This window comes from Vidua macroura, chromosome 2, assembly GCF_024509145.1.
Source record: "Vidua macroura isolate BioBank_ID:100142 chromosome 2, ASM2450914v1, whole genome shotgun sequence".
Classification (NCBI taxonomy): domain Eukaryota; kingdom Metazoa; phylum Chordata; class Aves; order Passeriformes; family Viduidae; genus Vidua; species Vidua macroura.
The window spans coordinates 27875705-28019883 of record NC_071572.1 but is presented as its reverse complement, the minus strand read 5'-3'; the positions used below and the strand labels follow the sequence as shown (position 1 = coordinate 28019883).

The 144179-nt window shown below is 38.5% G+C and overlaps 2 protein-coding genes across 2 annotated transcripts; one reads left to right on the top strand and one right to left on the bottom strand.

Moving 5' to 3' along the window:
• Positions 1–49923: 49923 nt before the first annotated feature.
• LOC128804257 (pinopsin-like) lies at positions 49924–125051 on the top strand. Its single transcript, XM_053971879.1, has 4 exons — positions 49924–50260; positions 76440–76765; positions 101895–102128; positions 124836–125051. The coding sequence occupies exons 1-4, from the start codon at positions 49924–49926 to the stop codon at positions 125049–125051; spliced, it is 1113 nt and encodes a 370-aa protein (XP_053827854.1).
• ST6GAL2 (ST6 beta-galactoside alpha-2,6-sialyltransferase 2) lies at positions 122905–143839 on the bottom strand. The gene is made up of 5 exons (XM_053971877.1): positions 142879–143839; positions 138888–138985; positions 135691–135792; positions 134423–134597; positions 122905–123173 (listed from the first exon to the last, which is right to left on the bottom strand). The coding sequence occupies exons 1-5, from the start codon at positions 143822–143824 to the stop codon at positions 122905–122907; spliced, it is 1590 nt and encodes a 529-aa protein (XP_053827852.1). The 5' UTR covers positions 143825–143839.
• Between the last annotated feature and the right edge of the window lie 340 nt (positions 143840–144179).

The following is a 144179-nucleotide window of genomic DNA, read 5'->3' as shown; positions in this document are numbered from 1 at the left end:
AACACCCCATGTGTAGTACCTCAGAATGAAATAAGAAGAAGAGATGCAAGGGATGCAAAGGATGATGAGTGACAAGGTGTGCCTTTACTCAGATTCAGATGGAGATAAAACTGTCCCTGTTGCAGAAGTGTTCCACGTGGCAACACCTCAGAGATGCTGAGCAACGCAAAGAGAAAAAGGACAAATTATGTTGAAATAGAGATTTTTGGAGTTCACTTGAGTTAACAAAATGAATTAAGCATTTAAATTTTAGCTTGTAAAATTATGTGTTGAATTTTAACCTTTTAGTTAAGAAACCTCTGCCATGGTACAAAGGGCATAGGAAAATGCAAATTTCTGAAGCTTCTTGCATAAAGAACAATACCGGAGGGAACCGAGGATGTAAAGAACCCAGATAAAGAGGCTCCTCTGTCTCCAAGCCCATCGAGACTGACAGATGTACTCAGAGAAGCACGAAAAGACCAAAAAGCGCAGGCGGAAAGGAGAAAAGTTCAAAAGTTCAGTCATGAGGAAGACCGCAATCTTCAGCCTCAAGAGACCACCAGAGACCCCCGCAGGACCACCACAGCAAACCACATATGCCTAGAAGGGCATGGACCTATTTAGCATGAGAGGCGAGGACAGGCAGGGACAGGGGTTGAATATGCATGGGAAAGTTGTGTAATGTATTGCATATGGAACACCTTTGGGAATAAAGGTGTGGGTCAGACTGAGGCTCAGGGCACAAGTTTTGGAGAGCTATCTCACTTGTGTCGGGTGCTGACATACATACCCACTTCATAACTACCCCAGGTTGTGGAGTCTATTTATTTATTCCGCGTATCGCTTCAATGTCATCTCTTCACCTCTGCTCATAAGGCAGGACCCTTAAAAGGACTTTTGCAAAAAGAGTAAATTGGAATTAGAGTAGCTGGGTTCTTTAAGTACTCTGAAAGAAGTTGTGTCACTGCTTCTGGAGGTGAGCTCAAAGTGGTAATGTGGTCCTGTTCATCACTGTGCAGCACCATGAGTTTATAGTCTTACACCAGCTAGTACCACACCTTAGTTCATAAACAAGGTCTTCAGAATCTGGTTCTTAAGCTGCCTCTTGAGCCCCCTGCATCTACTGAATTACACAAGAAAGATCTGCCCCCACTCCTCTGCACCCTTTCCACTTTCCAATAAGGCCTCTAGAGAAGCTGATATGAAGTTAGGTATGGACAGACATCCTCAGGTAGCTGGTGTCCCTGTGTCTCTGAGACCCAGGATTTCTGAGACCACACAGCCCCCCGGAAGGTTTTTGGGGCTTTGTTCCTATGAACCAAATTCTCACTGAAGATCTGTGAGAGAAGAAGCTAAAAAACCTCTATGCCCTGGTAATTTTGAGTGAGTTTTCCTGTTTTCTTCCTTTGTAATATTTCCTTTGGAGATGGTGAACTGTGAGTACGACTCAAAGGTCTTTTAGAGGCTAAGCGGGTGATGGTAATGATCTGTAAAGGTTTTGTCAGTGCATGTTCTTAACGGATTGTTAGTGTTTAACAACCACTTGAGGGAATGCTTTATGTGTCTGTAAACATCACTGTCCCAAAGACGCTGAGAAGATACTGCTTCTAGGCAAATTCTTTTTAAAAGTGGATAAAGTTGCCTGGGGAAATGTATTTTGGCACAATGATGTTAATCCTACTAGGCACAGTACTGTCTTTGTTGCTCATGTCACATTTTGCAGTTTGCTCGTCAAACCTCTGTTTTTTTTTTTTTTTGTTTTGTTTTGTTTTTTCTTCTCTTTGCCCTTTCCTTTTCCTATTCAGAGAAGAATAATCATCTCAACACCTCGGTTGAACAGAGCTTCTCAGCTGTCAAAAATACTGACCCAGACTGACAGTGCTTATTACAAAGTTCAAAAATTGATTATTTTTTTCTCTGGCTGTGGTAAAAATAGTCAGATATATAATCCAGCCTTCTAAACATCTGGCAGACAAACACTCTGCAAGCCTTCCACAATAACAGCATCTCTTGGGAAGATTTATTGGCTGCCAATGGGAAAAGAATTGAGCCTGTATTGCCTACTGAAAGTAATGTGCATGTCCAAGGTTATAGCCTAAAGAATATAATGGAAATATATACTAATCAGCTCTTCATAATGTAGGGCCACAATCAAGCATCTTGACTAATTTTACAGTATACAGCAGAGTAGAATTATTTTTATGTCACCATGACAGAAATTCGGTGAAACACAAGGCATTTTTTTGCATACCAATACACATTTTTATAATTATTTTAATTTTGTTCAGAAAAATAGGATTATGAAAACATGGCAGAGATATTCAATTTCAGAATACAAAGTACACCTTCTAGTGTAGTCCATATTTTACAAGCCACCAGGAAAAATCAGGATGTTACAGTGACTACAGCATGAAGTTTTGTGCTTGTTTATAGGTATTAACAGCATGTTTTAAAGAAAGCTAATAGTATCAGTTATCATTGTCCTGAGAGAAATGAACAATTGATAATTACCAAGAAAGATCTCTCTTAATTTTGAAAAGGTTTGTTATGTTCCAGGAGAAAAGCAAAGAAATGAAAATTAAATCACCCTTCCACTCAGGTCTGAATTATGAGCTTTTACTGATATACACACTCTGCCAGAAAGGAAACATTAAGTGCATCTGATGAAGAAAAAAACAGCAGGTAGGAACATGTTATATGTCACTACTCATAAATTAGTTGAATGATAAATCACAGACTAGCAGCAGAGAAATAAAACACCCTAAAGCTGAAAAATCTTTGTGAGTATCAAAAATGGTATCACTACAGAGTTTTATCTGCATAAACAAAATTAACACCAGTGTTTTAGGACAGTGAATATATTTATATATTCTTAACATACATCTGACACTACTGGCACCATACTCAATTTATGGAAATATTTAAGACACTTGACATTTTGCTGCAGAGCATAAAATCATACACAAGCAGTGTCCAGCCCTGCAGCTTGTAGTGTCATGAAGTCTCTTGTACTGAGAATTAAAAGGCTTAATTGGGTTAGTCAACTTAATTAAGCTTCTGCTTCCCAGTTTTGAGTCTAGTGTTAGATTTTATCTCACAGTTTATCAAACACCAGGCAGTGCAACTCTAAGGAAGATTTCAGGTCATGGTTTAATTGTGTGGTGGCTTTGTCATGAGTGCCACCATCTTGATTCCTACTCCTTCTGCCCACCCATGGGCAGCTTTTTCTCTGCACAGAGACTGAGGGGGTGGTTTCTTACAGTAGGAGTAAACAGCAATGGTAGGTTGGTGGGGATCTTTATTCACCCTGGTTAATTCAATAATGGAAAACAATTTCGCAATTTTTCCACTTGGTAGTGACATAAAATAAATGTGGTTTCCTGGGAACAATATTTTCCATTTCCAAGTGAGTCCATTACTTGTATAAATCTTTTATAAATCAGAATAAAGCCATTCCTTAATGTTTTGTGTGAGACAAAACTTCTTTATTAGTCATTTTAGCATATCATATTGTTTCAACTCTTTGAACCTTTTAGGGTTTCATGCAGTGTTGACAGAATATCAAGAGGGTGACTGAACCTTTACAGTTCAGACACCTAAATGTGAGATGACCAGTCCTCAGAAGTAGTTATCTGTTCCTAGTGAGTCTAGGAAGGTAGCTCAGTTCACATGTGTAATTTTAAAGTGGTTAAAATCATCAGTAAGGAAACTCAGTCCTTGGTATAATTTGGTGAAAATTATGTGATGTCATAAACTCAGACACTTGGAAGTCTTTTGAAAACAGCGTCCATGTGTAGTTGTCTCATGGCCTGGAATACAAATGATTCTGAAGAAGTTTTCTTTTTTCCATTTTGTTTTCTTTTTTCCTTTGTTTCCATTTTTTCAATCTGATTTTCTGTTGAAAAACATCTGTTTATCACTCATAAATTCAGATTTTCCAATTGCAAATATGTAAAAAGCAAAACACAATTATTTTGCTAAGTTTAGTATGGCTTAATGGTGTATAAAGAGGAGAAAATACATTAGACTAAGTAGCTGGAGAGAAAACCAAGAGTTCATTATTTCACTGTTTGTGGTGGAACCCAAAGCAAAGAAAACTGCTTATCAAAGCACTTTTCAAATAAAACAAAGCATAATCTTTGAGTCTGCAGCTCACAGTAAACTATTTATATATAGTTTTATATATGTAATATATCTGTGATATGGTGTGTATAATGGTATGCTAACTACAGATAACCATAAAGCCCATTGTCTAGTGACATTTAGATCAGAAACACAGAAGTTAAAAAGCCATATTCAAATATTCTAAATAACTGTATCTAATTAAAGTGAAGCAACGATTGTTCAGGTGAATAAGAACATGTAAGATACAAAAATCTGAAAAAAGAAGTGTGTTTATACCTTTTTCATCCATCACCACAGCCATAAGGCTTTCCTTTCTTCTCAGTGTATTATGAATTTTAAAAAGGAAGACATAATAAATAGTCTCCAAAAAGTAGAGACACCAAGAGGGTGCCAAAGGGAAATCAGATGTGTGACATTGAAACTATACTGAGAGAAGACCACTGACTTAATGAGAATTCTGTTAGTAAAATAATACACGTGTGGAAGAAGCCAAGGGAAAAAACCCAAACAATAACAAACAAACCAAACAAACATATAAAACCAAACATACACACACACACATAAAGGAGAGAGAAAGAGTTATGTTAGAAATACAGAATTATCTGGAAGATGTTTGCTCAACTAAGTTAAAAAGAGAGAAGAAAGAGGGGCTCTGAGGAGGCTTTCCACAGCTGTTGGTCAGCCAGACCTGTTTTCAGTGACAGGAAAAAAAATTAAGTGATAAATTCGTCAGGGTAAATCCATCTAAAAAGTCCCTGCTCCAGCTTCTCTATGAATCAGGGATTATTTTTCACTCTAAAAATCAGACACTTCAGATGAGAGAGCCAGGGGAACAGAGAGGTAGGAGTGCAAAACTTACAGTTCAGCAGTAGCAAAGCATTGAAAGCACATTTTGTATGAGGGTAGACTATAGATAGGGCAGGAATGTGAATGCCTCTCACTCCTCTGTTCCCAAAACCGTTTTGTGCAAGCAAAGGAATGATGGTTACAGTGACTCACATTTGTGTGATCCATTGAATATTTGGGTACATAAGAGCCCCATGTCCTTATTTCAGGCTGTTCACAGCTTGGTGGCAGAAGCAGACAGGCAGGAGACAAATGTTTTTCTATTCCCCAATTTCTGGCCAGCTCTCAGTTCACCTGTGGCCTAGAAATTTCCTTTGTATCCTACATTGCTACATTATTGTCTTAAATATATTTAAAGAGTGAGTCTCTTGGTGGTCACGTTCTTCTGGGGTTTAGTCCCTCCAGCCTTGTTTTTTTGTTGACATTTTAAGCAGAAAACTGAATTTGTTCTTAATGAATAATACACTACACAGACAGTTTTCTGAATGTAAAAACAGCAAAATCTTTAAAATGTCTATCTTTAAAAGTGCCATAGAAATATGCTACAGCATTTCTATGTTTTTCTGGGTTATTAGCATATGTTCTGACTTATTAACAGGTTTTCACTGTTTAGAGTGTCAGAAAGTTTTCTGTACCCACCAAGCTCAAATTGCAAAAAAACCCTATATTATCATATCTGTGTGAGCAATGTCATGTCTGACTCTCTTTCCCTTCCCCCTCTTCTTCTGTCCTCCATTATAAACTTATAATTTCTAATGCTTTCATAAATTAGGCCTCTAGTCTTATGCACTGGTAATCTCTTAATTAGTCTTTAGAGAGGAGAAATAGCTAGCAAACATATTCAGCCATTATGTTGAGCATGATATAGTATTGGTAAACAATATGGTCAAGAATCAGACAACTGTGTGGCACACATGCAACCTTCATGCTACTGAGTGTAATTCATTGTTATTACACTTTTCTGATAGGAAAAAAAAAAAGAAAATCAAGAAACCTGCAGCTTTCTCGGTATCTCTCAGATCACAATTGTAAATGTGGATGCAAAATCCATTTACAAATGTATATTGATAGATGAAGTGTTATTTAGGAATGCATTTATCTTCATGTTTTTGTTTCTGTGTGCGTGAATTGCAGTACTATAACGAAATCACTGCAAAAGGGTATGTAGTTCTAATTATAAATAATATAGCAGCATCTGGGAAGCTTGGGTAGGTGCCAACATAAAAGCCTACGTAATTTTGGTTTAAGGGATGGAAAAGGGGTTTCTGAGTACAGGATATCTTTCTTGCATATTTTATACCCCTGGGAACTAGTTCTGTCAAACCCATTCAAAGTTTATGACTTGCATAAATGTTCAAGGCATGAATTGGAAGGTAAGATTTTTAAAGACATGTTTAAAGTTAATTGCTTTAGGTTAAATATCTCAGTACAGGACATTCAGCAATAAAAGAGCAGAGGTGGTTCGGTGACAGAAGGAGCATAATCACAAAAGACAGACTGTAGTCACGGTGGTGGTTCAGTGGTGTAAAGTGATTCTAAACAATCATATCAACTAGCTTGGTTTTTGCCAGGCAAAAATTCAGTTTTGATCATAGCTAAAACAACAGTAATCTAACCCTATTCTAATTGTACAAAAGGCTACATGTACAGGTGAAAGATTTTTGGATGTCCTTTTTTGCAGCTTCTGAGAGAAATAATAAAAATTAAGAATTTTCAATGAAGTGGGTACAGTTTTACACTGTTTTTATTGAAACAACTGCCCATTATCCTCCTCATATATTATGCATTTCATAAAAGTTAGTTTTCTTAGTCATATGAATTTCCAGGCACATACACAGATATTGTAACCCTTTAATAGTTAAAGCAAGTGCCCGGACATAGAGATTAGAAGTCCCAACAATCTGTACATTTCTGCAATTTTGAAATAGTAAGAGAGAGCAAAACATAGTACAGAATATATAAATATATTTGTCTCTACCTCCACAGGGTTTACTGTTTTCACTACAGTGGAGTTTTGTTTATATCAATGATGATAGATGGTATAATGTACCTGTTAATGACAAAAATAGTTTTTAAAAATTGCATGAGAAAGGGTAAGTAGAAATCCTGAATGCTTTGCAGGGAGCTTAAAATGCAGCATCAATAATAGTATTTCATTCCTTTCATTATTACCAAGTTAGTGCCATCACACAGTAAAAAATCATATTGGAAATTTAGAGATGCTGATCTGTGCAAGAATGCAAAATATACATTTTTTAAAAATAATTTTATTCCTGACAGTATAAAGCTAATAAATACCACAACTTGACTTTCTAATCCTGTCCTGAGTTTGCAGGGCTGGTATTTGGAAAGCAGATTTGGACTTGTATACTGTGCAGAGCTAGTAAAAAGTCATTGAAAATATTCAAAAAAGAAAAGGAACATTTTAGCTTGCCCTTTTTTGGCTATAATATTATTTTTATCCAATGTTTCTTATTATGATCTTTCCATAAAACTAAGGCAACTCCTCTCTATGTCTCTAATCCAGTAGACATATTTTTTGGATCTACCCAAGTTATTTTGTCATATTTCATCTTCACACAGAGTAAATGCAATAGTTTATAAACTTAAACAGTGATCTTTTTATTAGCCAAGATAAATGGGAAATACTGTTAAAAAAAAAAAAAAGAAAAACATAACTGGAAGATAAATATAAAAATAAATCAAGTCCATGAACACTTAGCTTTGACTTTTGCTGGAATACATCTCAGGCTAAAACACATTCCTCTGGAGAAACTCATTGTAATAAAATCAGATCCAGGTTATTTTCCTTCTAACTCAGTTATAGAGAGTCCTTCTGAATTCTGGTCATATTGTTCCTGAAGAGGAGTACAGGACTTCTGCTCACAGTAAAAGGGATTTCAGAGACACAGCTCAGAAAAATCTAGTTTTCCAAAAATTTGAAAATTATATATTGTCAGTTGAAAATGTTCTCTGTTTGTATCTACTGTACACAGTGCAAAGAGTCACAATGCTATGAATAAATTTATTTGGCTAGATACAGTACAGATAAAGCATATAATACAACTGACCCAGCTGATAGGTAATGATTATTTTTTAATATTAATGAAAATATGAATTTGACTCTACCCCCTCACCATGTTCCTTTTTCCTTTTTCTACTGCCAGAAGCTATTAAATAAAAATGTTAGTAGAACTACACACTTTATTATAAGATAAATTTATATATAGGATTGCATGTCATAGAGAAGTGTGCACAGAAGAGAGGATAAAGAATATTACTGAAGAGAGTTAATAAGATTCCTAAATATGTTGATTCTGTATCTGAAACCAAAATAATCCCCCAAACAATTTTTACTTAATAAAAGAATGGCCAAATACTTGGGATGACTTTTAGATACTCTATTGCACAATTCAGCATAAGATGCAGCTCATTCAAAAGAAAGCTTCACTCTTCATTTCTTGATCATCAGACATCTACTATATATTTCATTATGGAACACCAAAAATGCAGTCATTCTTGAAAAAATATGTACTTTTGTCATGATTTTCTGAAGTTGGCAGAGGAATTTTCCCCTTCTCTTCTATAATTCTGTATTTGTATTACTTTTAATGTGTTTGTGTATGTCTGTGTGTAACGGCAATATTATTCTCACTTCTTGCTTAGAATTTCCTCCTTACTTCAGGAACAGCTGCTGAATTACCATTGTTCTTACTGTGTTTATGTCCAAGACATTAAAAGTCTTTATATTATCAGGGATAATATAGAGCTGAAGGCAAGCATGAGAACAGAAATCAGTGTGCAGACTGAAGTTATTTTAGTTCCTAGAATCTTCAAATGTCTTTTCCAATATAAAATAATTTCTGTGTAGAAGCATGACAGTTCATGACTAATTAAAATGCATCCTGCAGGCCCCTAGAGTGTTTATCTGTCAGCTTACTTACCTACCCTCAAATTAAGAGCCATAAAAGATATGACCTTCAAATGGATTTTAAAAGCCAAGGATATTCAAGATTTATATTTTTCAAGTGTGTATATCTGATCAGTTTGAAAAGCTCATGATATCTCTTATAAAACTGGGGACTGAAAATTTTCCAGTCAGGGATATCTTATAACATCCTTGTAGCTTAGGTAAAGCACAAGGATGTGCTTTGTATCATGAAAAGAAAATTGAAGACCTATTTATTTGTGTTTGTACTTGCAAGCGAAAAAACCAAGTCACATTATGCCTTGTAAAATAATGTGTACATAAATAATTCAAGCAGTAGTTTTAAATGGTACACATATTATAAATGTATTTTTGGAACTTAAAAGCATAGTTGGATAAATTAAAATCATAGTCAAATTAAGGAGAGATAGAAAAGATGAGAAGGAGACAGAAATACAAGAAAGCAGAGGGAAAAACCACTCAGTTTAATTTTGTAAGAAACTATTCTACTCTGAGAGCATCAGTTCATCTGGGAAGTCCTTCTACTTTCCTATTGCCAGCCAGGGCAGAGAATCTGCCCTGTGCACTTGTCCTGGTTCAGGTTCAAGCTCAGATGTGGGATAATGCACAGGCTACAGGCAGCAGAGTTGTTCCTGCATGACCTCTACCAGGTTTTCAGGCTGGAAAGCCAGTCCTGAAGCCAAGAAGAGGTTTACTCCAGGTGTGAACATTGCTCATGGAAGGAGGCTGAGGCATGTGAAAGAGGGAGAATGCAGGAATGGGAGCTGCTTGCTGAAGGGCAGCTTACACATCCCTCCTGGCCCTGGCATGTGTCACAGCTGCTGTGTTCTCCTGCATCCTTAGACAACTGGTGCCCTGCAAGACCTCAGAAGGTGGGATGAAGATGTGCTGGGAGAGGTGAATGCAGCCCCCAGCTGAGCTGACCAAGCGCAATTTTGTTTCTTTGTGGTCAGAGGAAAGAAAAAATACATGCAATCTGTAAGGCTGTCTCTTTATGTTGCTTGTCTCTTTCCTTCTTCTCAGAGACATCTCAGTGCTGTACTTGCAGAGAGCAGAGCTGCCTTCTCTGGGTGTTGAAATGATTTATGGGAATGCCACCACTCACCCCAAGGACTGCAGAGGATGCCCGCAGTGGGGATAGAACTCCAAGGATTTTTAGTGAAGGAAAAAACAGACTCAATGGAGATTTTATCTTCTTCAGTGAGTAAATAGCCCTTTCAGGAGCAAAATTTTACCACTTCCAGAAGCAGGCGTTCATTTTAGCACAAGACACAGTCTTGAACCTAAAGAAGGATATTTTCACTTCATATCTCATTCATCTTGTTTCCAGTTCTTCTGCTTGCCATTAGAGACATTTCCTCCCAAGTGGTGGCTTTAGTATCAACTTTTAAATTAGTATCAACTTTTAATACTGCATCAGTATTTTTAAGCCAGATACAGAGAGAAGTCTTTCAGATATTTGAATAGTGGAGCAGTGCTCACTGGCATCCACAGAAGATTTCTTGCTGGCTACAACTGACTTAGATGTTGACATTCTAAGTGGGATTCATGCCACTCACTTGAAAAACAGGCTGCTCTTATAAGATAGTCATCCAGAATGAGGTTATTTTGTAGAGTAATTCATCCCATCCTAAGACAAGTAGCTGAACCTGGAAATGTCTTTCCAAATACTATGAGGGTAGCTGGATTACTGAATGGAGCTGAGCAAATAAGTCAGATGGTTAAAGACAACTGTGACAAAAGCCTTCCCTTAACTGTAAAACTGTCCAGATACAGAAGTGTTGGCAGGATATTGAAACTCAGCCTCCTTCTGAATCCATTCTTTCATGCTCTGTGGTTTTATGTCTTTTCCTGTAACCACAAACCCCACCCAACCTCAATGTGTCAAAGTATCAGATCAAAAGACATCCAACTCTCTAATGCATTAGGATGAAGAGGGCAATGTCTGGCATATCTGCTGATGTTCATAGGCCTTGTTTTAGAGCTGCACTAGTTTCCACTTATAGTTTAGTAGTGCAAGCTGCACAAGATGAAGTTGTTTAATTTTCCATCTGCAGTAGAGAGGCTACACCTCTCTTTTATGTTCCCTGGGATAAAAGCCATCCTCCTGCTTCCTCTGAAAATCATTAGTATAGTTCTTGTAACAATGTCAATGTGAACAATAGCTAATGGATTCAGCAATTCCCCCTTTCTAACCATCACTTTGTGCCATCAGTCTCTGAGACTGTGTGCATGGAGACTGGAAGAATGCTACTTGAAAAAAGAAAACCCAGCAGCTTCCCCAGACTTTGTCAAGTGAAGTTTGCTCAGTGGAAGAAAGTAAACACAAAATGCTAAATTCTTCTGGAAAAGAATCTTTTTTGAAAGGAAATTTCAGATATTACATGCCCCTGCCCTCCACAACATTATTAGCTCTGGGACAGTGCAATGGGTACCTCTTACACTGTTGTGTACCTCATTAAAAGAGATATTATACCTCAGGTAATGATAATAGCTTGAACAAAATAACATGGTTTCTGTTGGACTGTGTTACTATTGTTCATATTTTCTCTTTGATACGTAAAGAATAGCTTATTTATATTGAAATGGTTATTGTGTTCTCTTATTAAATGTATAATCATGTTTATTTTCCATTTTTTTTTTTCACATACAGAAAATATTTCTAAGAATTCGTCTACCAACAAACTACAATAAACTATCACTGTATACTTGAATCAAGAAGAAACAAAACCCAAACTGAGTTCTTTGACATGAATTTCATGGCAGAGACTATATTTCAACTAGTTAAGACTGGCAATGTCTTGGACAAGTACATTAACCTGGAAGAGCACCAAGGAGGTTTGGTTTTGCTTTTGGAAGATGGCTCTTTACTTCAGAGCAAATGAAAGAATCAAAGCAATTGAGTAGGGACTGTATAAGAGTTGCTATTCCTACAGCAAAGTCTGAAGGTTCACTGAGCTAGAGGATTCTGTGGTTAGACAAGATAATCTTTTCTCAGTAAGATAATATGTTTTGTACCGTTTGAATACTATTACAAATGAGGACCACAGCTCTTCTGTCAATAGCTAGAAATTTGCAGATTTTTGAGTTTAGACTGAGCTGTGTTTCCACACCACTCAGGTACTCCAGTGAAGAAGAACACATCATTGTTTGGAGCTATATACACACAGACCAAGAATCAGAATGAAAATCAATGGGTAATCAGGCACCCAGAGAAAACAGCATGTCAGCACAAGGGAATGCTCCCACCAAATTCTGTATTTTGGACTGCTGTCTCATGCATCCTTGCTTCTTGCATGGAACACTATACTTGTTATTGATCTTAACTGATCTCTGCTGTCCCATTGTGTCCAGCTCACTCATCTCACTGCTGCAGAGCTTTGCCTTAACATACTGATATTGATATTCCCCTTGAAAACCAAGTCTAAAGGGTTTGATAATTTTATGAAAAGTGAAATACAATAATATTGCATTTGGATACTAAGGTCAAAATTCTTTTCTTATGGAGACACCAGTGCTTTCCTAGTCTAACATGAGAAGTCAGAAATAGAAAGCATTCTCCTAAGGTCAGCAGTCCTAAACTCAACATACTTCTAGCATGACTGAAATGTATTTTATATATACATATATTTATCCATAATATTTTGGTTCACACATTTGCATAGGATCTGGATAAAAAAGTCTTACATAAATTGAGCCTTAGAGTATTGACATCACATGGCTGGTCAAATGCATTATGGGATTATCCCACCAAATGTAGGTCCCCAAAGCAGGAGGATTATAGATAATGTTTTTTGGAGTGCTCTTATAGAGGAAATAAATCCTTTGGCTGTTAAAGTGTACAACACTGTTCTGTTGTCACATGTAATAGATTTTTTCTTTACTTTACAGACATGTGATTTGCAATTGAAATATGCATGACAGCACTTGTACTGATAGGTCAAAGGAAACTATCACCAAGTTGTTCATGTTCTCATTTGTTTTGAGGAGGACCTTTGTGGTACTGATTGTATGGAAATACTGTGTAGAATAGGAAACTCTATGTCACTCTGGCTTTCTAATAATTTAATTAATTTTTCACCATTTATAAAAATTGTTTTTCAATATTTTTATAAAATGCTATAATGCTAGGTGTTGATGCTGGCAACTTGTCATCCTGAAGCACTTGAAAGCTAATCTACAATTTAATGCTTATTTTCACTAAATGCCATTATGATTATATTTAAAATCATCCTGTTTCTCTCTATTGTATAGAATGGCATTCATGTTCCACTTCTGAACCATTATGTGTTACGTCATTTCCTGGTTAACACTTGAGTCACATACAGCAGATGAAATGAAAAGTTCTACAAGAATGGATGTGCTAAAAATTTACTTCCAGAGCCTAGAAATTCACATCTCATCCTGATCCCAGCTGTTTGCAGAGCTGATTGTGTTTCTATTATCAGCAGAACTAGCAAAGTCAAGTGAATTACCTTGTGCCTCACAACTGCATAGTTTCAAATGTAAGAAGCTTAAAGCTATGATAAAAGTTGAAAATAGCTAAATGACATAACTTCTGTACTAGCTTCACTTCCAAAGGACTGCATCACATCTCTGCCTAGTGCCACTGCTGGAACAGCCAGGGGAGCACAGCACTCCACAGGATGCATGTGACTTCTTCAGCTATGGGACTGTGATGCCCCAGCTCAAAGCATAACTGCAGGTAGCACAAATTTGCAGAGATCCCTTTGGTGGGATTGGTTTGAGATTAACACATTTTTCTGTAACAACCTCTGTGCAGGGCAGCTGCAAGCTCATTGGTTTGGCTCTCTCCTTATGGAGAGATCTGGCCAATCCAGTCAGTGTAGCCCAGAGCACAACTCAATTCATTCTGAAGGAGGCACCTCATGTTTACTCATCTGATGTCTTCTTCATTGACTCTCTGTGTTAGGGTCTTAGTTGGCCATGTGTAGGAACCTGGAGTAATCTCAGATGATTTAGGACTTGACATGGGACATACAAGAAACCAGTGCTCTTTTAGGTTGGCAGCTGTGGCACGTAACAACCATAGAACCTATCAAAACCAACCAAAACAATCCCCTTGTGTGCCACAGGCATCACTTGTATAGCCCTGGGTTAGGTTTAAACCTTGATTTATTCTTACCCTTCCATCAATACCTGTATTGAAGTGATGTATGTGTTATGGGTTTGTGGGCATCTGCATATCCAGGACTGGACTTTCTCTCAGGAGCCCCAGCTTCCCACCTGTTTCCATAAACACAAGTGGTAGGTTACAATCTGGGGGCACAAGCAGCACAAGCCAAAGGTTGCAGGACAAGCTGGTGGAGAACCAGACTGGGAAGGACAACTGGTCACACACCTGACAGCAGGAGTGGCTGAAAAAATGTGCAAATAAGGTGAAGCAGATTTCAGGGATGGCAGGATCTGAGTTACAGAAGGTCACTGTTCCCAGCCATGGATAAGAAACTGCTGCACTGTGGTAGCTACTCCACCTTCCATCACAGGGAGACACAAGCTGTATGCTGCAGATTTTGCCTTCTTCACATTCATAGGCTGTCTTGTACTTGTGCTTTCTTTTTGCTTCTTCTGCTCCTTTTATGTGAGCCCAAATGTTGACTTCCACAGCACAGCCACCACCATGAGAGTTTTTTCCTAGGCTTCATGGGAGATGGAGGGAAAGACTAGATGGGGAGGCTAGGCAGTACTCAAGCTGCTCTGCCCAAGTGTTTTAATTCATCTAAAGAGAATTCTTCCATGATGTTCTTCCAGGAACATCATGCATAAAACCTCTGAACACTTAAACTGCATGCACTAAAAAAATCAAAGCCTTATTGTGTGGAGGACAATGACAATTTGCTGACAAATGCTTGTTATCTATTGTTAATCCTCCACAAGGCAGGACATTTCCATGTAAAAATATTAAATGATACTTTAAACATTTAATTTTTTTTAGTTCATGAGTTCTCCTAGGCTTATGATGTAGACTCAAGAATTAAAAAACAGTATACCCCTGACTGTCAATGGCATAGGGTCATTACAATGTATTTTGCTTCATTTGGAGGCTATAATTAAACCATCTAAGTTCTCTGCCATGCTGTTCTTTATATCTTTATCTACTTGATACCAGTTGTAAAATTGTGGTCTCATTGAATGCCACTGCAAAATTCTCATTTTGTTACAAGGAAAAGCACAGGACTTCCCACAAGAACTTAATACATATCATGTCAATAAATACATTCATTTGAGAAAGTTAATTTCTAAATGAAATTAAATTACATTTCAGTTTAAAACAGGTCAATCTTCATGGAATTCAAAAGGGCTCTTCTCACACTCTGCTAATAATTCAAAACAAGTGTTCTCATGCTTGGGTAGTGGAAGTTGATATGAATAGTTTAGATAAAAACTAAGAATTAGAGAACATTTTGCGAATGAAAATACTGCTAGAGATTTCTAAGCCTCTTTTCTGTCAGGAAAAATTGCATGTCAAGAGTTGATGGCCCTGCACTGCTTCTGTTTTTCCCCACTTGATAACTGGAGCAATGCAGTAGAATCTTTAAAGAAAATAGGAATTCTTTGCTGAGACTGCTTCTGGTCCCTACAAATACCTACAGTAGAGGAGCCTGAGAGGGTCAGAGAGATGGAGTTGATCATTCAGGGCAGCATACAGGCTCGACGAACAGCATGGAAGACACTTTGTGTGAATTCAGAGGGTGAGCTGGGGTTGGCATGAGCCTTGGATGTCAGTACCTGAGGGGACAGAAGCTCTCCCTCAGCTGGTGGCAGTGGATATTCAGTCTAGGAACCCATGTGCTCAGTTTTAGTCATTGTGCTCAACTTGACTGCTTTTTCTTTGGCCTGAAAAACTACCAGTGCTCTGGAAAGCTTAAAAAATAAGGAGAGGCAATAAAATCTTGAAATATTGCTTGTTGAGTCTGAGTACCCAATTAAAGCACACAATTAGTTTAAAGACTGAAAACCAGGCAGCTGGAATATATGCATTTGAAGATGTATGGCTGATGAATGACCTCTGAAATAAATGAAGCAGAAGATAATGCCATGCTGTTGGTCTGCTACTGATATTTGCATCAAAACAATTAGTACTTATGTAAATAAATTTCTTTTCTATACAGAAATCCTCTACCTGATAGACTTTCAAATGTAGAAAATGAGACTAACCATTGATTATAAACTTGGGAATCATAACAATAATATCTGCAATGTTTTTTGCAATTGCAGTCATTGCAGATGACAGATGTGTTACAGCAGTGCTGTTCTGAGGGAGTAACACATTACCCATTTACAGCTGTGCAGGAAATGGCTCAGGTAATTAGTGTCTAGCTAATTAATCCAGGCTCTGGGAAAAGGGAAAAAAACCCAATCTAAAACTAAAGGGCAAAATATGGTACTGTTGTGATAGGGAAAACTCTATTATATTCTTAGATATTGAGTTTTCCTCCAGCACTCCCTAGTGGCTCATTATAATGTATCCATGCTTTCAGTGTTGCATACTGATGAAATAAGCATTTATGATCTCTGAGTAGATTTCTGATACAACTGTATATCATTAGGAAGCCTGGGATGATGCATAACCACAGCACATCTGTTTTCTCTTCATTGCAGTCCCCATCCCTGACAAGATCCTCCTGGATACGCTTTTAGCTTTAATTCCATTCAAAGGGTCTGAGAATTGAAATTAGAAGGCATAAACTTTTCTTTTTCTAATTCCATTACATTATAAGAAATGTCATAAGTAACCAAGCATGGGCAATAAAAAGTGTAGCCTTATTTTGAAAGTGTTAAAGAGGATTTTTCCCCTGTAATATCCATCAAATGCATCTGGCTTTATCTAAGCAGTTTTAAGCAGAATTGCCTCCAAATGTGCCATAAGAGCACATGAGCAGTAACAACAGATTAAATTTTCTACACCTCAGAGAATTGTGTGCATATAGCTAAACTCATACACGCAGGCAGCTATCACAGCAGGGGAGTGGGCAACAAAACAACCATTCTGCCCCCAGATATTGCTGCTAACTCTGCTGAGCAGGTACCTTTTTTCCCACCTCCTGTAAACCCAACTTTTACAAGACCTGCCTCTGGGCTGTGCTCTGCTCCTGTGAGCCAAACCATATTTGAACAACTCAGTACAAGGGAAGAGGGAAAATCTATCTTTGGAGGAAAGGAATCTCGGTTCCTTTAGAAAATATGTAAGGCTGCATTGTGTTATTTTAATTGTGATGATTGTTAAGGGAAGAGTGGGTGTGTGTAACCAGGAGCACAGTGGAGATGGGTGCTCTAAGGAGCCCAGAGCCAGCAGATTCATTATATTGTGCACCCCTCTGAGAATCAGCTTTCTATTGCAGTTTATCCATGGTCAAATCTATTTCCCGGTGTCACAGCAGAGTCATGGCTCTGGGACATACTCACCTCTGTGCACAGCTAGAGAATACTTCTTATCTTCTTAGGAGCTCTGCAACTCCAGGATTAGTATTTTGGGGTGAGCATTATGAGATTTGGCAATGAGAGTATGCCAGAAAGTGTTTTTTTTTTTTTTTTTTTTTGTTTGTTTGGTTTTTTGTTTGTTTTTTTTTTTGTTTTGTTTGTTTGTTTGTTTTTTTTTTGTTTGTTTGTTTTTTTGGGTTTTTTTTTTGCAAATGTCAGCTCATATTCTGCTACTTAGACCTAATCAAGCTTTTTCTGTGACTACAGCACCAAAATGCCTGGTTTCCAACAGGACTTTGGAGGCTCAGTTAGTGCCTTGATTTCCAGTACTACTGTGCTTTACACAGTTTGCTTCTGGTTGCTGCATTTTCTATCTGAGAAAATCAGTGCATTTTTAAGAATGATTTGTCATTCTGCTGTGTTGATGTTCTACCAAGAGCTGACCCAAGAAAAAACAGGCTTTCAAGAATGGAAACTGTTCATCCAATGACATTTCAGGCAGCCCACAGAAGCACTAAACACTGTAGAATTTGGCAGTGCAAAGGTGGCCAAAGTGGCAGCTTTGGTTTCCAGTTGTGCATTTCTCCCATAATCATCCCATCTGTAGTTCATGCTGTTTGACAACATTTTAGGGACAGGCCTCGCCATACCATCTCTAGGTATTAAAAGTCTTCAACCTCTCCTGTTTCTCCAATTAATTCTACATCTTTTATGGCAGAACTATAATGAGTATATCCCTTGCAGCACATTACTAAAAGGAGCAAGCACTGTCACACAAACAACCCCTTGCAGATGTTTGTCTCTAGTCTTTGATGGGATGCCTTGCCATTGACATGCTGTGTTTTATCAGGCATTGTGCACATTGTCAGGTTGCATCACACTGTGTCTGCCCATCACAAAGTAAAGCCTGGACAGTGTGTGACAGGGGATGAAAATATATTAATATTGGCTCTGTTTTTTAAAGGAAAATGCATTCTGTTTTTCATAATTTTCTTCAACTGCTAGCCAGGTTACATCTGTGACGGACAATTCTCTATCCTGTCTGTTAGTCCTTTTTGTCTGTGGTTTGTGCTGCATGTCACATTAATTCTCCTGTAATAATGACATTACTTTGGTTCAAGTCCTCTCATGAACTTTGCTTTATTTTTCTAGCAGAGAAAAAACCTGTCTTGTCTGCATCATTTCCTGTATATTTAAAATGAATTAATGTTCTGACACCAAATAGCTCTTAAAGAGAAGTCTGATGTAATCCACATCGTGCTATTAATTCAGTAGAAATTAAATGCACAGCCTATGTCTTGTCTAACAGTGGGAAAAGATATTGAAAAAGGAGCTCAGCTTCTGCCTTAAGAATCTGTTGCATACATATAAAGAATCTTTCTGTCTTCTAGCTAGAGTCGATCATAAATCATCTAGCAGAACAACCAGAGTCACCAGTCTCTTTTATAGGATAAAAATGAGGTTATTTATAACTTTTCTGGAGCATTTTGGTCTCAGAGTGATGATTTTCACCTGCCTGGTGGCAGGATCCAAGGTGTTCTCTCTGGGGATGCCAACCCCATATTACACCACTGATCTGCATCTATGCTTGACAGTGCTTAAAAAGTTAATAAATGCAATGGCAGTCTTTTCCATTTTACATATGTGACTTGATATTTTGTGTCCCCAGAGTCTGTTCTCAAATAGTAACTGCTAATTCTCCCTCTTGGGTATAATCCTTAGACTCCACAGAAACGGGTAAATATCTTCAGATGTCTGAAGTTGTCCTCCTAGGGAACAAAATTCACTTTTTTTTTTTTTTTGACATCCCATGACTTTACTGCTGCCTCCTGACATAGTGATTAGTAAGGACTTGAAAGAACTTCAATTTCTAACCTATAGGCCTTGTATTTGGGGTGTATCTGCATAGAGGATAGTTTAATAGCCTGTTACTCTCTACTGCATATTTTAATTCATATCTGTTCCTCCTTCTGCCTGGAAGTAATCTTTCCCCCGCTTCTCTCACAAAAAGCTGTATTGCTGATATTATTCTGAATTTAAATACTTTCCAATTGTCACACAAAGCATGATGATATTTGATGTGTGTATTTTAACAAGATTCTTTGTTTCCATGAGAAAGCTCACAATGCACTTGTTTTAAATAATATTTTTTTCAGAACAACTTTATACTCATTTCTATACAGCTGCCTATCCCTGTAAGAAAGCATAATCTTTACTGAGAATTCTTACAATGTATGAAACCAGTGGAACAAGTAAAAGTATGTCAAGAACAGAAATGAGTTCATGCAAGTATCTGACAGATAAACAAGTTTATACTTGGTAACCACTGCACACTTCTGGTTAATCAGTGAATAAATTATTCTTCTCTTACATACAAGGCCCATTCTAAGGCCCCTTACTACTATTTAACATGTTCTGGGTCTTTCCTTTTTTTCTACATGACTACTGGAAAAGAATCAGATCAGGCAGAAATCCAGCTCTGACTTTTACTAGTAGGTTTGTATGTTGGCTCATTAAGAGGGAACTCTGATCTAGATTAAAATTGCTATTGATGCCTTCTTTCGCCCAGAAGGTTTTACAAAACAAAGATAACAGACATTTTGGTGAAAAAACTCCCCACTTTTAAGAGCACATTTTGAATAGTCAATTCAAATTATCTTACAATTATTCTTAATAGTCTCAGTACAAGGGAACAGGAAAATAATGATGGCTAAATTTGAAGAGATAATACAGGAATGTACAGAAGTATGTTTAAAGAACTTTATTTCTATTTTCATTTCCAGAGGAGCACAAGGCATGGAGGAATGTGTTCGTCCCTCAGATTATTTATACTAGCAGAGGTAAGATTTTCTTCCATAAGTCTTGAAAAACATGTTCTACTAAAAGGAAGAAGTCTTGGGTTGGAGTCCCTGTGGCAGCCAGACTTCAGAAGAAACATGTGGAAGGTTATGGGCACATTTGTGTGCAATGATTGTGTCACCCTGGTCTGCAAAGCAGCGTATGATTTTTCTGTATTAGCACAGGAACTGTCTCTGCTTACTTTTGCAACTAAATTCACTCTCAGCAAGAGGTTGCAGAGCCTGTCCAGTTGGAGTCTGTTAAAAATAATAATTTATGCCCATATGTTAAAAATAATAATTTCAGTTAGCCTAGGCTGATTGATCTGCTGCTGAGAAAAGGCTGGGCAGAAAAAGGGAACAGTGGCTGCTTATGAGCTGGTGCTTCAGGTTATCCACTGAATTCAAAGTTTTTAACCAAGTGATGAGTCTATTTCTGAAAAGTGATTCAGGCTCAGTTTTTACCTTTTCTTGGGGAACCACTGTGCCAGAGTTCAAACCTGGCATTTGCTTGCAGGTATTGCTGTTGCTGAGCTCATTTCTTGTCTTGTGTGCCTTTATCACTCTGGGATGCACTTTAGATACTGACAGGAGCTGTGGCTGTAGCCTGCTTATGCCTCATTCAGCACCTAAGTTACCACTTAATGTCTAAATTGAGACAATAGGCACTGACCTCTTGTCTCAATCAAAATCTTTCAATTGTTAAAAATTGCCCTCCTAAGAAGCCAGGAGGTAACTAAAATAGGTGCACCTGAGTGGTTTTGTGTGCTCTGAGGAGCACTCAAGAGTGTTGCCAACTCTGATCCAAGTAGCTGGAATAATGGGTTCCTTTTAGAGCTTCTTATCACACTGAGTTTCAATTTATTCACTGAACCTACTGATCCTTTAAAATCATGTTCCACTTTCAGTTTTAAAAAAGGTAGCTAGACAGCAGAGACCCATGGTGTAACAATACAGTTTGGGTGCTGTGAACTCATGCCTGTTGCACTACAACACGAAATAACTCACATTTATGCTAGATGCAAAAGAGGGAAAAGAGAGGAAGTTTATTTCTGACCTCGTAATGTATAGAATTCTAAAAGTGACAATGGATTGGAGGATGAAATTGATACTTCTCTAACCACACTGGTCAAACTAACAGTCTATTGATTCTCTCCTCCCACAAAGAATGCAAAACAATTATTATTTACATGACAGTGTGTGAGAAACTCCAGTAGAAATATGTAAACATCAGAAGGTATAGAAAACTTTTAGAAGAACTTTAAAACTTTCAAAAGAACAGGGCGACACATGCCTTTGTTCTTCCAAGCTGATGTACTGAGTTGTAACTGAATTCTGTGTTTAAAAGCAAACTAAATGAAAATTGCATTCAAAAATGTCAGCCCTATAGATCAGGCTGAACTGAGCACTGTAACACCTCATTGCCATGAATGCACTAAACACTTTCCATAATTATGATATGGACATTTACCATTATAATTTTTTAAGATTTTCTTCACAATACAAGGAACTCAAAATGAGTTTACATGAGAGACATTCATTTTGTCATAAGGTTGCATGAAGATATTTGACTGCCATAACAATCATGTTCTCAGAAAACAATCCATATATTTTACCTCTTTCTACTGAGTTTTTCTCCTCACCTGTGGCAGCAGCCCAGTTTTGAGCCTTCAGATTGACAACAGGGACTTTGGCCATTTGAACATAGAGAGGCTGCATTTCAATTGTGGATGTTGGAATGCTTCCAATTGCCTGGATCCAGGAGTACACCCAGCTAAGATGTAGCCTCCTGTTGGATGTGTCTTTGCCCTTGATTTGTCTATCACATCTTGGCTTTCATTGAAGGCAATCCACATGCACTCACCAGACAGGAGACAGGACATGCTCTAGTCACAGCCCAGCTCTAGATTTTACCTGATGGTACACTGTTATCCAGGTATTCCTCTGTTCATTCCTTTCCACCATGCCCTTCTCTTATCCATCCAGCTCTAGTCTTACTTCCTCTAGCTCCTCTCCTCTCCTCCTCCTGGCTCTTGTGTCCTCTTGTAGCCAGTTCTTTTTCAGGTGCCCTATCACTTCTCAGGCCCTTTCTGCCTGCCCCCTCTATCTCACATACACATTTTCTTATTTTATTCTTTCTTCCTTTCACCAACACTTTCAGAAGGTATCTCAGCTTCTTTTGTTTCCTTGTCTACACTGTCGTCTCAGTCAGTCCCAGTTCTTCCTGATGTCTTCTCTTCAGCCCCTCTCCACCATTGTTCCTCACATCTTCTCCCTCTTTTGCAGTCCCAGCTTTTCCTGCTCTCCATTTAACCTCTGTAGATGCCCAGTTCTCTCACTGGGACTGGTATGATAGCCCGATTATTACCTTCTTGTCAGCTTGTCAATATCCCTTTTGCACCTCCATTCCATTACTCCATGATATGCCTTCTGCCTTCATGGACAGTGATCCTGACAAGTCATACTGAGGCTTTATTTCCGTAGCAAATGGATAGATAATTATTTTCTTTCTGATATTGAAGATTCTTGGTAATGTTTTTGCCTTTTCCCTTTATGTTTACTGGCATAATTTGAAAAAGTTTTCCCCCCAATCAATACTACACAATGAAAAATAAAATGGCCACTTTCTAGCTGTTTCTTGACTTTTCTTCTAGCACTCTAGGTTGAAGCCATGCCCTGCAGACTCTAGTAATTCATCTAAATCTCTTGTTTTCACTCAACGGAGAAAAAAAAAAAAAAAAAGGAGCAGAACTGCTAATACTGTTCCATGATGCTGAGACAGTAAAGAAGAAAATAAAGTGATCATTGTTCACATGGTAAGAAGTCCCATTTTGTGAATACAGTCAGGGCAAAATGGACACTCTTATGCCACTGACCATCCCAGGGTCCTTAAGCTTTTTAAATATTGAAGCCATCCTCAACTTAGTTAATTTAAGCGTAGTGCGTTCTAAGCTGTGGTTTTAGGGAATGCTCCTATGTGGTTGTCTCCATGCAGTCCTTTGTTAGAAGTTGTAAAAATACCTGCAAAGACAGCTCCAGAGTGCTGCCTTCTGGACAGGAAAAGGTAGGGGTTTTGACAATTATTTATGAAAGTTAGGGCTTTCTCTTTTAAGAGCAGTAAATCTCCAAGCACATGCCAGATTAAATACTGTGAAAATCTCTCTGAATGAGACACTGAAGTGTGGAGTATGAATTTAATAGCTCAAACCAGGATGCTAATTCGATAAAAACCGCAGCAAGATTCCCAGTTTGCAGCACTTTGCAAACCAAGGTCTGAAATTTGTGCCAATCACAGAGGATGAAGGAGAAATATGAATTAAAGATTGTACCAGTGTTTTGCAAGTACATGGGAATGAATTTAAGATGAGCTCAGCACCATTATTAACTCTCATACTCTACAACTCCAAAGAAGTTTTAAGGACTGAAAGGTCAACATTGCTTTAAAACCTGCAGAAAACCCTATGGATCTCTCAGCCACTCCACATAAGACTTGTGCTCCAGACTCTTCACCAGCTCCACTGGCCTTCTCTGAACACACTCCAGCACCTCAGTGTCTTTCTTGTCATGAGGGATCCAGAACTGAGCACAGGATTTGAGGTGAGGTCTCACCAATGCCGAGTACAGAGGCATCAGTGCCCCTGCCCTGCTCCTGCTGGCCACACTATTGCTGGTACAGGCCAGGTTGCCATTGGACTTTGTGACCACCTGGGCACACAGTGGCTCATGTTCAACCACTGTCAGACATTACCAAGTTGCCCCTGATTTCTTGTCTGACTTTCCTCCTCAAGCAGCAGCTGAGAACTCAAAAAAACACCTGGAAACAAAGAGTATGAGTTCTTTTAAATGAAGGTATACAGTACTCTTTATACCAGAAACCACAAGGGGAGAGCAAAACCTTCACATATTTCATTTAACTCATTCAAAATCTCACAGGCTTTAGCAGGCAAAAACAGGGAAGGAAAGGAATGGGAAAAACAGGTGTTCTCAGAAGGTACTGGAGTTTCTTGGGGAATTGAGAAAGGATACCATATTAGGTTTCCTTACAAGAAAAAAACATCAGAGAAATAAGCAAGTGAAAGATAATAAATATTAATAATGGGAGAGTAATTTCCTTTGAAATGAATTGGTAGAAAATACTGAGTTGAAAAGATTATAGTAGGGCTAAAGTTTCTTTGTGGAATGCTTCAAGCTTCAAGCTTCTAGCAGGAAAGTTGAAATATAATACTATGTTTGAATAAGTGAACTCCACCTCCAGGTGTTTGAGTAAAACAGAAACCATAGATCCTTTGAGAAGCTGTGCTCAGAAGGCTGGCTTCTGGGCAGGCCCAGTTCTGGACTTCATGTTGTGCTCTCTCCTCTCTGATGGTACAGCACAGAAAGCGTTGGTAGCTCAGGCAGCATGCTCTGTAGGAATGCAAAATGAAGAATTCCATCTTCAGAAGAAGCTGTGCTTCACAATGCTCACTATGTTTTCTTTCATGAAAGTGTCCTGTGGGTAAGAGAAAAATTGTAGCCATTTAAGTTTAAAATGTTGGTTAACTTTCAGATTATATTTAATTTTCATTGTGAGAATTTCCAAAACAGAAATTCTAAATTTCCATTAAGACTAATTGTGAGCATGTGGCAAAGCACCCTTTGAAAACATTTTGTACTGTCAAAACAAGACTCTGACATTGTGGGGTTACACATGCCTGTAGCAGATCTAGCACAGGCAGTGGCAATGTAGCATTATACCATGTTAGCTTTTCCTTGCTGTCATTCTGGAGGGTGACAGCCATGAAAAGTCAGTCCACATTTATTTCTTAGCCCTTCATAGAAGATTCCATTAAGACATTAGCTTCTGAGGAGGAAGGTGATGCAGTACGAAGCACTTGTACATTTCCTAGCAGTGCTTGTACAAAGCACTGCTAGGAAGACTCTTAAATGAATTACAGAAATGGCAACCTCAGCTGCTATTGACAAGCTATTGACATTAATTGGTACAAGATAATACATTAAGCCAGTCCCACAAAACAGAATTGAAGTGTCTGGGAAACACAGCACAGGAGATAGGACACATTAACTGTACCAGCAATACCTTTAACCAGCAAGGGGTGAAAGGGTGGATTATGCTTGATAATAAAATTTTATAAGAAAAGTTCAGTCTCAAGTTGGACTCTTGCAGTTGGATGGACACTTGGCAACTTTGACCACTCTCTGCCTGTAGCTCATTTCCCCCACTTTAAATAAGGAATATTTAAATAAGGAAAAGGATCATTGAAACAAGGTTAAGACTTATGTCATTCTCTGTCACTTTCAGTGACAATGGTGGAAACATCACAGGTTCATCAAGTACAATTTTCTGTGTTCAGTTTGGGTGAAACGTGTTTAACTAGGTCCCTCTGAATGACAGAAAGAGAAACACTGAATATCCAACTACTGCCCAACACAAGGTTCAGTGCAAAACTGTGTGTGAGCATGTAATTAAAGATTTATAGTGGTTCATATGTGGAAGGGGCCATAAGGACACTTTCGAAACTTCTGAAGTGTTCAGATTTGCAACTTGCACATTTTTAATAAAGCTATTTTTTCAAGTTATCTTGAATTTCAGCACAGTAGCACAGAAAGCAAATGAGCAAATGCTGCTCCTGACAAGATTGTCCATCTGTCATGGTTTCTCCATGTAATAGTGTTAGGAAATGTCAGCTGCCATTTGCAAGTGAATGTGTGCAGGCTCAGCTGCCTGAATTTATCACAGTGGGTGACAGACCTAAAGAAATTCATCCCAGGCTTTGTTTCTAGCAGCTGCCACAGCTTTGGATGCAGCATCTATCCTCTGTGTGTCTGACTCACAACTGACTCACAGTCTGTGTGTCTGACTACACATTACAAAGCATAATTGGGCAGCAACTAAACTTCAGCCAGCTCCACTGCCATGATGCAGCTCTCCTCAGCCAGCTGGGCACATGCAGTTGGGCCAGCTTTGCACCAACCAGTTTCTCAGGATATTTTGCTGATCTTGGCAGAATTACCTGTAAGACATTTTCTTAGACTTCCCCATAGAAGTTTTCCTCAGATGAGGTGTGTCACCTCATCTGGGTGCTCTCATGTAGATTATCAAGCTAACCCTAAAGTTCCAAGTCAAAGGGATAGTTTTTAAGTGCTGCAAGCAATGTAGCCAGAGAAGGGGACACCACAGGACAAGCTGAGCATAAATAGCCAATATACTTATGTTCAATCTGAGCCCCTGTGGTGTTGTCCCAGCTACACTACCCAAAGGAGAAGCAAAGAATAAAATAAGGTTTTAGAACATGAGCTCTTCATGCCAGTGTTTATATTTGAGTTAGCATCTGTTTTTCTTTATTTCAGATGAACATAGATCCCTTAGGGCATAAGCATCCAGATGAATTACAAAATATGACATTTTGATGCTTATCAAAGAGTGTCCTGTGAATTTAAGAATGTTTGATAAGCTTTTACCTTCTGTTTTATATTTCTGGAATTGTCTCTGTATTTTTTGACTTGCACCCTTTCTTCTATGCACTCCTCTAAATTTAGAAAGGAAAACATTGCAGGAAGTTCTTTGTAACTGGTGACAGCAATGGCTGATTTTATAAGAATCTTCATAAGATTTCATATACTGACTTTGCTCTGACAGATGAAAAGATACAAGTATCCACTAGCTTTTACTGCCTTAATGAACCTTCCAACAAGCCCATTCTGTGAACTGGAGAGAAAACAAGAGCAAAATGAAAAAAATTAGTGAAAAGGAAAAAAGAGAAGAAATTATTAAAATGGGTATAGTATTTTAAAATTATTCCTGATCTTGTTATGAATTATTATTTCATGAAAGTGTCTGTTTTCTCTTTTTTGCCACTTCACATTTTGTCACTTCCTGCATGTTTGTACAAGGTTCTGCAAAGGTAATCTCAAGAGACAGAGCTCCAAGTGGCTTCCTGAATTTATTTCTATAATAAAGCTACCCAAAGCTCCAGCCTCACACAGCTCTCTCTGAACTGGGGTTGTGTCCTTAATGCAAGATCCTGAATAATGACTGATGCATATTTGTGTTAGACTCTGCAAACTTTCTCAACTGAGGTCCTGGCTTCGTTTTTCAAAGCCAGATCAATATGCAGATATTGTTAGATAACCAGAGATGGACTACCACCTCCTCTCTCTTTGCTGGCTCCAGGCTCTCATAATTCTCTTAAATTAATTTCAAGCAATCTCTTCTCCAGTCACCATTTCCTATATGTTCAAGTGTATTTGGTCCCATCAGAGCCCATAAGCTGCAGTTTTTTGCATCCTTTATGCCTTCTTACCAAGGAAACACAGATGTTTCTCTGTTCCTTTCCCTCGTTTCCCAAGGAAACAAAAGCCTGAACATTTCAGTTTCTCACTTCACATAAGGTGATACCTACAGACTCTCTTCTGCAATGCTTACTGTTGGGAAAAATACAAAATCTGAAAACTCTGACCACAAATGGTACAAGTACAAGGAAGTCATGACAGTTTTTCCATATTTATTGCTTTTTGTCACTTTTCTACACTGTTCTCACATTGTTGATATGACTGTTTGATACTGCTGGCATGTTTATTGCAGTTGAATCTTTTGGTATTGCATTTGCAACACTTTTTTGCATGAATTGTCTTGAAGAAATCTACCTAATACTCTAAACAGATACAGCTAACTGAAAAAAATACACTCAATTTCATGTGTATATATTCATCTGAGAGAATTCACCATCATTCAAGACATGGTACAGAAAACTGGGTTTTTTGGTGAAAACATCTGACAATCAGAATGGGATTTGCTGTGAATTTCAGCCATCAAACCCCTTCTGTTGGTCTGTGTATGGATGGACTCTGACTTCAAGAGCCACCACACACCTCAGTGCAAAGCCAGAAACTTTGTAACAGTGCTCAGAGCCCAAGCCTGCTCTCTGAGATGGCAGTTTTCCAACTTACATCAGTAACAAGGCAATTAGGAACCAGACAAATTTATTTATATGGGTTAGTAAAGACTTGTTATGTGTGGTAACTTTCCCAAAGGAACAGCTTTTGAGATAGCTGCCAAATGAAAATTGAATGCCATGATATCGTGTTTGTTTATGCATCTGTTATCACTGATCTTATTTACATGATCCTGGTAAATTTTTCTGTTTTGCAGTGCAGACACATTTCTATTGCACGTTTGAAGAATTAAGTTCATATTGACGGAGATAAATGGTTAAAAAGCCATCTGTTCAGCCCTTTTGAACAGAATATGTGTTCACACCTTTCTCACAGGAGATGAGAGTTCACAGAACTTCAGAAGCTCTGCGTGCTCCTCTGGTCTCATTTCAGATACCAGTTTCATGTCATTCCATTTTAATTTCCATCCATGTCTGCATCCATATTCCACCTGCAGGTGGTGCCAGGAAGGTGAAGGAAGTGAGATATCAAAGCTATGGTGTTGATACTGCAAGTTGCTGATGATGAAAACTTCAAAACTCTTGGGAAGGTGTTATGTCAAAAGAGCACAGCAGAAATTAATCTAAGAAGGGTGATAGTGCCAGCTGAGAGACATATTAGGTCAGGCACAGCAACCCATGAATGTATCCATACTGTTCTTAGGTTCCACAGTTCAGAATAAACTCCACTGAAGGGATAGATATCCATAGTTTACATAGTCTAGTAAGAAAAGGTTGAGGAAGGATACAATTCCTCTGTTAAACTGCTTCTGTGGGTAGATATTATGGGAAGATGAAACATTTATGCAAAAGAGGAAAGCTGGCATAAGACCAAATGCACAGATGCCTAAAGTCCTAAAGTTCTAAAGTCTATTCAGCCTTTTGAAAGGGTCAAAGCAAACAATTTGAAGATTGAGTTATACCACATTATGAGAGAAGCTGAAATAATAGGTTTTCTAAGGAAAGCAGAAATGGAACCTATTAGATTGTTGAGTCATTCCAGAACGATATTTTCAGATGGTTCTGGCACTGGTAATTGATTTTCTTTGTCTCTACAGCATTATTTATATTCTTATGTTCTAAATGGTTTCCCACAGTTTAGTGGGAAAATTTTATGACTCAGTTAAGGGTGGCTTGTTTTAGACAGAAGAAATTAACAATAGTATTGTATTGTACTGGCTAAAAAACCCTGAAACAACACATTCTTTTGGCTCCAACAAAGAAGAGAAAAAAATGCCTACAGTCTATCAGATTTTCAAATATGCATTTTTTTACTAGTTTTCAGGAAAAATATAATTTTAGCATATATTATTTCAACAAGTAGCTATGAGATTTGCAGTTTAGATTAAGATAAACTGGACCAAACAGGGTTCCCAAAGTTTGCTTTCTCTGTTTCATCATAAAAAATTCCCAAACTTAGTTTATGGGCAAAACTTTGTCTGCTAAAGTGCAGTGTTCATCAGACGACCGGTTCCTACAAAGATTTTTTTTCCATACAGAGCATCTTCTTGATTTAAGAATTTTCCAATTTTTCAGCATGAAGACATTTGTGACGTTTATTTTAATTTTATTTTTTAAAGGCTATAAATGCTCCTTATGCAGGGTTAGCTCCAGCAGAATCCAGGCGTGAAGTTTTTCACCCACAGGAAGGGACAGAGCTGCATGGTGGGAAAGGTTGAGCTCTGGTGTGGCTGAAGATACTTGAGCTGGGAGCAGTCAGCTTTGGCTTTGTGTTAGTGAGGGCAATGAAAATTCCTGTAGAAAGTAACAGCTGGATCTGAGTATCTCATTCACACACCATTTGCATTTTATGGGGCTGTTGATGACTAGGCATGCTAGATATGCTCTGGCTATGTGTCTTTTGGTTTCCTGTCATCTGCAAGAACGATTCCCTCTAAAATGAAGCACAGATAAGTCGTGAAAATTGGAATAATTCCTCCAAAAGCACACCCCTGACGTGAAATGGAACACAAACGCAGACCTTCTGCATGTATTGCTGTCATTTGTAGGAACTGAGGAATGTCTAAAGTTTTCTTGTCAAATTCAGAAAAGAGAAAGTGTTGGTATTCCTTTTCTCTTTGTCCCATATTCCATGAGTTATCCATATTCTGAATGCCCACGTGATGCCACAGGTGTGGAGGTTTGTGAGCAGCAGCACAGGTTTCTGTGCTGTGCCTTGGAGTGAGCACCAAGGCTACAGGAGAGCACCTGGCATGACCTGCTTTTTCACGGTGGCAGGATGCTGCCAAATAGGTGACATTGCCAGCAGGGCATGAAATGACATGAAAGCAGGCCAGTGTGTGCCTCTGGCAGACTCAGCAGCTACAGCTCATGCAAGAAAAAAAGGAAATACAGATCTAGGAACATTTTTCACCTTCTTCTGGCATGACCTTATTTGATGGTATTTATTTATTAAAAAAAGAATCATAGGGAAGTTGTGAAAAGCTCCCGTTTAGCACTGAAGTTGAGCCCTCTACTGCCAAGGAAAGTGGCAACAACTGCCACACCATGCACCTCCACTTTCCCACTGGAACTCTGCCTTGGAACAGAGGGAATACAAGGAGCATGACATGTGAAGAGAAAGTGCTTGAAGAGTGCACATTTCATGGAGGAGTGGTTTGAGATTCTGCTTTTGCTTTAAACAGCGCTCCCTTCAATATAAATGGAAAAGAAGGCCTCAAGGACCAATCCAGGAATCCAAGGACAGCTTCAGCTTGGATGAAGGCTCCTCCTGCTGAATTTGTTCAGGTGAGAACACTAACTTATACTGAGGCAAAAGGGACTTCCATGTGAACATCTCCATTGCAGGGAGGAGTGATGAGGGCTGACTGGCTCAGTGATGCTAACCAGGCTGTGATAGTGCAGCTCGTTCCATAAGCAGCTCAGTATCTCTGCACTCTGTGCAGGGACAGCAAACTTCTGAGACACTGGCCAGTGTGAGCCACCCACTGCTTGACAAGCACTGCTCTGGATACATGCAGAAACAGAGCCAGAGAGGCTTGAGAAATTTCCCATCAAACAAAAGTTTGGAAGCCTTCTGGTTTCAGTGGGTGTGGAGTGAAGGTCTCAGATTCATGCATTTGGCTGTTGCAGCCTAAGTCCTGCCAAGCTTTTCTTTAGATGTAAACTTTGTTTACTTAAAGCATACTCGATTGGCCCTATCCAGTTCAATGGAAGTGGTAACAATGACTTCAGCACAGGCTTGGAGGGACAAAGTGCTTCTGGAGGAGAATATCGATCGCTACAGGAGACGTGATTTCACCCTGCTCTGCTGGCCACCACCACTTTTAATTAGCAGCTGGAGTCACACAAAATCATCAAGAGTACATCTGACTAATTTATAGAAAGTTCATCTTAATAGAAATCTATGACTGAAACCATGTAATTTGGTTAAGTGCCTATTTTAGCTGTACTGCTAATGCAGATCCTGTGAGGAAAGCTAAATGCTGAGAGACAGCAAAAGAAAATGTAATCTCTTGCTAATCAGATGGAATTTAGCAATCTATAGTAGGTTTTTACTAGCTTTTATTTCTCAGCTTAACTGGAGCAGTACTCTTTCACTTTTTATTAGAAACTGCAGACGTTCTTCTGACAGTCCTCTTGAGAAGACCAAGAGAAAGCAGCTATTATTCTTCATGATAAATGGAAATCTTGGAAATCTTGTCCTTGATGGATATTCAGGTTACGAATGAAGTCAGTAGAACTTTGAGGTGGAATTGTAACACCTCTTTCTTTAGTAGTCTAATATAATATGGGGTGAAGTAATGGAGAAACAAGAACCAACAGTGAAATTTTGTAATGCCTATGGCACGCTGTACTCAGATTTTACACAAATAAAAGGTGGTTTGGTTTCTGTTCCAGTGGGGAAAACACTCTAGGTGCAATAGGCTGCAAATGAGGAACAGACTATGTAAGCATTGAAAATCTTGGATTAAATCTAGAGTTTCATGAATGTTCAGAGCTGTCTGTCAGTTTTCTCCAGTAGTTATTTCTAAAAAAATAATTTCTAAAATTAAAGTGCTTGTCACAAAATAACCCATTATAAACCCATATAAAACTTTGGGAATGAAAAAAAGTGCATCAACCTAGTTTATTTTTCCAGATGGAAGAAAATCAGGTTCTTAAATCAACACCCGAGTGACATGAAAACTTGGAAAGAAGAAGTTAGTTCCTTCATTTTTCTGTCCAGTTGCTTTGGTGTCAGGCATGAAATTGCAACTAAACATGCCAAGGATTTTTTCATAAGTGGCATTTTTTAGGACTTTTTGTCCAAATCAAAATGCTACAACTCAGTAGATATATATACACACTTAGGACCACAAGCCTGTGACATAGAAAAATGTTTCAGAGTAATTTTATTTTCTGTTTTTTACCTTCTCAGGTTGCTGTCATGCCAGTGGATCCTAGGGGAAGACTCCCAATAATTATGTGTGTAGAAACCTTGGGTCAAATTGCATTAAGTGTCTATGTGTTCTCCGTCAACTCTGGTGTGATTCATATTCAGGAAAGGGTGGAATTAGGTTACAAATAGAAGAAAAACTGCACTGAAGAAGAACAGTTCTCCAGTCTGCAAAAATAATAATGTGTTTCTTTCACTTTGCAGAAAGAGGGAGGTCCAGAGGTTTGCTTTCTTTCTGGAAAGAAAGACTTTGTTTGTGGCTGGAGATCTGATGACCCTAATATTCAGCTTCACTTGCATTCCCACTGGAAGCTCTGGCTGGCCAAATGGACAGACTCTTTATGCTCACTGCCCATAAATAAACCTCTAGACAATATTTTCTGTGTTGAGAATTATGTTCAAGTGCATTAACTCATTCCATGTGCCAAGGCTTTATTTCCACTGAGACTGTTATTTCAGTGTCACTAACAGTCACAGCTACTCTCAGATTTACTTTGACGGTTAAAAATAACCAAATTAAAAGAAACTGATGGTGTAGAAAACTTTCTAACATCTCTTGGCTTGAGTTTGATTTATTAACCCTTTTGGAACTCATAACCTTGCCTGTTTTCCCTGGCATCTCCTCAGCAGCCCAGAGTTTGACTGCTTAACCTCACAGGGCCAAAGCTCTGTGCATGAGTGATATTATTCTCCTTTGTCTCAAAGAAAAATGGGGCTGCAGTCAGACCCCTCAAAGAGTAAAAAGCAGATGATTGTGTCATCTTGGTTAGGTCACAGGTAAGGGATGAGGACTTACAGGACCCCTTAATTTCTTCTGCTCCTCAGGACAATGATTGTTCACACCATTGGTTCCTCTGCCTTGATTATTTTCAGTTTCTCTATAGCCAAGATGTAATGATCAACTTGAACAAGTTTTACAGATAATAGGGGTTGAGTAGCCTCTTACACACAGTGATCATATTTAACAAAGTTCTGCCATCAATAAAGTATGAAGAACCTTTTCGGTAGAGTGACCTAATTTTGTAGCATCTTATAAAATGATTTCCTGAAAAGCTTGAAACTCATTGCTTGTTAGTACAAGCAACTTTGGCTGGTCTCTCACACCCTGTCTGGATCAGCTGAAGATCTTTACATTCCCATGCAATAATTTTTTTCTCCAGTGCAAAACAGCCTGCCATTTGTTTTAAGCTGAAAGCATTTCTCCCTAGTGTTAAAAGATTATGAAAACCAGTAAACAAAAAGATTTACTGAATGGTGCTGGTGAGAACCTGTTGCCCACAGTCCCTATGGGGACTCTGTAGTGATGGTAATGGATAATCTATGAGTTCCAGGCTGCTTGAACAGTTTTCATCTGAGTGCCATTGATGCAAGTGGCATCAGTGGCATCACAGGCATGTGCTCACACAGGCTGAGAGCTGGGACTGGTGCATTGATCCAAAATCAACAAGTGCAGACATCTACCAGCATCACAGATGAAGTATTCAGCGCACAACACCAGGGCTGCATTTACAAATTGAAAATAAGCCCTCTTAATTACTCTGATAGGCCTCAAAACGTCAATCAGTATCTAGGAGGCTTTTTGAGCCTCAAGGCAAACAGACAGCCGACCTGAGAAGAATGTTTTCTTCATCTGAATTAGCCAAGTGACTCTGAAAAGCTTTAAGACAAAGCTAGACAAGCTATTGCACACTAATACCCTTAAATCTAAGTACACTTAAATCTAAGTATTATTGCAGTCATTGATTAGCTGGTTTACCTACAGAGGTTGCAAGATGTCACCTGGAAAGTAACTGCAAAGACTTTAGCAAAACCATTAGTGTTGATAAACTTGGGGAAAAAAAAAAACCCGGAGGGAAAAGAAAATACTTCATTTTTTTTTTTACTAATTAAGATATAAACAACTTGATGTGTTTCATAGTGTCAGCTAAGCTACCTGTTTTGTAAAGCTAGTTGCAAGGGTTTGAGATCCCTTTATAATGTGGTCCAGAATCAAAGGCAATTATGTACAGAAAGTTCTAGTACATCATGAGTCAACTCAGGCTGAGGTTTCAAATGTGTTTCACACCTGCAGGAGTGCTTTGTGGCATTTGGAAAAATTTATGCAGATATCCAAGTAAAGGATGCCAAGAAGGCACCAGTTAAGAAGCTGGATAACTCTATTGGCCTCACTTTCTACATTTCTGTGATTGAAATAATGCTGATCTGCATCTCATGGGAATGGAAAGTTTGCTGCAAGTGATTATTAAACAAACAAACAAAAAAATCTATATAGGTTTCACTGCAGAGAAAACTCCTGTGGAGTTATCAAAATTTTCCACATCTCTCCTTTCACATGTCCAAAATTATCAGATTGAATTTCAGGACTGACTACAGCTGTGAGTTGATGGGAAACACAAAAGCATGTGGACAAAATCTGATTCTAATCTCTCCAAATTATAGTTCAACAGTTTTAAATTAAACTACTGAAAAAATACAATAGCAATTATTCTTACTTACAGTATAAGCACATTTTGGTATGGTTAATATTCAGCAAGGATTAAAATGAAATTCTATCTACTCCATTAGAGGTTGCACTTTTTTTGCTTCCTCTCAGAAAGGGTGTTGAGTTGCAGCCTGTGATTAATCCCAAGGCTACACCTCGATGCTGAATAAAATGCTGCCATCTTTTGGCTGCACTCAACAGGAACAGGTAGAAAAATTGCTACAAGATTTTACCTTCAGAAAGAGAAGAAATCATTGCTACTTCTGCAAGGGTATTGTTATTGGCCATACCCCATTATCTTTGTCATCTGTCATGGTCTGTAATTCCATAGGTGCTTAACAAAAAGTGTCCCTTTTTCCAGATAATGAAAAAAAACCCAAAGAAACAACCCAAAAGAAAACCCCCATCAACAAAACCAAATAATGAGGGCAGGGGGGATGGATTCATGAAAGAATTCATCTAAAGGCAGAAAACCTTAGGATATAAGGAAAAATGCAAGGCTGTATTTCCTCTCCTTACATTCTGGAATCCAGCATTTATTTCTTTTATGTTAAATAAGGTTTTTCTACTGCACACTATGTCACTTCTCTCTCTCAGAGATCTGCAGCATGCTACAGCAAAAATATGTTTTCAGAGCACAATAATCCATAAATCCAGGGGATATTTAAGCACTACCATTCAAATATTTGTTATCCTTTTGCAAAGGAGTGGATAGAAAAAAAATCAAATTTTGTTAAAATCCACATTTTGTTAAAATGTAATTGTCAGTTGTAAACTCATCAGCACTTAACACCTGCCCAGCATATAAATATTTCTCAACCCTCCTTTTACATTCTAATACTGTCAAAGGACTCACTCTGTCAGAAAAACTAAAGCCTGTGCTTTGCAAGGATCATGGTTAATTAGGTTAAGGATTATTCCACATGCATATACCTGTATTTGAGGGTTTTGTAGAATTTAGTTTGCTAGTGGTTGGGTTGAATGCATCAGGGTTTGGCAAATTATCACTGATGTGCCTCCTGCAAGCATTTAGGGATCCTGTAAGGTAAGCTGATATATTTTGAGACAGACTCAGAATAACACTCATCTAGAAAAATATATTCATTTAAAATATACATAGCTCAGATTTATACATGTATTATTCCATAGGTATATATTGGCCTTTTTCCTATTTTTACTAAACATAGCCTAATCTTGGTCATAAAGGCTAAAGTCTCGAATCTATAAGTCAGCAAGAGATGTTCCCTCTCAACCCGTATGTGTATCTATATCCAGGGAACACTGTGTTCCAGGAGGAAATAGATACTGTGTTGTGCTTCCATATTCCTGGCAGAAATCTGGCTGAGAGAAGATGTTCTTCCTTCAAGCCCTAGAGCCCAATCTCACTTCTTCTCCTAGCACAGCTCAGTTTCTAGGATAACCACAAAGAGGACATAAACTCAGTTCTGGGAGAATGAATCTAAATCAAACCCCAAAGAAATCCATTCTTTTTGATGCTCCAAGTCCAAAGACACCAACATTTTAGTGCTCTGCTGCACTCAGGTCATGGAATTGAAATGAATGGCAGAAGCTGTGGTGGTTGGCACAGTAGTAATACCTGCCTCTGGCACAGTCCTGTTCTCGCAACAGCTCATCAGGTGACAGGAGTTGAGTTTCATCACTGGTGTAAATCAAGAAAGCGATATAAACAGAGCTGAGTTTCAGAAACCTCAGAGTCCCAGTCCAGGTGCTTGAGTACCCATTAATATTTGCAGTCTGGGTCATTACTCTGGATTAAGAGAGGAATTTTTGTCTGATGACACATCCTGAGACATCAGAGCAAACCTGCCATCACACCTTGTAGCAGATCCCAGTGCAAGGGATGTGGGTCCTGGCCTTCCACTGGGTCACTGAGGAGACAAGGAGGGAAACATTGGGCATTTCACGTGGTGTTTGCCACACAGGTGATCACATGGCTGGTTTCCTCAACCAGCCATTTCTACTGTGGATTTGCTGGTTATTGTTAAAGTTATGACAGGCTTGGCAGACATTTGACAGAGATGTCTGTTCCCATTTTCAGAAAGCGGCAATGCTAACTATGGAACATGACAAGTATTCAGCAAATTGGTTTTTGCAGAATGTGAATGGCGATCTCATTCAATTATGTTTTTGGCCAGGATTGTCATAAAGCCTCCAAAGTATTCTCTTAGGGATTTGTAATCACTAATGCCAAGGAAAAACAGCTGTCATCTTGCTAAAAAATCTACTGATTTCGTAAGAAACCTTGGTCTTATGGAACATGGCTGCTCCTGTTGGCAGCGTGTATTACATCTGCTGCAAAACCTTGTTCTACAGCTAGATCTAAAGGTAAATAGAAAGCAAATAAATATTTTACAAATTATGTCTGCTTAAAACATGCTTCTGAATGTGTAACACTCTGAAATACCTGTAATATGGTGTTTGTTTTTTTTTTTTTTTTCTGTAAATTAAGCACAAATTATTCCTTGGCTACATCTGAGAGACAGATGTGACCTGTGTGGGCAAATGCTGACAGACAACTTCTGTCAAAAGATGAACTTGATGCATAGATATATTTTTCATGAAGAATGAAAACTAGTGTTAGTTTTATAGGTATTTAATGAAATTGTGGGAGATTGTAGATTTCTAATTTTGGAATCAAAGAAATAGCAGCTCTCTCATTTTCTCATAGAACAAAATGCATGCTTAGCATTGACCAATTAACACTGACTTTTAATTTAATAAAAATTAAGAGACTGTTAGTTTCAGTGTTCATCATGTCTTCACAGACCAGCTACAGAGTTATCACCTACTACAGCTTCACAAAAAAGTGATTCAGAAATATGGCAAACATTACTTTTCCTGAGTGAGAGAAAATTCATACTTTTGTAGGACATAATCTGATACATTTGTTCTGAGAGAAACATTCTGAGAATGAAACCATCTTTGTCCTCTATTTGCACCAGCTTTATATTTTTACCATTAAACTTTCAGAGAAAAAAAAAATCATTTTATTAAGCTAAACTGAAATTTCATCCTGAATATTGAAAGTCAAGATTTAGTCTCAATTCATGACAACAAGCTTATAAGATTTGAGGTTTTACCTGAAGAAGGATAACACAGGAAGAGTAAGGAAAAGAAAGTTTGGCAGAGACCATAGGGGAAAAAAAAGGCAGCAGTAAAGCAACCAAAAGACATATGAGAGATGTATTTTCAAATTCTACTTATAATTTTGACAAGAATGAAATCATTGGAAGTGATCAGAATAATGACAATTGTGGAGCTGAAAATATTATTTTTAAATTCTCTGATATACAAGTTTGTAAGAAGTTCAGTTTGTGTTGCACTGGAAATCTTGTCACTATGCTTTGACAGACTGTGCTTTGCTTTAAAGTGGATGGAAATAATTTTCATCCTCCAGAAAGAAGAATGTGTTGATGGAAAAACCCCTTCAGGACCAATTGCTACGAAAGACAAGAATAGGACAGCACTTTAGAAAAATTGATTCTGCTCCTGACTTATATAGGAAAATTTACTAGCTGGTAATTTTGAGTCCTCAGCCAGATTTTAAAATATTAATGAAATTCTCAGAATGTCACAAAATGTGTCTTTTTACGTGTGTATAAATCAAATGAGTATATCCTCTGCTGGACTTGTTGCACATTGTTCCATTTTAAAACCTATAGTTACTTCAAATTCATTTAATTTCTGAGGCTTCCAGATTTACATAATTTGACTTTTCCTTTATTTACCTTAAAAAAAAAAGTAAAGCATAATATACACAACTAGTAATTTTGAAGCTCTTTTTCTGAAATTTTCATGTCAATTTAACTGGTGTCACGCTTGAAGCATCTTTAAATAAGTAAAAGCTATTTTAAATGAGATTTTTGATTGTCACGGGACCAAATTAAGCTGGACACTAGAGATTTAGGTAATAAAATAAGAAAAGAAGAAAGAAGCCCAATGATAAGTATCTCCTCTTACTAAGGAAATAATGATAAAAAACTACAGTACTCATCAGCAAGAACACAAGGAACAAAAGGGCAAAAGTTATACCTCTACAGCAGTTTAAATCCTGAACATGGACATGACCCTTTACATCACCCAGAGCATAAGCAATAACAGCTGCTGAAAAATTCTAAGGGGCAGATCCCAAAACGTTTGTGCCCTTTATCCCACTAGCTCTATTACTACTCAGTCATGGCATTGACATGCCTGAGTCCATATCTCAGCCAATCACTGCTTGCCTTGTGCCTTCTGGACATCCAGCCCAGGGATATGGACAGGGTAAATCAGGACAAGCAGCTGATTTTTATGCTTAGTTCTCCTTCCAAACCAGGATATAGGAGAAGGCAGTGATCGTGAGCTGAGATCTTGTGTGGATATTAAGCAAGGTTTATAGTCTTGGACCTGAGAGCATGGAAGGTGCCTGTGGGTCTGTAGCTTAGACAAAGCCAGAGTGTCCTATACATGCAAGAAAACCTATTGAAATTGAACAGGGCAGCTGCCTGCTCTAAAATGTACCTTATCAGTGATGAGAAATAACAGAACTGGCTTTAAGTGCATGGCACAGGTTCCTTCAGCAGTGAAAACATGGCATCATATATTTCAGGGTTTTATAGAACTTGCATGGCCCAGATGGTTGGTGCCTAAATCAGTATCTCACAAAAAGCTGCTACCAAGAATTCCCAGGAATAAGAGGAAGTATCCACAGGGTACAACTGAGTTCCCCACTCTAATAAAAACAATACTTTCCAGCTACCAGATAACCTCCATACTGTGAAACAAACTGAAGATTCTTGCCAATCTTTCAATACATATAATTTCATCCTCCTCTGTGATGACCTCCTTTCCTGCACCCTAGTCTATTCTTCAGTACATCTGATCTTGGTGGGCTCTACACCTGCTTCCTTCCTTTTGCTGGAAACAGTCTGCCAGCAGAAGGAAACAAGTCTCACATCCAGTATGAAATGTATCTACTGTAAAAAAAAATCACCTTTGATTCAAAGGAACAGCAAACCAGTTGCTAAGAAAACTAAGATGTAGCACTGTGGCAAGTGCATGTTCAGAAACACAAAACAGCTCAGAGCCCTACCTTCTCCCTGTGGCAGATCTGACATTTGTATGCATTGCTAGCTTGAACTGACAAATTGCTCAGTATTTTCCATTAACATTCCTGCTGGCTTGTGTTATAAGTAGGGAGATAACAGATTTCAGCTGAGCTGGAGATAATGCTAGAAAGCAAACTGCCTCAGCTGCATACCAAATTACTGACAAGCTCTGACTGGTACCCAGTTGCCTCAACCACTGATGGAGGGTGAGATGGCCAGACAGAACAAAGCTAGAGAAAAGTAGTGCTTTGGTTCTTCATCTCAAGCAGTGCTTTCTGAATAAGAATTAGGAAACTCACAAGTTTTGTTCCCTTTCTATTGCCCAGGAGAAAACTTTTCCTCAAGGAAAAATCAGGTCAGAAAATGGTTCAGGGGTGAAGAGATCTGGATTGGTGTATTAGGCTTCTGTAGTCCCTTGGGCTTTGATGAGATGGATGCAAAATTCCTCAAGGTGCGAGAGGGACTGACACAAGAATTTGGGAAGTAGACATGATTGATGAAAATAACTGTTGGGTTATGGTATGACTGTAAAGAAACAGACATAGTAGAGGCTGTTAAGGCAAAGTTTCTAGACAGAATTTCTAGCATCTTTTATTAGGCCAGATAATATACTTGGAAAAAATAGATAAACCTCATGCATACAGCTTCTAGCCTCTATTACAAACAATATATTCTATTAGACTGCTTTTTGGAGACCCACACTTCTCTGGCTTATCTCCTCTTAGAAAAGAGTTGGATGGGATTTTCAAGGATGTCTCAAACACATTAGATACCTCTGTGTGGGTAACTGAACTTAAAATTGTTTTTAGGTGAAGATACTTGGCTTTGACTCACAAATTCTCCCTTAGTTTATATGAAATTAAAATTATCTTCTTCCACTTTGAAATGCCTGTTCTGAAGGCATTTCAAAATCTTTTAATAGTGGTTTTAATATGATGTAACATGTTCTTATCTTAATTCCAAAACAGGAATGATTGTATTTTTAATATATAATCCTAAATTTTAGTAGCTGCTTTCAGTCTTGCCTTCATATGATTTCTGCAGAATAAGGAGATTATGAGCAATTTCAATCTTGGACTCACATCTAGTGTTCTCTCTCCAAATTCACAAACTGTGGAATCTGTGCCATCCAAAACATCTAAATATGTAATCCAGGCCAATGCATTTGTCATCTACTGTGATTCTTTACAAGCAATCAATGAGTTGATTTCCTAAGCATAGGTTGTGATAAATCTGAGGATACTTTGGTTTTGCTTCATTGTTAAATTCCATCACAGTAAGGATTTTAAGAATTATTAGTGCTTACAGCTGTGGACAAGCAGAAAAGGAGAGTTTCCTTCCCTTTCCCTATATTTTCACCTTATTTTGTTACTGTCATGCAAAACAAAATTATTCCAATGTTATCACAGTAGCTTCTTGGCAAAACCATTGAATGCACCCCCACTCTTTAGTGTCTTGGGTATGCACAGCATGTCACTGAGCCCAGAACTGCCCTACATCATATATTGAGCCAATGAAACCATAATGGCTGATTTTTTTTTTTTTTTTTAAAGTAAGAAAAGAGTCAGGAAACTTTTTTTTTCTTTTTAGAACAGCATAACAGAGGTTACCCCTAGTGCTAACTGGGGTTAACCAGTTAGCCCCTAGAACTAACTGGGTCTTTCTCCACAAGCGAAGTTGGAGAGATTATAAATGAGAATACTAAAAGCAGTTCCCATAGGAACATAAGAAAGTAACTTAACTCTTACATGCTTTCAAATAACTGGACACAATCTCAACTTCCCACATGCTGTACAGATGTAAGTGAATGCAACAGCAGGTGCTCTCAGTACTGCTCCCCACTTGATTAATTTGCTGTCCCTTCTTCTGTATGATATTTGAGACTTCACTAAAACTCACAAGATTTGTTTGAAAGCAAGAGGTAAACAAGAAATTCATGGGACATGCTAGAATTAGCTATTTTTTTTTTCAATTAGACCAAACCAGGAATTAAAATCAAATGCTCATGTCTAATTTCTGAAGCACCACCAGAATATCAGAATTACAACCCAAATGGACACCATCCAGAGCATGGCAACTTTTCAGTGACACACCCTGGTGATTAGTAATGCTGCCAAACTGCTCTGAATCTCTGACACAAAAAGAGATTCAATGAATGTAAACTGCCTGACAATGTTTTAGTATTGACAAGGGTTGTTTTTTTTTTTTGCTACTACAATCCACTTTTTGAACTCTTCCAAGTTCATAGCAGGTAAGTTAATTTCAAATTACTTTTTTTTTTGTATTTTTAGTAAGTAGTTTTGTCTGACTTTGCACCAAGTAATGAAGTTCAATTTAACACCACATATTTTCACGCAGTTGAAAAATTATTGTAAATATGTGCAACTAGTGACTGTGGTTGTTTTTGTAACTAGATGCCATAATGAAGAATTTCAGAGGTAGGCATTTTACAAGTGACATTTTAAAAAATGAACACTCTTAATTTTAATTTTAGTTAGGCATCTCTAAAAGAGGTACACTCCTGCTCTCTCTCTGAATGTGACATCTACACAATATTTTGGGCTTGCTTTTTTTTTTTTTTTTCTGGGAGAAGCAGTTCTTAGTTTACAGTAGAATTCTAATCAGCAAAATTGTGATACAGTGTATTGTCTGAAAATGATGGTATTAAGTATTTTCCTGATTTATTTCTTCAGAAAATTCTTATTTTATTTAATGAAATAGTTTTACTTAAGCTGAATTGTAGAACAAAATATTGCTATTAATACAACTGATGAGGTCTGCTTAGGCTTCCACTGGGAAAAAATTTTATGAGTAAACTTCACACCACCTTTTTTTTTTGATGGACTGTTTTTCTATAACAATAGGTACATTGGCAGATCTGTCTTGAAGCCAGAGATGGTGAAAAAACTGCAAGTGTGATCAGATAAGAGGTTAAATTCAGATAGATTTAACCTCTTATAATATGACTATGATGATTACTTTACAGGCTTTAACTGTAATCTACAAATTTAAAAGACTCATTAGAAAATCAGCAAGAACCAGAGCTAAGAGATGTTCAACAAAGCAAAGTGTACTCTAGTTTTTCTCTCAGTGGTTTTATCTAGCAATTCGTTCCCCATGGGCACTTTTTTTCCTCTGGAGGAAGATCAGAGCAGTATGTCTCAAAGAGCAGTATAGTAGTATGTCGGATTCACCCCCAGATTGGGGTGACCCCGGGTGGTGGTAAAGTCTCTCCTCCAACCCGTGCCTTCAAAGAAAGACTCAGTAGTCTTCAGTCGTCTGGTCTCAAGGCAGTTTATTGCATGTTATCTCAAGGCACACACACTCCCTGGCATTCTCTCTGACTCCTTCTCCCTCTGCATCTCTCTCCGTCTCTCTTGCCCAAGGGGCTGGTGCCATCTTTTATATCACACATTACGTATTAAATGTTTATAGTTTTTCCCCAATGCCTATCACCTATATTGAACAGTGACTTTCTACTCTAAACCAATCTGTGAGTGCCAACATCACCAAGAAGATGAAGGATAGGAAGGAGAAAGAAGGAGGACAGGGCATGCCCAAATCTCTCCATCTTAGAACTTCTGACCCCCATGTACAAAACTCAGACCCCTCTGTACAAGGCCTAAACCCCCCTGTACAGCACTCAAAAATCCTTCCTTTGACTTTGTGACTACTTCTATTATAATATCTAAACTTTTGTGATTTCTTGTTCTTCCTGCAAAGTTGGTAAATTGTTCCATGGGTCAAATTCAAAACCACAGGGGTTTCCAGCTGCCTACCAGGGTCTCAGAGGCTTCTGACCTAGACCCGGAACATCCAAGAGTGTCTGAGGGACACCTTGGGTTCTGATAGTAGTAGGCAGTAGTAGTGACAGTACACAGAGCTTTTCAAGCCACATGTTGTTTCTGAGATACACAGACATATTTCTGAAAACATTGGTTTCAGCACACAGCAATCACAGTGCTTGTTCAGTCTGTAAATGCTTAAAATGTAAAGATTTCTGGAAAACACAGACAAAGCAGATGACTGATAAATTACACACAAGATGTTTTGGTTTTGTCAAGTCAAAATCGCCAGATTTTGACACGTATTTAAACTGCGTTCCTGATCGCTGCCGAGCAGGTATTTATACCTGCTTGCTTAACAAAACCAGAAAAAGTGCTTCCCAGCAGTAAGCGTGAAAAGAGCGCCCAGCCCAAGCTCTCTGTGCAGCCGTGCTGGCACCACTTGCGCTGGGGGAGCACCCCCGGCGTAGGAGGGGCGGCCGGGCTGGGTGCGGATCATGGGACGGTGGGTGCGGATCTGGGGGCTCTGGGTGCCCGCCGTACCGGGCGCCCCGGCTGCGGCACCGCCCCGGCGCGGGTGGAGCTTGCTGGGGCTGCGCCGGGAGCCGCGGGCGGGAGCGGGACGAGATGCGCCTCGCTCGTATTCTTTAACTTAGCAAAACCATCCGTTCACTCTCCCCCGCCCTCTCGAAGCTGGATGTCCTCGCAGCCCACCGGGGAGGGGAGAAGGAGAAGGATGTGAGCGAGCAGGGCGAGCCCGCCGCCTCCATCCCGCGCAGCGTGACCGCTCCCGGCAGCCGGCGACCACCGCCCGGGAGGGCAACCCGGGTACCGGGGCTCCTGGTGCCGCCGCTCGGGACGTGTTTGCCGCAGACTTGGGTGGCTGTTTTCCCTTTGGATTGCTGTGGATGAAAGATACAGGTGAGTTTTTCTTCCACCCTTCCCTCCCCTCCCAAAGAAATGTAAAAAAGTTGAAGAATCCTAAGCGGAGGTTGGCTGGAGAGGCTTTTGCCTGGTGCAGTATTTAGAAGCCTGGGGTAAGCCCGGGCATTCAGGAGGTGCTTTCAGTCCCCGCTGCTGCCGCCGTCCCGGCTCGGGCTCTGGGACGCTTCTGATGGCTTCAGCCCAGCTCAGGAGTGGATGTGTCTCATCTACTCACAGCATAGACATTTCTGTGCATAAACTTCCTCTTTGTACGTAAGAGGGGTTGCCTTAACTTTCAATATACTAAATTAAAGTAGCTTCTTTTTCAAAAGCTTGGGTTTGCCACACTTATATTTCCCCTTGAGTAAATAGTACGCCATTCAAACGTGTGAACTTCATCACACGTGTTTTGTACTTACGTTGTTCTCATTTCTATGTCTGTGTCATGAACGTGAACTGCTGAAAGTAAATCTGCTGATCTGCATACAAGAGATTCTTCCACAGATGGGAGGTTTTGGGAGCTGGGAGATACCCAAACTTCTGAACCATAAAACCTCCTCTCAGTCTTCTAGCTTAGTTCTAAAGACCTCTCTCGATCTCTTGAAATCTTGCAGTGTGTCTTGGAGCATGGAAAAATAGTCCAGAACAGATGGGAATTCTGACTTCAAGTGTTGTGAAGTCCCATGAAGACCCCCATCTTTCAGCTGTGTTTTAAAAGAATTGTTTTAGATGATACCTCTGGTTTTGGATGTTTTCTGTTAAAAACAATTCCTTTTCTCATCTGAAAGATGAGGTTAAATATATGTCAACTTAAAAATACACTATTGCTGTCATAATTCTGTTAGCAGGTCAAAAAAGTGATTCTTCCTTCATAAAATTTCATCTGGGATTTTCTTTGAAATGTTATGTAAGGGGGTTGGTTTGGATGTTTTTGGTTTGTTTGTTTCTTAATTTAACTTTTCACTAGAAATATAAGTTGTTAAGTGAAGGAAAAGAACTATGTTAAAATTGATTTTTATATGAAGTAAACAATGAGTTGATTTAGATTGTGTGGATATGTAAATGTAAAAGGGTTTTTTTTATAGCTCCTTTATATCCCAATAGAACAATGTAGATATGGTGGAAAAGGATAAGGGTTTTTTTAGTAATATGAAGTTTGATTTTATTCATTTTATGCATTTTCTTCAGATTTTAAATATTTAAAGTGAATTAAGCATCAGCTTTGGAATGTTGCACAATGTTGCATGAGAAGATGGTAAAGAATCCCCCAGCTGGAAACCCATGAAGTTAATGTGTTCAATAAGTTATTTGGTAGCAAAATGAGGAAGGAAACAATCCAACTTCACTGCTCAAACTAATGTGTGGTGTCAAGTGCGAAAAGAAGCCTCTCACTCTCAGTATTAAAGCCTGTTCTCCCAGAAGCTGATCTAACATCTTCTGAAACCTTATTTTTTTCCAACTGACTACTTCAGAGAAAATACAAGCAGTGATGGGTGTCTGTGTTGCTGTATCTTTAGACTTTTACTGTCAGAACCAGTTAACAGATGCAGCATTTCATAGCTGGTGACGTTAAACAAACTTTTGTCCCGTTTCACATGGCCATATGTTTTGTATCACTTTGGGTATGTTTTCCATTCCCTGTCAACTCTGACAAATTCAAGGGGACAAACTGGATGCTTATTTATTTGCATTGGGTGGAATAGCAGGTTGTATTGTTTTGGGATTTTTAAACATTTTTTTGAGAAGCAGAATTGGCAATCCTTTAAGCTCCTGAGTTTGCTAATAATTGGGAGGGTTCAGACTGTCCTTCCTTCTAGGTCATGGAGCCCTGGGGAGTGCAAAGTAAGACAGGGTTTATAGAGTTCCAGAGTAACCTCTATTAAACCAAGCTATCTTTCTGGAGGAAAAAAAAAAAAAAAAAAAGGAAAATCAAGTGAAACTTTGAGCACAAAAGCTCATCTACAAATGTTTTTCAACAATAATGTGTATTATTTAGTTAGATGCTAACATTAGGTAAACTTGGACCCATTCTTCAAGGGATTAGTATGGGATTTTAGAAGCTTTTTTGAAATCTGAATGTAGTTTCTACCTAATCCACAACTGTAAAAACTTAGAACTTAGCTCATCTACAAATGTTTTTCAACAATAATGTGTATTATTTAGTTAGATGTTAACATTAGGTAAACTTGGACACATTCTTCAAGGGATTAGTATGGGATTTTAGAAGCTTTTTTGAAATCTGAATGTAGTTTCTACCTAATCCACAACTGTAAAAACTTAGAACTTTATACATGAGCTTCTAAAAAACACTTACTCCCACATAGCCGAGATCTTCAGATGTCTTCCTCTGCAGACCTATGTCTCTTAAATTCACCCAAAACTTTTTGAAGCTCATTTTTGTGCATCATGTTTGTTATCTTTTGATATCGAGTAATATAATTTTAAAATGTGTCTTACACTGAACTTTCAGGACCTGCATGTCTTCCTGTGCATTAAGGTATCATTTCCCAACACACCAGGGCAGAACTTGCCCAGATAAAGCTGTGTAGTAGTGAGAGTGTAAAGTGCGAGTAGAGTTCAGTGGAGAAATGATCTGGACACTGGGCTGGGCCTGCACACTTGGTGTCACACTGCTAAATTTTAGTCAGCTGAGTCCCATCCAGGGCATAAATGTCCTTATATAAGCACTATAAATATGAACTCTTGATATGTTTTTAAGAATGCAGGATGACTGTATAATAGACCTACAGTTTATTATTTATGTTTTGGACTAAATTTTTAATCATGGGATAATTTGTGTTGGAACAGACATTTAAAGGTCATCTAGTCCAACCCCCTGCAATAGGCAAGGACATCTTCAGCTCAATCACAGTTGAAGACTCTGTTCAGAGCCCTGTCCAATCTCACCTTGAACACTACCACGGATGGGCATCTAGCACCTCTCTGGCCAACCTGTTCCAGTGTTTCACCCCACCTTGTTGTAAAAAATGTCTTCATTTTTGACCCTAAATTGACCATCCTTTAGTTTTAAACCCTTACCCCTTTGCTGCAGGCTCTGCTAAGAAGTTTCTCCCCATTTTTCTAAAGTCCCCTTTAAGTACTGAAAGGCTGCAACAAGGTCTCTCCAGAGCTTTCTCTTCTCCAGGCTAAGCAACCCCAACTCTCTCAGCCTGTTCACATAGGAGAAATGCTCAGAAGAGTATTTTTAAGATTTGGGTTTTGTTCCACTAAATTTTTACTCTGTTCTTTTAAACACTATATACAATTTAGAGTATATTGATGGTGAGACCCAGTTAGTTTCCTTCTACAACCTGTAAACAGAATTGGGTAAGAGATTTTTTTTTTTCCAAAATTGTAGGAAGAGGACTTAAAAAGTTCTTTCTCTTATATATGCTACATGGGAGCCTTTCCAACATAAATTACCATGTACCTCGTAAAGGGGGAGGAAAAAATCATAAAGCATCAGTGTTTCAGATTCTCAGTGACTAAACAGTAGAAGGTCTGTGATGTGTACATAATTTACTCACCAGAAAAAAGCCTTAAGACAGTCTGTATATGTTAAACTTTAAAATCTCTGCAACATTTAGCACAGTGAGTTTGTGAAAGTAAAGAAATAGAAAGACAAAATACTTATTCTAAATTCTTACCATGACACAAAGATATAAAAGAAAAAAGCAAGCAACCCCTGAATCTTCAGTAAACTGAACTCTCAATTTTCCAATTGCTAAATACATATTTTTCTACAAGACAATTTCCAGAAAACAACAGTTAGGAGTAATATAGGAGATGCTCCATTTTAATGTGTGTGCAATCATTCTAGGAGTACGTGACACGTGACAGAGAATCTTTCAAATTTTTTTAGTCCAGCAAGCTAAGGGTAATCATGCATTTCTCACTGAGGAGTGGAAATTCATATATATATATAGATATATATATACACGCACACATATAGACACATCTCCATTTTTATGGAAAATTCTGTGCAGAATTTGCCTGCAAGCACAGAGAAGGTAGGCTACGTAGTTATGGGTCCACATTAAACACTATTGTTTCACAAAACACACAAGCAATGTATTCACTGCATGTGGATAAAATTTACACCTGTGATATGAGAGATGTGAGGCTTTGGGTGTCTGGCTGCTTTGTAAATAATAAAGGAAGACATCTGTCCACTGGTAAACATGGGAGGAGAGAGATTGTTATCACAGATCTGCAAACCTTTGTGTGCACATGAGAGCTTGAGGGACTGCATTTGATATTTTTCTTTCTGGGTAAAGAAATACCTTCTCCTCCTAAATTTATCATCATTTTAATTAAGGTCAAGCCAAGAATGAAACTTCACTTGGGGTAGATTGACTTAATGTGGAGGAAGACAGAGTTCTTCCTCTGGGAAGCTGATGCAAAAGATATGTTTTGCCGTGCATTTTCTCATGTGAGGAACTTTATTAGGAAGGTGCAAACAACCTTCTCCATGCTAAACTGTGAGCTAGGGAAAAATTGCTTAAAACATCAAAGGAAATGTAAACAAACAGATGTTTTGGTTAAAAATCAGAGTAAAAACTGAAAATAATTAGAGATATTTGTTACAGTTTAAAATAGGAGGAACTGTTAGTAAATTATGTACCTATTTTTTGGTTTTTTTGTGTGGAAAGAACTGTAACAAATGGTTTTAACCATTTGTTTTTTCTGTATTTTCAGAACGACACCAATTGTCAGAGGAAAGGTGGGTAGCTGCCATTGATAGGGCTGTCCATCTGCTCTGAAGGAGGAGATCATGCTGAAGCATCTTTTTAAGATACCTTCCATTCTGAACATCAAAAAAGATCATCTAATATTATCCTAGGTTTAAACAAGAAAGATGAATTTGAAGTGATTGTTCACTTGGTTCTGTTGCCCTGGAGTTACTGCAGAGCATGCCCCTGGAAAGACACAGTGAAGGGAAATAGTTCTGTTCTGCAATACAGTGTTTCACACCTGCATAACCATCTAAGAGATATCTCATCTGAGCAAAGATCACAAGGCTCCTGAGAGGATTTAATCTGTGATGGAATGATTTCTGGGAAACTGCCCTTTTGCAAAGGGCACCCTGCTTTTCTGCCCTCACTGATCCAAAATGAACCACACTTGGATGTATAACCTGAGCTTTGGTGCACCTGCACATCCTGTTGAGCCAAGGGCTGGACTCTCACGAAGTGGGCACACAGTAGTGGCTGTTTTTCTCGGATTAATCTTGTTTTTTGGTTTCTTGAATAACTTGATTGTCCTCATCCTCTTCTGCAAGTTTAAAACCCTGCGTAACCCAGTCAACATGCTTCTCCTGAACATCAGTGTCAGTGACATGTTAGTGTGCATCTCAGGCACTACCCTCAGTTTTGCGTCCAACATCCGTGGCAAATGGATCGGAGGGGACCATGCTTGTAGGTGGTATGGCTTTGTCAATTCCTGCTTTGGTAAGAGTTCAATGATGATTCTTTACTATTCTTCTTTTTAACACTGGTGCATTAAGCAACATTATTAGGGAGCTAAATGCTCTTCTGTGGTGAACAGAAGGATACTTTTATTACCTTGTTATGGTCAAGCACAAGTGACTTGTATCATTTAAAGCATTTAAAAAAAAAGACTTTATGAAAGGGTAGCATAGATCTAATAAATAATTCTGAACATATCTCATTCTTCAAAATTACTTATTTCTTAAGAGCTAAAAATGGAATCTAATAAAAGGCAAGGCACTGGAGAGAGTTTGATTAAGTGTATGAACATATATAATAATTCCCTCTTTTTCAGGAAAATCTGTGCCATTGCTGAACTGCAGGTCCCTCAGTGTGCTTTCTGTCATGAACAAAGCCTCCTGAAACTACTATATTTACAATTTTTAATTATCTCTCAATCTATAATATGAATTCCTCATGTCTCAGATAGCGAGTTCTCATCATTAGATGATTTCTGTTCTGCAAAGCAAAATATTCATTTTAGACTTGCAGGCTTGCAGCTTCAGTAGAAAATTAAGTTGCGGGAATAGATTTGTCAGAAGTGATGGAAAAAGTATTCAGTGTTGTTCTCGTGTCCAGACAAATTTTTTTTTGCAACCATCCTTTGCACTGCTAGATGTAAGTGTTGTAAATGGATTTTTTTAATTATTAAAAGAAGATAAAGGACTGTGAACAGTCAGAGGGCAGTCTTCATCCCTCCAAAGATGAGACCTGTTGCTTGAAGATGCCTGTTGCATCACCAAGCAGTGACCCTTTCTTTGTTTATTCCTACATTCATAAAAAGATCCACTGAAGAATGAACTGGCCTGTGGTGCATGTCTAGATGTGACCCTTATCTAACCCAGACCAGGGGATTTGACACAGCTCCCTCTTACTTTAAATGCTTGCTTTGGTGCCTCCAGGCCAAGAGGACAGGACAAATGCATTCCTGGCTCTTCTTCAGCCCTGGATTGCAGCACATCTTGTGTAGGCCCTTTGACCCAAGAAGTGCTCCCACAGCTCTTGATATAAAATCAGGTGGTGAATTCAAAAACATGTTCTCTACCTGAATCATAAACTCTCTGCTACTTCCTGTGGTGTGGTCTCTAGTAGCTGTCCCTTGCTCAAATGTGTGCTCCACTCATGACCATTAACTCATCCTGGCAGCTTCCCCTGGGAAACTGCTGCTTTGCCCAAAGTGAAGTCTCAGGAGTTAGTATTGCTGTGTAACATAAGAACACTTACTTTGGCCATCCAAAAATAGACGTTATGGTCAACAGTACCTTGGCTTGTTTTGGTAGGTTGTTTTCAGTTTGGTCTGTGCTGAGCAGAATGACATGTCTTCCAGGTTTCGTTTCCATTTTTGTGTGTTTTATATATTCCAATATTTCTGTAAGTGGTTTTCTCAGGCAGAAAGATGTCAGGACTGTTTTTTTTCTCCATACTTTGAGCTTTCTTTTTATTATTTACTAGTGGGAGGGGGGAATAACATTTGAAGACAGGAGGGAAAAGAGGCAAATGTTCAAGGGCTTAGAAAAAAAGGTGTGTTAAAGGTGCCCTTTTGAGCCTGCTGGCTTCTGTCTGAATGTGGGTTACCATCCTACTGACTGTGGAATAATAAACCTGCAAATGCATAAGTTTCTCCCAGAGTGTTCTGTTTGTGGAATAATTCTTCAAAGTCAGATCTATATGAATTGGATGCATGGCAGGAGTGCAGATTTCTGTGCTATTGTGATACCTGTTTTCATGTGATAGTTTCTGCTATAGTTCTTAAAATTGATTAGATCATCAAGGAACACACAAGCAAACAAAACAGCAACACCCGGAATGCCAAAGGTGTCCTCAGCTCCTCTGAGGGATGTTGATGCTGTCAGTGGGGTATCCTGGGAAGCTGAGGCAGCCTAAATGCAGGTAGTTATTAAACTGTGCATAGTTCGTGCGAAAGTCTTGCAGCACTGACATGTGTTCTTTCATTAGTGTGTATAAAAGGCATAATGAAGAAGTTTGCTTGCAGAGTTATAATTAAAAAATGTTGATTAGGATATAGCATGGGTAAAAGCAAATAACAATAGGAGGTTGCCTAATATTTATGTGTTTTTAAAAACAAATTTTATCTGCTGATAAATATCATTATTCATTCTTTAGCTATTCCTAAAAAATTCTCATACATTTATTAGCTTTCCCTCCTTGGTTCTTCGTGTCTGATTTTGGCCCATCAAAGATAAGAGAAAGGGCCCTAATGCTCAAGATCCAGAATAGAGGTGTGTAATAGGAAAGGTAATTAAGATGAGCTGAAGTTCAACATCAGGGTTGGTAAGAATAAATGCTTCAATATTCTTATCTGTTTGGGGTTATTTTTGTCATGGGGTAGATGATCCTATTAGGATAAACAACAGTATAGGAACATACAGTTAATGATGTAAAGTGTTAATGATGTTAAGTGTTAATGATGTTAAGTGTTTAAGGATATAGTTTTGGGGCAATTACAGTGGTGCTGGGTTGCTGGCTAGACTAGATAATCTTGATTATCTAGACTCTTCCAATCTTGATGATTCTGTGATGCTCTAAGTTCACTGGCCCCGCTAGAATTGCACTTTTTTGTACTAAATGAAGGTATGTGCCTTTTTTTTTTTCTAACTGCAGTATTTTTCTAAATCATGAAGAAACTTTAAGTGGGCAACTAATCTTCATGACTTGGTGATTATTTCATGATGTGTAAGACACACCTAAGCCATATTCAAACTGTTAAAATATTTATAAATGCAGTTCATTCTTGCAAATCTTCTGAAAGGACTGTATTTTAAAGGTCATTTCCCCTTCTCCGACTTGTTTTATGATACAGTGAAAGCCTCCTTTGTGTTTTAAACCAAATGGAGAGTGAAGGTGTTATCCTTCAGGTCTGTGGCTTGGATGAAACCTGAGGGAATGAAAGTAAGAAGCTGAGATTTGTTTTAAATGTGAGCACAAGGTGAGAGATCACTTTTTTTCCCCTCTTAACTGTCTTACCTTTTTTAAAAATCACATGCCTGGGAGGTGAAAGCAGATTTGATGCCCCTCCCAGCAGTATTGACAGTGTGATGTACGTTGGTGTCACTTGGTAGGAAATCGAGTAAGCTGTTTACCAGGCAATCCATTGCCTACCCCAGGCACTGAAAGACCCTACAAGAATGAGCACCAGGGGGTTGCCATGGGCACAGTGGACAAAAATGATGGACAAAGAGTAGTTTTTCGGTTTAATTATTCGCTGCTGTCCCTATATCTGCTTTGTGATTTCAAATCAATCATGTGGAAAGCATAAGGTTTGGAAGCTAATGGAAGTGCAGATGCTGATCAATAAGCATGTAATGGGGATTTTAAGGAGAAAATTAAGTACTTTGAGATCTGCTATGGAAGTATGAGCTGTTGGGTCTTGATTTAAGAAAGCACCAGGAATGGAGCTAGAGGAGAAATGTCATGGTCTGTTCCCAGAGTAAATGATTTTACCCTGGTGCTCATCCTTGGTTGCAGCTCTGTTAAGTAGGTCACTGCAGTGGAAATTGCACATCACTGAGCTGGGATGGATTTTTAAAATTTGCTGCCATTACACACCACTTCATTGCAGTTCAACTGGCTCATGGTTATACATTTAAGCAAACATGAAAAGTGACACAGGGACAAGATCTATTTTCACAGCTGAACTCTCAGTAAACTTTGCAGGCAAGGTGAAAAAAAGGATGCTTAAATATATAATGAAATGTCTAAGCATTAGATTTTAATTTAGGAAAAATGTATTATTTTTAAGGCACTCCCATAGAGACCACATACACAGGAAGTGATACGCCATCCTAAAATTAGGATTGTCTTGCAGTTTTGACGATCTCACATGTAATCTCTGCACAGTGCCTTATCAAACATTTCAAACCTCTGGACAGATGCAAACTTTCAGAAAAAAAATTGTCTTTTCTCAAGATACTTGCACTAATGTAAACTTCCCAAACATGTAGGACAGGCAGAATTTGAGCTCAGAAGACTTCTGGAGTTCAATCTTAGAATCACTACTCTATGCCATGTCATATCAGGATTAAGTATTAAATAGATTGATACATATGAGACAAAGCTGTCTCTGGCTGCAGAAATCCAGCATTAGATTCTAATGCTGGAAAAGTTCCAAGGCACATTACTAGCAGGGAAATTTTTTGTGCCTATTGAACTCTTAGCTCTTGTTTTCAGCTGATTGTTTTTCTCCTTCTTAACCTTCATGGTGGTTAAAATATCTGGCAGCTTGCCTGAGAAATTGTTTCCAATATTTCATTGTAAAAAATGAATTCTGATTAGTGTTGTGTAAAAGGACATCGCTGTTCTAGAGGAGCCAGAGATGCCTATGTCATGCAAAAGCTGTGTGACTTGATGTCTGTGTCTTCCCACACAGCATCCTGTCAGTCCTGGGTGCAGCAGAGGGCTACAGTCCTGTTTGAACCGAAGTAAAGCATGCAGATGTGTCCTAATGTCCATTGATAACTCAAGGCCATACCTAAATGAGGACTTAATCTTTTTAGAAACCCTGTACTCAACTCGGTGGGTAGATAATCTTTTCAGTCATATGAAAGCAGTTATCGATTTATTCCCTTGTAAACTGCCAGAGAACACAATGAATGAGAAATGGAGCTGCTCATGATTTTGCTTTAAAGTTCAGCTGTCTCGTGACCTTAAACAAATAATTTTCTTCTTAGTATTTTACCTTGATTTTATATGCTGTGTCTTAGACTTGCTGCATTAAATTAAGGTACCTACATTTAGAGTATAAACTTCCAGCATACTGGAAACTCTCTGTTTATGGGATGCAGTTGAGATCTCAGATGTAATAAACGATCCTTCCGTGAAAAGATACAGGTTTTTCCACAAAAAGACATCATCTCAATTGGCTTGATCCTGCAAGAGCTCATCTGATGTTTTCTGAGCTTTGATGCAGCAAGTACTCTTCTCCCAGTGCAAAACCACTATTAGCAGCTCCTTACCTGCCCACTTATTGATTGCTCCTTTTCCAGTGGGTTTGGGATGGCATTAAAGGTGATACTTCTATAAATAAAGCTGGTAGTAAACACAACTAATCAGTATTGCTTAGGAAAACATAGATCTGCAACAGACCCTGAAAACATTCTCTGTTTGAAGTACATAGACTCTGTTATGCCTGCAGTCACTGTGACCCATGCAAGCTTTCCTCAGCAGTTGGTCAGCATCAGAAATAATCTGCTGGTTCAAACAGAGAGGGGGAAAACCAGTGCCTAACTCATGGGCATAAGTCAAAAGTGTTTACAGTCCCTTTATCTAAAAAAAAAAAAAAAAAAAGGAGAAATGCTGTCATGACCTAGAGGGATTTAATTATTTTAATACAGTGTAACAATTGACAGTTATCCTGAATTTTTCTATGTAATCTCCGGCATCTGATATGTATTAGATTTTATAGTAAACAAAAATATAAAAGTAGTTATTAAGAAGGTATGTTATCCGAATTCCTCTTTTGTCATCTCCTCTTTAGAAAAACGGAAGTTAGGCTGCTATACTTTTTATTTAAATAACTAATCAATGAGGTAGTTGTATATTATTAAATACGCTTCTCAGGGCCATACTTACATGAAAAAAATGAAAGTCTCAACCCCTTAGAGACAGATGGGAATCTTCTGACTAAAAACAGACATTTTCCAATCCCCAAGGCTCTTCTATAATCAGTAGAAAACCAAATCTGTACTGCAGCATGCAAACTGTTCAACACGTCTGAGACGTTCTCTTCAGGGTGATATGAGATGTGTCCTCCATGTGTCCACCCCTTTATCTCCATGGACTATGAAAGGAGCCCAAGCTCAGGGGTAGATACCTGCTCTGTGCCTCTCTGAAGTCATGAGATGACTCTCACAAATGGGGTGTTTATTACTTCTTTTTTCTTTCTCTAATTTTCTTACTTTTGCTAATAGTTCCCTCCCCACTTCAGTATCCTCTTCCAGGATGTTTCCAGGAATTTCTATTTCCTATAGGCATTAAACACTGTACAAAGTTGAAATCACCTAGAATAGTTGTTCAAGAGTGAGCATTTTTAAGATGTCTGTTGTGTTTTCGTGAAGAGGTGTCCTAGTCCTCTTACCAATTTTACAATCCCAAATTCGTCATGTAGGGAAAATGCTGTTAGCTCTTTCTACAGGTAATGTGTAGAGCATGAGTACTGGACTTCTGCATTCAATTTACATGCTTAAAGCAGGGAGACAACTTGGGCAAAAATTTTGGAAAACATGGTAAAGAAGGAATCATGCCTTGAAAAAGAAGGTGAAAATGGAAGACCTAATGTCCTGCTTTGAATGTTATTCCTGAAATCAGAGACTTCACTCTGGTAGGCACTTTAACACCTTCTTGAGATAAGAGAAAGTTTTGCCTTGGTTACAGCAGAGTATCACCCACGATGTGTGCTGGGCTGGAGATGAAGCACTGTGCAGCCCCTTGCTCAAGGCCTCCTCTCTTCTCCCTGTGGAATGAGGAGGAGAATCAAAGTAAAATATTTTGTTGAGATAAGAACAGTTTAATAACTGAAGATAAAGTAAAATTCAATAATAATAGTAAACAATAACAATGATGACAATATAAGAGGGGAAAAATTGGTGCATAATGTGGTTTCTCACCTCCTGCTGATCAATGTCAGACCCTTACCAGCTGCCTTTCTGGGTAATTCCTTTCAACTTCTATATTGGGCATGTCGTTCTATGGTCTGGAATATCCCTTTGGTTAGGTGACCTGTTCCAGCTCCCTCACAGTTTCATTTGTGTACCTCCTCAGTGGCAGACCACGAGAAAAGGAAAAAAAGAAATCTTTGACCTAGGATAAATATGATTTAGCAAAAATCCCCAAATTATCAGTGTTATGAACACTATTCTCATTCTGAATAGAAAACAGTATTATGAGAGCTACTGAGAAGAAATTAACTCTACCCTAGCTGAAAAGCAGGACAGTGTCATTCAATTTACCCATTTACAAGGTGTTATGGACTATAGCTGTTGATGCTAACAGTGTTAAGATCCTGTGGTATGCAGTAGGTGTCTGTATTAGCAGCCATGGTTGCTTCTCCTTTCCCTGGTCTGGGTAGCTCCAGCTGGATCCCATCTCCACTCCAGAGTGCAGTAAGACTGTGAAGTGTACCAGAACCCCCACACTTCCCTCCTCCTCCTCCCTCCTCTCATCTTTCATCACTGCAGAAATTCAAGCAATGGCTCAAACAGGAGCTGGAGAGTGCTCTCCAAACATCCTCAGGTGCCCTCAGTTTGTACCAATAGCCACAGTAGATGGAAACATTGTTTCCCTTAGCTGCCATCCTTAATGTTTTCTGATATGTTCTGTTGTATGATCAAGAATCTAGAGTCCATTTTCCTAATGCCTGTACAAAAGAAAACAGCAAAAACATGCAGAAATAATAACAGTGAAGGATGGACAACAATTTGTGTGCGTGTGTGTGTCCCTGAAAAGAGAGACAGAAGAACAAAAGAATTCTGTAAGAAAATCGATCACCCCTTTGGCATTTTTTGTGTACAGATGTCAGCTGTCAATGCAAAAAAGTGTTCTGCTTGGGCCCAAGGTCTGTTTCTGTGTATGTGCAAGCGACTATAGATTTCTGCCAATGTTTGATCCTTTCCAATTGGGCAGCGATGCCTGCAGCACAGTCACATACTTTTGGTTCTGTGTTATAGCCACACATTGCAGAATGCTGGAGACTTTATGCAAAGAAATACGCAAACAACATCAGTTCACATGGACACCTCAAACAGGACTTTAAAGGCAAAGACCATGTTGGATTTCTTGCAGAATTATCCTGATGATGAATTTAGCCTAAAAGGTCATGGCTCTAAGCCTTGATGCAGACGATGAAACAGCATTTCTGTCAGGGTTCAAGTTTAATCGTTGATATTTCCAGGCCCTTTTCCCTAATCCTGGGTCATGACAGTAACCCAGACAAGGCTATGCCTGATGCTCGCTTTCTTTTAATTTCAGAAAAGGCAGAAACCAGCTCTTTTGGTAGTCAGGTCACATACATGTGAAAAAATATGTCATTAAAATGTAGCTGGCTTTTTGGCCCCTCAGTGGGTATAACAAAATTAAATAGAGGCCAGTAAAGAAGCAATAGTCAATCAAAACCCCCCACATTTGAGAGCAATGGACTTTGCTTGTGAAGGGCTATTAAATCCTATTTTTTTAACTATGTGTTTAATAATCTTGAGGAACTGTTAAGACCATCCACATTCTGACAGATCCGAACAGAATTCAGTATATTTTGGAAAACTTTTAAGCTTTCTTTGTAGCCCCTGAAGTATGCCAGAGAGAAAGTATTATCTTTGGCTGTTCATATTCAAGTTATATATCTAATGACCGTTTCTTAACATTAATTTTCTGTATCTTTTTCTTTTTAGGAAGCATTTAAGTGGAGTCTTCCAGTCCAGTAAGCACATCAAACTTACAGTCTTTTCAGTGATAAGAAGGCTACAGAGCCATTGGCATAGTTCCAAATAACAACACAATCATAGGTGATAACTATAAAGTTCTTGTTTTCCCCTCATCTGTGGCAATTTCTTCATACTTAGAAGTAATTATTAGGGTTTGTATTCTTTTTCCTTTTCCTTGTGGCTTTTTTATGTTAGTGTTTCTGCTATGTTTCTAATGTTAAAAGTGTATTAAGTGAGAAAATAATTTTGTTAGTGTGCTGACACTAAAAAAGAAAAATAAGTATATTTGAAAGCTGAAGCTATTCTGTTTACATTTGTGATTTTCTACATATCAATACTAGCTGAGAAACTGCTTCTGAAACTGAAAATTCAGTAATATCAATAAACTACAGCCTCTACTGAATTGCAGACCACTTAATTGCTTCTGTGGTTTTCTCAGCTAACATGATTCACTTCTTAAATAATCCAAATGCCTCCCAATACTGGGAGATTTGTGGATTTGGTTTTGTTATGGGTTGTTTGGGTTTTTTTAAAACTAACTCAAAATTACCTCTGTCTGCTATAGACTTTCCCATAATTGATGCAGGCAGGAGGAACATTTGGAATCTGCAGACAGCAAACGCAAGGAGTACCACTCTGAGTAGGCATTTCACCCCCATGACATGCCCCCATCCCATTTCTGTGAGATTTTCCTTCTGTGCTTTCCCTCCTGAGCAGCGTGGGACCTGCTTCCCCTCTCTCTCCTCCATGCTATGCTGGCTCAGTGAGGATCAGGGGATGCAGTCAGAGGATCACCCATGCAAGGGTGAAACCTCGGGTTCCTGGGGCTGCTTGACTCCCCCAGCATCTCTCTGTGATCTGGATGGTAATGACTCTAATCAAGGTCACCTAGGTACCATCTTTTCTACCATTGTGCCAGACTTCACCTGCTTCAGCTGAGTGCTTCTCATGTCAGCTATCAGCATCAGGCTCAATTGCTCTGGGTTATTTCACCCAACAAGCCTTCCCAGCATGTTAGTAAATTATGTTACTTATCCTATTTGTGGTTTCTTAAGTTTATTTCACAGAAGATTCCAATATGATGGAAGTACAGTCTCATCCTGTGGCCAGATACAAACTTGTGCTGTTCCTTAAGAAAGTATAGCAGCCACAAAGCAGAAAGCTAGGGACTCACTGGGCTAAACTGGAAATCTTTACATCTATTTCACATATTTTATGTATTTTATTAGAGGCAGACATTTACTACCTGCTAATTTTTTAGTGTTGTTTTTCTTCTATTATATCTTCTATTGTTTCTGTCCCTCGCTCCAATTTTTTATTGTTTCTATTGGTTTCACTAATGCAATTAAGGGCAGAAATAGTAGATAACTATGGCAAGAAGGAATCAGAATCAACAGGCTTCAGATGAATCAAAAGAAGAAAACTTCTTTATGTTGAATTATTTTTATAGAGATTTATAACAGTAGAAACTTGTTCAGGACCAAGTGACTATCAGAAAACAAGGTATCAAAAAGAAGACTTGATTGTAAAAAAAAAAATTATAAGGAATAGATCACCTTTACAAATCAACAGCTATGTAAAACTTCGCTTAGATTAGGACTTTGGTAATTTCTAAAATTCAAAACCATTAGTTAATTCACGTATATGGCATTTTATTGCTTAATATCTAAGGGTTGTCTGAGTCTAGTACAGACCTCTGAGTACTGGAATAGCACATTAACATCTGGCAAGATTTGCTTTCAGCTAAGAAATGGTATGAATTTTACAAAACCATAGATAATCCCATTTAACTTGACCTTATAAGAATTTTAGGACACATAATGGTTAGACTTAATCCTTCTGTGCATGTGCATACTGAAGCATTCTTGTTTTTCAGATTTACAGTTTGGGGGTTGTGTTTTGCATTCAGGCTGTTTGTGGATTTACCAGGGGACCTCTTTAGACTGACTGTTTAATCACCCTAATGAAATTAGGCAAGCTGTTTGGGCACTGGCAGCAGGCAGCCCAAGGCAGGGGAGGCAGGCACTGCTCTCCCCTCACTGCTGGCAGCAGAGCAAGCACTGCATGGGAGGCTGATGGCCATCCCTGTCTGCCTCAGTGTGAGTTCAGCAGGAGTTAACTAGAAACAGTTCTGGGGTAGGAGTTAATATGGTAGCGATGACAAGTTACAAATTCTGCCTCTCAGTGAAAGAGTGGAGTATGTACATGGCATTTGCGCGTATATTTTCAATATGTTCTGTACACTGACTATGGTGCACCAAGTAACTCTTCTCCATGCAATTCTTTGTAACAAATCACAGCAGTTTAAAAATGCGGGTGTTGGGGGATGTTACAGCAGTTTTAATTTATCCAAACTTTTAAATTTTGCACTGTTTTTAAACTGCTCAATTTTCAGAGAAAAAAATGTGTGGCAGTGCAAGAGGGCCCAGGTCCAGCAGTGGCTACATGATTTTGCTGAGGATTGCTTTACTGTGTATACTTCTCAAAACTGAAAATGTATTTCTGTTTAATATCCTTGTGAGGTAAAGACCACATCACAGGAGTAGAATGAAAGGCTGCCAGATAAATATGCCAGTCAGAATTTAAATAGACTTTTTCTAATGGGTAGAAAGCAGGTTATGAGGCAAGATAAAGCCTTAGCTTAATATACATTGAGATAAGAGCAGTAGATAGTAGCATATCACCATCTGGTTTGCTTCATGGAACAGTTTTTCTCTATAGGTCAGTGCACCAAATGGTGTTTAACAAGGAATTTGAGAATGAGTAAGAGTTTTACAAGTTAATATCTTTTCTAGAGTTGTGGGCACTCAGACCTTTGGAAAAGAAATACTGATATCAGATACAAGCAAGTATTAGCCTCTTACTGTACTGTAATTGTTTTTTCTTATCATTTTAATAACTAAGTTATGCCTTGCAAAATGTTTTTTGTATAGATATCAAGATTATGCCATTCACAGTATTTTGCCTAGCTATTCTTCTAGAATACTAAACTTAAAACTGAGATAATTTTCAGCATCCAGTGATATTTTTTTCAATACATAGTACCACAACCTGTGATTTGTGGTGTAGGGGCACCTATCTTCCCTGAAGCAGTACTTTTGAATCAAATAGGTTTTCCTGTGTTTATCTTCCATTCCACTTGCTCTCAGGAAACCTGCAAAATTTTTGTATGCACAATATAATAGATAAAGGAATTCCACTATGTACTATGCAAAGAGAAGTACCTTCTCCAGTTTGTTTATTCTGAGTCTGCAAACCTAATTTGAAAACCTACTTATTGTAGGAAACAATAAACAGTCTTTCCTTGTTCACCTTTTCTCTTTCTTTTCTCTAGTTTCCTTTTCTAAGTTCTGATGTTTGTTTTTCTAAATGCTGCTGAGCATTGCTGCTTAGTGGAAGTGGTTTGTGTAAAGTCCTCTATCATAATTCTCTTTACAGAGAAGTAAGTCAGAAACAATTGCTGTGTATTCGAAGCCAGGTCTATTTTCTTCCACATATGGTAGTTTACATCAGTATTGCATCTCATCTGCTTGATGGCTGCGTTTCATGTGGTTGTGCTGCAGTACTTCACAGTCAGTTTTTGTTGATTTTGGGTTATTCTGTGTAGTATGATCTGAAAACTTGTCACTTTTTCCCATCATTTCCAGATCATTTATTAATGTGATGAATAGCCCAGGGCCTAGGACAAATACATGGAGAACTTTGCTGTCCACAGTTTCCACTAAAAAAACTAATTTTTTTCTCCTGTTTTTTATTTCCTACCTCTATTTAATTATTTATTCACATGAAGATTTCTGTTATTGCATGGCAGCTTACTATCCTTAAAAGCCTTTGGGCTAGTCAAAGTTGTTTGAAAATCCAAGTAGGTTTTATCCAAGTAGGGATCAGCCCTGTCTGCATGGCGCTGTCAAGGACCTGTGATTAATTAAATAAGGTATGGTTCCCTCCATGATAGCCACGCTCGCCCCAATATGTCACTCCTCCACTACTACACTTTCTAGGGCAATTTCCACTGATCTATCCAGTGTTCAAGATTAGACTTATTGGTTGGGTGAAAATGTACCGCAAAGGATTTCTGTCTGCATTGCTTATATTTAGTTTTTTAATGGATGCAGCAAAAGATCTTTCTCTTTGAGTTCCTTTGGCAGGGTTAAGGAATGGGTTAAGGAAAGGGGAATACTGCTTTTCCTGTTTGCACATCCTTCAGCCATCACAGTGATCTTGGATAGAGACAGGAGCAGCCTTCTCTGATGTTTCAGCTCACTTCCCACACCATGGGAGATTGTGGGGTTGTAAAACTGCACAAGAGCCAGGCTTTACACTGCCTGGTTCAGAGGCATTTTTTCAGAGGCATATTTTGAGACTGCATTCATAGTATCAGATATGACTATTTATTAACCAGTTAATATCTAATTAGAATAAAACCAGTTTGACCACTAGACAGTATGAAAAACTTGACTCAGAAGACTTAGTTATTTGTATTGTGTTCCATCCCTAAGAATGGTAACTGCCAAATAAACTCCCCAAATTATAGAAAATCCTCAGAAATATACTCTTATTATTAAAAATAAGCAGTTGGGTTCAGTGAAAAAGGAGGAGTTCATTGGAAGGCCTTTGGCTGTGTGCTGTGGTGGATGCTTGGCTCACTGGCTAGCAGATGCTAACACTGTCATTTCACCTCTTAGCTGATTTGATGCTATGTCCCACATACAGAAACCCCCGAGACTGAATGTTATGTATTACAGCTGTGCACATCCTCACCATGAAGGAGGGTCCTGGGGATGCCCCCACATTTCAAAAGGAGCAATCCTGGCAGGAGATGGGGGCCCTGCAGGATGGCATGGGCATGGGGATGCAGCAGTGAACCTGACTGCCCTGAGAACGTCCTCCTGCTACACCAGGGCTGCACATCCATCCCTGCTTTTCTCATGAGCATGAGCCCCAAAGATTTTTCCCGAGATGTTGCTGTATAGGAGCTCCATCTAGTGCTGACATTTCTTATTCCGATTCACTAAGGCAGCAGAATAAATATACTGATAAGGAGGCAGCCAAGTTAGGAAGCTGAATTTGGCATGGCCAGCCTGCTTTCTAGAATGCAAAGGGTCCTGCAAAACATATGGAAGTGAGACAGAAGTGAATGTTCAGGAATGTTTTTGTATCATTGAGATGCAAAAGGGAATTCTTTGCACTGTTTATGCCACTGGGAGCTTGTTGTTTGGATGGATAGGCATATTAATAACATTGCAGAAAAATATAGTAGTACTCAGTGATGCACATTAAGTCACCAGATACAGCTAGGAATTAAGACCACTTTTAAAGCACAAAATAAAAACCTTTAAAAATTCAGCAAAGGAGGGGGAAAGAAAGTGGAAAAACCTGAGATATTGTGTTCCTGTTAAAAGTAATACATGCTGTCTGTACTGAAGATACCACCAAACTCAAAGGAAAGGGTATGTTGTACAAAGGATGAAACACAGAAATGACCACTGAGAAAAAAGCAAGAAAGATTTATTGAACAGGATCAGTAATGATCATTTTCATATTTATCCCAGCAGCATTGGATCCAACAGAGATTTCTCAGTGCAATGTTAAACTGTGACTCCCATTAGAGTTAAACAGGAAGATAATTCTTTGGAGAAGGGAATGATTGCCTGTTCTAATGGACTCATGATTCCAAGTCATCTTAGCAAAAGAGAACAGATAATTTCAGGCATTAGATAAATGGCAATTGGTGGATTTATTTCTATTCAAAGTGAATGGTTGATATCTGAGGTAGCTTGTATTTGGAAAATGGTTGTAACTGCTAACGTTCAACAAATGATTGTGGGAAATATTTTCTCGATTTCAAATAAGTAGAAATGCTTTTAATGCATTAAAAATCAAAAGAAAATTGTGCTCTGGTCACTAATATGTGACAGCAACTAGAATAAGAGTCACTAAATTAAAGAATATTTGATTTTTTTACCATTTAGTCTACGTTTCTCATATAAATATTTAATAGGCATATCCAAATAAAGCAAATAGTATTTTGGAAGCACACCCCATTCTCAGCTGCTTCTGTCAGTTTTTGAGGTATCCATCCACTCCTCTGCAGTTCATATCCTTTATATTAGCCCTGAACTTATCAGTTATTATATTCACATTGTGGGTTTGCTACATCATGAAAAGTTCTGCTGTGATTTCTTTATTCACTGAACTTCAGGCAAGTCAGGCTACTACTGGCTGGTTGTCCACCAAGACCAGACCTCACTTGAGTCCATTCATCTTAACTGTGAAATGTCTTCTAGGTTCAGTGGGCTTTCTTTTTAGCTTTGGAAAGGTTTGGGGTCTTCTGCCAAAATCAGTTGGATGCAGGCTCATTAAATATGTATCTCTTTTTTTTTTTTGGTTTTGTTTTGTTTTGTTTTGTTTTGTTTTGGACAGAAAAGGAAAAAGTGAAAAAATAGTGAAAATTCTGGAGGTTTAGTGAAGGAGCAGTAGCCATATATGTCTGCCACTCTCCAAACCTGTTTGAACCCTTTCTGAATATTAATTTCTATTTCTTATCTCAAAAAAATGGAAAAAAAGCCCCTAACACCAACCCCCCCAACAAAAACTAAAACCTTTGATAATAATAATTAGTGAAATCCCATATTCACAATCTCTCATGTCTGTCTCTCAAATTTGCTCATTTTATGGTACCTTCCCATTAGCCCTATTGGTAACGAAAGTTGCTGTCCAACTTAACTATGTTCTATCAATTTAACTGAATTTGTTTCATTCCAGGCTGCCTACCCCAAATTTTGCAGACCAATTAACATTTTCGCTGCCACTTTTTGGCAATTCCAGTATAATGGAAAAAGAAATGTAACCTGCAGAACCTCACTGGAGACCACATATGACATAGATTTTTCCTGAGCCATGAAATGAGACTCAGAGCTAGAAGGCAAAATGGAATTTTATTTTTTATTTAAACAATTAAAAAGTTTTGTTCTTTTTTCCTCTGTGGTGCTGTGACTTAGGAGTTTTTCATATTTCACTAAAGTGCATATGTGTCTTGGTTTAGGGCAAATTTGGAAGGAAACCTCCCAAGAGGTCCCTCTAGCAAGCAAATTCAAGCAGCCCCTCCCCACACTGGTTCTGGAGACATAAATCTCCTTCAAGAAAAGTGGGAAAAACTGTTGATTTAACAAGCAAAGTATTCACAAACATGAGAAAATGAGTAATATTAAATAATGGAACCTCTCGTTGTTCTGAAGAGATGGCAAATTCAAAGAGAGTACTTTTGTAGTTCAGAGTCTTTGTTGTGGGTGTGTCCTCGGCTTTCTCAGTCTCTCTGGGGCTCGGGTCCAGTGTCCTGGCCGCAGTGCAGCTTGGGGGGCCCCTGGACGATAGTCCTGGTGTTCCTGGGATGAACAATGGCTGAACAGTTCCAATAAAACCTTCTGGCCTCAGCTAACGAGAGAAAAAACAGTGAAAACAGCAAAGGAAAACTCCCCATCTGTATGCAGAGCAGAGAACTCCGGGAGCACTGCTTATCTCTATGTTTTGAATACAGCCCCCCAAAAAATTCCACCGCTTTTCCTTCTCCCTGCCTTCACTCTCAGATCTAGTTTTAAAGGTGCAGAATTTATTAGTGGTCTAAACAGACATTATAATATTCTTACCTCCTCACTTGCAAAGAAATCTCTGATAGCAGCAGCTACTGGAGTGAGTACCACTGTATTTTTGTGGAAGAAATGTATTGATTTTAATGGACGCAGAGCCCGATAGTTTTACTTATCAGTATTAACATTAATTGGTATAAAAAAATGGAAACAAAGGTGATGATAGAATGGATTACTCTTACAAAGTCTCTGATGCTGTGGCAGTTGTTAGGTAAGATACTTCCCCCCAGAGCAACAAAATTGCTCCTGAAGAATAAGCAACCATTAGAAAAAGACTCTTTTTTTTTACTTCTTGCTACTTCTAAACCTCTCTTGTGAATACTAGACCTGCAAATCGTATTTCATGTGTCGTCCCTGGCAGATGATACTAAGATATGTTTTCAGAAAGACTTCTAAGGAGATACAGAAGTACAAATATGTTGTACAAATATGCCATGACTTTTAAGTTGCTTAATTTTTTAATGTTTTATTTTCATGTGTGGAGTGTTTTATTTCTGTAAAGAACTATCAGAAATGCTTTCATTTATATTCAGGAAGGTTATTTCCCTTGAAAACAGTACTGAGTCACTGATCAAATTAGTTTTGTATAACTCAGTAACATATTTATGTAATACCATTCAGTAGCACAACTTGTAATTAAGTTCAAAACTTGAGGTATTAAGAGGCTTCATTTGAAGAGAGCTGTTTTTTACTGCTTTTCTTTTGTGTTTAAGTCCTTGGGCAAGCACAATGAAAGATGTCATCCAGAAGAAACAGCAGAAGAATACCTCAGCACAGGATTCCCCAATATTCCCAACTTGGGGTGTATCTCCATCTTACCTCCTCCATCTTATTGTGCCACAGAGCTTTTTAGCATATTCTCCAGCTAATGGAACAGAAGATTTAGCAGCTGAAAAATGAGGGACTAGAAAGAAGGGAACATAGCTATGTTAGGATGCATAACATTTCTGAGAGACCTACCTGTTGCTCCTGTTAGGTATTTATCAGCACAGCATTTGTAAGTGGAGACCAGAGCATGCCTCTTCCACGTCTACCAATGTCCTTCTGGCACAGTGCTCTTCCTTGCTTGCTGCCTCTCCAAGCTCACTGTTCACCACTGCACAGTGGCCTGACTTCAAAAGGAAAGGTGCAACTTTTGGTGGGTCCCAGCCTGCCAGCTGCTGGTTCACTCTCCTCTTGCACTTCCAGCTGCGTGATGTCCTTCCCAGGTGTCCTAGCTGTGGAGAGGGGACACAGCTCAGCGCTGTTTGGATGTGGCCAGGTTGCTATTCCATAACATACACATCATCACTGCAGGCATGGTTTTGGGGGGAAGAAAAGGTGAGTGAGAAAAATGAAAAAGAAAGAGAAAAATGACACCCCGGAAGTGTGTTATTTTGTCTCACTTTTCACTGAGGGGATTGCTGGGATCAGCTGTGTGGACCCTGTCCTCTGTCACCACTGCCTGTCTCCTTCCCAGTTTCTCCAAGACATGGCTTGGAGACATGGTTCTGAAAAAGGGGCAGCCTTGGCTCTAAGACATTGGGCTGAAAAGCAGCACTGGTGCAGGAAGCATCTGTGGGAAACAGAGGGGTGGAGGGGAGCCTGGTCCCAGCCAAGCTGAGCCAAAAGGAGCAGAGCGAACAACTCCTTGTGTGCAAAGCACCTTCTCTTTTTGTTTACCTATGTTATTAACATTGCTGCTATTACTGTGCTTTTCTTATTCCATTGCTACTTGCTTTCAATAAATTATCTCAGCCTATAGTCCCTGTCTTTGTCCTCTCTTGCCAGAACGGCAGGGGGAAGAGGAGTGGCTTATTTCGAGATTCATTTCTGGCTGGTGTTAAATCACCACACCAGGATATTAGGTGAAAGCTGCCCCCTAGGAGTGGGTATTACATGCACACATATATATAAATGGAGTCTTGTGAATGCATGAAGCATCATTGTTTTCTCTTCATTCAGCAACACATTTAAGCAGCAATGGTAGGAGTTGCTGTTGGTTAACCTCTGCCACTGGCAGGCCCCTCTGGAGTAATTAGAGGATCATGTAGATGCCATGTGGGAACTTAGTATCACTTACTATCCCCTTGATTCCCCCTCTGCATTTTCTGGGGTCAGATACACCCCAGGGGTGCTCAGCTTGCGCCACCCTGCAATGGGGCTGAGCAGCCGAACAGCCAGGTACACCCTGATTCCATGCCTTGTACCAGGCTCTCAGCTGCATTTTGCCCTGTCTCTGTCTCAGGAGCTAAGTTTGGGCTGAATGTGGGCTGCAGTGGTACTGGGGCATGTATGGACTTGCTGTGGGGTTACTGTAGTGGTTTTTGGTTCACCAATCTGAGTTTTCCAGACAATGCACCAATTAGTGTAGTGGGTTTAGTGCTGGCCAAATGCCAGCGGACCCACTAAGACCCACTAGAATTATTTACTCATTTCCTGCTGTGAGATATGGGTTAGGAGGAGGGCAAAACAAGTTCAAAATTTTAAATGGTGTAAAGAAAACTTTATTAACAGAACTAAAAAAAAAAAAAGAAATCAGAATAAACCTTCAGAACTCCTCTACTCCCCCACACACCCTCTTTTCTTTCTCATTGACAACATAAATAGACAGAACCTAGAACTTTCAGTCAGTTTACCACCTCTAGGATAGTTTTTCTTCAGTTTACTTGGGGAGGGGAGTCTCTCTTGCCATGCCACAGAGCCTTCGCCACAAGAAACAGTTCTCTCATGGCTTCAATGTCACAGAAAATCAGCCGCCCAGGAAAGGAAAAAATCTGTTCGTAGTGTTAAAGCCCCTCCCATGCCTTGCAGCTTTCCCACAGCTGCTTTCATGGGCCATGTCAAGTTATTGGGGTGCTATTTTAAGGATAAGCTGTTCTAGCATAAAAACAAAAGTTCTCTTCTTTTATCTCTAGGAACACAGGATTTCTTCTTGTGTCCCTGGGGCACTGTTTCTCATCTGTCTCATCTCTCTCTGTTCAACTTCTCATTGAAATCACAACTACTGCAACATCTATTTATTTCAAGACTGGTTCTTCTGCTCACAGCTGTAGTTAGAACACTACATCCCCTCAATGCATTCCATGAATTACTGGGAAAAACAAAGTCTGATATACCAAATATATCTTCACCATAGCCTTACAAAAGAATTTCAGCCCAAGACTAAGGCATCTCCTGAATCCCATCTAGCATTTCACTCCTTCTTCACTGACCTCAGTGTCCCATGTTATTTCCTCTACATGTCTTCACCCTTTCCTTTTCCTGATTCGGGCGGGAATTGGTGTTCATAAGTTTGTTTGTTCTCAAGCTTTATCAGTTGAAACAGTTCTTACAGAGTTCTGCAGCGCTGAAAGGTTGATCTCATCCAGGCCCTGCAATAAAGGAATCGCTGTGTCTTTTGCTGCCAATCCTGTGGTCCCTGCTGGCACCGTGCAAGCCACGCTGGCTGCTGGTGCCACCCCACACTTTTCTTTCATGTGGGGCGCTGGAAAAAAAGAAAAAAAACCTGCTGCCACTGTTTTTGTCCTTCTGTCAGCAGCATAGCTGGCTAAAAGCAGCTAAGCAAACAAAGTCTATTGCGAGTCATGCCGAGATAGCCACAGCTGCACAGTGCTGCTGCACTTGTGGCGATTTTGGCCACGCAATCCCGGCAGCGTGGCCACTGATGGACCAGGCCGGTGGTGGCCACTCCTGACCCTGGCTGCTCCTGGCCTTGGGGCTGCCTGCAGTGCTGGCCGCAGGGCCTCTCCCGGCGCTGGTACCGGAATAATCAAAGTGCACTTGCGAACCATGCTGAGATAGCTGCGGCCGCGCGCCGCTGCCCCAGCCATGCGATTTCAGCTGAGCAACCCCAGCCGCGTGGCTGCTCCCAGTCTCGGGGCCACCCTCAGCACCGGCCGTGCGGCCACTCCCTGTGCTGCTCCTGGCTGCATGGCTGCTCACAGCATTGGCATAGTCCCAGCGGCATGGCCTGGCATGGCGGCAGCAGAAATCTCAGCTGAGCCATGCACTGACCTGGCCATGCAGGGCCGGCCTGGCCAGCGCCACAGCAGAGCCCAGGCAGGCCCTGCCAGGCCAGTGCCCAGTTACCTGTTCAAAGGCTGGAAGCCAGAGAGCTTTTGCCCAGGCTTTGTTCACTTTTAAATGTGCTTTTCCACAGAGGCATGTTCAACTCTTTTAAGTGATTTAACCAGGTGTCAATCTTCAAAACTAGCCAGGTGATCGGCTCTGCCAGGTCCCCACAGGGAACCATCCCCACAACCTGTGGACTTTGTCCCCCATCTGAGAGCCAGACTTCATTAAACCACAGCAGTTACTGAGATCGGTACAGAGGATGCAGGGAGGGAAAGGTGCTGCAAAGGCCTGAAGACAGCACAGCAGAAGAGTGAAAAGAGCTTGTGCAGGTAACAGAGAATTCTGTTTCCAGCAGTAAAAGGTATTGACTCAGCCAAGCCTGAAGGATTGTGTGCTGCTAATAACAGAGTATTATTACTTGTGGGTGGAGGATCCTGCACCCACCGAGAGGAGCATGACCTCAAGGAAATGCCAACAGGGAGCAGCAGCCCTGCCTCAGACATACAAGATTTGTACGGTCAGGATTTATAAGCAATGATGGGTTTCATGACAGTGGACTCCTGAAGTGCATAAAAGCTCTTTCCAAAACTCAATTTGTTGCCAGGGAGGTACATATAAGCAAGGGGTTTTATGAACTGATAGCTGGAGTCTCTTGTTCTCTCTGTTGCACAAAAGAAATTCTAGAGAAGACCTCTTAAGCACAGACCCTGTGGGTGTGAGGTTGTGAGTGAATGAAAACTATAAGACAATGCCTGTGAGTGGGTAAAATCAACCTTCATGGGGGTTGGGTGTGGGAAATCTATCGTGGATTTTTGCAAGCCCTTGGATTTAGTCTTTTCTCCATTAATTTCTTGTTGAAGAAGGTGCTATTGTATCGCTTCATTCTCAGTCTGCCTAAGGTTACCCATGTTTTCTTTTCATTGCCCCTGATCCTTGATAACTGGAACATAGTGCAGGATATCCCTTTCAACATACAATCAGGACTGCTCCAGGAAGCCCCAGGACTCTAACCATGATATAGTCTAATGACCTGCAGGCTATTTAAGAGGGCAAATATATCTAAGTTAGTAGTCAAAATGTTGATCCAGTGTAGGCTGAATTCCTGGGATTCTCAGCTTTTCATAGCCTCCAGACCATGGATGAGCTGCATCCCCTTTCCAATTACTACATCACTGAGCAGCATAAACCATCAAAAATGAATAAGAAAATGTAACGCTTTTAGCTAGAACCCATGGGAACAAAGTGTAATGATTTGCTGTGCCTTTCACAGAATACTCTCTGCTATGCTGCCAGGGAGAAATGTACAGATCCTTAAATAAAAGTAAATAATAGATAATGTCTCAGATGATAGCCCTATAAATAGATGTCTGTCCTGGTTTATGACTTGAAATTTAATTTCTTGTACTCTACTCACTGCACCTAATTGCTGTGTAGCAAGTTTATGCTCCACACCCAGCTACTCTCAAAGTCACTTATTTCCATGGTTAACTTTTGAATAATTATCTATTCCTGTAATGCAATCTGCATACAGGAATTTATGACATTTTTCAGTACTGTTCAGTGAGAATCTCATTTTTGTTCCTATATATGCATGAAATTTTGGGGGAGCAAATTACATTTCTCACTGTGATTGAGTCCTGTGGAGTTATTTGTCTAGGTACCAGCTTGAGGCTCTAAATATTTGTTGGAAGCAAATTCCATTTAGATTTGCAATTTGTGAACCTAATTTTGTTGCAGTTGTAGAAAAAAATTACTCATTTGAAATTAATATACACAGTCTACACAGTCATAAATGTTACTACTCAATAAGAATGAAATATTGGCATAAAGAATTATAATTATTTTCTTCCTTTTATAACTTGCATTAATTTTTTTAATTTGTTTTTTTGGTTATTAAGGCTGTGGAGATTGTACTCAAGTCTTTTCTTCAGAGATAATTCTAAAGTATTTAATTGCTTTTTGTTTTTAAGCTGAGATTCTCACTAGTTCCTCCTACTGCAACAGATAATGCATGAAATAGAATACCAGATAACTGCAGGATTTCTAACAAAGGTCACAACAGTTAAATGCACCAGGCATTAAGAAAACTCTGTATGCAAAGCTAGGAGGCATAATGAAAACTGGGAGGCTTTATTCCACTTTAGCCAAAAGAGATTACAAGAAGGACATGAGGAAAGGCTGTGGAAACTACAAGCCGGTTAGTCTAAAATCAGTACCTGGAAAAATTATGGAAAGGATGACACTGGGTGCTAAAGAAGAGCATGTAAAGGACAAGGCAATCAGCAGTTTTTTGCAGCTCATTCACTGCAAGCTGACAGGTCATGTACACCTGATCTTCATATTTTATTTCCAACTATTGTTAAATTAAGTACTGAACAAAAAACCTGCTTTTGCCTTTTTTATGAAATAATGTTTTTTCAGTCCAACACATGAGTATCTATTATAATTGATGAAAGGATAGTGGTGTATTTCTAGAATTCAGTTATTGAACTAATAAAAGAGTGAGATTAAAAAACCTGTTTGGTTGGGGTTTTTTGTTAATTAAAATGCTGAAGATATTCGTAGCAACCAGGGACGCTGGAGCTGCTCTGTCCCAACATTGCAACAAGGTTACTCTTGATGTGGTTTGGTTTTGATCAGTCTTGGCTTCTGTGTTAAGGTGAAATGCCCTCCATCAGCAAGGTTAGATGGAGATGTAGTGTTGGGGCACATCTTGTGACTTTGTGTTCACCGCCCAATGTCACACAAAGTAAACAGAAAGGGTTACAGTGGCCTCTGTTGTTCCTGCTTCTTCCTCACCTGGGTAATAGGTGTTTTAATTACTCGCAGCCAATGCAACCAAATGTATCTCACTGTTGAAAAAAGCTACTTGCACTTGTTCATTTTTTATTTGATTTTGGATTTGAATTTATATTTTTATCTTTCAAAGCACTAGTTCTTTCAAAGTAATTCTAATTTTTCTGAAAAGTTAGCTGGATTTACTAAGTTTGAACCATATAAAGAATGTTGAATTCTTTTATCCCTTATGAACTGCCTCTTCAGTGTACTCATTTTCCCTTGTCTTGAAAGTAATAGAATTCATTGTGTAGTGGTATTAAAAAGTTCAAACCTTGAAGTCTTACTGTACCAAACTCAAAAATAATGGAATTTTTTTCCTGAAATGTTGTGGTCTGGGATTCCATAAATTACAATTTTTGTCCTACAGAGAAAAGTGTAGTTTGTGTCATGTCAATGGGACTCACGGTGAGCGAAGATGAATTGGCTCCTGCCAAGATGTGCAATTAAATGTCATGAATTTTCTTCTGTATAGAGAAGAAAATTATTTTCTACAATTTAAGGCAACTTTTTGTCTGATTGCTAATATTTGATTTATTCTTGACTGAGATCACCATGATCTTAATTTAATATCTGAACATTAATTCTGTGCCGGTGTAAGACAGAACTTTTCTGCATCTGAAAACAAGTAATCCTGCATTCATGGTCAGTTGTCTTCAGAGCCGCACTATAGAGCCATCCATCGTAAATACCAGTGTGAGAAAAGCTAGGCATCTGCCTTTGGCAAGAGGTGAAGATAAGAGGAAGTGTAAATGATGCCATAAATCATGACAATACACACCAGTAGAAGCTGCTGGGCAGTAGCACAGCCACGGGGATGATCGGGCAGAGCTGGCAGCCAGGCTAGACCTGAGAGCCCAACGGTGAAAGCAGAAATCCAGGAAGAAGGGCCCTGAGCTAGGGAAATCTGAACATCCTGTCTGGGTTTTCTAGGCAGCCCCACACTTGCAGGAATGTAGGATATGCTCAACAAAAGTACAGCTTACTTGCTATATCATCAAAGTAGGGAAAATGCAGTTTCAATTGCCATGAGAGGTACAGCAAGAACAATAGATCCTTGCTGTAGAGCACTCAGCTCTAGGGAAGGGAGAGATTTCTTGTTCCTGAGACAGTTTTCTAATAGTCCATGATTTTCTAATCTAAAGTACAGAAATAGATCTGTAACACCTGACAGAGGCCTAAGTTTCAAATATAAAATCTGGATTTTTGCTTTAGGTGCCTACATGAGCTAAATGTTTTTGATAGAGAGGAGCTCTTTAGTCAAGCAGATAAAAACATGGAAAGTGGCAAGACTAAGAAAGTGAAGATAATTAAGTGGGCTGGGAGCATGAAGAGAGTAGTAGATTCTTTGCTTTCAAGTCCAAGGGCTTTCAAGAGCAGTGTTATGTAGGAAATTAGATTAGGTGAGGGATGATGAGAAATTCTCCCCTGTCTCTAAAGTAGCCTAGCCTTAAAGCAAGTTTATAAGTCAGCTGAATTTAGTGGAGCTGTTACAGCTATAAATGTATCTCCTCTTTAGGACTGACTTCCCAGTAATGTACGGAAAATAATTTAGTAGACTCTTGTAAAAAGAAAGACATTTTCTTCTTCAAAAGTTGCCTTTTCCTCACACCCTTTTGCTTTCTTTCCCCCTGAGAAATAAGGCAACCTATTTCAGTAAGCAGTGCTTGCATTTCCCATGGGTCCTTTGCCTACCCAGCTCTGCGCTAAGTAATTGCAAATTGTCAGGATGACAGAAATAGCTGTGCCTGCATCCAGTTAACTCTGAAATGAGTCACTGAATTGTAAGGAAAAGTGGAGCAAAATTCTGTGCCTGGGGAGAATATCCCACTGTGCCCTGTGTGGGTCTGTGTGTGGGTTTTTTTCCCAGGTAAAGGATAGAGTAGTGCTATTCCCAAGGGAAGTCTCTGACTCACCTCTATTCCATGCCTGGGAAGGAGCTATAGGAGAAGCTGACAGTTAAATGTAGAAAATGGATTACAGCTATGGATTCCCCTGAAGAACACCTTTTCTTTTAACCCATTTGCTGGGAGTAGGTACCACTCAAAAGCAGAGAATTTTAGCAGGCTATGTATCTCAGTGCTACTGTGTAGTTGGCTGTTGCTAATAGCAAAGATTAAGAAAAAACTCATGGAAAGAACTGGACTGACATTGATCTATTCAGGTTTTTCTTACAGGACCAAAAGGAAGGGGACTGGAAAGCATTGGAAAATATGGTTTTAAAGCTCTTCAAACAAGTTCCTTCTGTCATAAATCCTGGAAGTTGTATCCAGTGTTGTGTCACCAAGAATTTCAAGGAAGCTGCAAGGAGAACAAAGCCATAGGAAATAACAAAACCCTCTCCATTGAGTTGTGACTAACAACATACCATGGAAAACTATACAGTTTTGAAGAGGGGGTTGGGTCCCAAACCTTGAAAAAGGGAATGGAAATATCCTACGACCCAAATTTTAAAGCCTACCTCTGCAAGATGTAATGGGTTTATGACCCATAGGTATATGACCTAGGGCTTAATATGAACCAAAATCACATTTAAACCTGATTGTGTAATATACATTAAAATAAAGTTGTAATTTACCATATCCCAGTCATGATGTGATTGTATGTTTTTTCTATATATGAGTGGTCAGAACTGAAGGTTCATCTAACTGATGGGGAGAGCAAAAGAAGCAAAAGCTTCTTTCACTTTGGGGTTCCCTGTCTTGAATATATGGTGCCTTTTTTTTCTTTTTTTTTTTTTTTTTCTTTTTTTTTTTTTCTTTTTTTTTTTTTTTTTTTTTTTGCCTGTAAAAGTCAATACACTATTTGAAAATGCTCATGGATTTTAAAAATTGAGTAGTTCTTATCAAGGGAATCTTTCACCATTTTATTAGCTCATATAGAAAATGGATTTCCCCTGAGTAATACTAAAACAGATAAAGCTGAAAACCTGACTAGAAGATGAATATCTGTCAAGTATAAGAATCTTCCAATGTAAGAGAAATCTGAGTTAAACAAAATTTGACAAGATGGACAGAACAACCAGGAGCAGTGACGATTAATGCTTAGAGAATAATGGAAATAGTTTTCACTGTTGCTTCAAATGATAACCAAAAATCATCTGCCTACTTGGGATTTGGAATACATGCAAAATAATGGAAGTAAGCATTTTTATTGCTTGGTTTATTGCAGGCGTTGTGTCCCTGATCTCCCTGGCTGTGCTGTCCTACGAGCGCTACAGCACTCTCACCCTGTGCCACAAGCGCAGCGATGATTTCCGCAAGGCTCTGCTGGCAGTTGGTGGTTCTTGGATTTATTCCTTGGTCTGGACCGTGCCACCTCTGCTTGGTTGGAGCAGTTATGCGGTAGAAGGCGCAGGCACAAGCTGTTCAGTACGCTGGTCCTCAGAGTCAGCTGAGTCCACGTCCTACATCGTCTGTCTCTTCATCTTCTGCTTGGTTGTCCCCGTGATGGTCATGATGTACTGCTACGGGCGCCTCCTGTACGCTGTCAAACAGGTAAGCAGCTGCCTGCTCTCATAGTGCAGACTGCTCTCAGGCATGTTCTGCATTTCTATTTCATCAAATTTGGAAGTTTTGATGGTAGAGAGAAAATCAGCAAGCCAAAATGAAATTGGAAAGACTGCAGAAATCCTCAAGGAAGGAGCATGAGGTTTTCAACAATCTTAATTCTCCTGAAGCTCCCAGTCAAAACAAAGAGATAACATCATACAGATATGGATTTTGTGGTTGGTAATACTGTGGAAAACAGTATATGGGAAAACCAGCATATCAGAGTGAAGTTTGCATTTGTGATGAAGTAAAAATACATGTTTACCTGTTTATGAATTAGACATCCATGCAAATACTTCTTCCTGGTTTTGGAGAATAACATTTAATAATTTCTGCTCCTTAATCTCTGGAATCTTAACTCTATAGTAATGTAATTCAACTGTGAATTTTTTGAGTTATCCCAAGGATCAGCTTCTCCTTGTAATTCTAGGCCGCATTTAAATTTTCCTTCTAACTACAACCACCATTACCACTACTACTATTACTACTGCTCCTCCTACTACAATGATACTTCTCTCAGTGGTTTAAGGTGCATTGCAGATATTCCAAAATGAAACAAGAGACCCTGAAAAGGGTGTGGTACTGTGAAGTTTGAATACTCCTGGGACAGTAATGAAATGGTTTAATGATGAATGATGAGAGAGGAATTAATGTATAGGTGTTCTCTATAAAGCAATTCTCTAAAATGTTCAGATGAATTAACTAAGGGTGTTAAAAGGAAAAAAAGCAGTAAATCCCTGAAATGAGGCTCTCCTACAGAATTAAAGTGAATGTAGTTTGCTTTGATTAGTCATAAGGAATTAAGTTTGATTGTTTTACACAATTTGTCAAAACTTTGAGAAGAGTTAAAGCCCAAATGGGAAATCTTTCGCTCTTTGAGTACTGAGTGGGCCAGTAAAATCCCTTTTATGAATCACACATTAGTATTCTTATTAAAAGTTGTGTAATATTAATATGGAAAAAAATTCCTGTGATTGTGAACCATTCAAGTGAAGTATCAGTCCATATCTGACCTCTGGACAACAGTTTCTTTTCCCATCACCTCAAAGTAAGAAGCAGGATCTTGGAATATGTGGTACTAAAAACATGCAGAAGATACATGTTTCTTAAAATTTTGGCTTCTCTTTCCTTCAGCCCTCACTGCCCTTGCTGACAACAGTCTTCATCCACAATATACAGTTACTTGTATGGATGAAGCTTCTGTAGCACATACTTTAGCCTCATGCTAAATGTAGACTTGTGTTTTTCTCTTCACTTTTTTTTTTAATATAAATTCAGTTATATCAAAGGCATTCATAATCTCACTGATCTGCCTAATTGGTCTCAACAAATTGTGACAAACATTCTGAGGGAACAAAGTATTATAGAAATTATATGTGTGCTCTATAGCCATTTTGTATTTGGTCATGAAGACTGGGTATACTGGGTGGAAGATTAGGTTGATTGATGAATCAACTGTCCAGAGGGAAAAAAAAAAAAAAAAGAGGGAAGGAAGAGCATTTTCCACAATTCTCTCTCCACCATTCTTCTCATGCCTTCCAGAGTGATCTGCAAGCCTGTGGGGTGCTGAGGTAAGACAATTCTGAGAAATTTTGTAAATGGAGGAAGTGAAAGAAAATTGAACCTGATCTGCATAACCTGTTGGAGGGCCAGGCCTTAGGGAACTAATACTTGTTAAATGTAAAGGCACTTCAGTGAGGATTAGACCATATCTTTAAAGTTGTTATGACTAGGGCTCCTAAGAGCTGCCTGAGTATTTGTGAAGTCTTGAATAGCTAAACCCTAAACTTTTACACAAAATGTCTAATGTTTTCTTAGTGCTTATAAAAGATTTTCTTGATAAGTTATATTCACCAAAGAAAATCTAAATCAAAAAACTTACCAGTCCTTAGCTTTCTGTGATGTACCAGGAGCTATTTTCACCACCATAATCCTAAAACCTTGCATTTCATATTTTTTTTGTGACATATATAAAAATTCTAATGAACATACTATGACACAGTCACTGAAGTACAGGCTTCTTTCCTTTTGGTCTGAGGTCCTTTAACTGTTCTGTAATAAATGGGATAGTTCATGAAATGTCTAGTATGTCATGTTTCAAACTAGAGGAAGAGATGAGCAATATGCAAATGAACATATAGTAGTCCTTATATAAAAGTACAAAGAGTAGGTAGGATAATTTTAAAAAGGTTGAGAAAGTTACAGTCATTGTAATTCTATAACTTTCTGGTGCGGACAAAAAAAAATTAATTATCTTGCCATTTTCTGGCCTTGTACATTAAAGTCCTTCTGTTAATACCACAAGGACTGTGGTATGTATTTGAAGAAATATGGGAGCATGACATTGTAAGTGCGTTATCCCAAATTCAGCTCCTTGCTACGTTTTTGACTGCATTTCATAATTTTGCCACCTCTATAGACATTTTCTATGTTAGAGCATTGAAGCAATAATGGTATTACACCCAGAAATCAGGAGTTATGTCATTATAAATAGTACAGTGTAAATTTATTGAGGTGGAAGAAATATCTTAAGATATGTGGGATAGCTAATGCAAGAATTGGCATGGTGCCTTCATTTTTTCTTTGTGTGGACAATGATTATAGGTCTGCCTTTCTCTTTTTCTTCCTAAATTTAGTCAGATGCTGCAGCATATTGTCACTTGAAGCATTAATAGATCCCATGAAGTCAGATGCAACCTGTGTAATTGTATAAAGGATTTCATTAATACAGGTTTTATGAAAGATCATCTTTTCAAGGAATTAGAAGTCAATAACATCCTTGTATAAATGGTGTTAATAACAAATGCCATTAAACAGCATTAAAACACACTCCACCACTATCTCAGAGCTCTTGCCATTTATCACGCTTGAAGATCCTTAGGTATTACATTTTTCTTTAAAGTTATGGGGTTTTTTTTCCAGACTGGCTTTATCTGGATGGTTGAATCTGATCAAAGGGGCAAAGTTTTCTCCCTCACAAAATTTATTCACATGTGATTTATTCATGCACATTCTACAGCACAAGAGAAGGAAATTAAAGATGGTTTATTTTTCCTTACACAATCATGGGAATTTTTTTTTTTGAGTTTTTGGCTTATGATGCATCTCTGTGACTCTACTCTTTCATTCCCTCTGGAAAAATGTTCTTTCTGAAGTCAGTGTCAGTTGTTTACATTTTGAAAAGTGGGCTCCCAAATGTGGAATTACAGAGATTAGCATTGTGATCACTGTAGCACAAAAGACACAATGTGATTAAAATCCTCCACTGAGGGGCCCAGAGAACTCATGTGAACCAGCCTAATGAAAATTAGGAAAACTTTTAAAAAGAGATCTTTTCAGCCCACATTATCTCCTACTTACATGCAAAAATCCTGCCCAAGGACAAGAAGAGTCCCAGAAGGATGTTTCAAGAAAAGATTTCAGTTTGGTTTTATAAAAGACTCTCATTTCATTGTCAATTTTCTTCCATTGAAAGTCGTGCCTGAACAAAGCTTAGCAACTTTTCGTGAAAAGTAGCTAGGACATAGAAAACAATAAAAAGGACTGTAAGCAGAGCACAAAGACTTAAACATGCAATTCTTACTCTGCAAGAGACTGTGTGTTGAAGTGGGCAAAGGGCCAATGTTTTATGGGGTTCTGGAGTAGATGGACTTACAACGTGACCTGATAGTCCAATAGTGTAAAGGTTTTTGTTTTGTTTATTTTTCCTGTCATTATTCCAGTTCTACTTCGAGTTTGTCTTTGAAAAACAAGAGAAAGAAAACAGAAAAAATATTTAGGGAAAATTTAAAGACTATATGAGGCAGAAGTTGGCCTTATCAGTATGTCTGGTCCTCTATCCTGTGATGCACCTGTTCTTGCTTAATTCCTCAAAAAATTCTATTTTTAACTAGTGACCACAATGTGAGTCCAGGTAGTGGAATTACCCAACTATTTCCCTTTACAGCACTTTTTTTTGTTTCTTTTGAAAAGTGCCACATGATTTCTGACTTCCAGATATCATAGGAGACCCAGATAACCTTTTATTGTCCATCTCCTGACATTTATGAGTCTTGTCATCTTACTGGGGAGCTGGGAAAGTCACAGTTACACAGTAGAGAGCTGTCTATTCCTCTTTTTTACTCCTCTTCCAGATTTCAAAGTACCAAATTTAGTGGATAAAAAGTGCTTCCATTTCTTATGTAAGAAGTAATGCCCTAGAGTGAAATTATCACTTGGTTATATACCCAAGGAAACTAATTTTTGAATCTGTATGGTGAGATTTTTGACTCCAGATTATTTTTTAAAGTTTTGGGTATACACAACAGTGGTGGTTTTGAAATCTCCTGTGCTAACACAGGAAGTCTAAGAGAAAAAGGGATGAAGAGAGATAATTTTTTATCATTTCTGATTCCTTAATCTTGTTTTATATCTGTACTATTTGGAACAGTTGAACAATATCTGTAAAAGCATTTATTGTGTCATTATTCATGAAAGTGGTCAGGAAAGGACAAAAAAGTGGAAGGACCATGCCTGTGAACATTTCCAGTTTTCCATCTCTTTTGGAAGAAGAGAGCACATTGGGGAATAATGCTTAGTGATTTAACCTGAAAAAATTTTCATATAATACAAAGAATAGGATGGGAACATAATTATTGTTCCATCATTCCTTCATGTGCTTCATATGCCTATTTTTAGAGAAACTTGATTTTCCGAGGGTTCATTATTTGATGGCACTGAAGTTATGTTTATGTTGAGAAAACTGATAAAGCAATTAGGCACATTTAAATCTTAACATCTTTGAACCCTAAATAAAACCAGGTTTGTAGCCATAGAAGTAAAATTCAAGTTTTTTCTAGTTGTTTAATTAAAAAAAAAAAGTCCTAAGAAAAGTAGTTCAGGTGAAGATGATGTAGACCTGGTTGTATGGTTCCTGTAGATGGTCCCTTTCAAATGTGATTAAGTACATTCAGGATTTTGCTTAATTTCAAGTATGTTTGACCCTTCCTGCATCTAAGCCTAAACACACATCTAAACTCATTAGACAGCCATATCTTGTTATTTTTTACCATATATTCATAAATTTTATTTCTTTCCTTTAGATCTTCATGTACCCTTTCCCTCCTAGCTTCTGGGGGCATAGAAGAAAAAAGGATAAATAGTTTTGCCTTTCATTTTTAAACCTTGCCATAAATATAATTACATCTCATTCAAATCAAAAAGAGATTTAGCTTGCAAATGAATTAATTTATGTTTTCTCTCACATCATCATGAAGAAAAGGGAACTTATTAAAATAGAAGTCTCAGTTTGTGAGAATTTTAATAAACTTACAAAATGTAATAGAAGGCATTGGCTGGACTATCAACTGCTGTAATATAGTCTATAATAAAAAAATAATAAAAATAAATACTTCCAAATTTCTGTACAGCATTCATCAAGCACCTAACAGTAAATTTTCAACGTCTGCTTACGAGGCAGTTGTTTGACCTTTGCCAAATGTGCCAGCCACTTTACAGCCAGAATGCAAAGCTGGCAACAGACCATTTTTTGGATTCTGTGATAACAGGAATATTTTGTGATAACAGACACTGTTTTTTTATTGTTTGATTCTATGGTATTTGCCATAAGAATGGGCTTTAAGAGAGCAATTTACATTCCTGTGTAACACTGTATTGTTTTCAGAATGTCTAGATCATATCTCCAGTAGAAAAGCTGACTGCTTTTTGTTGTTTCAAAGTAGAGGAGCACTGAAAAACATTAGACTGCATATAGTATATATCTGTGATCAGTGATCAGTTCTTTGAAGTTCTGATTATTTTCAAGACTTCTTGGCTTCTAAACATGATAAAAATTATTAGAATTCTGTAGGTGAGCTGATATCTGGAATAAAAAAGTCATGGAATACTTGGGAAAAAAAAGCTGTGTCTCACGGTTTCTTAGTAAGTTATTAAATTCTGTTGAATATATAATTTATTTAGACTGAGATTGCAATCTGTATTACATACATAAGAAATCCTTGCATATAAACTCTTTCTGTTTAAAATTTTTTCATAATTTCTGTAAGCACTCTCATCTTCACTACTCATGAGTCCCATTGCTTCTTTTATCCTTTACCCTCACACCATTCTTTACACAGAATGATCTCCTCCTTCTTTCCTTCCTTCCATTAGAATTTCCATACATTTTTTCCTTTGATGGTTTGAAGATGCTATGAATATACACTGATTTTCCAAGGCATTGCAAAGCTGATACTACTATTCCTATTGTGCTGAGAAGAAATTTTGAGAAATTACCTGTGAGAATTCAAGGCATTTTAAGATTCTATATAGCCTATTTTTTTACTCTGTGTTCTTTCTGTACTCAGTAGAGAAAGAAAATCATGTCAAGGAGATTATTCTCAAAACCAGCAACTCTTTTTCAGCTGCTGGTACATAAGATGAGTAGCATTAAAAGAAGCAAATTATAACAAAACAAGGAAATAGTTTGACCTTAAAAAGAAGATATGGTGTATCAATAATTATTATTTTTTTATGGTACCTGTTTTCAATTATTAAAAAAAAAGGCTGTAATAGTTAAATTATTATGCCATTATGTCATTGTTATTTAATGCCAGGTCACAACATAAAGTACAAACATAGCATAACTTTTCAAGTAAAATCTGTAGCATTCTTATACTAACTTCTGACATTCATACTTTTATAAACAGCAATTTTCAGATGTCAGTATTTCATGTTTCAGACAGTAATGTCCTTACATTTTTGTTTAAGAATATTTCAGTGAAGCAAGTGCTGATTATTCCTGTTAGCTGATTTTTTTTTTCATTTCATTTTAACAGAAAACCTGTTTGAATAAAATGTTAATTTCATTAGCTAGGAAGCAGATTTACTAGCATGCTTAATTTGTAAAGCGGTTACTTAGTCTTATACTCTTTCATAACTATCAGGGTTTTCCCAGGAGTTGAAGTGAATATTAGGTAGCTATCATGAAAACACTGTAAATATATTAAGTTTTGGGGTTTTCTGCTTTCAACCGTAAAAAATATTTCAGTTTTGTGCACTATATTTATACCAGTTTTTATTAAAGGATTCTGTCTCAAGGAAATAAAGTTCAGTGTTTTCTGTAAGAGTGGAGAAAAATGTCAAATCTTGAAAAATAAAGGAGAAAGCTCACATTTTATTTTCTTCACGTATAGCTGCAAGACTTATAAGTCCACCATCTCAGTTTTTAGGAGAGTTAAGATACAGTGAATCAATCCTACATAAAATACCTTTCAAAGTCTTTAAGGACATCAACAGCTGTGCTTGCACAGACACCTCTAGCTCACAAGTGACATGTATATTCACTCAGGGTTGTTCTCAGTATTTCTGATTAAAAAGTGTTGACCGAATGTTATAACATGTCATCAGATTCGTCTTTGAGGTCTGATCATGCTGGAAGGGAAACAGATATGAGAAAAGATGATTATCTTCTTTCCCCTGTCCTTGCAGAAGTATAAATTCTTAGTTAATTGTCTGTGTTTTGCAGAGAAGCAGTGATAAAACTTTAGTGTAAATCAGGCACTGTATAAATTCATTGTAAATCAAATTAATGGCTGGTCAGAAAATAGGAATTCATTATGTTTGCCACTTTTCATACTTTAGATAAACCAGGGAGAAAATAAGTCTGTCATAATCTTTAATAACAAGCTAATAGAAATTTAAGACCTGATCCATTAATCTCCGGATGCATCATGTCCACAGAAAATAGCCTGTGGTTTCATGAGTCTTTCAGTTTACAGTAAATGATGTATATCAATACCAAGCACTCATAACAACTCAGTTCAACAGTTCAGGGTATGATATAGTAAAGCTTTTTCCTGATAAGAAAAAGCATGAGCTTTTTTTGTTGTTGTTGTTTGTTTGGTGGGGTTTTTTTGGTTGTTTTTTTTCTGTTTTGCTCACCACTTATAAAACTAGAAAGGTTAAATGTACAGAAGGGTGTTTTGCACTGTAAAACGTGCAGAGTTTTGTACTCACATTTCAGCATGCAAGAACTTAGTTACACTTACTAATTCTTCTGTAGTTTAGGTCCACTTCAGAGACTAACTTGTGACCTCAGACAAACTCCCTGACTGAAGACTTGGAGGAAAATTAATTGTCCAACATGTAGCAGCAATGTGGCATTGTCCCCCAGAGAAACACTTCTGAAGGTGTGTCTGCAGACCAAGGCCACTGCCTTGGCCACAGCAGAGAATTGGTGCAGTTTGTGGGGGCCAGGTGGCTGCTCCTGGGCAGATGCTTTCCTGATGGGAGAGCAGCTTCCAGCAGAGTGAAACCCACCCTTGTGAACTATGTAGAGTAGAGGCTTCTGAGGCTTTTAAAAATTAAATACTAACATATAGCTTTCCAAAACTTCTGCTCCTGCTGGAAGAAAAGAGGTACAGTTCAGGCACTTTCCCGTTTGCCCCTGATACTTGCTTTATGGGGATTTTCTTTTACTGAAGGAGCGTTTGTCCAAACCTGCCCAGGAGAAATGATACCCATCTATAACATCATGCAGACAGTTTTATATTTCTACTTATTAGGTAGATGTTTCATTTGAATTTTACTTTATTGGTAATGCAGTTGTTAGATGAACTCTTCAGCTGCTTAATTATAAAGATCTTCATATTAAAAAGCTCAGGAATCCTTATGCAGTAAATCAATATCCCTGTGCACAGGTAAAGGATAGGAAAGAAAAAGATAAGGTCTTAATTAGCCAATGTTTCCTTCAGAGAAATATGCATAAGGTGTTTTACTCTACTTCTCAAGTTATTTTTGATCTCTTGGCTCTCCAACTTTTCTATTTCATACAGTTTTCATTGTAAGTTAACCACTGTCCCCTTTGTGCTCTTTATTCATTCTTCCCTTGTTATTTCAAGGTATAAAACTAAGGAGAGTGAACATTCACTCTTAATTTTTAATGTTTAGGGTCCTGAGACTTCACTTCCCTGTTAACTAAGCATCCTTTTTTTCCATGGTTCTTCTTTTGAAATGTCTACACCACATGCATCTTAAAACAACAAATAATGGTCTCTGGTTTGAGGTGGAGTCACCTGGGTTTACAATGAATGGGTGATTATTTGACTTTTAGTAGTACAGCTGACATCTGCTAAGCACCTAAATTAATCACAGATGAGTAGGTGCTACAGTTGCCTTAGGGTATATTCCAGACCTTCTCCTGTACTTGGGAGTGGTAACCTGAATTTAAATGGGAGACCTGTCAACTAAAAAGCTTCCAAGGTAACAAAATGCATGTAAGGTATTTTCTAAGGGGAATCTCAGTAATATTTGTTTAGTTTCTGGTCACTTACATGGCAGAAGAAGCACAACATTGCAGTTTCAGAAGGCTGTAATATTAATTTTTTCTGGTAATATAACACTTCACTTGAAATTGCCTCAAACATGGCAAGGTAGATTTCCATTTACCTGAAATTTTGCTACTTATATCTGTCCTATTAAAGATTAAATATAAACTAAGTTTGAATAAAACTGACCTGCACAGAAATTAAAAAGGAGGAAATTAATAAATATTCTGAGACTAAATTAAAAATAACCAGACAAACAAAAATCGAGCAAACACTCCCATACAGAATGGAAATTTCTGTACCTGGAGCACACTGAAGTATACACATTTTTTTATTCCCATTAAACATACTCAAAAATTTGGTTATATGTCTGTAAAATACTGCGTACAAGCTATTGCCTTGCACAGAAAATAGAATTAATATTGCCACTAGTTCCTGGTTGCATCTATCCCTGGTTAAATATCAGTAGTACTCTGCTCTCCTCTGATGCCCTCAACATGGAGCTGGGCATTTAAAAACACCTATCTCTGGGAAAGTTCATTTAACAAATACACCTTGAATATTTTTTTCTACTTTCTCTATTGTTATGGCGTGCAAGAGCTCAATAAAAGTCCTTGAAGGCCTTACCTTTGCTTTTCTTTCTCACTTCCTGAGCAACTTCAGGATATTAGTTCAGTTAAAATGTCAAGTTGAAACAATTTACTTTCACATTGCTGCAACCTGGCCTTTCTGCATCAATCTTTAATCTTTCTGAAGAAAATTTGTAACTGTGGTTGGTAGTCTGGTTTTGGCCTTTTCTTAATTGCATGCTACTGCTGGGAGAATTTTCTTTTTGTATGTTTTCTTTCCCTATTCAGCAGTGTAAATGCTCTTCTGCCCTGCTTATGCTTCTGTGCTCCAGGATGGTCAAGGGTCAGTAGGTGCTTAGTCATATCAGCCTGAAACATTTTGGATTTTCTCAATATATAATTAAATGGATTTGCTTTGGTCTCCATTTCTTGCCGAGTAAGTTCAGGATGTTAATTCAGTCTAAATGTCAAGTTAAAAGTAATACAATTCCAGCCTGCTGAATCATCTTGTTAACTCATTCTTCCTTTTACTTTGACCTTTCCTTAGGTAGGTACAGGTATTGCTCGATTAGTTTCAGCCTTTCCAGAAGAGTGGTGGAATTTTATATGACTACACGATCTCTGAGGTCATTAAATTCACACCGGACAGGTTTTATACTGGCTCTAACTATATCTATCCCTACTTACTCATTGCACCGCGAAGAATTCTTCAGTCCCAAAACTCAGAAATGAAAGTGCTGCTCACAAGTGAGCTGAATTTGCAATATCTTTATTTAATAGATACTGACTTGAGAAGAACCATTGCTAGAATAGTATGGGCGCTAATTGTCCCAGATGCATTGACCCTATTGAAATTAGAATTAGAAGGAATCTTAGAGAATTATTAAAAATATCTGTGTAGATTTTTCCTGGCTGTAAAAAAAAAAAAAAAAAAAAAAGCATTAAAGCATTAAAAAATTGTTCTAGTGCCAATCTCTTCCTTGCAAAATGAAGGATATATTATAGAATTGGAAGTAGAATTAACTTGCAGATTGAGAAAGTGAAACACAGATCTGACTGCTTGCCATGTACAGAATGTCCATCCTTAGTGTGTGACATCCTCAGTAGTTACTGAGCAGACTTTAGTTACTTTAGCAGAATTACAGTAAATACCCATGGAGGTCATCAACTGGGAAGTGAGTGAAATTGATTAGGAAAGCAAGGCACAATGGCCAACAACAATTGCCTGAAGTAGGAAAGCTGAGAACAAAGCATGTGAGTAGCTTTGTCAGCAATGTCACAGATCAAGGGTGAGGTGGGCAATACCAGGTGATAACAGCACCTGAGGTACAGTTATTTCTGCAAAGTAACTCTATCATACATCATATATATACATACAGATATGACAAAAGGCTCTTGGTTACCACCCTTCAAAGACACGGCAGAGTTCCTCTATTCAGGAGAATCAAAATAAATAAGATGTTAGAAATTGCTAGGAAAAGGATTGAAAGAAACATCCCCAATGTTTTTATACCATTTGTATAAACTTGAATATTGCAAGGAGTATGGGTCATTAATTTGAAAAGAATATAGGAAAAACAGAAAAGGTACAAACAAGTGCAATCAGAGCAACAGAAGTAGTGTTCAAGGAGAGATTAAAAATGAGAGAAGTCTCTTCAGAAACCAACATTCAAATATTACCATCTTTCAAGTATGGTACTACATTTCAGACACTCAAGGTGAAATCCCAGATTCCAAGATTAATATAATATGATTAATATAATATGATCCAAGCTGGAAAGCATTCTGGCCCATAGAGAGTACCACTGAGAAAACTGTGTATATAGGTAGTGTTTCAGAAGCAGAACATGAGCTCTGAATTTCCAAATACAACTCTGTAAGTGAGCAGGAGTTGACAGTATCACACCAATTCCTTCCTTCCCCTTCCCTTACCATTTTCCTTTCCTTTGCTCCTCCTTTCCCTCTCCCCTCCACCATTTTTCCCTCCTCTTCCATCCTCTCCTGTCCTTTTTTCTCCTTCTCATTCCTGTTAGTCTCAGGAAGAAGCTTGCTGATAACAATTGTTTTCCTCCAAATTAAAGCACACATTTAGGTATAGCTACCTGATCATGTTTGCTGACTGAACCATTCTAATGGAACCCCTATATTAGATTACTCTTAGATTGCACCTGAAAAAAACCTGCAGCTGTATGAACTGATGCCTTCTTGGACACAGTCAGTGGTCTCACTGGCAGAAGACCAGTTTGCCATTTGCTCAACTGCCACTTTACTCTTTCAGGATTCTAATCACTACCAAAAATAAAATCAAAACATGCTAAAGAATAGCCACCATAATTCATAACATTCTTCTACTGCACCTTTGTCTGTCCCCTTGGAATATGTGACAATACATGGCAAGTAGCTCAAATGAACCATTACAGAGTTACAGTGATTATTCTACTTCAATACAAAATTTGGAATCAATTTGGTATTGATTGTTTTCAGTTGTCATCAGTACTGTGTTATTCATCGTGTTCCCCTATAACCCAGAAATCTGCGCTACCTGAAGAAATAATGTATAAAAATGCTACCTTTTGTACAGCAGCAGAGTAACAACAATATAGTTGTGTTTGCTATACTGCTCCCCTTCAACAAATGAGGAACAAATTTCAGGGAAAAACAATATTATTTAGAAGTAAAGTTCCAAACCCAATGTATCTTGTGTTCCAGTCATCTTCTAAGAGGTTATTTTGGTTTTTTTCGTACTGAAATAATTTCTTTGCTAGAATAATACTCTTTTACAGGCTCAGACCTGTCAGGATTTAAAAGAATTTGTAGTATCAAAGCCAATATAACCTGATAGGCTACTGGTGTTTTTCACTGTTTTCTTCCAAAGTAAGTATGCCTATCAGGAAGACGTGTTTTACTTTATACATGGTTACAGTTCACATATAAAAATGAAATGGAGCTTGCCAACTAACCAAGTTTTGCAAAGTTGCACATTTTATTTTTAATATGTAATCTATTTCTCTTCCCTATTAACAATACAATTCAGCATCAGTATACTTTACAATTTTGTGTCAGCACTATCTGTATTGTGCTCTTTCTGCAGAGAAATGACAGGGATTTGTCTAAGTCTGGTGAAGTTAACACAGCTCATCACTTTTACAAATGCCTGGTTTTCTCCTAGAAATGCCAGTAGGATGCCAGCTGGGCTATTAGTGCTATAAAACTGCCACTTATTGCCTAAGTGATGATGGTGACTATACAAATGACTGACCTGCCTTTAAGCAAGCTTGGTGAACTTCATTTCAGTGAAGACCATTGATAGCCTGTTGCAAAGTCCGCAGGAAATACTCAGTAGATCCCCACTTCTCAGATGAATGCTCTGTGCTATGGCAATTTTAACACTTACTCAGAATTAACAGGCTTAGTAGTGGCCTACTAATCCTTAGTAGGATTCATAAGAGAAAAACTTGATTTTCTCTCCATCAGTCTGGCCATTTACTGCAGAAATATCAGCCAAGGAGTTTTGTTTCTCAATGATCCACTACCTGGACATTTCCAATTACCTCCTTTCTATGGACACCCCATTAAGTCATAGTTTGGCAACACCAAAAAGGAGGCAGAATGTGTTTTTTAAAGTTTTTTCTTCGTCTCACTACTCTAAAATAGGTTTGAAGTCTTTGTAGTTGAATATTCTGAATCAGAACTGCCAACATGAGTTGCTCAAAACTTGGCCAGAATCAACTGTACTCACATTTTGACAGGTAGAGGGTAAAAGGGAAACTAGCTGTGATGTAATTCAAGTGCTTTGTACATGACATGCCCTTAGCAACTAGGTAAATACTGTCCTAGAGGACTCCCTTTAAGGTGCCCATTTTGTAGAGATCTGTCAAGTGCTTTCAGCACGTTCATTAATGATATTGGCCTATAATTAAAATTCAGTCAATGCAAGTGCAGGGTTTTGCACAACAAGAAATCATGCAAGATGAAGAAACACAAGCTGGGAATCAGTACAGTCTCAAGGATCTAATTTGAATAGTGAGTCCCACACAATGTGTGGGTTTGGGAACACTATACCTTTGCAAATAGAATAGATCTTATTGTAGGACAGGTGAGCAGAGGTGTGGAACACCTGACCCTGGTTGTGCTCTGTTCTGTCTGCTTGGTTTTGTTAAACCAAGATATGCACATTTTGAGAATAGATATGTGAATAGTTTTCAAATGTAAAAACACTGCTACTAAAGAGAAGCAGTTGTGACTCGTGGTTGTGTACCATTACACTAATAGAAAGACACAAGGAAACGCTTTCTAGAAATTAAGGTCTAGATCAGATGTTACTCAAAGGTTTGTAAGGATATAAATGCTGAAATCATGGAGAAAGTTGTTCAGGGATATGAAATATCTTTCTCTTAGACAATAAATCTCAGGCTGATTGAGGAGTATTTGTCTTGCATTTAGTGCATATGGGGGAAGGGGGAATGATGGACAACACCAAATCTCTTGAGAATCCTTCCAGCCCTCAGGCTGTAAGATTTTAAATGCATTAAAATTCATGGAATTCCTAATATTTATTTGCAAAGATAGTAAAACCACTTCATCACGGTAACAGGAAATGTACGGCACTGGAGTAGTTTATGACAACATGAAAATGAGACAGTAGGAAAGCAGAGAAATTCAGTCCTATGTCTCCTCCAGCTGCTATTTATTTTAAGGTGCATCTGACAAAGTAATATAAACTTTCAGAGTGCCAGATTTGTGAATATGTAACAACAGCTATAGCTCAAAACTTCGCTGACTGTCACACTTGGCATTTGTTTTCACTTAGAGAATATTTTATGGCATGTTTGTGATACTTTGGGATGCCCCATACATATATCTGGTTTTTTATACTCCTTTGCTCTATTTTCCAATGATGATGCTGACTCTGCAGGGAAGACAAGGATGGCTCCACTTTAGGCCATAATTTGGTGTAAAGACGAAATAAAGAAAAAAAATGGCATATATATCCCTCCCTCAGCCATATGTATCTAGAACTTATAAGTTTTCAAGCATCATTGCTTCCACAGATCCACAGTCTTCCATTAAAAAGGATACTGGGGCTAGAAATTGGAAGTCTCTCAGCAAGCTAATCCATTTGAGCATCTGTAAGTATTTGGAAAATTAGAATGTTTTGAGCTATAGAAGAAAGCATCTTATTTTTGTTAGTTTTGTTCAAAATTCTAACAAGGAATAGTATCTATCTGCCCATCTTTTCTGTATTATGTTGGAGTCACAGTGTGTTTTTACACGTCATGCTGCATATCACAAAGCTGTGCTCAGAACATATAAATGCTGGATCTTGCATGTCTCAGAGTACTGGGCATGGATAAACTCTGGTCAATTCTTTTAGACTGGGAACTATGAGACTTTTTTCTCTAGTCCATTTCTTTTCATGTCATATTGCTGCCTACCAACCAGCTGCCTTATGCTATATCTGACACCTTCCAAGTCTTTCCCATCATTTACATTGGGTTTTTTATCTGTCACTTTTGTGTATGGCATGTCTTAAATTCCTTTAAAAGGTTCCTAAAAATGGAGTTTATGGATCTCTGCAAATAGATCCATATCACATTTCTGAAGGCATGATGATTCTGAATGCTGCAGGCTTGGAGGAGTCGCTCCCACGCAGTTTCCTACATCTTGCTTCCAGTGAAGCAATGTCTGGCTGCCCACAGTGAACATAATACTCTCCTCTTTAAAGAACATTTCTGACAGGGTATGTTCATTCCCATCGAAAGGTTGAAAAAATGCTGCTTTGAAGTGATCCTCAAGGTAGTCAGAGGGGTACACAGAGTAGATGTTCCCAGACTGAAGTATGAGGGTTCTCCCAGAAGGCTGCAAAGTGCCAGTGGGAAAGGCAGCATCACAAAAGGCAAAGCCTGTAGCACCAGACTAGAAAAACCTTTGTGGACAAATCACTAGAAAAGGCCACATATTTGCTAGAGAAAGGATGTTACTTATTCCGTGTCTTATTATTTGTTCTTTCCTTACCTATTTCCTGATCTTTTTCTTAGACTCTTCTATGCTGTCTTCACCTTGTAATGTCAAATTTTGGTCTAATGCTATGAATATCCCAACTCCAATAGAACTTTTTTTAAAATCTGTTTTGTGGGGGCAGGAATGAAACTTTTAACAAGAAAAAGGAATTTTGTTGTTAGGTAGTTTTTGGTTTGGTTTTTATTAACTGAACTTATTCTAGGGGGATGTAAAAATCAGCCAAAGTACTTCATGCCCTGGTTATTTCCAGTAGCCACTGATTTTACATAATTTATAAAGGACTGTCTGTAATCCACAAGCGACAGAAAAGGAATTTATCTTCCTTGTCTTCCTTTTCTGTGTGTGAAGATAAATAAATGGTTATGAACACCAGTCTCGGTGCAACTCACTAAGCCTTGCTTACCCTCTCACCTATCAGAGTGAGGACTAGAGACACTTAACTTCTTCAGGTGCAACACAGTCCTGAGTACACCTCTCCCAAGGGAAAAAAGTATGTATACCTGAGCTTCAGTCTTACTGATTAAATTTAATTTGTCTAACTTAGCTGTTTACATTAATTTCTATGTCCAGTTTATCATTCTGTGTTGAAAAAAAGATGTTATGTTGTAGACTGGGATTTAAAATCAGGATGGTATCAAGGGTCCTGGTGAGAGAAGAAGAATTGAAGACTTACAGACTTTTCAGGTCAGGTTAGTTTTGTTTTGTTTTTTTTATGAATACACCTGTGCCATGGCAAATGCATAAGAATTTGAGGGAAAGTATCTGGAGGAGAACATTTTCAGGGTATTTTGGCATGATTCCTGTATTTTTAAAGATGCCAATTAGATGAGAGCTTTGAAAACACTTTGTATTTATATTCTTTGTAGAGTCTATAGGATTTGACAAGCAGATCAAAGCACATCTATTAGGCTTATTTAAATATAAATAGCTACATGTCAAAAGCATACCCATGTGTCCTTAATAATTCCTTGCTTTATGTCAGCAAAAATTTTCAGGAAAGTGGAAGGGGATCCCTCAGTAAAGTCCACCCTCTTCCCAGGAGAAAGGGTAATTGTGGTTAGGTACTGAAAGACTGATGATGCCTAAGAGATTTTATCATCTTATTTCACTGTAAGGAGTGCAGCTACCAATCCAAAGGAAAGCAAAGCTCAAGTTCTCACCCACATATGCTAGCCTGGTGAAAAGTAGCATTAAATGTGAGTGGGAGTTTACATACCCACAAAAATGGACCTGGGGGAATAGCCAAGCTCCATTTTCAGGGAAAACATTACCCTGACACGTTTTTTTTTAAATTTACACCCCAGATTCAAAGAAAGTATTGATATTTAGAGTAGAAAAGGTTGTGGTTAATTTAATTAATGAGGTAAAGAGGGTAGTGAGTAATACTTGCATCACAGCTTGCTTTTTCCTAACTTTCTTCTCCAAACTTGGATGATTCTGGTGTAAAAAAATTCACATAATTATGGAAATATGTATGTGGGTGTGTGTGTGTATAATCTGTATATATATATTTGTAAGATATATAGTGTGTGGTGTGTATATGTTTTTTGCACAAATACAAATACACGTATATACATATTTCAAAATGTTATTTTTCATCATTGATTGAAAAAAAATTTTCCTTTAGGTGCAGGAAAGTGTGCAGTCCATTTTCTATGGTAGATGGTAGGATATTATTTTTTAGCATAAAGTAGCCTAGAAAGAAACCTGGAAAAAAATTTACACCTGTCAGTTGATCTGCTGTTGAAGAGTTCAACTTTATTAGTGATGTTGCATATATACATACTACATTTTGCTGTCTCTGGAAAAAAGAACACAGAAACCAAGAAGGAATTAAGGTCTGACATTTTCCCTTCCTGCTTCAGAAATTCTTCAATGCAAAATACATCAAAGTCAGCTTTAATTTTCTTTTCATTTTTCCCTTCCTTTATTGTCAGGTGGGCTGTTCAGTCAGTCAAAGCCACCACAAATGTTTTTAAAACAACAATAACAAAAACCCTAACTCAAACCAGAAGATGGTTATTAAATTATTGGTTAAAAATATAATTTGTTGGCAAGCTTTTCAAGAAGAGGAATGTTAAACTAAATTACTACCTTGATTTTCTGAAAGCAATCTCAGCACCTTCCACCTTCATAATAGCAAGTTGTATTGCAGAGCAGCAACACATGTAGGAATGTTATAATACAGGTTCACATCTTCCTTGTTTTAGGGACTCCAGGACTGGATGCAGCACTCCAGGTGGGCTCTCATGAGGACAGAGTAGAGGAGGAAAGTCACCTCCCCCAGCCTGCTGTCCAGTCCTCTTTTGATGCAGCCCAGGATGTATTTGGGCCTTCTGCGCTGAGAATGCACATTGCCAGCTTACCTCCAGATTTTGATCCATTAGAATCCTGAATTCCTTTTCTACAGGAATGGTCTCAAGGACTTTTCCCAGTCTGTAGTAATTTTTGGAATTTCCCCAATCCATGTGTAGCACCTGGCGCTTGGACTTGTTGAATTTCCAAAACTTTGTTTGGACAAATCTGTCAGTCATATGGTGCGATTATTGGAGCTGCCCTGTGCAAGGGCAGGAGTTGGACTTTGATGATCCTTGTAAGAGTATCTAATGGATTTCTCTTTCTAAACCAAACTGTTAATGCAACCCAAATGATATTGAGCATATACACCGTTAATCTTCTCATGCACACTAATGCTAGAAAATACACAATGAATAAAGAAGGTCAGGATAAAACATGAATTATCAATGATGAGAGTGACACCATGAGCTTCTTGTTTAATATATGGGAATGTGTTCACTGTGTTAGTCAAATTGCTGCTAAAAGCCCTTTAGCAGTAGAAAAAAAAATCCTGCATCTAAGAGGATTATAGTGTTCCTTAAGTCCACAATAGAACTTGGCTGATTTTAGCATCAATAGCAGTTATGTTTTAAGGGCAATGTACAAAGCCATGAATTTTGTATTTAAAGTATCACTTCACCTTGAGGTATTGAGGCAGCTAATTCCCATTTCAATAACAAGAATTTACAATAAAACCAGTCTTCAGCTGATAAAATATCCTTCCTGTGGACTTAAATTCCTACACTTAACAGTGACATAAAGTAATTAGCTATATGGCCCCTTGTGTGGTTTTATGGCTTCTGCCTTCTGTATTTGCTGCTATTACGTCATTATGTGGCTCCAGCTGAGCAAAATGTTCATGTGCATGTTTAAATCTCAGTTTTCTCACTGAATATATAAGTGTAAATGCTTTGCAGAGTCAAGGCCCATTGAATTCTAAGATGACCCAAAACAGATGTTTCTGTTCACTCTCCATTTCCACAGGACAATACATCTCTTCAGTGTTCACTCATTTTGAACTGAGCCACCTAACTACTAACAAAGGAAGCATTTACTTTTTAAGCCAGTGAACCCTCTTTTTCCAGGACTGCCTATTTTAAACAACAAAGTATTTAATCCCTCTTGTTATTAATCTGTACAGTACTGGATCTGGGGTACCTCACACTAAGAAATAAATTACTTGTAGATAGATGTTTCCTACAGCTATTTGGAGCTTTACATGCTTTGGAGGTGTGGTTGGTTTTTTCCTCCTTTTTTCCTTGTTTTGACCAAGGACAGAATCCACAGAGATGGGAGAGGAGAAAGCTCATCACAACTGACATTTCAGTCACTGCTTAGTTTGACTACAAGGTTTAGTAGAGGTTTATTCATACCAATAAATGGAGGCCATATCTGTTTTTATTTTTCTTTTTGTAGTCTTACTTGACTGGCTCATGGTGGAAGAAGAATGATCTTTTGCCAGCTTTTTCCTGTACTGCAGCTTTTGCATAAAAAGTCTAGATGCCTTCTGTTCATTTCAAGAACCCATAGCAGACTAAATGTTCAAAGATTGGCAGACTTCCCTCAGATGGTTATGAATATTTTACTTATGTCTGGTTTTGGTAGTACTGTCAAATACTTGATCATGTCAAAACAAGTACTTATAGCTGATACTGAAAGATGCTAGTGGCAACAAACACTGCTGCTCATAAATAGCCTTTTCTTCACTGTGCAGTTCTGAAGTAAACATGGTTATATGAGTGTAAGATGCACAAATACAGATCCAAGAATAATGTATCAGCCGTGATGAAAAAAGCCCTTTATGCTCCGTTTCCATATTGCTTGTTTAGAATGAGCTACATAAAGGATGTTTACAACATCCACTATTTAGGTACACAGAGTATAGTAACTGATACTATTTTCTGTCTTAATAAATAGCTGGAGAAAGTGACTTGAAGGACAAAACATACAAACAGGATCTCTGATTTCTAAGATGTTATGATGTACATGTGCCCTACTTGAAGTGGCTCTGGATGGTGCATATTCTATCCATCTAGTGGTTAGATGGATGGGGTGCCATATATTCTTCATAATCTTTCAAGATGTTCACAGATGAAAATGGGTGCAGTTAAAATATGAAGGAAATGCTTAATGAGAAAAAGCACATAGCTGCATTATGTAAGGAGGAGAGACTAGGGTAAATGTGAAAAAGAAAACACAGGGGAATTCAAAACAGTCAGGTTAGATCTTCATCATTGAAGCTTCCCTTTCTTAACAGCTCAGTTTGGCCCAACTCCCTTGCCTTACATATAGAAAAAAACCCAGCTTGCCCATGGGTAATGGGAATTTGATGGACTGACTGGATATGTGCCTCTGGCACTGTGGGCCTTGCAGTTGCCTCACAATCTCAATGCACAGCCATTCAGATCTTTCCTGGCACCTGTGCCTTCTTCTGAGTGGAGGAAGTGCTACCACTATTCCCATAAGTCATACACAGATAAATCCAGAGAGAGCTGAGCAAGGGGTTGCAGTAGGTGAAACTTTTGGCTCTGGAGCACAGGAAAGGCAGGCTGTCCCCTTGGGTAAGGCACTGCTCATGGCTCTTCTCCATATGAAGCTGTTTGATGCCTAAAAACATATATTTAAAGCAGTAAATCCCTGCCCAGAGGCAGGTAGCTGCTGTCTTTTGTCTGGACTGGAAAGCTCCAGTGTTTGGCCTGACAAAAGCCCATGGACTCAGCTGTGGTTGCCAAATGGCTGCTGCCTCCAGGAACAGGCTGACTGAACCCATTGACTTGGACACTGACAAGGTCTAGACTGACAGCCACAATGTCTAAATTGGGTAACCAGAACCTGTTACCTTAAAATAATTTCCTATGACCTACAGTCCTTTTATTATCTCCCATACAATGTACAACTGTACAACAGTGTTTATGTATTTGGAAGGTTTACTTATTTTCTGCAAAGACAGACTCATCCTCTTTTCTCTTGAAGGAAAAGACAGACTTATTCTCCTTAGAGAAAGTCAAGCCTTCCTCTAGGTCATACATTTTCTGTGGGTCCTTGTTGTGACAGGCCCATACATTTCCTTGCATCCAGTTTAAAGGCTTTTCTCTCTCCTTGCAGAGTACCTGTCACAACAGATATTTTGAATTCTTTTCTTTCATCTCCAGCCTAACAATCTCCAGAGTTACAGCAAAAGCTCGTTGCATCTCTTTTTACTAACCCCCTCCATATCCACATTGTAAGGTCCCCTTGTCTTTGGTTTATGACCTCTCCAGATTTTCACCAGGGCTGTTGAAATTTTCTATGCTCTTTTGCAAAACATGGAATAGTAATGCAGCCCATCACTTGGCGAGTAATGTATCTGCTACATCTTGTCAGCTGTGGATGTAGCTTTTGAGGTCAACCAATCAATGTGTCACTTGGCCTCCTTCTGAGGACACTTCTACCATGCCAGCCTCCTCACTGAAGGCCATCCTGGCTTCCCCCATACTCTGTGGCCTGTCACATCTAATGTATGTGCTCAGCATGCTGCCCTGGTGAGCTACGTGGTGGTATTTTTTGTGTCAGATTGACTCAAAAAAATTGTTGGGCATATGTGAGATGTAGCATGGCTGCAGGGCAAATCCAGACCAGAGCTAATTGTGCCACTGTTACACTCAGTGCCTGAGATTAGACAAGCTTGCCTGTCGCTGCCTCCAGCTGAGTTCTGAAAAACCAAAACATTTCTGCTACTTCCCAGGATGAAAGTAGGGGATGAACACAATTTCCTCATTAAAAACCCCTCAACAGCCAATCCCTCAATCTTCTTTTCATTAAATATAGTGGAATATATATTAAATATAGGTTGGGAAACAACCTTTATATTGCTAAATTTGGCAGGAGATGATCTTTGTCCCAGAGAAAACAGCTGAATTTACAGGAAATCCTACATAAGTAAAATCTGATCCCAATGGGCCAGTATTTCTTGTGCCACTTTAAAATGTGGTTTAGATCTTCTAAGTATTTTAAATTCATATTATATATACCCTGTATGTTCACATTTAGAGAGAGATTTACAAGCTCAGCTATTCTAGAATATTATTTGAATCTATTTTTTGTCATCACTATCTGATACTCTTCTACCAGCAGGATATCCAGGGAGGCATTTCCATTTGACTACTGAAAATACAATGTAGCAATTGTGTTAAATCATCCAGTAGTTTTAAAATAACAAATAGAATTATTTTAACATTAAAATTTCTGCTGCTATTTCACCTGCAGAAGTGTAATCTTTCTGTAGGTTACCTGAACCCGAGTTATATTTTGCTGGATGCCTTCCAGTACCTATAAACTGACAAATTTTTAAGGTAACACCTTCTAAAGGTAGGCTGCAAAACTACAAAGACAATGAAACCAAGAGTGTGAGGACAAACATGGTACATGATTTCACAACTTCCCTTCCTATGGAAATGACCTAAAGATGTGAAAGTGGAAGGATACATGCCAAAATCACATCCATAGCCACTCTACTTTTAGGCATCTTTCCTTCCTTCATTTATGGTCTCTATTTTGTCTGTGCAGATGGTAAATTATTGAAAACTCTTCTAGACACGTATTTAAACTCAGAGGAAAAATGTGTTGCCTGATCCTTCTGTGTTTATTGAAGATCTTCAGCTGTGGATGCCATGGCTAACTGGGGATTTGCATTCCTTGGTTAATATTTAATTTGTAGCACAGCTGCAGCTTACATGAGATCCTGGATTCATCACTCAGAGAAATTTCCCATTAGTCATGAAAAATTTAGTTCAAATAAACAATACAGGATTGGATCATTCTCTATTATTAGTCATTTTTTCAAGCTAAAGTAATTATAAGAAAAACAGGTTGCAGTCTTATAAAAAAAGTAGTCCCAAGTCTTCTCAGAAAGGATAGACTTTATTTTGTTATTGTCTTTTTGTGGAAAATCATTAAAAAACAGTCAGGAAAAATACTTAGTAGTTTTGGGCAGGCAAAGTTAGTGTGTGCTTTATTTACAGGAATATTTCCACTGAAACTCCACATAGAACCAAGCACTCTAGAAACCTAGAGTCATAATGAACTAAAAAGAAACTGTAACCAGATTACTTTGCCTTATAGAGTCACTATATATGTGTTTAACTCACAATCTGATACATAAACACATACTTTATGCAAAGAGACCCACTCTACAAAGAGGTAGAAAAAGCTCTATTTCCTCGGCATGCACAAAGTATGTGTCAGGTAACAGCAAATGACATCAGACTGGGATGGTTGGTGGCTTCCACCTTAAACTGTGCTCTGTTCATTTACCTGTATCAGTTTAAACCTATTGATTTAAAACTTTTTTATTATTATTTGATTAAGTAAAGTTTGGATGTGTTCCATTACACAAAGCAGCTTTTTTGCTTATTTGCGTTTATAGTTTTACATGGGCTTAATTCCCCTGGGTGCAATTTACTCTCAAGTGCTGAATTCAAGAGGCAGAAAGACCTTAAAGTGGACATAAATTAGATTTGGCTGAATACAAGGCTCAATCAATATAGTTTAAACATTTGAATAGTCCCTGAAGTCCTGCTGGCACATCTGGGTTTGATAAACACATGCTGGGGTAAAGCTGAGGAATCAACTATAACCTCAGGAGACCAATGAGCTGAGTTTCCATCCAGAGTCAGTGGAGAGGGAGTCTCCAAAATTAACCTCCTTGCAGAGTTTGCTTTTGATTTTTAGGGAATGAGCATTCCTCACTCTTGCCACCAATGCACTCAGCTGCCCAAACACTGAGTTGGTTGCAACAAGAGCAGTGTTGTCTACAGAAAAATGTATTCACACTAAGGCTTAAAAATAAAAGTTGGCTATTATTTTAATGTTAAAACTTTATCTTAGAGCTCTAGACACCCAGAGGGCGTGATGCTTCAATCCAGAACAGGTTAAAGGAGAATAAATTTTGAAGTACAGATTATAAATACTTCCACAGCAGATTTGCCTACACGCTGTAACTACTAGCAAATTCATAGTTACAAAATAGACTCTTGTACCATCATTTTGAAACTGCTCATTTACATCTGCTTTTCCTGTTTAGCCAATTCTACTCTATTTCCCTGAAAAAAACAATGAACAACAATGAATCAGCATTCAACACATTTTTTTTAAAAAGCACAAAAACCTATTTCTGATCCTTATGAGGAGTGAAGCTCTTTTACCAAAATGGTTAAGTACCTGGACAAAATAGTCTAGAAGGAATGAATCCTACCACTTAAAACTTCATCAAGTGATTCAGGAAGGCTTCTCTGGTCTCTCACTCCAAGTATGACCATGACTAACACTATGCCAGGCCAGCTGAGGCTTTATCTGGTGTTGAAAAGATCCAAGGACAGAGATACTAAGCACAGTCCCAATGTTGCTCTGCTATTTCCACACCCTTAACAGAAAATACTCCTGGTGGTTCAGATGTGCTATGTAAAGCTTCTTCATCTCAAGCAAGTTCTGTGTACTGGCATAATTTGAATGAAAACATGGTACATTTACACAAAATTCCATACCTTAAAAGCAACTGCAGATGACTTAACATCTGTTAAGGGCTAGATGGTTTGACACATTTCTACATTTGCTCCAACCTTCACTGGGACTCTGGTTTATGCTGGCATGCAGTGTGATCTCTGCAAAGCTTCCCCTAGTGCCTGATGGAGATGATGCAAGCCTTTTCACTGCATTCAATCACTTTTGGGTTTGTGTTAGTTTTGCTTCTGGAACTACAGTGTTGATTGTTATTGCTGATCCAAGACCAATAGTCCCAGGTTGCTCAGGCAGTCAATCCAACAGCTCCGCTTGTTAAATTTTATCTCTTTTTAAACCTTTCTCTAGGTTGGAAAAATCCACAAGAATGCTGCCCGCAAAAGGGAATACCACGTCCTGTTCATGGTGATCACTACAGTTATCTGTTATCTGGTGTGCTGGATTCCATATGGGGTTATAGCATTACTTGCAACATTTGGCAAACCAGGTGCTGTGACTCCAGTTACAAGCATCATACCTTCCATCCTAGCAAAAAGCAGCACTGTTTGCAATCCCATTATCTACATACTTATGAATAAGCAGGTAAGACATGCATTATTTTTAACTTGTATTTTCTTCAGGGTCTATCAGACATTCTTGACCGTTGTGACTACCAGTCTTATAGCTGTATCTTTAAGGACATTGAAAGCTTGTCCAAACAATACTACTGGAGTCTTGGGGTGGAAGTGTTTGCAAACAACAGCATATTGCTAGATAGGAAGAAAAGAAAAATGATGAAATGTTTGCTTACTGAAATTGCTTGTATTCTTCTGAGGGCACGCTGGGTATTAATTTGTATCCTTCAGAGTTAGTTGCCAAAAGTATTTACAAGAAGAATACTCAAACATTTGGTGAGGTTGAGGAGTGTGGGGGGGAAATGGACAAGGAGACAAAGGGATTTAATGACCTAGAAAACAAAATAAAGGGGACCATTTGTAAATACCATTATCATGATAGATCCCCTTGAAACCAAATATAATTGCAGTTACTGTTTTTGTGGACATCTACATCCTTACTGTTAAATTCACAGTTCAGCAACATGCCAAAATACATAATGAATTTTGTCTCATGAGCACCAAGGCATATTCTACATCCAGTTCAGGTCCCTTATTCCTGTAAATGCCATTGTCAGTACTCCAAAGTGAGCCTCCTAATGTTTCTGTGTTGACAATTCTGACTCTAAGGTTTGATAATGGCAGATCTGGAAGTTTTGAAAGTATTTGCAGTAGGAAATCTGCAAAAAATATGCATAGTTTATGAACACTTTTTTATTAGATTACGTTAGAGGTTGTTCTCAGTTTTCTTTCTTAATTATGTCCATTATATTATTACAAAGCAAAGAAACACCCTTAATCTTTTCTTGCTCAGTGTATGCTGGAGCCCACCTTTAGTATTTATCAACAGCAGCAATATATTATTATGGAACTGAGACAAGGGAAGAGTTAAATTAAAGTTTAAAAAAAGTTAAAGTAACAGCCAAATATATTAAAGTTTTGCTACAGCCTGAGATCATACCTGGCCTGCTTCATCTAACCTAAATTTCTTAAACAACAAAAGAATCTACTCTTGGAACTTGAGGGCAAAATCTCAAGCAAGCTGTGAAACCTCCTTGAAATCAGAAGCAGAAAGTTCTATTGCCTTCCCCAAGACCAGGGCTTCATTTCCAAAGTCTAGTTTGAGCTGACACTGAAGCAAATAGAACATTCAATTTGAAAAGTGTTAATGCTGAAGAAAACCAGTAACTGTTCCCCCTTACCTTTTATGATTCTTATGAAAACTTCTCAACAGCAGCATGTGTCTTGCTTCTTTATTCTCTGAACACTTTGTCTGAGGTCCTTGACTGAGAGATAATCTGATTGTGCTGTGATCACTGGAGCAGGTTATATAATATTGATAGCAGATACATTTTTGCATTGTCATGAAGATGTGATGAGCAACCCTGAAGGGGAGGCAGTTGGTCAGTTTTGGGATAGATACTTTTTACTAATCAAACCAAAATGATAGCTAATGTACAGCATTAACCTGCAGCTCTCCTCTGATATGCCACTGTGTATTAGCAGTGAAAATAATTGGTTTTAACTCACACTGAGAAATGTGCTTCACTCAAGAAGGTGAAACCCATCCCTTTTGTCTGTTCCTCCTCCTTTCACAACGGGAACAATAGTAACATCCCCATACAATGCGTCATGGGTGTTCTTGGCACCTCTGTAGTTCTCACACTTTCTTGTAAATTTAACACCTCAGGAAAAGAATCTTCCTGGTTAATCTTCCTGGCACTCAGCTTTCCTCTCTTCATGCTTAGCTGAGAATTGTCACGGAAGGCTGGTGCCTCCCAACACAGAAATTATCTGGCCTGCATTTTTCACAGTTCCCTGTTTGCAGATGTGAGATACCACAGTAGGGTATTTTCTCCTGCACCTTAAAAATAAACAGAACATACGGCATAATTTTTAGCTCTCTATGTATTAGTCTTTTTGCTCTGGGAAATGCCCCAAAGATTGGAAAATGATGTTGGTTGACTGCAGTTGTGGTTTTAGCTTCCAGCTGTCATATATCTGTGCAGAGTATTGTGAACCATCAGCCTCTGAGTCAGCTTTAAAACTCATCCTACAGAGCGCATCTTTAAATTAACTCTCAAGCAGTCCCTGAGTCACTTTCATGGTCCTGGAAATCTAGAGAAAGAATTTTGTCTTTGGCATTGCCTACTGCACTGTCCTGAGGTGGTAAATCACTGAGGAAAATAGTGATTTTTTCCAGCTGCAGGAATTCCCTCAGATGGGATGGCATGAGGTGTGCTGCTGTCCTCCTTCCTGTGCTGTCCTCCAGGAGAGAGATGCACTGTTTAAGCTGGAGTGTTACTGGGCTCATAACATGCCAGGCAGACATCAAGATTCAGGGACAAAATTAAAGCACTAAACTGTCTGAGACCAAATGATGCTGGGGTGAAGCTGGAGGAGATGGTAGAGGAGATCCCATTTTCCCTGTTGTCTCTTTATGGAAGGCTCTTTTGGCTCTTGGCAATATGACTGTTTGTGCCTGGGGCAGCTTCCCCAAGGGTCAGGTCCCAAAAAGGCTGCACACAGCCAAGTAGCTGGGCAAGGTCAGTGTGCTTACACTTTCAGTGCATCAGTCCTTTATAATTATTAGTTAATGTAGTTGTGCAGATTTTGTTTCATCTTCTCCTACCTCTCTCAGTGTCTTTTATTCCCATCTCACATCTCTGTCAAGTTCCCATTGTTCAAACTTCCACCCATGCAACCACCCCAAACAGATTCTTAATGACACCTCTGACTACCTTCCTTTCACCATGGTGGTGCTGACAGAAACCTACTCTTTCACATGTTACATGCAAGTATTAAGCATTCACTCAGGAGATAGGGAGTTTCTCTGTAGCCATGAGTTTGCTGCTGAGGAGGTGATCACTGGGAGAATCCTGCTGTTGCGTGTTCCACAGAACAGCACGGGAACCTCAACATGGCTGGTATAACTGTGCATGAGGACATACTGCACTAACAGGTATTATTAGCTGGCTAGCCTAATGGTGTGGCAGCTTCAGAGGTCACGATCCGCTCATGTGGGGTTGTCAGGGTGTCGTGATGGTTCGTTAACCGATCCCAAAAGTGCAAAAAGGCAAACAGCAGGGGACCATCAGTTTAATCAATGCAAATGCACCTTTATTTAGGTACCAACAGCAAATGAAATAGAGGGGACAGAAAAGGGAAATAAAGAATAGAGAGAAAAGAGGGGAAGGGGAATATAGATACCACTGTCAAGAGGAGATCCTCAATGGTCCAGCCACATAGATTCACTGTCATTCATGGGGGTGCACCAAAGTCTTCCCAAAAAGTTACAGTTTATATAGTCTAGCCAAAGCGAGTGGCATCTGGCCAGAAGGTGGGGAAGATTGATGGGCCATTGTGAAGAGCCCGTTGGTCTGTGAAGCAGGTGCTGGCACGCAGGGACAAGCCACCGCTTGTCACAACCTGTTGGAATGCAGCGTTCTGTAGAAGCACAGCGAGTGCACCTGCTAACAGTCACTTGGCAAGTGTCCGTGTCCAGCTCGGCCAGGCCAGAACTCCTGTCAGGGGTCTTCAAGGTCCTTGCGACGGTCATGAGGCAAATGAAGGAAACTTCGGACCATCTCTCACAAGAGGTTAACCTTGTTTTAAATACCAGAAATTAATTTTTTACTGATACAGAAGTCAAGGTACTAATAATGAGTGTTCAAGAAGGTGTGGTTATGGATGAGATCACAGTGCGATTGAGTGAATCTCCACTTATTTCACAAAATTTGAAGATGACACTCAGAGAAAATAGAAATTTGCTGCATTGCTACTGACAGCCAAATTTAAGTCAAGTTTAAACCTGTGTCACTTATAGATCTTGGGAACCAATTGTTTGAAAACTACAGATGAGATTACATGTCAGAATCTTTGCTGAAGCAAAATAGCCTTGCTCCCCTGCAGCTCATGAGCTTTACACTAATTTCTTTCACATTTTTTGTTGCTCAGCTAGTGTACCTCAATCTCCCTGGACTACTGAAACTCAGGTTAGCACATCACTCTATTGCATATTACAATTGGATAAAAGGTCCACTCACACCATGTGATCAGTAATGTGCTATTTTTGGTGTCAGAAAGTGCCTCTGAGCAAAATAAGGAGGGAGAGTGTGACTAAAAGGGATGAATTAAATGTAAATATAAGTCCCTGATTAGTGATTTGATTTCTAGTGTCTGTTTTCTTGTATTAAAATCATTGCACTTTTAAAAAATAGGTGACCCTGTCATTTTCCCCAAGGATCTTGAGAAGTGATGCTCAAAAGAATATACACATTTACTTGAAAGTCATTACTACTGTGACCTTTCCAAATTTTTCATGTAATGGAGTATGATGGGTAAGGGAGAAATTAAGGAGAAAGAATGATAAAACTAAGACTTTTTTTTTTTTTTTTCCCTGAAGAGATTTGAATAATAATGATAATGATGTACTTAGGCAATCTTCCTCAATGGGACCTGAGCCCAACATCACACATCAGACACCTCCCAGGTGCCTCTGCTGTGGCTCTGACAGCTCCCAGGAAGCTATGTCACCTTCTCTTACCTAATGAGTAGCTTGTTGCTCAGGCCAGCCCCCTCTTCCAGGGCCTTCGTGGAACTTCCCAGCTGCCAGATGAATAACAAAGAGTTTTTCTGTCCATAATAATAATCTATTTTTCTCTGTATATGCAGTTTTCTAGCACCCCTTTTCAGACTTTCTTGATCTTACCTTTTGCACTGAACAGGGAGAAATGCACATGAGCTTTGGGAAAGGGAGATGCATCCTCCACTGGCTGTTATAACAGCTATATTTTCAGTCATTTTTCATGGGGTATTTTGCAGTTTTCAGTATTTCCAACAAAAAGTAATGGCTAATTTTTAAAGCTGGAGGAATATGTGTGCAAGTTAACAGTGTATTTTATAAGTTGCTCATTTTCACGTTTGGAAAGATAAGATATTTTAGCTGTGTGAGAACACAGAACTACAGATCCAGAAAGACAGTGTGCAATTCAGGGACAATTGTGCCAGATCTCATTTTATACATAAATTGGGACTCTTCTATTAAGTCCTGAAAGGAGTCTTTGTTTGCTTAGTTCAAACCTTTGAGAGGTTTGTGGAGTTACCATAGAATTTATTATCTTGTTATAATTTTCATTAAAATTCACATAGATTTCAATACTCATGATCTGTTTTTTTTCCCCTCTTTACTGGTAGCTAAGCTTTCTTAGAGTAATTAGTATTCCAAATAGAATGGCACACCTGAGCTCTTGAGTTGAAAATAGGTCAAGTCAAAATGATCTCTTACTGCAGAATATTCTACTATAGTACAGCTCAGAAATGTTTTGACTTTATTTCTCTGTCAACATATAGTGTTATGGCTTTTTAAATCAGAGGGGCAAAGAGAAGAAAGGTCTTAAGGGCACCTTTGCTGCTGTCATAAGGTATAATTGCATTTCACACAGTAAGTTTTAAATTACTTTATGAATTTCTCTTGCAGCTCATGACAAAAAGATCAGTTCAGGTAAATAACTTGGGCATTTAACTAGGGCTCCAAGCAACCCCAGCCAGACTTCATGCTGCCTCAGGCTATATCCTTTGATACATGTTGACATGTTCTGCCTGTCCTGGACTGGCTTCAATATTACAGAAGAGTTTAGAACTTTCTTCCTTTAGACCCAGGGCAAAACTAGGGAGCAGGAAGCCAGACCACCTCTTATGCGAGTAAAATACTGAATAAAGTTGAAAACTAATGCAGATGAATTATGAAGAGAAATACAAAGAGGATAAGCACATGTTTTAAACTATATAATGATTTTCAATTTGTGGCTAGGGAATGCAATAATGGAAATGAAATCCAGTTAAAAGATCCTTCTTCTGGAAGACACAGAAAGTGAAGGGCAGCAATATCTCTTTAAATCTTATTTTAAACAGGATCTAATATGTAAATGTCTCTTCCTGTGTTGCTCCTTTCATAACAGCAGAGAAACATGAGGCTTCACAGAAGTGGGAAGAGACCTCCACATTAGACAAGGGAAATAAATGGGTCAGAGATCAAGGGGGAAATGCAGTGAGCAGGGTTTGTAGCAAAGACGATGGGATCCTTTTGTAGTCCATATCCATCCTGCAAAAGGCATTTCTGAAAGGAGAAGAGAGGAGACTCCAAAGAGGGTGAAGCTGAGGTGTTGAATTTGAAGTGACTATAAGGCAGACAGATGGAGACTTTTCATCTGGGTCTGTAGTGACAGAAAAAGGGGTAATGCTTTTAAACTGAAAGAAGGTAGATTTATACTGGATATAATTTTGTTTTTTCTTTTTTTTTTTTTTTACAATGAGGATGATAAGAGAGGTTGTCCAGATAAGTGTGGATACCCTGAATTGTTCAAGGCCAGGCTGGACAAGGCTTTGAGAAACACAATCCTGTGAAAGATGTCCCTGCCCATGGCAGGGTGGTTGGAACTAGATCATCTTTAAAGGTCCCTTCCAACCCAACCCATGATAACATTCTATGATACAAGAAGTAATCTTTTCATATAAGGTATGTAATAGGTCTTTTCTTGTCTCTTCCACTTAGTCTTTAAACCTGGATGGACTAACCTATTGCTCCAAAGGTTTAAGTGGTCAGTGTAATTTAGATTAAGCCCCCTAGGCATGACGCAGGTAATCATTTTGTTATATTTGGACCAGGCAAATTTCAAAACAAAAGTATAGCTGTTTCTCTGTTTAAAGGTTGTGTCCACTCTAGTGGATGTTGATTGTGACTAGCTTAGAGAAGAGGGAACATTGCCTCAACTGCTTCCTGACAACCTGGTAGGCCATGCTAGTCAATAGAAGGGGTCACAGTCACACTAACCCTAGCGGATACAGGGAAATAAATCAGCATAAACTGCAATGATTGAATGACAGGAGATTTACATTGCTGCCTGTTTGAGGACTAGCAAGGAAATAGGTGTAGGCAAAGACTTGACCTCTAGAATCATTGTCACTACTCAAAAGGCAATAAAACAACAAACTGTTTAACCATTCAGATAAATTTTAGGGTTACACATCTTAAATTTTCTCCAGTACAGGGAAAACAGCTTCAGTCAAATAGTTTGCCCTTGCCTATCATGATCAGCCTACAGCTGTGCTGGCAGTTTGAGAACTACATTTACAATCAGCTGTTTTTCATGCTCTTCCACCTATAACATTAAACCTGCAGGATAGATTGATAGATAAAAGGAAATTTCCAGTATTCAGAGCTTACTGTAGAGCAAGAAATGTGGCATGTTCACAGCTAAAAAAAAAAGGTGTTAGGATTTTTGTAAACAAGGTCCCTTGGTAGCCTCATTGCCCTTGCAATAAGACTTCATAGGAAGCTCAGCCAAAGTGGTGTTTCTTTGCTGGCTTCACAGGTACATCTGTCCTCAAGGGAGAGTCTGGATGGTCAAGAGCTCAGCCAGTCCTGAGAGAAATACAGAGGGGAAAAGGATGAAATAATAGCCATTGTGCTTCACACTTTCCATTACTTCAGTGTGATCTAGAAGTTGCGTGAAAGCATTTGGCAGTTAAGTTTTTCATTCTGAACTGATTTCCAAGTTTGGTGTGGACAGTTAAAGTCCTACAAAGGCATATGTGATCCACAGGTAGTCTAAACTTGAGCTACTTTTCAAAATGCCATTGCCAAGCCACACTGAATGGATGTCACAGGTTTTTCTCTTGCAGTGGTCTAAACTGCAATGGCAGGTCAGGGATCAGACTCAGTTTTAGCCCACAGCTTGCTTTGATTAAGGTCAAGCATTTATGTAGCCTCAGAGTTCCCCATTTCAATTCTAATATCCCTGTTTTTCTATAATATGTCCAATGTTATGTTTTATAAGTAGGACTCCAGTTAAGCATTTGGTACTACTTACCATTTCAAAGCTGAATATAAGCACAGGTCAGGCGAAGAAAACAGAAAGCAACATTCTGTAATGCAGTGCAATACAGCATATTAGATAAACAAAGAATTTAGTTGCTTTATGAGGACAATCAAATTCAACAGATGAAAAAGTATTGAAAAAGTGTAACCCTGGCAGTGACAGAGCCACTAATTTACCTCTCCTGTTCAATAACAGAGTAATCTGTTGTCATATGGTAGTGGCACAATACTAAAACTGCAGCACATTTTTTCTCCATATTGTGCCAGTTGGGATTACGTCTCAGAGTTTTACTGTGTGTACCAGGCATATCTTTACAGTCATGTATCTTACTACAAATTCAAGCAACAATTGTTTCAGATTAGATGGATGGAAAAAAACCAAAATTAGTTTTCCTAGACAGAGAATATTTTTCAGCATTTATGTAACCTTCACTAAATAAATATTTTTACTTGAGTTAATCCTTGGTATCCTTGTGAAGCATATGGTTATCATCATCCTTGTCTTACAGCATGAAAAATTTGAGGATTAAAGGTTAGATCAGTGCTCAGACCCTCATGAACTTGCTTGACAATTCTAATTCAAATCTGTAGAACTTTATTTTATGATTTTATCCTAATATCCTTCTTCCTCCAGGGCAAAAAATCTGCTGTAGTCAAAGAAATAATCATTGACACAGTGTGGAAATTACAAATATACAAATATAAATACAAATATACAACTGTACTGGGCCTGTAATTCATTAAAATAACCCCCTTTTCATTATAAACTGCATCTTTTAATGCAATTCAGAAATCTGACTGTGTCCAAAGGAAAATAAATTTGAGGTTCATTGTCTTTTAAAGTAGAAGCTATTACAGAGTTTTGTTCCCCTGATGTTTAGTATAATAACTGCTCTCAAACTAAATGTATTTGTATCTAGTTTATAAACCTGTATTCCTCAAAAAGCCCTTCTTCGATAGTTGTCTTTTCCTCATACTGGGACACCATAAACAGATCACTTTCTACCCCCACATTGCTAATGTGAACTAGTTTAGTTCTTTTCAGAATTTCATGTTCAAAACAAATATTCAGATAATAATCTCAGTACTCATGCTTGGAATTGGGTATTTCATTTGGGAAATGTTTTAGGCATTCACTGGATGTTAATAGAGAACCAACACCTCAATGTACTAGGAGTTATTTCTTGTTTCTGTCTTGTTTGCAGTCTAACTCTGTCTAACTCTCTTGATTATTATCTTCAGAATCTGAACTGAAAACAAGAATATCGGCTCTACAGTGGCCTCTTAAATCCCTTTATCTAAATTAGAATCAGATTTTCAGAAATGGCTGTACAGAAATATACACAAGAGGTCTGCTACATAAGGAACAGCTATTGTATGCTGAGTACTTTATGGATGACCTTACTTCAGATGTAATGTTCAAATCCTGCAGGGAAAACACTTATTCAAGACCTTACAACTCACCCAAGGCTTTACAGATCTTCTGTGTTTGCTGGCTTTAGGCCAGTAGAAATTCACTACAAGCAGGATTCAAAGGTCAACCAAAAATTTATATCATTTGTCTTCCATTTCACTTTCACCACTCTTCACCTCTCTCACAGCAAGCACTAGCTTCAAAATTGAAGAATTTCTATGTGAATTGGAAAACAAAAAACTAGGCATGTTTGTCACTTGTTAGTCAATTAGTCAATTTCCTAGCAAAGCATTTTCTCAGTGTGAAATGCAGCTTCTTCAATATTAGAGAAGCTGTTAATTTAGCCAATTTTATTTTCAGTGGGAAAAAAAAAAAGGATATTTCAGCCCAAATCTCATGCTTAAGCTGCTACACCTTGGTTCTTGTCAAAAGTATCTTCAATGAAGAGCACTATCCTTCACCCAGCAGATCAAGCTCTCTTACCAGACTGCATCCCCCATGTGCAGGAACAGCAGTGGCTCAGTGAGGGGCAGGAAATGCAGTGAAATGTAGCCCAGCCCAGTGATCTAATTTATAGGGGAACAGTCAGAATGAAGTTGAGCTATAGATCCATAAAGACATCTACTGGATATTTTTACAGTCTGGGTTTTTTTCTGGATTTTTTTTGATAATTTGTTTTGGTTTTGTTCAATAAGAGAAAGAAATTATAGAAGAATTAAAAATTCTGTCAGAAAAGAAATTCTGATTTCTCAGCCCAATGGATTCTGTTATTGCATTAGTCACACATAAAACCAAATAACTGCTACCAAAACACAGTCACAAATCAACCCCCTCTCAGTAATTTCTAATTCTGCCTTAGGTAAAACCAATACCTAATTGCCTGCAAACCTAGATAAAAGTAAAACCCAGGGAAGACTTAGTCCTCATCCTTTATACCCACCACTTTCTCTACTATGGTTCTCATTTCTTGATAAAGTATTAAGTGTCCTCATCCAGCAGAAGAATGCTTATCTGGCAATTAAAAGGTTCTTCCAGCATTCCCATATCAGAGAACTTCCTATATCTCATTCATAGCAATTGATGGAAATATAATTTTGGGCAACAGAAGCAACAGGGCAGGTAGTCAGGAAATCTGGGGGAGAAGGAGGCTTATAAAAACCTATGTTTTAGCCAGAGGTAGGATTAATTAGTGCCAAGGAAGAAGAATCAGTAGGTAAAATGCCCAAGAGCTGCTGAAGTTTCTCTTCACACTTTGGATTTCTTTGTGCAGTGCTCTGGGTCTCAGCCTTAATGAAACTCTATAAGGAACACCTGGAAGATTTACTTTCCCTAAACCTGTTACATAGCCAAAGACAGGTAGTTCGTAACCTACTTCCCCCAAAAAGAAAACCACCTGATCACAAACAACCCCCCCCCCCAACACAATAACATCACATTTCTACAAATATTTAGTAATGTTCTATATTCATAGCAAGATTTGGGCAGGAATATACCAGTATAAACCCATCACAGTCAGCTGCAGTCTTCATTTTAATCCCTTTGGGCTGATCTAGAGTCCATGGCTGAAGAATTGAAAATACAAGAAAAAAGTGGGTCAGCAGAACAGCATATTGACGGTAACTAAACAAGCACATAAATTTTTCAAGTGTCAAAATACTTCTCATTGTTATGCTTTGAACTTCCAGCAAAATGTGAGTTATTTTAAAATGATCTGGGAATCACTCATCCCATATTATGGTGGTAATAGACCCTTAATTTCTCCTTACAAAGTAAAATGTTACTGTAGGGACCGGTACATTTGCTGCTGCCTCTGTTAGTCAGGTTCCATCAATCATGCTGCAAAACCCTAAACAATTCTAACTTATGAAATGGGAATATAAAAGAGAGAGAGGATCCATTTTTTTTGCTATTCACTGAAGTTCCTCATCTTCCTTTAGGAAACTCTTCTTAAGTTTCTTTTAGGTAAGAGGAATTAACTTCACATGCTACTTGTTTTGTATACTGTATGGGGTTTAGTTACTCTCTTTAAGGCCAGAAAAGAGCATTTATGAGATAAAGATGACAACTGGTCTGTTTTTCCTGCAGTGATAAAACCATTGAAAACAACCATGTGCTGTCTTAAACCAGTGTGCATTGAAGACACAGTAGTATTGTTAATATTTGCTTTCATGTGCCTAATCAATCCCTTTGAAGTTCAGCAGCCATGCTGATTACACTTAAGTATGGGCAAAGAAAAGTTTCTCCCTGTTTCCTCTGACAAAATAACTATCCTCACTTTATGATCCCTTCAGCTTTGATCTCTCACTTTGTTAACTTTATATGAGAGCACATGTTTCATGGGGACTTACCTAAAAGGAGTATTTTAAAATAATTATCTGAATAGCATGTTGTAACCATGAAAATAAGGTAATATTTCTCAGATATGGTATATGCTCTGTTGTTTCTGCCTTCCTTACTCTTCTACCATGGAACAACTTTGTTAATATTATTTTGGTAACAGCTTACACATTTTCTTCTTATCTCTACTTCTTGGGATGCTACAACTACTCATTAAAACGCTGAATGTCCTGACAACTACCTTCAGCCCCATGCATTTGTAAAATCCAAATTAGGTCCATCAGATAGCTTATAATTTCATTTGTATAGACAAAAGCAAGTACTGGAAATAACTGAAAGACAACCCAACACTTCCAAAGAGGAATATTTCTAGGGGAGAAAAGTAATGGTGCTTGATCCAGTTGGAAACATCAGCTAAGACTCCTATCCCTTTTACTGAAAAAGCAGGCTCGGAAACAGGTCCAGAACCAAACCTTCCCCACTTTCCCTTTCTGGTTGTCTGTCTTCTTCATGCTCAGGATACAGCACTTTATCTAAACCTCCTGGCTCATGTGCCTCATGGGCAGTAGGGCTGGGTCTAGGCATAGACCTGTGGCACTTTCAGCTCGCTCAAAACACATGTTCATGTTTCTTGCCTTAATTTGCCAAAAATTTTTCATTTAGCAAATGAAAAATTGACATTTTGCCTTAGTCCAAAGTGTAAATGCTTTAGATTGAGAATGCTGCCTAGTTTACAGAACATCAGACAACTCACAAGTCATGAACTCTAACTTCTTGAGGCACGTTCACGTTATGCTTCCTACAACTATCACTAAACAATACTTAAAGGTAAAACAAAGCCTTCTAGATTTATGCAGAACTGCCCAAACCTCTTTCATTAGCAACACTCCCATCCTCCCATCCCGAGGGCCTCACTTCCCCAGGAGACATACCTGCTGCACGTGGTAGCAGTAGAGCAGGATGCAGCCAGTACAACCTCTCCATCAGTGCTCCAGGAATGAGAGTGGAAAACAATTACTGTTTAGAAGGTGGGGCAGTAAAACATTTTAATCAGGCAGCTCAGTTGCAGTCAGACAACTGTCTGGGAGCAAGGTAATTAACAGCAGCTGACATAGCCTGGAGTCAGCACTGGCAGTAGTTTTCCCCTCTGGCTGCTTCCATAAAATCAAGGCACCTGTGATGCCTATTGCCTGCCTTCCATAACCCTCAGGGTTCTGGAGTCCTCTCACAAGCTTATAAGGAATTGTTGCTACAGTAATTATCCCCTACCTGTCAACATCTTGGAACCAAGGGGAAATTTGATTTATCTATGTGCAGAAACAGGTCACCAGAGGAAATTAGTTGTCTTATTTCAGTTATCATACAGATGACAGGGAGGAGGTGGTTCAGAGTGTAGCAGTGTAACCCCATTAGTCTTTTCTCAGTTAAATTTGCGGGATTCATCTGTTTACAAAAAAGCTGAACTCCGGCAGAAGTCTGTTGTTAGCTCTACAGTTCTGTAGTTCTTCATTTTAAGATCACATCCCAGCACACTAAACCAGCAGCAATATGAGCACCTACAGATGAATTGGATTTCTTTCAGATGTGCAGAAAAAAAATATAAGAAAACAAAATGCCAAACCCAAGTAAGTGACTATTAGGAAAAAGCAACAGTCCTGCCCATCTGTTATGGTACATCTTCTAGCTGTTTCCTTCTGTTTTCTTTATGTCTTTTATAATTCCTTGTCTCTCCCCCTTCCTTTTACTGGACCTTCTTTACTTTAATAATGAAGAATCCAGCAATCACACCAGCAATGATTCCCCCTGTGATCTGTCACAACCTTCTTGTGCTGCCAGTCTTCTGGTGGCTATTCTGCTTCCAGTTTAAAAATACATCCCTATATTTCTACATTATAGTTACTTTTCAGTCAGCTTAATATAACCAGTTAATATTTTCATCAAACTAAATAAGCATTTACTTAGCTTATTTTTAGGAAAAAGAAATAACAGGGCATGCACTTCTTACTTGCCTTGGTTATCAAGGCATGAAGCTTTGGAGTCAGACTATACTTCCATAAGAGTACTGCCATTTCTTTGAAGTGTATCCTCTGGAGTAACTTACTGTGTAAGAAAGTAGAATCTAAAAAACAAGGAAGGATACCTATATGGAGTATACATTGTTAAGTTTTGGGGTGCAGCAGATAAATCCATGCTATTCTGATGAAGCAATCAAATTTGTCACCCTGGAAAGATCAAGATATCAGGAAAGCCAGAACAGAAGTCCAAACAAACCACAAATGTTAGTGCTCTGTTCACATTAATTGATGCAATCCCACAGTAAGATGCTGTTTAAGCACTGCTGCAGGTGCAGTTATCTGCAGAAGATGGTGGATGTGATTATAGTAAAAGACTGACTCCTCCCTTGCTTGTCTAGCTGTTCTTATCACAGTACCACAGAATAGTTTGGGTTGGAAGGTCACTTTTAAAGCTCATCTAGTCCTAACCCCCTGCAATGATCAGGACCTTCTTCAAATCAGACAGGTTGTTCAAAGTCCCATCCAATCTGACCTTGAATATTTCCAGGGATGGGGCAACTACCACCTCTCTGGACAACATGTTCCAGTGTTCTACTGTGCTCATCATAAAAAAATTCTTTCTTATATTTATTCAAAATCTACACTATTTTAGATTAAAACCATTACTCTTTGTCCTGCTGCTACAGGCCCTACTAAAAAAGCCTGTCCCATGTCTCTTGTAAGTCTACTTTAAATACTGAAAGGCCACAATATGGTCTCCCCAGAGACTTCTCCAGGCTGAACAATTCTAACTGTCTCAGCTTTTACTCATAAAAGAGGTGCTCAAGACCTCTGACCTCTTTGTTGGCCTCCTCTCCAACAAGTCCATGTCCTTCTTATGCTGGAGGTCCCAGGTCTGGATGCAGTACTCTAACTGGGCTCTCACCAGAGCAGAGGAGAGGGGGAGAATCACTTCAACAAGTTCATGCTGCAGTCAAGACAGCAAGCTGAATTAAAAATCCTGAGATATATCTTTCAGGCAGATCACAACAGGCAGATACAGACTGAAATGCCTGTATGAAGTGTCACCTCTCAATAGAACTATGCCCCTAAGAACTACTCAAGTGAAACACAGTTGGCTTCTATGAGTAAAACAATAAAAGGCATGTTGTTCAAAAAAGGGCAGTGCAATTTTGGGAATAGACCTGAAAATGAGTTGCCTCTAAGGCTCCCTGAGATACTATCAGATACTATCACACCTCCCTGCTGAAGAATAGCATGTAAGCAAGATATCCTCTGTACCCCACATAATACAATTCATGGATTTACACCTCGTACTGAGGTACAGTTTGAATGCAGTGAGACAAGAATGTCCTCTCTGATGTCACAGAAGAGTAAAGATGACTGAGCATTTAATAGACAGGAACACATTGATCATATTTTCTTGTTAGTTTTTTAAACAAAAAACCAAAGTTGCTGGATTTAAAAGGTATCAATTAATTGCTTCATGTGTAGGTACCAGCATTTAACTTATTCTCTAGCATATCTCACTGATTTGAGTTTTCTGGATGGTGTTACTTGCATATCATGACAGTAACTAGCCCCACAGCACTGCCTGTCAGGAGGTGCTGTAATACACAGAATGAGCTGCATGATTACTTGTCTGCCAGGAGTGTACATAATGGCAATCCAACTTTTATCATTCCACTAATGTGCAACCAACTGTCTTGTTGGCATGAACTTAAGATGAGCCCCTGGGATGAAAACACTGATTAGCACCTCCACTGGCCCAACTCAGGCACCCGTGTAGTTCAAGTACTACCAAAAAGCAGCAGTATGCTCCACATTTAATGGATGTAAGCAGGCTTGTTGTGGTTGAATTATACAGTACTTATCACAGATGAAGGGCAAGTTACATTTTCCCTTTGGTAAGCTGTTTTTCATTTTAATTAATAATTTATTAAAAAGCTTCTCCCTTAGACATAACACTCTTCTTCTCCCTTAAACACAACACTGGATTCCTTGACTGGGTAGCACAGCCATTTAGCTGAAGTCTATCAACATTTCAAGTACATCACCAAGTCATCAGAGCATGACCTCCAAACCTGACAATCGACAACCTCCTTGCTTGACAATCACCAGGAATCTACTGCTCAGAAATTGACTGAGCAGTATGGTGAATACATTCTCCCAGGGAATCCTAGCACATCTGCTCGGGTACACATGTTCACTTTAGAATAAAACTGGCTTTACAATATTTGCCTCTTTTCTGTATTTTACTGTGATACCTCAGATTAACTGTCCATTTCCATTTGAGATTTCATTGAAATTGTGGGCAGAGCTGACAGGCACCTTCCCTCTTTTGTTCCACCTGTATTTCAGTGTCATTCATTTAAAGCAATATGAAAAGACCAGCACTCCTAAACATGAAAACAAATGTTTTATTTACAGGAAAAAATCTGTACACTGTGTATACATAAAAATATACAAAATCATAATAGAAAATATAAAAAGTGTTAAAATGTATACAAACACTGCTTAAAAATGTGACTCCTGTAAAATCTTAAGGTTTGTTATTAGAGTACACATTCATTTAAAAAAATCATCATACAAAATAATTCTCAAAGCTATTAAAAAAGTACACAGTCTATATTTGAATAGTTCAATGATTACATATTTTAAGAGTGATGAGATGATATGAAAAAAAGTAAGGCTTTTACACACAACTCTTATTTCAAGAACAAAATTCTGAATCTGATTACTAAGCCAGAGAGAAGACATCTGCACTGTCAAAATTCATTAAGTGATTCATCTACCCCTGGCATGGGTTACTTTAATTTCAAACAGTTAAATCAGGTATCCTCCTTGTGTGTGAGAGGACAGATGCTGGAAAAGATTAAAATACTTTTAACAGCAGGTTTCTGAATTACCTACTTCAAAGCAGGATTTCATTTAAATATGCATCAACTTTAGAAAGCATGAAGGGAAAAATAGTAACCATTTATTGTTGCAGTCAATTCATTTAATACTCCTTTCATAGTACATCTCTGTCACTGTCCAAATGGCATTTTTCATCCTTAAAAACTTCTGAAGAAAAAAGAAATTAAAAACCCCACTAGGGATTGCTTCACATGTGTTTTGAACTCCTGTTTAATTCAATCAGTCTCTAAAATGACTGTGCTCAGTCTGTGTAACAAGTGAGTGTAGACACTTGTCTTCATTTAAAAAAAAACAACTCTTTTGGCTTTTCTGACTTTGGCAAGAGATCTACAGCAACAAGTTCAGAATTTGGATGTCTTCACCAAAGAAAATGTCTTTACCAAAGACAAGGAATGCTTAAATTAAATTTGTACAGAGAGAGTGTATATTAAGAGTGTTTATGTCACCCCTATATCTCTCCAAAGGTACATCATGGTGCTTTCACTGAATTTACCAGAGTTTCTACAGCATAAAACTGCACAACAAGGTAAAAAACATGTAATAGTTTAATCCAGTGAAGGACTGAGCTATGAGTTTATGCTGAGGTAACCTTTAGAACTATAGAGGAATGGAACAAAACAATGTTTTTTTCCTAGTAAAAAGATTTTGGCTCTAAATGAGGCAAAATATATTGTAATTTTTTCTTGATTAAACAAAAGAATACCTTGATTTTACCACCCAAAACTGAATGCATAAAATAATAGAGCACCACAAGTCAGAAAAGTTACAGAATTCACAGTGGGGAAAGAAGAGCATAATTAGATTCAGCATAAACTCAGTGCATTTCCTTAAACTGCTGCTGTGTTTCTGGTTTGTTCCAGTTAACTTTAACTGTTGTCCACAGCACCAGGGTACAGAAATGAGGCTTGACAGTGTTTGAAGGCAACTTGTTCCTACTTGTCAGTAAAACTCCATAAATTTAAAGCCTACAAGTGCAAAGGGAGCTCAGGGGCCCAATAGCAGAGGCAATTGCTTGGCTGATGATGCACCTTGACATGCATCAGGTTTGTGCAAACCTCTCTTGTCTAGGTGATGTCCCACTCTGTTAGTGTGTGACAGCCACATGGGAGAGCTATGAAGCCATGCCTGTATCTTTTCCCCGAAAAGTCCCATGATCTTGGTGAAAAAATACACTTCCTTTCACATTGCTGCATTTAACATGCATCTAAAACCAGGACTCTCACCCATTATTTTTAGAAGAGCTGTGGTTCAGAGTTATTACACATTGACTCTTTTAAATTTACTGAATGTGGTTCTTTGCAAACATTTCTCTGCCCTCATAAGGGATGGGGAAATGCCCAGTAATTCAAAAACACTTGGAGGGCTCTTATAAAAGCCAGAATGCCAATGCCACAGAGAGTAAGTGGTGAGAGGAGCACCTCTGCAGGTCTCTATGTTTCCCCTTTACTTCTGCCTCTTCCCCCCTTGCAGCAAGTGGAGGGGAGCCCTCAATTAGCAGATCAAGCACACTTGCACATGTGCCAGAAACTGAAGGAGGACAAGACAAGGGAGGAGAGAAAATGCTCTTTAAACAACCACAATGTGTTTGAGCAGGCAGACCAGTAAAACATCACAGTGGAAACCAGTGTTAGAAAGCCATTCCAGGCTCATTTTTTAAAGGTGGCATCACAGGTTGGTCTTCCTCCTCTGCGAGCAAACGTTTGCAGCACAGCTCTGCAGCATCTTCTGAGGTGATGGTGCTACAACAACCGCATTTGTACTTATGGAAGGAGGTCTGACTACCATATAAAGAAGGATATGGCAAAGAAAAAAAATTTGGCTGCAAAGGCTTGAGTGTGCAGTCCAGTAAATTAAAAATATACAGGGTTTTTTTCTGTAACTATTTGCAAAGCAGTAATAAATACTCAGACCTGGTTCTGCATTGGTATATAAATGATGTACTAAGTAGGCATGCTTAGCACTTGTTACATGAAACGTTATAATTTGCCTTGTTCTGTATAAGCAACACCTGTGTTGATTATTCTGAAAAATTATTGAGAGAATAAATAATACTATATAATCTTGCTGTGGGTGGTTGAGCAATGCAGTTATTTTTCTTCTTTGTGAAAACTGAAGTTAAAAGTTAGTGGTTGCAGGCCAGTCAAAGTGATTTTTTTTTCTTTTTGGATCTCTAGAAGTTCCTGCTTATCGAAAAGTAGCATATTCACTAGTCTTAGAAAGCTAAACTCCCTTCCTTTACAGTTATGTCATAGCTAACACAGGGTACAGCAGAGAGGAACATATTTGATTGCACTGTTCAGACTGCTTATGTTTTCCAAACAGGGTACCAAACATATGGAAAAATAGATTAGTTCTGTGTTGGCTATTTATCCTCCATGCATTTAAATAAGAATGTTATTAACTTCAAGAATAAAAGTTGCCATCACACATAACATTCAAAAGAAATTGATATGTACTATATCCATAGTCCAAGCCTAGTATGAGTAAAACTTATTGATATGTACCAAAATGCCTAATGGACATAACTATCCATACAATTCAGAAGTACAGTTATTAGATCATCAACACATGATTTCTGTCAACAAGAAGAATCTTAAGATCATCATAAAGCCCAAAAAGAAGGCTAAGTCCTATGTAAGACATTTATTCTTCATTTTGAGGAAGGAGAATAATCCTTCCAAAAGATCCTTCCAATACTGCTTCCCAAAGAGCTGAGCAAGAGAAAAAGGATTTTGTGATTATCCTTACTTACAATTGAAGGTGAAATAGTCATTAATGCTGTTTACTTTTCTTTGCCTTTCTAGCAAAATGCCTTTTGCTTAAGTCAAAACACAAAAACCACTTTCCACCACAACCAGTCAGCTATTCTTTTCAATGCCCCTTTGAGCTGTCTGCTTTTTTTACTGGATGGACATGAGTAGGATATAGCTGTGCTTTTGTGTACACATATTCCTGCTGAACCTACTCTAAAAGAAAATGTAAAGTCAGGTGGGAAAAAATCAAACCAAACCAAAAAACGGAGAAAACTACTTCAGACCATTAACTTTTAGAATTGCCTCAAAGAATATTGTCCTTGTGTGTTATGAATGAAAAAATCAAACCATCTCCATATGCAATCTGCTGTCAGGTTTTTTTTGCAGGCATTACAGCTTTTCTGGGTTATAGTCTTTCAAGCATTAAGTAAAAAATGCTGATATCATCTTCTTTTGTCAGAAAACTTTTTTCTGAACAGCAAGAACTTGTGAACAAGTGACTTTGATTCAGATACCAATGAAACACCTACAAATAATGTCTGTACTCCTGAATGCTATCTTTGTTGACAAGTGGTGAGCCCCTCTATGCTTGCTTTTCAGTGTAATGGGTGAATGCTGCACAGCCTCCCTTGGCTTTCTCTGGATATTTTGTATCTGTGCAGACTGGGGGAAGGCACCATTTCCATCTCACACCTTCCTGATAGTCCTTTCAGGGAGAATTTTTCTTCCTAATTGGATTACAAATATATTCTTTTCTCTCTAAAGAAATGGTTTCTCTCTTCCCTCTTCAGTCAGTGTGAGCACGGGAGACTGGCAGCAAAAAAACACATCCAGTAGTTTAACTGGTTTAGCTGTGTACAGCCATCTCCAACTGCACACACTTCAGGGCTACCCTAAGCCCCTGTTCAGCTGGAGGCCTGGAACTGAGCCTGTGTAGGAACAGGCATTAAAGTCTGCTCTAGTGAATGACTGCACAGCTTGGAGTAGCAATTACTTCATTCTGGGAGACTGAAAATCCCATGGAGCCATGGGAAATGCTGCATTGTTCAACCGGCCGCTCTGTACATACATGAACAATAGAGGCTGTTTCACAATGCCAGGTTTAACAATTAAATAAATTCATTTAAAAAAACTTACAGTCTAGCATATGTGGCATGAGACCACTGACAAATTCTGACAGTCACACTGACAATGACACATTATATTTCTGCCTAAGTATGTCCTTTGCACCTTCATGAGCTAAGCCTTTGCTTTTTTTCTGTAACTATTTGCCAAGCAACAATAAATACTCAGGCTCAGAAAAGAAATATTTCTCATGCCTGCTACTTAATTACAATTTATAGACTCAAGACTAGATTGGTCTAAGATATATTTTTTTCAAGTATTCTCTTCTTGTTTATAGTACGACAGTAGTACCTTATTGCACATTGTTTCTGAAAGACTTACTTCTACAAGTGTGGAAAATTATTTCGTTTGGGGCACTTGACAGCTTTGAATCCTGGTAAAATGACTTTCCCCTTCCGATACAGATCATCCTGCAAACCTTTGTTCATCCTCTGCACCAGGAGCTTCTCGTAGAGCAGTGGATGGTAGGCCCCTAAGGTGCAAGCTGCATCGTAGTAGAGTTCATGGTAGTGACACAGGTCGGTCTGTCGCACTGAAGGGATGTACTCGTACACGTGCACTTCATTACACATGGACATCATGATAAGGATACCTGCAACAAGAAGTGAAAACAAAAGTGAACACCAGCTTTCACTTTTCTCGCAGAAATTTCCCTGCAGTCAGTCCATCTATTTTTTCTTTCCTTCTTTTCTTTGCTGTCACACATCTTAAGTATGCTGTAAAATCATTAAGTGAAGCAATCGTCCCCTTTATTTGAGCAGCTTTCATTTGTCCCTGATACATACAGACTGTGATCCCTGTAGAGTCAACAGGGTAGGATAACAGTCATAAAGAAGGAGTGAAAAGCCTGCAAAGAGCACCATCAGCCTCCTGAGTGAGAAGACTGCTCTTTACCACCTCCCCCCATTTACTCTATGGACTGTCCACAAAACATTCCCCACAAGAATCTGTGAAATATCTCCACCTTATTGCAATGTTGGTCTCTCTTAGTCTGAAATTGAACCAATTCCTCTTTTCCCATCCACTTGCTTCTCTCTAAGCAGCAAGACTTAGCCAAACACATGCAGAAGGGCATATAAAGAAACATCACCCATGTAGTGGTGGCACAGAAGCCCACAGCTTCAGACAATTCTGTGAAGTCTCATGGAGAGACACCAGAGACAAATTCCTACTTAAAGCAGTGCTGTCATAAGGAAAAGCCCCTCACCACCTACTTGTTCAGCAAGCAGAAATCTACAAAATACCAACCCATTATTTTCTGCCACGTGCCAGTTGCACACTATCATCAGCACCATCAAGGTCTTTATCGCCTTGAAACAAGAGAAATATTGCTGTTGCAGCTGCACATTTTCAGATGGACTAATACCAGGTAATGATCAATAGCATTGTCTAAATTACAATACTTTCACATCAATCACAGCTCCTGGAAGCCTTTTCTGTTTCACAAAGCCATGCAAAAGGAAAGTGACATGAAGTAAGTTTTGGATGCCATTTATTTTTTTTAAGATTTCACTTAAAAAATAAATTTGTGTAGAAAATGTATTGAGGCACTTGTAGCACTACTGGTATCCCTATCTGTGGAATAGGACTGTCAGCTCTCAGGGGAGGTGGCTGTATAACTCTGCTCACTTGGCACTTACAGATGAGAACTGATGTAACTGTTGTTTGGTGGGTTTTTTTCTGCACAACAGCTTTAGCATCATCAAAGGTGTTTTGGGTAGATCTCAGAAGTGAAATGAATTAACATAAAAATGATTTTGGTTTCTTAATTAAGCAAAGCCATTTTCTGAAGTTTACTTTACAGTTTGGGAATGCAGGGATTTCAATGGCTTGCTAATGAAAAGAACCTTATTTTCTCCCTGCTGTGTATCATTAGATTATCAAAATGACTTTTCCCTGCCTGATGTGTGAAGCAACTGAAAACAAATTACTTCTGTGATTAAATCTTTTATCATAAATTAAAGGTTCTGAAAATATTTTATAATTGTTCTACAGCTTTACACTCTACAGAATCTATAGTGTTAGAAAAGCTAAGCATATCAATTCTGAAGTTCTCAAATTTGAGTGAATCTCAGTCTTAAGCAGCAAGAAACACATATTCATGGTGAAAAAATATTTAATCCCTATTTGAAAAAAAAAAAAGTACAATCTTAATAAACCAAGTTTCCTTGCATTGAAAATTTTACAGAGATACTCTGAATTGTAACCTGCCAAGCAGTTGTATCTAGAATTGTTTGGTTTTTTGTTGTTTTAGTTTTACAAATGCTTTCGTCAGCTTTTCCACTGCCAACCTCCTCCCTCCACTGATGGAGAGCCGACCTGCCATTCCAAGGTAATCGTTATCCAGCTGGATCAGAGGGTGGATGGTGGCAATGTGTGCAATAATGAATCACATCCAGAAACAGACAGTAAAATGACTTCTCTCCTGTGCCCAGAGACAACTTCAAAAGCTACACCACCAACATCTTAAGAAAACGGGCTCTGATGGAAAGTACAAGCCTTACCCAAAGTGTATTTTATTATTTCACTGCCACATTACCAAGTTAACTCTACAAGTAATAAAGGAAGTTGCCATTTGTGGGATTGAAAATTGTCAAGAACAAAAATTGTGACTCCTTAATAATAGAAAAATAGCCACTTCATGTATGGTGCAACCATGGCAAAATTTTAAATGGTGTCATTGACTTTCCTGTAAATTAGCTCATGGAGGACTTAGAAGTGGTAAAGTTTTACCTTCTAGTCATCAGTGGTTCAGTGTCCTCCAGAATCAACCTAAAAGGCACACTGAGCTATCTAGTTTAGCTCCTTACTTTTTCTGTCTGGTTCCATCCAGACCCATGTCTTGGGATTTCAGTCTAGGTTGCTCATAAATAACCGTAACTTCTACTTACATTTTTGCTCATGCTGGACCATGATGTTTGGCAGGAGGAAAGACATTGACTTGACAGACTATTTTGGAGTGGTAACCACTAAGTTATGGCACATTCTTGTGTTGAAGTCTGAAAGATGAGCTACAACAACAAGTAGAGATTACCACATACAGAACTGTTCCTGTGCTAAAGGCTGATCTGCCCTGGTGGAATCAGGAGCAGTCCTGATACTTCCACCAGGCCTTGTATACATGTCAAATGCTTAAACCCTAGTCTGGACAGGAATGGTGGTCAGTGCCAGGCTGTTCTTCCTTTAGCACCTCTAACACTACAGATCTCCAGCCCATAGGACCAGCAGTGTGGTACAACCAGGACTTCCATCCAAACCATCTGTGGGTGAGATGCAGGAGCTAGGGTCCTCTACTTAGCTGGCAGAGGCCCCAGATTCTCCCTTGAAATGATCTGCTCCTGCTATTCTGCACTGCATTAAAAAAATAAAACAAGAAAACAAGAGGATGGAGAAGGAAGAATTAAAAAAAAAAAAAAAAGTTATTTTTGGAAAGAAAGCCACCTTTTTTTGTACAAATACAGTTCTCTCTAAAATAGAGAAGAAATGGTTTCATTTCTGTCTCATGCCTTGGAGTATGTGAAACCCCTTCACAGGGGACAGCCCTACTGTTGTAGAGCCATTACTGCAAACTCAGTTTACAAAAAAAATGTTAATTGAGCATCTTCAAAAGAATAGCAGCAATTTAGACCACTAGGACATTTACATCAATCCATGCACTGATGTAAATATATTCATATAGTCCATATATTTAGGTTTTATTCTATTTTTTTCCTAACACCATGTGTCTACGTTGTTTTTCCTAAGTCCCTAAAAAAGCACTGCCAACAGAGCTCCCTGGACTACATGTCTCACATTCTATCCCACATTTTTTCATACCACTCTTTAACTCAATTCCTCTCTTTGCTTGGTTTTAACATTGCAGGAAGCTACTGACATCTGTATCCAGCAGATATAAATGTGCCAAGCTGTCTATATTTTCATCTACCTTCCCACCTTCCCTTCTCTCCTCCATTTAGCTTCAGTGATATTATAATTTTTTTTAATAATCAATTGTTTTTTGCCACTTACATGATCCCCAAAATATTTTTTACATTATGTTTGAACTTTAATGTTTTGGATGCAGTCTTGGAGCTAAAGAAGAGGAATGTGCCTGTTTTCAGACTCATCTTGGTTCTATTAACTCATTTTACTTGCCTGTCTATTCTGAAAAGTCCCATGTTGCTCCCCAGTTGTTATCTTTACACATTTCTTTCTGTGTTACTGATTTCTAAGTTTCTCTTTTGTGGCTGAATTTCTTGGCATTTTCTCCCACACCTGTAGTGCCAAAGTGTGCTTTGTTTACCTCCTAACCCTGTCCTGCCCTCGGAGTATGTCTTTATAGTTATTTATTTTGTGTACTTTTCACATCACCACCCAATTTAACATCATCTGCATTGACTTTGTTCCCTCTCTCAACACTCCTCCAGGATTATCAGTATGAATGAACACTTCATTGTTTGATATCCTGTAAGGTGAAGAATTTCCATATGATACACTTCAATATTTGTCTTTGCTAACAGTCCTTACAACAATTTTCAGTCAATGCACAATTATTATATATATAAAACAGCACAGGCTGTCTTACATGGAACCTAAGGAGCTATTAATAAACAGGATGAGACAGTCATTGTCCCAACACAATATAGAGCCTGGACAGAATTATTTTTACAGAGATGTTTATGCCCATCTCTGACCTTGCTGGTTTAAAGCATTTTTTACAGACAATGCAGGAGACAGGTATTTCTAGAGCAAAAGTCATCTGACTTATTTTAGATGTCTGCTTTAGGATGTGTTGAATTGTTCACTTACAGAGAACTTTTGTTTTAGCGTTGTTTCTCTCCACTGACTAGAAACCAAAAGTAAGAGTCTGGCACTTCGCTGTCAAGAACTTTCTCCTCTACTCTCCTATGTAAGTAGCTTTTGGAGCTTCATGAAAAATAATATAATTGGCTTTTCCAGAAGCACAATGTGAAAACAAGGCATGATCAAATGTGGCCCTGGAGCAGTTACCCACACCTGAGATAGGTATCACAAGCTCCTTTGCTGTCAGCAGAAGAAAGTGGGCACTTTTAGGAAGCAGTGCACATCTAATGGATTATACAAGCCATTCTCCAGAAGTTCCTGGTTTTTTCTGTTGGCTGTAGGGGAAGCCTGAGTGGCAGCATGGATAGCTGCACTCCCAGAATGGGATGAAAATTTCACACATTGAGGGCAACATGGGGCTCACAGTAATATTTAAGAGGCACCTATTTTTTGCTCTAATAATTCTGAGGGTGACAAACATAAATACAGACCTGCACTGGAAACAGCTGAAGTCAGGAGGCACAAATCCTGCTCTCTGACTGACCCAGACATGGACCATACAGATATGGCAAATTTATGTGCAAGGATTAAGCTGAAGGGAGATGTGGGTTTTTTCCCAGCATTCATAAATACTATGGTATGGGAATGAGAGTAAAAGCAGAGAATTACAAAGTATTTAAGGAAGGCCAGTAGAAATGCACAACTTGAGAAAACATAAAACCTGAAAAGGAAAGCCTATAGGCTGTATGTAGCATCTGAATATCAAAAAGCTTTTAAGATCTTAAATATCTAATCCATATTTCACATTAAGGGAAAGGTCAGAGTATCCAGCCTGATTTTTGACAAACATAACCAGTGCTACCATACATTCAAAATCACAACTGAAGATAATTCAGCATAGGCCACTCAAATCTAATTCTAATATCCTTGCTGGATTTTTGAAAGTCCCATTTGGATTTCAATTACAAAAATGGAAAAATGCAAAATAATTCCACCTGCATTGTGGTAGAACATTCAAAGGTGTGCCTTGTGAACATTTTATAGTTGAATGGCAATGTTCCTGAACACCCAACTGAACATTTGAAAAAAAAGAAAGGAAAAAAAAAGAATTGTGAACATACTCTTTTAAAAATACTATAAAATATATTATTCCAAAAAAATTATGTGGTTTTCAGAGAAGCAGACAAATGCAACTTTGTTATAACAGTGCAATTGTAGATGGCTAAAACACTATTATGTATTTTGAATATTATATATTAGTATTTCAAAATCCTTAGAAAAGTGTGTTATCTCTTCCTAGCATTTTGGGTAAGATCAAGTGTAGTGTAGTACTTTTATTTTTTCCTATTTGGCAGATACCTTTGGTGTTAGGAAGTGTTTGGTATAGTTTAAACTCAATCCAAATGTCACAAATAAACCTAGCTTTTACAATCTGCACTGAGAACATTTAAACCAGAATTATATTAAGATTAAATTCTTTGCATGGGTGGTTTTTACAAATGAACATGTTCTATGGATTCTAATCATAAGGAGAAAATGTTTTTTCTATTTGTTCTTGGCAATTTGCACTCTAGTTTAAAAAAGAACGTTTTCTGGTTTACAAATAAATAAAATATGGTTTAATATATCTGAATCAACAGATGCTGTATGAAAGCATCTAGAATTATAAGTGTAACTCAAACATTCATCAAGAACACAGAATCATTATAACATAATACAAGAGATGCTGAAAACATTTAAATACACATAATCTGATTTATTCTCATAATGTATCATTTCACACATGTAAATTCAGTTACAGAAAATAATTTACCTAAATACACTAGTAAGTTTGTGTATTTCAAAGCATTACAAATAAGCAGAAAGCATTTAGAAGGTATAGACTTCTATATGATAGCCTACTACTATAGTCTCTCTTGAATGGATTGCATATACCACAGGAAACACCTTGAAACCAAGGGCCAAATGTGCCTCAGTTATTCTTTGGTACATGCAGTAAAAGTAGCTCCGGCTTTTTAAAGCACTTTGCTTCTTAAAAAGGGTTCTTTTACCTCTGTTTAGTTCATGAACTATGTAAAAATATTAACCACAAGAAAATCAAATTATTTATCAAAGAATTGTCACCAAATGGCCCTGTGCCTAAGCTTAATAATTTGTGCAATACTTGTCATCTTTGATGTATAGATACTAGCATTACATAATAGACCTTGAAAATTACATATTTATAACTTGGTGAATGCAAAAAGCTCTACATTAATCATAATAATGCATTCTGTAATATGAGCATAGACTGGAAAATACTGACCAGTAATATAATGTAATTCTAAATGTATTATTTAATTTTGGGTGATACACTGGAATAATACATTTTTTAAAATGTGATTTAAGAGGCGAGTTTGTTCTTTTATATTTCCATTTCGGGAAGTGGGAGATACTCAGATTCCAGTGCACTTTTTATTAGAGTAAGAATAATTTGAAGCTTATGTATTGGAGGTATTATTTATTTGTGTGCTAATATGAAAAACACTGAGCTGGCAAGAGTGAGCACTATTCTGTTCCTGCACCAACTGCTGTTAAAATGACTGAATAACAGCAAGAAAAGCAACTCTTAATATGTCCAATTGTTTCTTTCAGTTCATGAAAGTGCATTTTTTTCTAAGCAGAGCTGGAGATCAGCTATATACTGCTATACAACATGATCTCCAAAGCTGTTTTAAATTTAAGTTCTTAATCATACAACGACCTGCTAATGTTGCAGTGTAATGATAGCCTTGCTTGTACTATTGTCTTGATGCATGCAAATGAAGATTAAAATAATGTTATTGACTATTACTGCAAAACTGTTAAAACTGGAATGTCAACTGTAAAGTCTCAAACAACATTTCCCTTCTCCCAACAATAAAGTAATCTGGGCTTAGTTGTGTTCAGTGGACTGTATGTTATGCTAAAATTTCTAGCACATATCAAAACTACCACCTACACAGACAACCTAAAATGTAAGAATATACACAGGTCATGTTTTGATTGAAAACAAACCAAAATACTGCAGTCACAGCTTTCAGCTAGCTTTTAGAAAGATAAAAGTCACTGCTCTCTAACAGTACACAAATGTGAATTTCAATTAAAGTCACCTCTGAAGAGGTAAATCAGCAAAGTGTACTGATGGGCTATGGTAAGTAGGAATTGATAGAAAATCCACTAAGTAAACAGTGGACAGGAGCAAAATCTCCACAGAAAAGCCTTTATATGATCTTGACATAATTAAAAAGCTCTCAGAATTTCCTAATGCTAATGTACCATCCCATCCAATGAGCACAGAATGCTGCTCTTGGGAAACTCTGCAGTTTTACTCTTGCTCTTCAGATGACAAACATTTAAGTCAGAATAGGCTATTTACATTGGCTAACAAAGAGGGTACAGGAACAGTCAATTCTTACAGCAGAATGGTAACAGTAGAGACTGACACTTTATATATTAGCAGATTCAATTAAAAACTGTGCTTTGATATGTACAGAAAGATGAGAGGAAGACTGAGTTCACATTTTACAGTGAAAGACTTATTAACAGGAAGTAAGAGGTAACTTCTGTTGCCAAAACGTAGGGCAAACCCTTCCCTAGTAACTAAGTGCTAATTTAGGATTTGCCAGTGGAATCCAAGACTGAGGTTTGGTGGTTGGATGCTTATATATCTTCCAAGAAAAATGGTGTAGATCCAAGTCCAAGATGATATGTAAACATATCAATGCTCATTTAGCAAACTTATTTTCAGCCAAATGTGAACCAACAACTCTAAATGTGAAAAGCCACCATGGCAATTGCCTAATGCTAATGTAAGATGATGAGAATACGGTGCAGAAATTTGTTTAGAAGCATGAAGGCAGCAGCTGCAAAAGCAACGCAAAAATATGAAAGAATGGCTTCTCAAAGCTCTTATAAGGATTAGACTAGGAAGAGTAAATGGTTTATTATGAGGAGTGACATTAGCTAAGCTATGACATGCCACATAAGGCAAAATTACAAGCCAACTGAAGTCCATGCTGGTGTCTCAGGAAACAAACCAAGAGACTCCCAGATTAAAATCAAAAGGTTGCTTTACCCTGTTGGACCTCGACCCACAAACCGTCCCCCCACCCCTCAATTAATCCTGCTCTTCCCATCCTCTTGCTTCCCCTCCACAGCTGGGACACGCCCTGTGCTTCTCTCACCCAGCCACCAGCTGTCAAATGCTACTGCCTCTCCTCAGCAACACTGAGCTGGTGCAGAGCTGACATAGCAGGGTTTGAAGGAGGCAGGAGGTCCAGGCAGAATTTATGCAGATATGAGGCAGCCTATACCCCAAAGGAAATGCAAAAAGCATTATTTTCCCTAGCTCCCATGCAGTGAAAAAAACAGAGGAGAAGTTCTACCTCTTCTCTCTCTCTCATTCCTCTAAAATCAAAGCATGTGAGAGGCTACCTCTTTCTCACTGGCTCCCTTTCTGAGAGATTTAATAATATTGTGACTTAACGATGCTAAAAGATTCCCCTGACATAAGTCACTGTGGAAGGATGCTGACTTGTTGCTGCAGAAGAACACCGTGAGGACACATTCCACCAACATCCTCCCTTTGGCAAGATTCAGTTTCTTATAAATAGTGCTAAGTGGCAGGAATAGATACAATTGTCAGGAGAAAAACGTAATTACTGAAGAAACATTGTAAGACCATGCTAAAACATTCTTGACATTTGTGAAAAGAAACATTCCGATGTTTCCATGTTTTAATTTATACATTTGTCCAATTTTGTAAACTGGGCCTAATGGAAGCTAAAAAGCTTGAAACGAAAGTGCCTTGCTCGACTCAGAACCATTTTTGTAACCTTTTCTATATTAGAATAATCATGGTCCATGCTAGAAATTCCTCAGATTCAGGAATGTATATGTCTGTAAAAATTCATGTCCCCTATTTAACAACAGCCTATTTTCCTTCATATAGCTGTTTTAAGCATAGTGGCATTTAGTAGTGTGGTAATTTAATAAATTATTTTCTCTTCTTGAAATTAAGACACTCACATTTTATGATGGCCATCACTTACTCAATCTTTCTACTAATTCTATAAGAAATAATTTTATAGATTTTATAAGATCAGGTAGAAGCTCAATATTCAGCATACCTCTTTCATACAGGTACACTAGTTGTGTCTGCCAGATTCAGTTCCAGCAGGATTATTTGCTGCATGAGTGATTGAGAGATACCTGAACTGAAGACCAACATGACTTTGCATCTTTCTGCCAAGCTGCATTATATTTTTTATGCTTTATCTTGCCCTTTATGTCCCTGACAATATGCATTTGCTGTTTCTGTGCTATCTCTGTATTTAGATTATGTTACATGTACAATACATAGACATTAATTCAATAAGGTTATCAAAACAGGAAGAATCACCCTAATAAAATATTTAAAATACATCTACCAGAAAAGTTGCTAGTTATGAAATGGGGTGGATATGACATCCAATAAGCTCATCTAAGCTCATCTTAAAGTTAGTAACAGCCTACCAAAAAGCACTGCTCCTTGGAAAAGGACAATATAAAAATAAAATTCCCACTAGAGAAGAAGGCAAATTTGCGTCTGTACACAGAGTATATTTATCTTTACAGCTTTTGTTGTTAAAATTTGGCTTGTTTAATGGTTTATATTTTCAAAGCTTTCTCTGCTTGAATGATATTTTTTGTCACTAACTTTTAGATTTGGGATTGAAGATTACTGTTCTATTCTCATAGTGAAATTAATTCCATTTCTTCAAAGAAAGGTTTTGAAGTGTTTTTTATGTATGGTGGAAGTACAGATTGACAGCACAATGATCCTCTTCAATATTCTTACAATGAGCAGCTGTTAACCTATTTTTATCAACAACTTCATTGCTACAAGAAACACTTTTGCAAAATTCAGTTGTGAGATCATTCCACATGAGCTGTCTTCTCCCTGTGAATTTTTACAAGCATGTTCCAAAAAAACCTCACTTCAAGAAGTAACCAACTGCCAAGGCCCCCTCCGACAACACACCAGGCCTCCTTTACTTTCCACTCGTGTTCCAGGTATGCACAATCCACTCAAGGCATAAAGGTCTCCCAGAAACCTTTATATTCTCCCTCTGGGAGCTTCTGCACCCTCTCTAAGGCCTTTGGTGTGCTCCAAGGTATCCTAGGATGCCACTTCTGCATATAGAATCCAAGATAAATGCTCAAAACCGGTTTTCCCATATCAGATGCAATCTCAGGTGTCTTTTCTTTCAGATTCAAATGCAAAGGGAAAAAAACAAACCATTTTCTGACTGCAGCAAATACCTAGATCAATATCATAGTGTCAGTGAAGAAAGGATGGAGTTTCCAAAGTGGAAGATGGTATTTGAAGCTCTACTGCCCTCTGAGTCTAGAAGCATAAGCCAGGATGACCCTGACTCAGCCTTGCCACTCTGCCTACTTGCATCCTTTAGACTTGCCCACAGTCAGGACCTGCTGTACATCAGATAAGTTGTTCTGCTGTATGAATTGTGGGCAGAGTGCCAAATTATCCCCCCAGAAATACTAAGGAAGGACCAAAAAGTACAGCTAATCACTATTGCTTCCAGTGAAGAAGAGGAGTGCTCAGACTGAGCACTGGAAGCCCCTGGCCTATATAGGGAATACAGCTCAGCCTGCCATTGATTTCACCCTGTCTACGTGATATACCATCTGCCTTCATTTGTTGTCTGAGGATTCTCTGCTTTGTGATTCCAATGAGGGACTTCAGAACTGACTAAGTCCTCAAAAGATAAATTAATATGGAATAATACAAATTTCTCATAGATATATGCATGTTTTATAGATATGGTAGGCATACTATGGATGTGAAGGGCAAGAAAAGAAGAACACCAATTCACTCAACTATTTTCTAGTTCTTATACTGTGTGTTTCTAGTAGTCATTGTTTCTGTATAAAGCACACAGTACACATTTATGGACTTGATCCTCATGCAATGTATACATTTGAAATTATTTTTTAATTTAACATGTCTATGGGGACCATCTTTGGTACACCTACCAATGAACCCTGAAGAAGGAGGGTTGGGCTGTATCTTCTCTTTAGTGTTCTCCTGAATGATGTCCCAGAGCTGCCATATAAACTTTGGATGGAGGATGTAGAACGGCTGGGTTGGATTCTTCCTGCGATGCTGTACGTAGGGAGTGAACAGATTGTAGTCTGGCTTCTTATACCACTGGGAGGAAAAAAGTCACATGTTTTTTAATAGTAAGAAACATGTTTTAAACACTACATGTAAAATAACATAAACTGACTTCATTTGGGTTCTGCAGAACAGAAGCAAATGTAGCAAAGCAGCTTGCACTGGTGGATGCTTCTGCTAGAAAGGCATTCCTCACTCTGGGCTATTCTGTTTCTTCTCTTCATACAGAGATTCCCAATAAGTAATTGACTGCTGTGGGATGAGCCAAGACCATTTTTTCCTCACAGATCCATATTAAAGAAGAGGTTCAAAGAGCATTGACATGATATCTGGGCCTGGGGGTGAATCTTCCTCTGAATGTGTCCCTGTCCCTGACGGAGGCAGCAACAGCGCATGACACGGGCTGATGGCAGCCTGTGTGGGAAGCAGGCAGCCTCTGGCATCTGTTGCTAAGGGAGTTCAGCAGATGAAGGCTTACTTTCTGCTTTGCAGCCTGCTCAGCTCTGAGCTCCCTCTGCCAAAAGCCATCAGATCAACTTCTCTGCCGGAGCTGCAGCAACAGCCAAAGCAGAGACTCCCTCAGTGACAACCAGATGGACATCTGCTACTCTCAGACAGGGGGTGGACAGCAGGGCACAGATGGCTGTGGGACACTGGACATAAAGGGAATACTGGTGGGGAGGAGGCCTGAGAAATGGGGAAGATATCCAGAGAGATTTCACTAGGATGTTGTCTTTTGTTTGGGAAGGCAGAGGGGAAGATGGGGAAAAACGGATGCAGTTTTTCACCTTTCCTGATAAAACCTACTTCTGAAATTGAGCAATGTTCCCTCCTTGGCAAACATATAGAAAACTCACTGTTATGTGAAAGTAGTAATAGTTTATTAAACAAATGCCACCATTCATCTGTCCTGGCATCACAGAACAGTCCCTTCCAGTATAATTGCTGGCTACTAAAAAGTTTTTGACCAATAAAAAAATTCCTATTGACATAGCATTCTCCACTCAGATAGAGACAGAACCTGGGGCTCATGATGAAAAGGGAGAACCAGGAGACTAAAGTAGTAAATTAATTTCTTCCAGTACTTTCAAATAATTGGGAAGAAAGATCCAAGTGGATATCTTACCACATTCAGATTTGCAGAGTAGGGAGCAGGATCCCAGGCTACTAAGATAACATCTTTATACAAGGAACTGTCGACAAAGTGATGGTTTGGATTGGTGAGAATCTGCAAACAGAAATGCAAAGAATTCCACAGCATTAAAAGCAAGTGGGATCCACAAAAATGGCAAAATCCTTCTCTCAAGTGAACAGTCCTACCCACGCTGCTGTTTGTTATGCTTCAGTTCTGGTTGACTTTAAGCATCTTGTTTTGTTAAAAAAATATACAAAAAAAAAAAAAAAAAAGCTTAGCCATAAACAGCACTCATTACAGTCTGAAGTAGCAGTATGCTGAATTATTCTCCATCTGTGAGGGATGTGATGGTACCACTTGAGATGCTGTGTTATTGTGTATCAACATTACCTTGTATTCTGGAACTTGAAAACCAAATTATTTCAGATCGCCTGTGGGATCCTCTTGGACACAAAGCAGCTTTCTTTGAAGTGCTACAGCCCCCAAAAGTAATTCTCTGCCCCCCATGCCCAGCCACCTTTTTCATGATTTTCTCATTTTAACAGCAAGTCAGTGTCATTTTAATCAAAAAAATGCAAAATAGACCATGACTGTACAAATTGGAATACCTAGAGAAACAATTCCAACAACAGGCATGTTACAGGGCTATTTTTGAAGGAACTCTAATTTGCTCTAATCTACTGCTCTCATATAACTCCTTCCTGCATCTCCCAGTACTTTGCCTGATCATCCCACCACACTGGAAGTCTACTCTTCACTCCCGCAGGCTCACCCCTTCCAGAACCCTCCATGTCTAACCAGATCTCTTTGATTCCTGGTGCATCCAATGCCAGGCAGTTCAACATTGGTCAAAGCAGCATGAATTTTCTTCCAGCTGTTAAAATAATCAACATTCTAGACAAATAAATTCATAATAATTTTCATTTCCCTTTAGGATCCAATGAGCCATATTTAATTATGCATATTTTTCTTCAGAAAAATAATATTGTTGCCATAGCAATATTCTTCTTATTATAAACTTTGAGTTTAATGATTTCCATCAGCCTTCTACAGTAAGAACAGAATTAGTCATGCTGCTATCAGTATCCCCAACTTAATTTCTCAGAACAATTTTCACCTCTGAATGTAGACACCTTTTTTGAGTATACAGAGCAAATTGACCAAAAGGCCAAGATTTTAAAAGCTTGGTTCCACACTTACCACACAAAGGAGCTCTTACTTGCCTTACAGTAAACAAGAGTCCTCTGGAGGTGCGGTCCACACAAATTTCACTTTCAGTGAGTCTGCATTCATACCTATGAGTTTTTTCTGCAGTAACAGTTGCCACTGCACAGGCCTCCTTCATGTCCTTTGGGCTTTCACAGTGGAGAATATGAAGAAAGAAGGGGCCACAGCAGCTTTTTAATTAACTGAATGCAGGAGTTTCCAACAGTGAGGAGGGAAGGAGGGTCAGTAAACCTGTACAGGTAACGCAGCTACAGTATAGGCAGGGAAAGCAACTTCCATCTAGTGGCAGTGCAGATTTCACTCTCGGAGAGGGCAAGGCTAATTTCTCAGCAGGTGGACAGACCATCATGGATGGCTTTGAAGGAGCACAAAGCTGGTGGGAATACAAGCTCTTTTGAGGAAGCCACGTGAGCTGACCTGGCCAGAACTTTGCTCTCTGTTTTCTTGAGAGGTCTTATGGGGAGCAAGACTGACACAGTGCAGAAGAGAAGACCACGGGACCCCCCACTACCATCCCAGTGGGAATGTACTGCAGCAGCTCTGGGAGCCAGAAGACCCCACTCTGCTCTGCATGGAGAGCAGCTAATTTAACCACAATTTCTCTGAATTTGCTGGGGAGCTAAAAAGCTCAGATCACTCCCTGAGAACATTTCTCTCTTCTATAGGGAGCCTACTGAATCTAATAAATTATAAAGAGAGTTTCTAAACCTTTATCCTCACCCAGTTCAGGAGTTCAGGCATGGTTAATGTCAGGACATTTTGGCTAACAGTAAAATGGAGACTCGTCAAAGAAAAGGAAAAAAACCCAACAAAACCAAAAAAAGTAAAATAAAATACATGAAAATCCATGTTCCCTGATACACTGATTACAGCACTTAAGGCAGAATAAGATATTTCTGCTTTCTTCTTGCAAACAAAAGAAAGGGGGCATATTTAACCCAAATCACTTCAAATATCTAGTCTGTTCTGCAGCCTAACAAAGACCTACAAAATGGGTGTGAAGGGAATGACAGTGAACAGTCCTCTTTTTGATGGCAAAGAACATGAGCTTATACACATAAAAAACACACCCACCAAGAACAGACGTAGCATGGGCAGTCACTCAAAGCAGAAGGAATTATGAACTCAAAAAATTACCGTAATTGAAAATTTTGCTCTCCTTCAACAAGAATCAATATATGCAGAGCATGCTACATGGCCAACCATCCTCCTGGTGTTGACTAAGTAAACATATTTCAGTATGTCATAAAATTTCACAGAAATTCTGTTGCTGATTTTTTGTCTGCATTTCATAAAGAGCAAAGAGGTTTGGTTTGCCCAAGACAGGAATTGAAGCAATAGCATTTTTGAACTTGAAAAACTAATCTCAACCATAAGGTGTCACTGTAGCTTAAGTCACAATTATTTATTTACACCCATACACAGAAAATCCCATTTTCTCTTATTTCCATTCAGATGAACAAACTCACCTGATGTGTAATACCCAGTACACACTATAGTTTTTTACTAGTTCTTTCCAAATTTTTAAACAATGACTTGCCTAGTGTTACACCACTCAGTTCCCATTCCTTTTGCCTTCCAGCAAGGAAATAATTGGGGAACTGGAAAATATGAGAAAACGGCTTTGGAATCACCACAGCCTGAGCTTCAGGAAAATCCTGAAGGCAATGACTTCTCCAGGAGGTCAAGGTCTTCTGTACTGACAGCTCTCTGGCATCCTGTAGAGCCTTTACAGATTAGTTCACATGAGAAAATTTACAAACTGGTTCTCTGAAATGAGGCTATCCAGCCACTCTACTGACAAACATCCCCGTAAGGGAAAACTTTCACCTTCTCTGCATCACGACTGTTGAACCACTAGCTGCTTCCCATATTACCCAACACTTTTTCAGAGGTTATTAACTTGCTGTCATATTGTACAAAAGAGACATTGACTTGAACTCTGAAAAGGAAGATCTTACCTGAGAATTAATGATCCGCATGGTTGTTTTATTGCCAACATCTTTTTCATAGCCACGTGTTGGAGCAGAATTAAATCTTAAAACGGCATCATGAGAATCTAGGAACACAAATGAGGGGGTAACTCTTTTTTCTTAGTATACAGAACACTAAGATAAAACCAGTTATCTAAACTAATACAAAACTTACACAATTGTCCTAATCTGGATATTCTAAGGATGATGAATGTTCTGCTATGCACAAACAGAAATCCTCTTGCATCTGCCATATGTTATTAACATAAAAGCTCACTGGGAAAAAAAGTTCAGAATCATCTAATAATTTAGCATGCAATACTTAAATACTTCTCTTAATTGGATAGACTTACTGTGGGAAGACTATTAGTACATCCAGTACACACAATTGCTCACTACTACTATCACAAAATTTACAGGGAATTACTCCATGCAAAAGCATGTAAACTGCAGGGATATCTAATTGCACATTTGAATTAATAACAATGCTTAACTATAAGCTTGTGTTTCACAGTATGTTATAATACCTGAAAATCTCGGACTACCCCAAATCTATTAATCATACTGTGTACTTACTCTCAAGCTCAGTACAAATCTTAAAGAGCTTCTGTATGGAAGCCAGCCCACACATCTGCTCATACAAAGAAACCTCAGGATCCCTTGGTAGCAAAGATCTAACAGAGCTGAACTGTCAAAGTTACTCCACAAGCAGTTGACCTTGGAGTCATGGAGAGGAGAAAGCAGCTCTAGGTCAAGTATGGGTTGAGGGTAGACACCACATGCAAGCCTTCTTTGGATTAGAGATAATCAACCCACCAGTGCTTTTTTAAAGTGGATCTCAAAGCCCAAAAGGTGTAAAGGAGAGCAAAACATTTTATCCACTGTCTAGAAACAACGGCTCCTGTTGGTAGCTGGTATGTGGTCTGTTCTTATCCCTTCTGTCCATGGAAGCTGAGAATATGAAATGCCTTAACCCACAGGTAGGCTGTACAGCTGTTCCTCTCTTGTAATTTAAAATGTGTTGTCTGTAGCTCAAAAACTGGAAGAAGCAAAAGTCTCCAAAGATAACCAACATGCCTCAATGGAGTCTTGGCTTGATCCTATCAAACTGGGATCTTCCATCATTTCCCTCCTTTACTCTGCATTTCTTGTACTCCATAAAGGGAAACACAGTGTGGCATGCAGCCGGCAGTCTGATCTCAGATATACACGTTATCATTAATATGTCATGTCTGAAAAGAAGGATTTTGCCAGATACCCACCAAACCCAACTTTTCAGAACCTAAGGAGTGGAAGTTTTTTCTGTGTCCCCATGCAGGGACAACCTTAGCTTCAATACCTAGACCTTATTTGCCAAGCATCTTGATTGTGCAGGAACTAAAGGAAATTAATAGAAGCTGCAGGTACTTCACATATTTGGAGAAGGAAAAGAAAAACACAAGTTTGTTGTAATGAATTTAAGAACATAAACTTGGATCTGTGATTGACAACTTTTAGACAATCTGTTGACTGAGAACTGGATTATGAAATGGGAATTCTATGATTTACAGCTTAATTGAGAGACAGTGTGATGCATTTCCAACAACATTCATGCTGGTTCTTCATATACAGATGAAAAACTTCTCCTTTGCCAAAAATAGCTGGTTTTAAATAAACTGATTTTAATGTTAGTATGTGTTTGTAGATAAGCATTTTAAAGATCAAAAAAAGTTTGGGGTTTGATCACAGACCCCTGTTACTTCCCGTGATGCCAAAATAATTGGTTCTCTCAATTAGTAGCATGATCACAATGGGAGTGTTTGCTATACTTGCACAGTATTTCCATGCCTACTTTCATTTAAAAATGTCAGAGGGGTGGGGGAGAGGAGGGCCAAAGGCAGAACACAAATTAAAATTTTTGCTTGTGTTTCTAATAGGAACACAGAAGAGGGAGCTAAAGGCCTATAAAGGGAAATGTCCTTTGCTACTTCTTTCATAGGGATTTTTTTTCACTCTTGGGAGAATAAACCATAGAATCACAGAATGGTTTGGGTGGGGAGGGACCCTTAAGGCCATCTAATTCCAGCCACTCTGCCATAGGCAGGGACACTTCCACTAGACCAGGTTGCTCAGAGCTCCATCCAACCTAGCCTTGAACATTTCCAGGGATGGGGCATCCACAATTTCTCTGGACAATTGGTTCCAGTACCTCACAGCTCTCACTGTAAAGAATTTCTTCCTAACATCTAATCTAAGTCTCCTCTCTTTTAGCTTAAAATCACTCTCCCTTGTCTACCACTGCTGTAAGCAGTCACTTGGCCCCCCACCATCTGGGCCAAATCCTCTCCTCAGTCACAGGTATCTGCCCTGAGAGAGTCTTATTTAAAACCTTCTGTGATTCCTGGTTCCTCAACATCTCCTTGCACAACATGTATGAGATCTGAAAATTCTATGTGGGCTTTTTCAAATCCAATCTTCCTCCCTTTAGGTGGCATCAGATGACAATTTCCCATTTAAATCCGAAGTTCTTCTGTAGAAGATGACATGAGCTTCTGTGCCCAGAAGCTTCCTAAGAAAATGGGTACACACAGGAGCAAGCAGGCCCCAGGTACCATGTCAAGCACCCAAGTCCATACCTGGGCTGCACCTGAGTGTGCAAATATGACTTGAAGCATGTTGTAATATGCAATTATGTAAATACATCACAATATACTGTGGATTCTACAGTACAGCACTAATCCATACTGGTGTAAACTGGGTGTACTGGGGAACACTGACAGAAGATTCTGTTTCAGGCAAAGACAGCATGCTGGAGAAGGTAGAAACTGCTGAGCTTTTTCATCCCAAAGATTTCTACATCAATGAGGCTTCCTATGGAATTAGGAGTTACCCTGGTGTGATTTTAGCTGCAGGCTAGCTGGGCACCTCTGCTGTGCTAGAAGCCTGTTGCAGTAGTTTGATAATCCTAGAAGCTCCAACATATCCTAGAGATTTAAAGAAAACCTATCTGTGTCAAAGAGATGATACAGAGTGATGAAGCAAGTATTGGGATGTGAATCCTCCCTGGCAGATGGGGAGGATTAATGAGTGAACATCAAAAGGTTTTTTATAGAGAGCTGAAGGAGATAACTCTTCTTGTTTCAGAAACAAGTTCTGAAACCTTTCATCCTTCTTTCAACACTCTTAGCATACTACACATATACTACCAAAATGAAGAACTACATTAACACAAGGAGTAGCAATTTTTGAAAAGAAAAAATAAAAGTGACCTGGATTAGTGTTATGGTCCCACCGTCCTTTTCTGAATAGCTACTACAAAGTCACACCTTGAGGTGGGGGATTCGGAGTGACACTGACATCTCAGCACACCTGTAACCTCACTGACTCAAAGTAGCAGTGGGAAAACACACTTGAACTCATTTAGATTCAGTCTCAGAAAAGAGGCCAGAGGACTTGATCTAAGTGCATGAAGCTACTCAAGGGTCTGAATTCTTTATGTCTGTGAACTCTGAACCAGTAAGAGATGAAGAGGACACTCTACTGCTTCTTGACATGGAGACAAATGTCTGAGACAGCCATACAACAGAAATTTCTCATGAGCTACTGCAAAATAAAGACAAGTATAACACAGCTTTGCAGAATAAAACCTGAACATAGCTCTAATCTGCTGAAGAAATAAACACATGTTGCACACAAATATTGACTATGGCAGATCTGATGAAACCAGTTCCGCCTCCCTCCTACAAGCTGTAATATGATAAGAAGGCATCATTGCTTTCTTTAAATTAGATTATGACTTCAGGCCTGATTTTCCTTTCAGTTATATTGTTCTGAAAGGGAGCAGCTTCAGTGAAGTCCATTAGTTTACATTCATGCAACTCCAGTGAGAGAGAAAAACCAGACTTTACAGATCTGTGCTTGAGAAGCACGAACCTTTTGAAATTTAAACAAGAACAAACACATATACATAGACACACACAAATAAATGCATTACACCCACCTATTTCGTCCCCTAGAGAGGAGTTCAGTATTGCACCAGCAGACATAACTACTGCACAGCTCCCAAAGCCATGTGTATATAATTTGACCAGTGGAATTTGGGGAACGTGCTTTTCCCATCCAAGAGAGGAGAAGGGAGCCTCCTTGCCATCTATTGTTTTCACATTCACTCTTTCTTTTAGCTCACAGAATAGCTGGTCTCCTGTCAACTTGGAGTTTCGTTTCCCCTTGAACCGCACCCCATGCTTATTGGTACTCAAATAATCTTTCATCGCCTTCTGCAGTCGAGGGTTTAGCATCTTGGAAGAGACATCCCCTTTCCAAAGCTTGTAAAGAAAGGATTTCGACATTGTGGAATACAGCCCATCCCAGTCATCAGATTCATCAAGCATCTGGCCTCTCCTATGTTTTGTGCTCCTTCTCCTCATTCTTCTCTGATGGCTCCAGTTGTTCTGTAAAATATTTCCTTTTGGATTACTCACGTCAGCCGAAATGAATTTTTCTATCTCTTGAAGGTGGTTGTGTGACTGAGGCTGACCAGCAGCAAATAAATAATCATCATTCACTTGGTAGAAAGCACTTTTTGATTTTCTTCCTAATTGGGGTGGGAAAAACTCATCTTCATTTCTAAAGGCCTCTTCCAATACAGTCCATTTCTTAGAATTTACAGTCCCCGATTTAAAAGTACCTAGGAGATCCTCATTAAGAAGTACCTCATTCCCATCAATGGTTTCAGAGAATGATGGGTCATGAATGGCTCCCATGATGACTCTCTGCTTGCCCTGAAGGGGTAGAAGTCTCTTAGTTTCAATGTAAGAAAAGGAACTTGGAACTGGTTCAGCAGTGTTGCTATCTGTAAAATAGATGAATATCACCAAGAAAAGCAGGCCCCATGCAAAGATACCAAAGAGCATGAGTTGTTTCCATTGCTTCAAGTTAGGTTTCATGGCAATGCCTTTACCAGCTCCTCTGTGCCTTGAAGTATTGGTGAAGGAAAATAAAACCTGTAGAGAAGATCAAATGCTATTAAAAATCATTCAAAAAATAAATGCAACTCAGAAATACCTTAACACATATTGATAGATGGTGCAGAATTAATCTCCATGCAGTAGCACAAAGGATTCAGTAGCAGAAACAGAACTCCAGAGCCCACAGACACTGTAGGAGTGACACGCTTTGGCTGTAATCGCACCGTGACAGCTGCTAGCTACAAAAGAAGCTGGTGGCCAGTTTCTACAGTAACACTGGATACTGCCTTCGGGGAGATCATGTGCCTGCCTGCTTCTGCTATACCGAGCGTAG

Coding starts and splice junctions, on each gene's coding strand:
- ST6GAL2 (XM_053971877.1), bottom strand. CDS start 143,824: ATGAAACCTAACTTGAAGCAATGGAAACAACTCATGCTCTTTGGTATC. Junction 138,986..142,878: donor CTCTCTAGGGGACGAAATAG/GTGGGTGTAATG, acceptor TTGTGTTCCTAG/ATTCTCATGATGCCGTTTTA. Junction 134,598..135,690: donor ACTCTGCAAATCTGAATGTG/GTAAGATATCCA, acceptor TTTTCCTCCCAG/TGGTATAAGAAGCCAGACTA.
- LOC128804257 (XM_053971879.1), top strand. CDS start 49,924: ATGAACCACACTTGGATGTATAACCTGAGCTTTGGTGCACCTGCACAT. Junction 50,261..76,439: donor CTTTGTCAATTCCTGCTTTG/GTAAGAGTTCAA, acceptor GGTTTATTGCAG/GCGTTGTGTCCCTGATCTCC. Junction 76,766..101,894: donor TCCTGTACGCTGTCAAACAG/GTAAGCAGCTGC, acceptor ACCTTTCTCTAG/GTTGGAAAAATCCACAAGAA.